General features: G+C 43.5%; 4 protein-coding genes across 6 annotated transcripts; 2 read left to right on the forward strand and 2 right to left on the reverse strand.

The window, feature by feature from the left end:
• Positions 1-990: 990 nt before the first annotated feature.
• LOC139409519 (BRISC and BRCA1 A complex member 1) lies at positions 991-13,572 on the reverse strand. Its single transcript, XM_071154790.1, has 9 exons — positions 13,449-13,572; positions 12,241-12,672; positions 11,854-11,912; positions 11,418-11,538; positions 11,172-11,250; positions 11,027-11,051; positions 10,387-10,516; positions 9,073-9,159; positions 991-1,890 (listed from the first exon to the last, which is right to left on the reverse strand). Exons 2-9 carry the CDS (start codon positions 12,658-12,660, stop codon positions 1,690-1,692), a joined length of 1,122 nt encoding a protein of 373 aa, XP_071010891.1. The 5' UTR covers positions 12,661-12,672; positions 13,449-13,572; the 3' UTR covers positions 991-1,689.
• An 846-nt stretch (positions 13,573-14,418) lies between these two features.
• On the forward strand, positions 14,419-44,728 carry LOC139410271 (Usher syndrome 1C binding protein 1). Of its 2 annotated transcripts, XM_071155754.1 has the most exons (15): positions 14,419-14,683; positions 15,579-15,790; positions 15,894-16,030; positions 17,283-17,446; positions 17,732-17,941; positions 18,091-18,428; positions 18,603-18,743; positions 20,357-20,445; positions 20,765-20,918; positions 21,088-21,331; positions 23,732-23,890; positions 28,992-29,089; positions 30,107-30,229; positions 30,610-30,785; positions 43,983-44,728. In XM_071155754.1, exons 1-14 carry the CDS (start codon positions 14,669-14,671, stop codon positions 30,773-30,775), a joined length of 2,250 nt encoding a protein of 749 aa, XP_071011855.1. In that variant the 5' UTR covers positions 14,419-14,668; the 3' UTR covers positions 30,776-30,785; positions 43,983-44,728. The 2 variants fall into 2 exon arrangements, with proteins under 2 accessions (XP_071011855.1, XP_071011856.1); XM_071155755.1 differs by lacking the exons at positions 14,419-14,683; positions 43,983-44,728 and having other exon boundaries at positions 15,525-15,790; positions 20,765-20,894; positions 30,610-30,926.
• A 2,939-nt stretch (positions 44,729-47,667) lies between these two features.
• LOC139409520 (nuclear receptor subfamily 2, group F, member 6b) lies at positions 47,668-72,071 on the forward strand. 2 transcript variants are annotated; one of them, XM_071154791.1, is made up of 4 exons: positions 47,668-48,376; positions 61,803-61,897; positions 64,947-65,528; positions 69,105-72,071. In XM_071154791.1, exons 1-4 carry the CDS (start codon positions 48,111-48,113, stop codon positions 69,377-69,379), a joined length of 1,218 nt encoding a protein of 405 aa, XP_071010892.1. In that variant the 5' UTR covers positions 47,668-48,110; the 3' UTR covers positions 69,380-72,071. The 2 variants fall into 2 exon arrangements, with proteins under 2 accessions (XP_071010892.1, XP_071010893.1); XM_071154792.1 differs by having other exon boundaries at positions 64,950-65,528.
• Positions 72,072-118,694: 46,623 nt separating this feature from the next.
• Positions 118,695-121,606, reverse strand: LOC139410272 (phospholipase A and acyltransferase 4-like). Its single transcript, XM_071155756.1, has 4 exons — positions 121,556-121,606; positions 121,175-121,271; positions 118,904-119,175; positions 118,695-118,805 (listed from the first exon to the last, which is right to left on the reverse strand). Exons 2-4 carry the CDS (start codon positions 121,269-121,271, stop codon positions 118,695-118,697), a joined length of 480 nt encoding a protein of 159 aa, XP_071011857.1. The 5' UTR covers positions 121,556-121,606.
• Between the last annotated feature and the right edge of the window lie 22,573 nt (positions 121,607-144,179).

Raw genomic sequence — 144,179 nt, forward strand, 5'->3', positions numbered from 1 at the left:
TTATAGTGACTGGTAGATTAGTGTCTGGTAGATTATAGTGACTGTTAGAATATAGTGTCTGGTAGATTATAGTGACTGTTAGAATATAGTGTCTGGTAGATTATAGTGACTGTTAGAATATAGTGTCTGGTAGATTATAGTGTCTGGTAGATTATAGTGACTGGTAGATTATAGTGTCTGGTAGATTATAGTGACTGTTAGAATATAGTGTCTGGTAGATTATAGTGACTGTTAGAATATAGTGTCTGGTAGATTATAGTGACTGTTAGAATATAGTGTCTGGTAGAATATAGTGTCTGGTAGATTATAGTGTCTGGTAGATTATAGTGACTGGTAGATTAGTGTCTGGTAGATTATAGTGTCTGGTAGATACATTTTAATCTACCTGCCAGTGCCTGGTATACAAAAAAAGTTAGTTTTAGGCCCTGATTCCACTTCACAATACGTTGACAAATGACAGTGATTGAACCAGGTTGTGCCGAGCGGGTGGCTACTGACATATTTGATTTCTGTTCTTTAATCTGTTTTAGAGAGGCTGTTGATGTTTTTGCCATAACCTCTCAAGATAGATGCTTGTAAAAACATGATATATTTTTTGAAGCGTTATGAGATACAGGTCAGAGGGACTGACATCTCTGAAACAAAAACAGTCTAAGTTGCCTTTGTCTCCATAACTCTAAGATAAAGACTGTGGTCCTCGAGGGATGTTTATCCTCGCTTTTTAAATCAAATATTTAATTATACCTGGGTCTCTAATCTCAATAGATGCCCCTACAAAGCAGTATATTAGCAGTGAAACATTAAAAAGAGACCGTAGCCCCACGAGTACGGGGGCTGACAACCATTGCTTGACTAAACTTTCTAAAGGACACATATATATATATATATATATATATATATATATATATATATATATATATATATATATATATACTGCCACCTAGTGGTGAAAAGACATACTGGGTCTGGGACACAAAAACAACATGTAGATTTAACCGAACATTTATCTTTTAATCATCAGATACAGATCAACGAAAGTACAATTGACAAGACAAGCAACATAAGTGGGAATATAGACAGCCGATCTGACAAGGCAAACGTACCCATCAGAGGGTGTACGGATGGAAAAACAAGAAAACGAATCAGTTTACAACCTTTCCCAAACAGCCCATGACAACAACCTTGCTCCTGACAGTGTATATAGCTATATTTAGTTATTTCAATGTAGGTTTTCCACAAGCCAGCAATGGAAATGGGTCACATCTATTGTGTAGGCCTAGAAGTGCCACCATGGATTTCACTCTTTAAGACTTGTAGGGAAAACACTGTCCCCAGATCAGGTTTAAAACAAAATGGAATACATACACACATGCTTCTTAATTTCCCCATTGTTATCTCCTAGCAACCCATCTCCTAGCAACCCATCTCCTTGTCCAGTTAGAGCAGTGTTCTCCAAGCCTGGTTCTGGAGAGCTACAGCGTGTGCAAACACTTAGTCCAGCGCCAGGCACTAACACACTTTACTCAGCAGGCTTTTGCTCCAACCCTGCACTAACACACCTCTTGATTCAGTGTCAAATTAGCAAAAGCCTGCAGACCCTGTAACTCTCCAGGACCAGGGTACTCTGAAGACCCCCAAGTTAAACACTGGCCTCCCCTGGGGGTCCGTCACTCTACCAGGCACCTCCAGTTAGACGGTGGCCTCTACGTCCTGGGGGTCATCTCCCTCTAGCAGGCTGTAGGAGGCATGGCTCTGGAAGGGTCTCTGGAGGGGGTGGGACAGCAGCTTGGCCATGCAGTTGTGGAGCTCGATGGCCGGCCCACACAGAGATACCTCGAAGTGGTAACAGGTGCCTTTGGAGTCCAGGTTACAGAACGATGTGTAGATGTCCTACAGAGAGATAAGAAATTACAGTTTAAGTGAAACGATATCTCCTCTAAGTGGAACAGTTTTTCAGGTTTCAGTGATAGAACAGGAAGTGAATTCAGAAAGTATTCAGACCACTTGACTTTTTCCATTTTGTTACGTTACAGCCTTATTCTAAAATGGATGAAAAAAAAAAAAAGTTTGCGAAGTTATATATATATACACACACACACACACACATATAAGTATACAGACCCTTTGCTATGAGACTCAAAATTGAGCTCAGGTGATTGTGTTGAGGCACAATCTGGGGGAAGGGTACCAAAAGATTTCTGCAGCATTGAAGGCCCCCCGAAACACAGTGTCCTTCGTCATTCTCAAATGGATGAAGTTTGGAACCACCAAGACTTTTTGAGCTGGCCACCCGGCCAAATTGAGCAATCGGGGAGAAGGCCCTTGGTCAGGGCTCCAGAGTTCCTCTGTGGAGATGGGAGAACCTTCCAGAACGACAACCATTTCTGCAGCACTCCACCAATCAGGCCTTTATGGTAGAGTGGCCAGACGGAAGCCACTCCTCAGTAAAAGGCACAACAGCCCACTTGGAGTTTGCCAAAAGGCACCTAAAGGACTTTCAGACCATGAGAAACAAGATTGAACTTTTTGGTCTGAATGCCAAGTGTCACATCTGGAGGAAACCTGGCACCATCCCTGCGGTGAAGCATGGTGGTGGCAGCATCATGCTCTGGGGAGGTTTTTCAGAGGCAGGGACTGGGAGACTAGTCGGGATCGAGGGAAAAATAAAAGGATGAAAGTACAGAGAGATCCTTGATGAAAACCTGCTCCAGAGCGCTCATGACCCTAAGCACACAGCCAAGACAAAGCAAGGACGGCTTCAGGACAATTCTCTGAATTTCCATGAGTGGCCCAGCTAGTGCCCGGACTAGAACTGGATCAAACATGGACCTGGAAATAGCTGTGCAGCAATGTTATTTATTTATATATTTGCAAAAATGTTTAAAAAAAAATGATTTTGCTTTGTCATTATGGGGTATTGTGATGTCATTATGGGGTATTGTGATGTCATTATGGGGTATTGTGATGTCATTATGGGGTATTGTGTGTAGATTGATGAGGAAAAAAAAACATTTAAATCAATTTCAGAAAAATGCTGTAAAGTCAAAGTCAAGGGGTCTGAATTCTTTCCGAATGCACTGTATATACAAAAGTATGTGGACACCCCTTAAAATGTGTGGATTTGGCTATTTCAGCCACTGCCCTGCTTGAACTGCCCCGGTCAACTCTAAGTGCTGTTATTGTGAAGTGGAAACGTCTTGGAGCAACAACGGCTCAGCCGCAAAGTGGTAGGCCACACAAGCTCAGAGAACAGAACCGCCGAGTGCTGAAAAACCGTCTGTCCTCGGTTGCAACACTCACTGCCAAGTTCCAAACTGCCTCTGGAAGGAATGTAAGCACAATAACTGTTCGTCGGGAGCTTAATGAAATGGGTTTCCATGGCTGAGCAGCCGCACACAACCCTAAGATCACCATGCACAATGCCACGCGTCGACTAGTGGTGTGAAGCTTGCTGCCATTGGACTCTGGAACAGCGGAAACACGTTCTCTGGAATGATGAATCCCTCATTGTGATCAAGACAAAGGAGATGATTGTGGACTACAGGAAAAAGAGGACCGAGCACGCTCCCATTCTCATTGACGATACTGTAGTGGAGCAGGTTGAGAGCTTCAAGTTCCTTGGTGTCCACATCACCAACAACCTAACATGGTCCAAGCACATCAAGACAGTCGTGAAGAGGGCACAACAAAACCTATCCCCCCTCAGGAGACTGAAAAGATTTTGCATGGGTCCTCAGATCCTCAAAAGGTTCTAAACTGCCTGGTATGGCAACTGCTTGGCCTCTGACCGCAAGGCACTACAGAGGGTAGTGCGTACGGCCCAGTACATCACTGGGGCAAAGCTTCCTGCCATCCAGGACCTCTATACCAGGCGGTGTCAGAGGAAGGCCCTAAAAATTGTTAAAGACCCCAGCCACCCCAGTCAAAGACTGTTCACTCTGCTACCGCACAGCAAGCGGTACCGGAGGGCCAAGTCTAGGTACAAGAGGCTTCTAAACCCTCAAGCCATAAGACTCCTGAGCATCTCATCAAATGGCTACCCAAACAATTTGCTGTAAGGTCTACCTACACCTGTTGTATTCAGCATTTTACTGTAAGGTCTACTACACCTGTTGTATTCAGCATTTTACTGTAAGGTCTACTACACCTGTTGTATTCAGTATTTTACTGTAAGGTCTACCTACACCTGTTGTATTCAGCATTTTACTGTAAGGTCTACTACACCTGTTGTATTCAGTATTTTACTGTAAGGTCTACTACACCTGTTGTATTCAGCATTTTACTGTAAGGTCTACTACACCTGTTGTATTCAGCATTTCACTGTAAGGTCTACTACACCTGTTGTATTCAGCATTTTACTGTAAGATCTACTACACCTGTTGTATTCAGCATTTTACTGTAAGGTCTACTACACCTGTTGTATTCAGCATTTTACTGTAAGGTCTACTACACCTGTTGTATTCAGTATTTTACTGTAAGGTCTACTACACCTGTTGTATTCAGCATTTCACTGTAAGATCTACTACACCTGTTGTATTCATCATTTTACTGTAAGGTCTACTACACCTGTTGTATTCAGCATTTCACTGTAAGGTCTACTACACCTGTTGTAATTCAGCATTTTACTGTAAGATCTACTACACCTGTTGTATTCATCATTTTACTGTAAGGTCTACTACACCTGTTGTAATTCAGCATTTTACTGTAAGATCTACTACACCTGTTGTATTCATCATTTTACTGTAAGGTCTACTACACCTGTTGTATTCAGCATTTCACTGTAAGGTCTACTACACCTGTTGTATTCAGCATTTCACTGTAAGGTCTACTACACCTGTTGTATTCAGCATTTCACTGTAAGATCTACTACACCTGTTGTATTCATCATTTTACTGTAAGGTCTACTACACCTGTTGTATTCAGCATTTTACTGTAAGATCTACTACACCTGTTGTATTCATCATTTTACTGTAAGGTCTACTACACCTGTTGTAATTCAGCATTTTACTGTAAGATCTACTACACCTGTTGTATTCATCATTTTACTGTAAGGTCTACTACACCTGTTGTAATTCAGCATTTTACTGTAAGATCTACTACACCTGTTGTATTCAGCATTTTACTGTAAGATCTACTACACCTGTTGTATTCAGCATTTTACTGTAAGGTCTACTACACCTGTTGTATTCAGTATTTTACTGTAAGGTCTACTACACCTGTTGTATTCAGCATTTCACTGTAAGGTCTACTACATCTGTTGTATTCAGCATTTTACTGTAAGGTCTACTACACCTGTTGTATTCAGTATTTTACTGTAAGGTCTACTACACCTGTTGTATTCAGCATTTCACTGTAAGGTCTACTACACCTGTTGTATTCAGCATTTTACTGTAAGGTCTACTACACCTGTTGTATTCAGTATTTTACTGTAAGGTCTACTACACCTGTTGTATTCAGTATTTCACTGTAAGGTCTACTACACCTGTTGTATTCAGCATTTCACTGTAAGGTCTACTACACCTGTTGTATTCAGCATTTTACTGTAAGGTCTACTAAACCTGTTGTATTCAGTATTTTACTGTAAGGTCTACTACACCTGTTGTATTCAGTATTTTACTGTAAGGTCTACTACACCTGTTGTATTCAGCATTTCACTGTAAGGTCTACCTACACCTGTTGTATTCAGCATTTCACTGTAAGGTCTACTACACCTGTTGTATTCAGCATTTCACTGTAAGGTCTACCACACCTGTTGTATTCAGCATTTCACTGTAAGGTCTACTACACCTGTTGTATTCAGCATTTCACTGTAAGGTCTACCTACACCTGTTGTATTCAGCATTTCACTGTAAGGTCTACTACACCTGTTGTATTCAGCATTTCACTGTAAGGTCTACCTACACCTGTTGTATTCAGCATTTTACTGTAAGGTCTAATACACCTGTTGTATTCAGCATTTCACTGTAAGGTCTACTACACCTGTTGTATTCAGCATTTTACTGTAAGGTCTACTACACCTGTTGTATTCGGCATTTTACTGTAAGGTCTACTACACCTATTGTATTCAGCATTTCACTGTAAGGTCTACTACACCTGTTGTATTCATCATTTCACTGTAAGGTCTACTACACCTGTTGTATTCATCATTTCACTGTAAGGTCTACTACACCTGTTGTATTCATCCTTTTACTGTAAGGTCTACTACACCTGTTGTATTCAGCATTTTACTGTAAGGTCTACTACACCTGTTGTATTCAGCATTTTACTGTAAGGTCTACTACACCTGTTGTAATTCAGCATTTTACTGTAAGATCTACTACACCTGTTGTATTCATCATTTTACTGTAAGGTCTACTACACCTGTTGTATTCAGCATTTCACTGTAAGATCTACTACACCTGTTGTATTCATCATTTTACTGTAAGGTCTACTACACCTGTTGTATTCAGCATTTCACTGTAAGGTCTACTACACCTGTTGTAATTCAGCATTTTACTGTAAGATCTACTACACCTGTTGTATTCATCATTTTACTGTAAGGTCTACTACACCTGTTGTAATTCAGCATTTTACTGTAAGATCTACTACACCTGTTGTATTCATCATTTTACTGTGAGGTCTACTACACCTGTTGTATTCAGCATTTCACTGTAAGGTCTACTACACCTGTTGTATTCAGCATTTCACTGTAAGGTCTACTACACCTGTTGTATTCAGCATTTCACTGTAAGGTCTACTACACCTGTTGTATTCATCATTTTACTGTAAGGTCTACTACACCTGTTGTATTCAGCATTTTACTGTAAGATCTACTACACCTGTTGTATTCATCATTTTACTGTAAGGTCTACTACACCTGTTGTAATTCAGCATTTTACTGTAAGATCTACTACACCTGTTGTATTCATCATTTTACTGTAAGGTCTACTACACCTGTTGTAATTCAGCATTTTACTGTAAGATCTACTACACCTGTTGTATTCAGCATTTTACTGTAAGATCTACTACACCTGTTGTATTCAGCATTTTACTGTAAGGTCTACTACACCTGTTGTATTCAGTATTTTACTGTAAGGTCTACTACACCTGTTGTATTCAGCATTTCACTGTAAGGTCTACTACACCTGTTGTATTCAGCATTTTACTGTAAGGTCTACTACACCTGTTGTATCCAGTATTTTACTGTAAGGTCTACTACACCTGTTGTATTCAGCATTTCACTGTAAGGTCTACTACACCTGTTGTATTCAGCATTTTACTGTAAGGTCTACTACACCTGTTGTATTCAGCATTTTACTGTAAGGTCTACTACACCTGTTGTATTCAGTATTTTACTGTAAGGTCTACTACACCTGTTGTATTCAGCATTTCACTGTAAGGTCTACTACACCTGTTGTATTCAGCATTTCACTGTAAGGTCTACTACACCTGTTGTATTCAGCATTTTACTGTAAGGTCTACTTCACCTGTTGTATTCAGTATTTTACTGTAAGGTCTACTACACCTGTTGTATTCAGTATTTTACTGTAAGGTCTACTACACCTGTTGTATTCAGCATTTCACTGTAAGGTCTACCTACACCTGTTGTATTCAGCATTTCACTGTAAGGTCTACTACACCTGTTGTATTCAGCATTTCACTGTAAGGTCTACCACACCTGTTGTATTCAGCATTTCACTGTAAGGTCTACTACACCTGTTGTATTCAGCATTTCACTGTAAGGTCTACCTACACCTGTTGTATTCAGCATTTCACTGTAAGGTCTACTACACCTGTTGTATTCAGCATTTCACTGTAAGGTCTACCTACACCTGTTGTATTCAGCATTTCAATGTAAGGTCTACTACACCTGTTGTATTCACCATTTCACTGTAAGGTCTACTACACCTGTTGTATTCAGCATTTTACTGTAAGGTCTACCTACACCTGTTGTATTCAGCATTTTACTGTAAGGTCTACCTACAGCTGTTGTATTCAGCATTTTACTGTAAGGTCTACTACACCTGTTGTATTCAGCATTTTACTGTAAGGTCTACTACACCTGTTGTATTCAGCATTTCACTGTAAGGTCTACTACACCTGTTGTATTCAGCATTTCACTGTAAGGTCTACTACACCTGTTGTATTCAGCATTTCACTGTAAGGTCTACCTACAACTGTTGTATTCAGCATTTTACTGTAAGGTCTACCTACAGCTGTTGTATTCGAGCCCAAGCGACTAATAACATTTGGTTTGATGAATCACGCTTCAACATCTGGCAGTCCAACAGACGAATCTGGGTGTGGTGGATGCCAGGAGAAACCTACCTGCCCGAATGCATAGCACTGCCAACTGTAAAGTTTGGTGGAGGATGAATAATGTCTGGGGCTGTTTTACATGGTTCGGATTAGGCCCCTTTGGTCCAGTGAAGGGAAATCTTAACGCTACATCATACAATGACATTCTAGATGATTCTGTGCTTCCAACATTGTGGCAACAGTTTGGGGAAGGCCCTTTCCTGTTTTAGCATGACAATGCCCCCGTGCACAAAGCGAGATCCATACATAAAAGGTTTGTTGATATCTATGTGGAAGAACTTGACTGGCCTGCACAGAGCCCTGACCTCAACCCCATCGAACACCTTTGGGATGAAACGCCAACTGCGAGCCAGACCTAATCGCTCAACATCAGTGCCCAACCTCACTAATGCTCTTGTGGATGAATGGAAGCAAGTCCCCGCAGCAATGTTCCAACAGCTAGTGGAAAGCCTTCCCAGAAGAGTGGAGGCTGTTACAGCAGCAAATGGGGACCAACTCCATAATAATGCCCATGATTTTGGAATAAGATGTTCAACGAGCAGGTGTCCATTTACTTTTGGTCATGTAGTGTATTTGTGGCCGTAAACACTATTGTGAGGGAGGGTGTCCATTTACTTTTGGTCATGTAGTGTACATGAGCTGTAAGGTGCCACTAAAAGATGGAATTGTGTTTTTTCAGCAGGCTTCACAATCTCACATAGTAACATTTCAGAGCTTGGATGAATGTCTGTGCCGTTGTTCTCCTTGAATCCCTCCCTCTCCTCGACCACTCACCCTCCAGCTGGCCTCATCCCCCTGCTCCTCAGCCCCGTTGTGAAGGTAAACCACATCAAAGAAGAAGTAGGGAGACAGCAGCATGCTCTGCAGGATGAGACAAGGATAGTAAGTGTCTCTGTTCAAATAATACCAAACACTGAAAGAGCTAGGTCTCACCACAGATATAAGACATGTGATACACAGCTGTACAAAATAGTATTCAGTGAAGTCAGAGCAGTAGACGTCTGATAAGGTGATGGACACAGTGGTGGTATAGTAGTAGAGTTAACAGTAGTAGGTTGATAGTGTTGGTATAGTAGTAGAGTTAACAGTAGTAGGTTGATAGTGTTGGTATAGTAGTAGAGTTAACAGTAGACAGTAGTAGAGTTAACAGTAGACAGTAGTAGGTTGATAGTGTTGGTTTAGTAGTAGAGTTAACAGTAGTAGGTTGATAGTGTTGGTATAGTAGTAGAGTTAACAGTAGTAGGTTGATAGTTGGTATAGTAGTAGAGTTAACAGTAGTAGGTTGATAGTGTTGGTATAGTAGTAGAGTTAACAGTAGTAGGTTGATAGTTGGTATAGTAGTAGAGTTAACAGTAGACAGTAGTAGAGTTAACAGTAGACAGTAGTAGGTTGATAGTGTTGGTATAGTAGTAGAGTTAACAGTAGTAGGTTGATAGTGTTGGTATAGTAGTAGAGTTAACAGTAGACAGTAGTAGGTTGATAGTGTTGGTATAGTAGTGGAGTTAACAGTAGACAGTAGTAGGTTGATAGTGTTGGTTTAGTAGTAGAGTTAACAGTAGTAGGTTGATAGTGGTGGTTTAGTAGTAGAGTTAACAGTAGTAGGTTGATAGTTGGTATAGTAGTAGAGTTAACAGTAGTAGGTTGATAGTGTTGGTATAGTAGTAGAGTTAACAGTAGTAGGTTGATAGTGTTGGTATAGTAGTAGAGTTAACAGTAGACAGTAGTAGAGTTAACAGTAGACAGTAGTAGGTTGATAGTGGTGGTATAGTAGTAGAGTTAACAGTAGTAGGTTGATAGTGTTGGTATAGTAGTAGAGTTAACAGTAGTAGGTTGATAGTGTTGGTATAGTAGTAGAGTTAACAGTAGACAGTAGTAGGTTGTTACAGCGGTGGTATAGTAGTAGAGTTAACAGTAGTAGGTTGATAGTGGTGGTATAGTAGTAGAGTTAACAGTAGTAGGTTGATAGTGTTGGTATAGTAGTAGAGTTAACAGTAGACAGTAGTAGGTTGTTACAGCGGTGGTATAGTAGTAGAGTTAACAGTAGACAGTAGTAGGTTGTTACAGTGGTGGTCCAGTATTGTCCCTTACATTGACAGCGTCTGAGGGGCTGAACTGCAGCTGTCCAGCGTGTCTACTGTAGATGAGGAGAGTCCTGACTACAAACGGAGGGGGGATGGTCTGGATGTTGTCCATGAGAGGAAGATCTATCTTCTGACGGCTACAAGGACAGCAGAGGATACAGGACAGCAGTTACGACAACAGCAGAGGATACAGGACAGCAGTTACAGCCACAGCAGAGGATACAGGACAAGAGTTACGACCACAGCAGAGGATACAGGACAGCAGTTACGACCACAGCAGAGGATACAGGACAGCAGTTACAACCACAGCAGACGATACAGGACAGCAGTTACGACCACAGCAGAGGATACAGGACAGCAGTTACAACCACAGCAGACGATACAGGACAGCAGTTACAACCACAGCAGACGATACAGGACAGCAGTTACGACCACAGCAGACGATACAGGACAGCAGTTACAACCACAGCAGAGGGTACAGGACAGCAGTTACGACCACAGCAGACGATACAGGACAGCAGTTACAACCACAGCAGAGGATACAGGACAGCAGTTACGACCACAGCAGACGATACAGGACAACCGTTAGAACCACAGCAGAAGGGAAAAGGAGAGAAGTGATTAAAGGAGGAAGTGATGTAACTTACATAACACTAAGAAGATCCTCTAGATCTGGTGAAGGATATTAAGGAGACAACTTCCAGGATGTTTAGCCCCAACAGTAATACAATACCACACTAGACTACACTACAGGCTGAATGGCTTGCTGTTGTTGTGACAAAGGAAGGATACTGAAGGTTTCACACACGTTGGTGTCCAGGTCATAGAGACAGCTGCACAGCTCCCTGGGGTCAGAGGTGAAACCTGACAGCTAAGAGAGAGAGAGCAACACACACATGCATACGGAAATTATGGAATAGAATTAGACTCAAATTACAAATACAGTACCATGTGATAACTGAGCATAATAATAACGGTTTGGTTGTGGCCTTCAGGAAAAATACATTTACTTAAAGTGAATGGGCCAACAACACTCACCCACAAGGCATCATCATTAACAACCACCAGGGCAAACTCATGGCGCTTGTCAATCTTGTGTTTTGTTCTCACAAACATCTCAATCATCTTCTGGGAAATATTGAGAGCGTTGGTCTTGGATCTGAAGGGAGAGGGGAAAGGATTCAGAACTTTGGACATAGTCAGAGAGTGGCCATTTCACGTGTCGTCAAGCAGATAAAAGATATGGGACGGCGGGCAGCCTAGTAGTCAAAGTGTTGGACTAGTAACCTGACAAGTTGCTTGATCGAATCCCCGAGCTGACAAGGTACAAATCTGTCGTTCTGCCCCTGAACAAGGTAGTTAACCCACTGTTCCTAGGCCGTCATTGTAAATAAGAATTTGTTCTTAACTGACTTGCCTAGTTAAATAAAGGTTAAATAAAAAATATGCCAACAAGACCAGAAGTAGAACTCACCCATTGAAGGACTCCAGTTTTTGTGATGACATCTCTTCAGAGAGATCCAAACAGATGATCTGTCATAAAACATATAGGATTACAATCTTAGAACAACACGGTCTGAGCCCATCCCTTTGCACGTCCTTTCATCTAGCCTAAATCCCAGGAGTGAACTTCATTAGCCCAATATCTCTCACAATGACATCCCTTCGCACGTCCTTACATCTAGCCTAAATCCCAGGAGTGAACTTCATCAGCCCAATATCTCTCACAATGACATCCCTTCGCACGTCCTTTCATCTAGCCTAAATCCCAGGAGTGAACTTCATTAGCCCAATATCTCTCGCAATGACATCCCTTTGATATCATTCCGTTTTTAGTCATCAACAATACAGGATCACGCACCACTTTCTCTGGACAGTTGACGCGGGGTGCTCGTAGCTGGAACTCTGCTGTGGGAGGGATGGGGGGCGTCAGAGGGGGAGGAGCCTGGGTGGGTTTGGGCCTGTCCTTGGCCACTGGCGTGGGGGTGGGCAGGCCTACTATGGCATTGACCGTAGCTGCCACTATAGGGGCTACGGTCTGGGCTGTGGTGGCAGAGACTGTGGTGGTGGTGGAGCTAGGAGGACTGTCGCTGGTCGAGGCCTCCCCCTCTCCCTCCACTCGGCTTCCCACTGCGGGCTGCGGGGTGCTGGGGTTGCTGTTGCCTAGGCTACCAGTGCTACTGCGCCTGTCCTCTGCACCCTCCGGGTTTGAGCGTGTTCTGGGCCGCAGCTCCACTGATCGCTCCTCTCCGTCTGCTGGGCCGGGCTGTGGGGTCTCCATGGATACTGGTTGCTGCGGGGATATATATTTCAGTTATTTGTTTATTTTAAAGGTTATTTGATGGAAACAGATGAGCTTAAAATATGGACACAATGAATGACACGTGTGATGCAGCCGAGTGGATTAGTGCTCTAAGGGATCCTTGAGACGTCCCTAAAGCCTAACCCCTACTCTAATCGTTTTAAATGTCGTTTTAAACTTCAATGGGGTGACGTCCCAAGGAACCTGTTTAGACATCAATCCGTGTGATGCATTGGCTGGCCTGCTACTGGATTTGGTGCTGGGGGGGAGAGGTGATATATTTGGCCTGTATCCCTAGTGCGAGTTTCGGGAACCAGGGCGCATCCTCTAGTCTAGACGTCCACAACCCTTTCTCAGAAATCCTCTCGACTGTCAGGGGGCCAAATTAATCCCTCCAGAAAATGAAATAAAAAGATACCAGGAGCAGGCAGTCAGTGAGGCAGCAGCCAGCCTCTCGACAGCAACAGTTAATCACATAGTTCACTTTTCACAAATAGTTTACTTTTCACTTCTCCGGACAGGGCAAAATGTGAGCCTAATATCAAAAACAGCGCGAGAGGCTGCATATTGAACACATACAGGGGATGAATCAAGATGAATCCATAGCTAGCAAACCAGCTAGCTAAATACTGGAACTAGCAATGTAAATGAACACAAACAAGACACCGGCTCAGGCAGCTGGCTGGCTAGCTAACGTTAGCAATCTCAGCATCGAAACTAAAGCATAGATATGCGTAAACATAGTTAGATTTAAAACGCCAACTTACATTTTTTTGCAGGAAATACCTCGGTTATACGTCTATAAAACGAAGAAAACGAATGAAATATAGTTCATATTTCGCAAACTATTTGTTGTGTACGGCCATCTTCCTGACCGGAAGAATGTCAATCAGGAATTCCGGCAGCGGGGAATTGAGGTTATTGTAGTCCAAATATGAAATGTCCTGTAAAATCATATAATGCTGTATGTAATCAGATACATTGTTGCTAATATTATGTCAATGGGTCCACTTATTTTCAGCAAACAAGTAACTTCCCATTTATGTGATGACACAATTCAAGTAAATAATGAAGCAACTTGAAGTTTATTAGTTCATATTTTTTATTTAACCAGGTAGGCTAGTTGAGAACAAGTTCTCATTTACAACTGCAACCTGGCCAAGATAAAGCAAAGCAGTGCGACACAAACAACAACACAGATTTACACATGGAATAAACAAACGTACAGTCAATAACACATTAGAAATATCTATATACAGTGTGTGCAAATGTAGTAAAATTAGGGAGGTAAGGCAATAAATAGACCATAGTGACGAAATAATTACAATTGAGCAATTAAACACGGGAGTGTTCATAAACATGAAGTGGACTTGGACGCGCATTAAGAAGGATTACCAACCATTTCGTCACTCAAATGCTTATGCTTAGCTTCTGAAAGTGGGCACCTCAACTGAGATAAAAACACAGTACACAATCAGAGACAGACAGGAAGAGTTCCAATGCGAGGGAGAACAAGGGTTGGGTTGGGATCACTATCTGACTCCCCCCCCCATTTGCTACTAGATGCCAAAACGCCTTTATCTATGTATTGTGATTTCCTGGAGCTGAGATGGAGCTGGAACAGACAGAGTGATGTCACTGAACTCCTAAAACTAAAATACCAATACACCAGAGGCTTCACACAGATAGAGAGATACAGAAATAGATAAATAGAAAGAGAGAGAGAAATGGTGAGTGTCTGAAAGAGAGAGAGAGATGGGGGGGGGCTCCCAGTCGAGCAGGGTAGGCAGCACACAGGCAGTCAGAAGTTTTACAACAGAGAGAAACGGAGGAACCATTGGAAGGTATAATTATACAAAACTACAGGCAACAGGATAGCAGTGTCTGGCTGCAGCAGCACCACAGAGGTTAGCTCAGTTCTCCAGTGTTTAATGGCAGTTAGTGGACAACAGATAGAAGCAGGAGAATCACAGTGAGCTTCTGACACATGGAAGCCATGGAGGTAAGTCTATCATGTCCTCTTTGTTAACTGAGGGGGGGGGGGGGGGTTGTCAATTTGATCTTGTACCAAACCAAGCATAACACACGTTCAAAGGTGCTGACTGCTGGCACGAAAACATTTGAGGGGTAGCCTTCCTAACAGTCATATTATTAGAGTGCTTTTTTCTTTACCATCAAGGCTACGTGTACCTGTACAGTAACCCACATTTTGCAATGAACTCACACCATTGATGTCTTTCATTGGACACTTTGGTGTGTCAGATAATGCAGGCACCAGCTTATTTTTATTACTTTGAAGTCTGTCTGTGTATCTATCTGGTTGTGTGATTGTCTTTGAGAGCTTGAGTATCATCTGTGGTTCAAACTCTAACTTTACACATCCTTCTGTCCACTGCTTACTCTGTGTTGTACAGGTACCACAGTCACTAATGTCCCTTATACGTTGCTTAAAAGACAACTGTGTTTTAACAGTTCAAGTAGGTTGATTTGTACATTTTATACACTATCAGAATTAAGGCAAGAAGTTGAAAAAGAGTGAGGTTGTTTTCAGTTTGGCATGACTTATACGTGTTTTTTGGGCTACATATTTCTGAGCGGGAAGTGGTTTTGCAGGATGCTTCTGTTTCCTACACTTCCGCTTCTCAAAACAATGGTTGTCCAAAGAGAACAACAATAACCTCCATGTCATGAGCACAGCAGCTGTCAGTCATTTAATGGAGAGTTCTATGGAAGGGTCATATCAAATCCTTAGTGTTTGTTTACAGTAAAAAACAAAGGTCATATCAAATCCTTAGTGTTTGTTTACAGTAAAAAAAAAGATAATTGAATTGACTCAGGTCCAATATATTTTATGAAACAAAATGTTGTCAGAAAAAATGTCCATTATTTCCACACAGGAGTTCAAACGAGGGAGATCTGATACCCTGGACATACAGTCAGAGGGTGAGGAGATGACCCCGGTTACCCTGGTAACCACAATGACCCCTGACACCGAGGTGAACTCTGAGCCTTCCCAGGCAGAGCTGGCTCAGTGTGAGGCGGAGGTCGGAACTCTACTCAGCATCATTGCTGAACTCAACAGGAAAATGGGCGCATTACAAGCACCAAGGTGTGTGTTAGAGAAAGAGAACATTCTTCATGGAGCTGTAAAATATCACTAGACTTGCCCTGAGCTGCTGGTTCATAGAAAGATGTACTTCTTTCCTCTTCAGTGATCCAGATGACCTTAAACCACAGGAGCCAGTCATCCTCCCTCCGGCTCCAGCCTCCCTGTCCAGCCCCCCTCCATCCCTCTGCAACCCAGAGAAACACACTGGCACCGCATCTAAAGCCCCAGTAACCAACAGAGGTTGGCATAGGCTCCATGGCATGACTTCACAATTCACAATACCCACACATCCATCCATCTCTCTCTCTGTGTGTGTACTGTGCTTTGTGGCAATGAACAGAAAGGGATGATGGTTGTAGTTCTGGCTACTGTGCCAGACCAAACATAATCTATTTGTGTGTCCAAAGAAAAGAACAGCCTCTATCATTTGGGAGGTTTTCATTTTCTTGATAATCCGCCTGTTTTTGTTTCTTGGTCATGATCTTCTGAATGCTTGTTTAGATACAGTAGAAAGCGTTCATTCTTGTTTCAGCTTACCCATATTCTAACTTCATCCCCAGGCTCAGTTTACCCATATCCTAACCTCTTCCACAGGCTCAGATTACCCATATCATGACCTCATCCCCAGGCTCCGTTTACCCATATCATGACCTCATCCCCAGGCTCCGTTTACCCATATCATAACCTCATCCCCAGGCTCAGTTTACCCATATCATAACCTCATCCCCAGGCTGTTTACCCATATCCTAACCTCATCCCCAGGCTCAGTTTACCCATATCCTAACCTCATCCCCAGGCTCAGTTTACCCATATCCTAACCTCATCCCCATGCTCAGTTTACCCATATCATAACCTCATCCCCAGGCTCAGTTTACCCATATCATAACCTCATCCCCAGGCTCAGTTTACCCATATCATAACCTCATCCCCAGGCTCAGTTTACCCATATCATAACCTCATCCCCAGGCTCAGTTTACCCATATCATAACCTCATCCCCAGGCTCAGTTTACCCATATCATAACCTCATCCCCAGGCTCAGTTTACCCATATCATAACCTCATCCCCAGGCTCAGTTTACCCATATCCTAACCTCATCCCCAGGCTCAGTTGACCCATATCATAACCTCATCCCCAGGCTCAGTTTACCCATATCATAACCTCATCCCCAGGCTCAGTTTACCCATATCCTAACCTCATCCCCAGGCTCAGTTTACCCATATCATAACCTCATCCCCAGGCTCAGTTTACCCATATCCTAACCTCATCCCCAGGCTCAGTTTACCCATATCCTAACCTCATCCCCAGGCTGTTTGCTACTGCAGAGCTGCCTGGGGACGTGATTACCAATATCCAAATGTTAGCAGTTGACTACAAAGAGTAGTCAATCAGTACGTTAACCACATCCTTTCACAACATTTATAATGAATAGAATGGTGTACAGATCTTTAGTGATGATCGTAATAGCGTGTTCTGCTCTGTGTTGTCCTGCAGAGGGTAGTGGTGAAGTATGGTCAGAACTCCAGGGAGTCATGTCTGTTCTGGAGGGTTCCATTAACACCAGGAGGGCCTGGGCTGCCTCTCACACTGCCTGTGGCCAGGACGGACAGATGGAACACCTCACAGCCGCCCGGGACGGCTGGGTACAAGTCACACAGGTGAGACACGGTCACAATGTCAGGTGACAAGGAATGATGTGACATCATTTTTTATTACCATGCAACAAGCTAGTTGGAATAACTCTTTATCAATGTGAATTATATTTAAACTTGTAACTTTATTCTTTACACACTAACAGGATATTTTCGAAACACAGGCTACAGTGCAGTAACTACCAGTTGAGTGACCTATGTAGGCTAATTACCACGTGGGCCTCAAAACCAAATTACCCTGGAATCATGCCTAACTAATTAAGTTATGTGTGACCTCAAACCTTTCCTCAGGTCTTAGAGGAGATGGAGAGAGAGTTTGGGATCTCGTACCCGTCTGGTCTGCCCCCCGAGGAGCGTCAGCAATACCAGAAGGACATCCTGGCACTTCACCAGCGGAACTGCGACCTGCGCAGCAGCCTACAAAGCAGACAGGAAGAACTAGAGGGGGCAAAGGTCACGGTGGGAGACATAGAGGTTGAGAGGAACAGTCTACATGAGAGGGTAGGTGGAAGTGCAACAGGCTACATCTCAATAATCCTAGATCTAAAAGGATCTAGCATCATAATGCTTTGGCTGAAACCACAATGGTCAAACTATGTCTGTCTGCTGGCGAATGGCTAAACTCTCTTTGTCTATGGGTCTGGTGCCAGTTACTGGGCCTCCATAAGGCGTGGCGATCAGGCAGCCTCTCTCCTCCCTACAGCTCCTCAGGGAGCTCCAGTGGTGTGGTTCTGAGTCCTGGCTGGGCCTCCCCTGGTTCCCCTGGTTCCCCTTCATTCCTTGGCTCTCCTCCCTTCCCCGGGTCACCTCTGTTCCTCAGAAGACCCATTGCCATTGGGATCTTCCCGGCCCTCTCTACTGGGGGGGACATATCCTCCTCGGCCACTCCATCACCCTCCCCCTGGCCTGGGAGTGTCCCACAAGGCAGCCCCTGTCGTAGCCCCAGCCCCAGCGTCAGCCTGGAGGGTGAGACAGACAGACTACAGAGGTACGTACAACTGAGAGGGTTAAATTACAGATTTACAACATGGAATAGATCCCAGATCTGCTGGTGTGGGTCAGTGTTTCCCAAGTGGTGTGTTGTGTGGTGTGTTGTGTGTTGTTGTGTGGTGTGTGTTGTGTTGTGTGTCGTGGCCCTGACCTCCCTCGTTAACCCCCACAGGTGTATAGAAAGGCTGAAGGCCCGGAACGAGCGTCTGACTGCAGCTCTGGACAAGAGAAAGGGAGAGTCTGAGCTGATCAGTATGACGCTCAGTAGACACGAAGCTGACAGCACAGCCCTGCAGATGGCTCTCCAATACTGGTACAGACACACACATGGCTATATACAGGGAGTAGACAATAACATGGCTATATACAGGGAGTAGAAAATAACATGGTAGAAAATAACATGGCTATATACAGGGAGTAGACAATAGGATGACTATATACAGGAAGTAGAAAATAACATGGCTATATACAGGAAGTAGAAAATAACATGGTAGAAAATAACATGGCTATATACAGGAAGTAGACAATAACATGGCTATATACAGGGAGTAGACAATAACATGACTATATACAGGAAGTAGACAATAACATGGCTATATACAGGAAGTAGACAATAACATGGCTATATACAGGGAGTAGAAAATAACATGGCTATATACAGGAAGTAGACAATAACATGGCTATATACAGGGAGTAGAAAATAACATGGCTACATACAGGAAGTAGAAAAATTGAGTCCATGTGCAGGGGGAGGGGAGGTAATTGAGGTAGCTATGTACATGACTAGGCAACAAGATAGATAATAAACAGTAGCAGCAGTGTATGTGGTGAGGGTGAAAGTGTGTGTATGTGTGATTGTGTGTGTGTGGCGTCAGTATAGATGCGTGTACGTGATGTGCATGCGTTTGTAGTCATTATGTGTGTGTTGAGGTGCCAGTGTAAGTATGTGTCAGTGTGTGGGTAGAGTCCAGTGTGTGTCAGTGTGTGGGTAGAGTCCAGTGTGTGTCAGTGTGTGGGTAGAGTCCAGTGTGTGTCAGTGTGTGGGTAGAGTCCAGTGTGTGGGTAGAGTCCAGTGTGTGGGTCGAGTCCAGTGTGTGTCAGTGTGTGGGTCGAGTCCAGTGTGTGTCAGTGTGTGGGTCGAGTCCAGTGTGTGTCAGTGTGTGACACCGCCTGGTATATAGATCCTGGATGGCAGGGAGCTCGGCCCCAGTGATGGGCGGGGCTGTAACCTCTGTAGCGCCTTGCAGTTGTCCTACCAAGTGGGTATGCAGCTAGTCAAGATGTTCTCATTGGTGCAGCTGTCTATGTGTTTGAGGATCTGAGGGCCCATGTCAAATCTTTTCAGCCTCCCGAGGGGAACAAGGCGTTGTCGTGCCCTCTTCACAACTGTGTGGGCATTGTTCATTTCTCAGTGATGTGGACACCGAGGAATCTGTAAGACCCGCTCCATCACAGCACCATCGATGTGGATGAGGATGATGTTAATGGATGATGTTAATGGGGGTGTGCTCGCCCCTCCGTTTCCTGTAGTCCACCATCAGCTCCTTAGTCTTGCTGACGTTGAGGGAGAGGTTGTTGTACTGACACCACACTGCCAGGTCTCTGACCTCCTCCCTGTAGGCTGCCTCTTCGTCATCGGTGATCAGTCCTACCGCCGGTCGTGTCGTCAGCGAACTTGATGATTGTGTTTGGAATCGTTACGCTACGTCGTAGCACTTAATCTCGTCCGACCGGCCGGCTCTTTCTCTATCGAACATGAATATGTGGTAGCAATTGAGCCTGGGGATGAAGTCATGTAGCCCTGTAACCTACACGTGTGTTAAATGTACATACATTCCGTGGTGACACCTGTTCCTCTATGACCATGTGCTCTGAGAGTGTTGTCCTGCTGCTGTATATGAAACGTTTTCCCTGTTTGATCGACAGTGAGGAGTGTGAGGAGGCCTACAGTGAGTTACTGTCTGTGTACGAGGGCAGGAGACAGCAGGTCATACCACACTGGAGACACATAGCAGGTGGCTAAATCACACACACACACACACACACACACACACACACACACACACACACACACACACACACACACACACACACACACACACACACACACACACACACACACACACACGCCTCAACTACTCTTTATGGAAAAGACACAAACACATTCGCAGTTTGCACACACACACACACACACACACACACACACACACACACACACACACACACACACACACACACACACACACACACACACACACACACACACACACACACACACACACACACACATACACACACACACACACACTCATAACAGTTCATTCCTCTTCCCAGGCCCGGTCATGGAGAGTCAGCAGCCCAACAGTCCCAGGCCGTCCCTTAGGAGTCTAAGAACTGAGGAGTTGTCAACCTCCTTCTCAACACCAGGGGGTGCTGATGAGACAGAAACACACATCCAGACCAGGTTCCATCTCTATTATACAGCCAGGTCTGTCTGTGGCAGATCAAATAGCATCTTCTGACTATAATAGAAAAACTGTTTTGTCCACAACATGTGGACATCTCCCTTTGGCTTCATGCAATAACATTGACAAACATTTAAAACTGAAACAACATCAAAACATTGTCTGATAAAACACAACCTACTTTCACCACAGGGGGTCTGAGGTAGAGGGGTGCGAGGCGGACATTCGGGAGCGTATCGAGCGGTTGAAGCAGGACAGGGCAGCAGTGTGTGTCCCTAAGCCAGGGCCTGGGGGAGAGGGGAATCTCAGCCCAGATACAGGCACCCTGGCTGGGCTTAGAGGGACCCGTGGAGGACAAGGGGGCCAGGACACCTCCAACCCCCAGAGCACCAAGAGAGAGAAGGCTGTTCTGCTCTATGACCTGGTCACTGTCAGGGTGGGTGATATATATTGTACTATATACTCTACTGTACTGTTTCGGCTTTACATTCAATTCATGAAATATTAATCTGAATACTAGAATTATGGACATACTATTTCTGTAGTATATTTCAACAGTATAACAATAACTTTGATTATCCAACAGTATAAAAATAACTTTGATTATCCAACAGTATAAAAATAACTTTGATTATCCAACAGTATAAAAATAACTTTGGTTATCCAACAGTATAACAATAACTTTGTACATACATGTCTGTGTATAGTTTTGACCAAAGAGAGAAAGATTGACTGTCTTTTTTGTTTTACAATAAGCAACTACACAGAGATGAAGATATCAACATAATAATCATAGTGTAATGAGCATAGCCCAGAACCATGGTGTGGAATCAGAATAATCATAGTGTAATGAGCATAGCCCAGAACCATGGTGTGGAATCAGAATAATCATAGTGTAATGAGCATAGCCCAGAACCATAGTGTGGAATCAGAATAATCATAGTGTAATGAGCATAGCCCAGAACCATAGTGTGGAATCAGAATAATCATAGTGTAATGAGCATAGCCCAGAACCATAGTGTGGAATCAGAATAATCATAGTGTAATGAGCATAGCCCAGAACCATGGTGTGGAATCAGAATAATCATAGTGTAATGAGCATAGCCCAGAACCATAGTGTGGAATCAGAATAATCATAGTGTAATGAGCATAGCCCAGAACCATAGTGTGGAATCAGAATAATCATAGTGTAATGAGCATAGCCCAGAACCATAGTGTGGAATCAGAATAATCATAGTGTAATGAGCATAGCCCAGAAACATAGTGTGGAATCAGAATAATCATAGTGTAATGAGCATAGCCCAGAACCATAGTGTGGAATCAGAATAATCATAGTGTAATGAGCATAGCCCAGAACCATAGTGTGGAATCAGAATAATCATAGTGTAATGAGCATAGCCCAGAACCATAGTGTGGAATCAGAATAATCATAGTGTAATGAGCATAGCCCAGAACCATAGTGTGGAATCAGAATAATCATAGTGTAATGAGCATAGCCCAGAACCATAGTGTGGAATCAGAATAATCATAGTGTAATGAGCATAGCCCAGAACCATAGTGTGGAATCAGAATAATCATAGTGTAATGAGCATAGCCCAGAACCATAGTGTGGAATCAGAATAATCATAGTGTAATGAGCATAGCCCAGAACCATAGTGTGGAATCAGAATAATCATAGTGTAATGAGCATAGCCCAGAACCATAGTGTGGAATCAGAATAATCATAGTGTAATGAGCATAGCCCAGAACCATAGTGTGGAATCAGAATAATCATAGTGTAATGAGCATAGCCCAGAACCATAGTGTGGAATCAGAATAATCATAGTGTAATGAGCATAGCCCAGAACCATAGTGTGGAATCAGAATAATCATAGTGTAATGAGCATAGCCCAGAACCATAGTGTGGAATCAGAATAATCATAGTGTAATGAGCATAGCCCAGAACCATAGTGTGGAATCAGAATAATCATAGTGTAATGAGCATAGCCCAGAACCATAGTGTGGAATCAGAATAATCATAGTGTAATGAGCATAGCCCAGAACCATAGTGTGGAATCAGAATAATCATAGTGTAATGAGCATAGCCCAGAACCATAGTGTGGAATCAGAATAATCATAGTGTAATGAGCATAGCCCAGAACCATAGTGTGGAATCAGAATAATCATAGTGTAATGAGCATAGCCCAGAACCATAGTGTGGAATCAGAATAATCATAGTGTAATGAGCATAGCCCAGAACCATAGTGTGGAATCAGAATAATCATAGTGTAATGAGCATAGCCCAGAACCATAGTGTGGAATCAGAATAAACATTTCAAAATAATAATTGAGTTGTTTAAATTCAGAAGGCTGCTAAATTCATCCTCATTTGCATATAGCCAGGAGAGGCCAAACTATTTATAGAGGCAGATATTTCCAGACAGCTATTTCTAGACAGATATTTCTGGACGGACCGATTGAGTCTACATTAGTGCTTGTCTTAACACAGTTTTTTAAAATGCTGTGAGCCCTTTGGAAGCTTCCTCTGATGCACAAAAAAAACAAAAAACAATATGTATAGTCTTGACCCTAAAGGAATCATTTACTAACGACTAGTGTGTTCTTCAGGACATGTCTGAGATTGACTATGTGGTCATGTCTTGTCTTTGTGAACCTCTTTATCTCAGTTGGTAGAGTGTGACGCTTGCATTGTCACAATAGTGGGTTCTATTCCGGGACCCCCCCCCCATAGGTAAAACATGTATGACTGACTGACTGTAAGACAAGACGCTTTGGATAACAGCGTCTGCTGAAGGGAATACATTATTATATGATCTATATATTATATATTATACAGGAGGAGATGTCGGAGCTGCGAGGTTTAATCCGTCTGACGGAGAAGGAGCGGAGGTGTCTGGACTGGAGTCTAATGGCCCAGAAGGCCCAGGATGCAGCTGGAGCCCTGATCTCTGAGAGCCTCGCTGAGGAGATAGAGGACAGGAGGACAGAACAGCAGGTAACAACCCTAACCCTAACTTAACCTAACCACCTGAGAGCCTCACTGAGGAGATAGAGGACAGGAGGACAGAACAGCAGGTAACAACCCTAACCTTAACTTAAATCTAACCTAACCATCTGAGATTCTCGCTGAGGAGAAAAAGGACGGGACCGAACAGCAGATAGCAACCCCAACCCTAACCCTAACTTAACCCAACCACCTGAGAGCCTCACTGAAGAGATAGAGGACAGGACAGGACAGAACAGCAGTTAACAACCCTAACCCTAACTTTAACTTAACCATCTGAGAGCCTCACTGAAGAGATAGAGGACAGGACAGAACAGAACAGCAGTTAGCAACCCTAACCCTAACTTTAACTTAACCATCTGAGATCCTCACTGAAGAGATAGAGGACAGGACAGAACAGAACAGCAGTTAGCAACCCTAACCCTAACTTTAACTTAACCATCTGAGATCCTCACTGAAGAGATAGAGGACAGGACAGGACAGAACAGCAGTTAACAACCCTAACCCTAACTTGAACTTAACCATCTGAGAGCCTCACTGAAGAGATAGAGGACAGGACAGGACAGAACAGCAGTTAACAACCCTAACCCTAACTTTAACTTAACCATCTGAGAGCCTCACTGAAGAGACAGAGGACAGGACAGAACAGCAGGTAGCAGGACATCACAATCTGAGCTGATTCTTCTGATCAATGACCAGTCATCTTTTACTTGCATATGTATCCTCCTACTTTGAAGGGGTAAACGGAGAAGGTGCTTGAGTCTCTAGACGATCCTATCTACCAATCAGGGCTGTGTATGTAAATATATTTCATGCGAAAACAGGAACAGGTTTTTAGAAATGTTTGTAAATGTATTAAAACCAAAGAACAGAAGTACCTTATTTACGTAAGTATTCAGATCCTTTGATATGAGACTCTAAATTGAGCTCAGGTGCATCCTGTTTCCATTGATCATCCTTGAGATGTTTCTACAACTTGATTGGAGTCCACCTGTGGTAAATTACATTTATTGGAAAGGCACACACCTGTCTATATGTCCTACAGTTGACAGTGCATGTCAGAGCAAAAACCAAGCCATGAGGTCGAAGGAATTGTCCGTAGAGCTCTGAGACAGGATTGTGTCGAGGCACAGATCTGGGGGAAGGGTACCAAAACATTTCTGCAGCATGGCAGTTTCCCAAGAACACAGTGACCTCCATCATTCTTAAATGGAAGAAGTTTGGAACCACCAAGACTCTTCCTAGAGCTGGCTGCCTGGTCAAACTGAGCAATCGGAGGAGAAGGGCCTTGGACAAGAACCAGATGGTCACTCTGACAGAGCTCTAGAGTTTCTCTGTGGAGATGGGAGAACCTTCCAGAAGGACAACCATCTCTGCAGCAATCCACCAATTAGGCCTTTATGGTGAGTGGCCAGCCTGAAGCTCCTCCTCAGTAAAAAGCACATGACAGCCCACTTGGAGTTTGCCAAAAGGCACCTAAAGGACTCTCAGACCATGAGAAACAAAATTCTCTCATCTGATGAAAACAAGATTGAACTGTTTAGCCTAAATGCCAAGCGTCACGTCTGGAGGAAGCCGGGTACCATTTTTCAGCGTCAGGGACTGGGAGACTAGTCAGGATCGAGGCAAAGATGAACGGAGCAAAGTATAGAGAGAGAGATCCTTGATGAATACAATTTGTATATGTTACGAATTTGTTAAATGTACAATATGTTACGAATTTGTGAAACAAACTCTAGCTAGGTGCTAACGTTAGCTAGGCTAGGGGTAAGGGTTAAGGTTAAGTTTTGGAGTTAGCTTAAAGGGTTAGGGTTAGTTAACAGAGTTAAGGTTAGGGGAAGGGTTAGCTAACAGGGTTAAGGTTAGGGGAAGGGTTAGTTAACAGGGTTAAAGTTAGTGGAAGGGTTAGCTAACAGGGTTACCGTTAGGGGAAGGGTTAGCTAACAGGGTTACAGTTAGTGGAAGGGTTAGCTAACAGGGTTACAGTTAGCTAACAGGGTTACAGTTAGTAGAAGGGTTAGCTAACAGGGTTACAGTTAGTGGAAGGGTTAGCTAACAGGGTTACAGTTAGTGGAAGGGTTAGCTAACAGGGTTACAGTTAGGGGAAGGGTTAGCTAACAGGGTTACAGTTAGTGGAAGGGTTAGCTAACAGGGTTACCGTTATGGGAAGGGTTAGCTAACAGGGTTACAGTTAGTGGAAGGGTTACAGTTAGTGGAAGGGTTAGCTAACAGTGTTACAGTTAGTGGAAGGGTTACAGTTAGTGGAAGGGTTAGCTAACAGGGTTACAGTTAGTGGAAGGGTTAGCTAACAGGGTTACAGTTAGGGGAAGGGTTAGCTAACAGGGTTACAGTTAGCTAACAGGGTTACAGTTAGTGGAAGGGTTAGCTAACAGGGTTACCGTTAGTGGAAGGGTTAGTTAACAGGGTTACCGTTAGTGGAAGGGTTAGCTAACAGGGTTACAGTTAGTGGAAGGGTTGGCTAACAGGGTTACAGTTAGTGGAAGGGTTAGCTAACAGGGTTACAGTTAGTGGAAGGGTTAGCTAACAGGGTTACAGTTAGTGGAAGGGTTAGCTAACAGGGTTACAGTTAGCTTGAAGGGTTAGGGTTAGCTAACAGGGTTACAGTTAGTGGAAGGGTTAGCTAACAGGGTTACAGTTAGTGGAAGGGTTAGCTAACAGGTTTACAGTTAGCTAACAGGGTTACAGTTAGTGGAAGGGTTAGCTAACAGGGTTACCGTTATGGGAAGGGTTAGCTAACAGGGTTACAGTTAGTGGAAGGGTTACAGTTAGTGGAAGGGTTAGCTAACAGTGTTACAGTTAGTGGAAGGGTTACAGTTAGTGGAAGGGTTAGCTAACAGAGTTACAGTTAGTGGAAGGGTTAGCTAACAGGGTTACAGTTAGTGGAAGTGTTAGCTAACAGGGTTACAGTTAGTGGAAGGGTTAGCTAACAGAGTTACAGTTAGTGGAAGGGTTAGCTAACAGGGTTACAGTTAGTGGAAGTGTTAGCTAACAGGGTTACAGTTAGTGGAAGGGTTAGCTAACAGGGTTACAGTTAGGGGAAGGGTTAGCTAACAGGGCTACAGTTAGCTAACAGGGTTACAGTTAGTGGAAGGGTTAGCTAACAGGGTTACCGTTAGTGGAAGGGTTAGTTAACAGGGTTACCGTTAGTGGAAGGGTTAGCTAACAGGGTTACAGTTAGTGGAAGGGTTGGCTAACAGGGTTACAGTTAGTGGAAGGGTTAGCTAACAGGGTTACAGTTAGTGGAAGGGTTAGCTGACAGGGTTACAGTTAGGGGAAGGGTTAGCTAACAGGGTTACAGTTAGTGGAAGGGTTAGCTAACAGGGTTACCGTTAGTGGAAGGGTTAGTTAACAGGGGTACAGTTAGTGGAAGGGTTAGCTAACAGGGTTACAGTTAGCTTGAAGGGTTAGGGTTAGCTAACAGGGTTACAGTTAGTGGAAGGGTTAGCTAACAGGGTTACAGTTAGTGGAAGGGTTAGCTAACAGGGTTACAGTTAGTGGAAGGGTTAGCTAACAGGGTTACAGTTAGTGGAAGGGTTAGCTAACAGGGTTACAGTTAGTGGAAGGCTTAGCTGACAGGGTTACAGTTAGTGGAAGGGTTAGCTAACAGGGTTCCAGTTAGTGGAAGGGTTAGCTAACAGGGTTACAGTTAGGGGAAGGGTTAGCTAACACGGTTACAGTTAGTGGAAGGGTTAGCTAACAGGGTTACCGTTAGGGGAAGGGTTAGCTAACAGGGTTACAGTTAGTGGAAGGGTTAGCTAACAGGGTTACAGTTAGGGGAAGGGTAAGCTAACATGGTTACAGTTAGTGGAAGGGTTAGCTAACAGGGTTACCGTTAGGGGAAGGGTTAGCTAACAGGGTTACAATTAGTGGAAGGGTTAGCTAACAGGGTTACCGTTAGGGGAAGGGTTAGCTAACAGGGTTACAGTTAGTGGAAGGGTTAGCTAACAGGGTTACAGTTAGTGGAAGGGTTAGCTAACAGGGTTACAGTTAGTGGAAGGGTTAGCTACCAGGGTTACAGTTAGTGGAAGGGTTAGCTAACAGGGTTACAGTTAGGGGAAGGGTTAGCTAACAGGGTTACAGTTAGCTAACAGGGTTACAGTTAGTGGAAGGGTTAGCTAACAGGGTTACAGTTGGCTAACAGGGTTACAGTTAGTGGAAGGGTTATCTAACAGGGTTACAGTTAGTGGAAGGATTAGCTAACAGGGTTACAGTTAGTGGAAGGGTTAGCTAACAGGGTTACAGTTAGTGGAAGGGTTAGCTAACAAGGTTACAGTTAGTGGAAGGGTTAGCTAACAGGGTTACCGTTAGGGGAATGGTTAGCTAACAGTGTTACAGTTAGTGGAAGGGTTAGCTAACAGGTTTACCGTTAGTGGAAGGGTTAGCTAACAGGGTTACAGTTAGCTAACAGGGTTACAGCTAGTGGAAGGGTTAGCTAACAGGGTTACAGTTAGTGGAAGGGTTAGCTAACAGGGTTACAGTTAGTGGAAGGGTTAGCTAACAGGGTTACAGTTAGGGGAAGGGTTAGCTAACAGGGTTACAGTTAGCTAACAGTGTTACAGTTATTGGAAGGGTTAGCTAACAGGGTTACAGTTAGCTAACAGGGTTACAGTTAGTGGAAGGGTTAGCTAACAGGGTTACCGTTAGGGGAAGGGTTAGCTAACAGGGTTACTGTTAGGGGAATTATAAATAATAGATGGGTAGCCTCTCTCGCTCCCTCCCTCCCTCCCTCCCTCCCTCCCTCCCTCCCTGTCTATGTAACTGACTGTCTGTCTGTCTGTCTGTCTGTCTGTCTGTCTGTCTGTCTGTCTACTGTAGAATCACAACATCTTACCAATGCTTTGCCTCTGTTGTGTAGCAGGTTCAAACCCTGCTCTGGGAATTCCCCCTTAATCGCATCCTTTAACTTTAACCGAAGTCATGAGTTCAATGACACAGGCCCAATGTGTTTCTGTCGCCGTTATTGTAGACGACCTATGACACCACATTGCATTGCAAGCTTATACAGCTTTGCATGCTAGGAGCTAATGAGGATCTAATTACCTGTCATCTATTTGCCTGTTGTGTGTTCCAGAGGACTTCTGAGAACGAGGATAAGCTAAGCAGCGATGGAGACATCCCTGGGCCTCAAAACCGTGCCATCCTTCGAGAGCTACAGGCTGTCCTGCAACGGTCAGAAACACTTAAAAAAATATATATATATATATATAAGGGAATATTTTCATACGGTTTCCAGGTTATGGGATAACATTTTAAGATGACACAACTTTGAAGTCAAGTGTGAAGTTACAGAAATGTTCCAAACAATATCAAATAAAAATTGCTCCATGAATCAAGGTTAAAGTAACATCACCCAAATGTTACTGCTCTGGAATGTTCTCTAAGGGACATTCTCAGAACACTGAGGACAAATAGAACACTGAGGACAAATAGAACTCTGAGGAACACAATTCCCAGAGACGGGTTCAGGGATCCAAACTAGCTGTGTCTCTCCGCCATCTCACAACCTTCCCTGAAGGCCTATCTGTTTGTAGACCATATAGTATTGGTACTTTACATTGAATGTAGAACGTATAACGAGAAAATATGTCCTTAACTGACTATACCCTAAAGGCATGTTTATCATCATGGGGTACTAGCATTACTTGCATTGAGCATGTATCTTAAACAAACGGCATTCTGTAGTGTGTGTGTGTGTGTGTGTGTGTGTGTGTGTGTGTGTGTATGAGAAGGTGTGTGTGTGTGTGTGTGTGTGTATGAGAAGGTGTGTGTGTGTATGTATGTATGTGTGTTTGTGTTTGTACTTACAAAGAGGTATTCAGCTGATCACAATCACCTCAGCCCATACAGGCCATCTCTCAGGGCATCTGTTGCCGGGTGTAAGTCTGTTGCTTAGGAACGCTATCAGCAGAAATGCAGACTGAGGATGTAAATTGTTAATGGCTGTCTGCTGGGGCTTACATGGGGTTATACCTTCCAGATTGGCACTGAGGGTCGTTGAAGTTGGGTGTGTGTGGAATGAGAGAGAGTGTTTTGTTGTGCCTCAGGCTTTGTTCAAATACTTAAAAAATGCACCCTGCCTTACTTGCAGTAATGGGGCTGGGTGGTCATGTTGAGGGAAATGAAGTACCACATCCACTACGAAGCTTTGTGGAACAGTAAAGTCACCCCTGTGCTGTGGTCTCCCAGGGAGCAGGTGCTGAAGAGGAGAGTGTCGGCGGTGAGGGAGTCTCTGGACTTGGTTCTCTCCGACGGCGCCTCTCGCAGGAGAGGCAACGATGAGCAGATGGCTCGGCTCGCACAAGCTCACAGGTAACCAGGAAACACACTTCCTACTTATATGACCACTTCCTGTCCACTACTTACCTCTATGACTACTTCCTGTTCGCTCTCTGTAGTATCTCTATGACATACAGAGAGAGTGAGTGGGTGTGCAGGTTTCTTGCTGTATCCCTACACTAAAACACCTGATTCAGTTATTCAAGGTCTTGATGTGCAGCTGATAAGTGGAGTCAGATGTTAGCTAGATTGGGGCTGGAGTTAAATCCGGTTCGCTTGACTCTGTACATCTTTCTCTGTTTTATAATGTTGTCTCCAGCTAGAGCATCCTGTAACTTTTAATGAGCTAATCAATTCAATCAATCAATAAACTTAGTGAGTGGCTCTGACAGCCATCTGTCTCTGTATTGCAGCAAGGCCACAGGGTCGTACCGGAACGCTCGCAGGAAGTACAGGGAGAAGCTGTGGAGGCTGGAGAGTCAGGTGTCAGCAATGTCAGATCGTCACATGACCCAGATCGGGGCCCTGAAGGCCACGCTGGAGGCCATGGAGTGCAGGAGGGAAGAGACTGTACTCTGACTGAGCTGAGGTCAGCTTCTGGGGACATTGGTCCTAACTTCTGGTACAGGGTCAGATATTATAATCCAAAATGGTTCGGATGAATTAGGATTAGCCTCGTACTACCATCCTGATCTCGCGAGTTTACATAAAATATGTTTTACTACACCTACTTTACTATACCTACTTTACTATACCTACTTTACTATACCTACTTTACTACATCTACTTTACTACACCTACTTTACTACACCTACTTTACTACACCTACTTTACTACACCTACTTTACTACACCTACTTTACTATACCTACTTTACTACATCTACTTTACTACACCTACTTTACTACATTACTTTACTACATTTACTTTACTACACCTACTTTACTACCCCTACTTTACTACACCTACTTTACTACACCTACTTTACTACACCTACTTTACTATACCTACTTTACTACATCTACTTTACTACACCTACTTTACTACATTACTTTACTACATCTACTTTACTACACCTACTTTACTACCCCTACTTTACTACATCTACTTTACTACACCTACTTTACTACATTACTTTACTACATCTACTTTACTACACCTACTTTACTACCCCTACTTTACTACCCCTACTTTACTATATTACTTTACTACACCTACTTTACTACACCTACTTTACTACATCTACTTTACTACACCTACTTTACTACACCTACTTTACTACACCTACTTTACTACACCTACTTTACTACACCTACTTTACTACACCTACTTTACTACACCTACTTTACTATACCTACTTTACTACATCTACTTTACTACACCTACTTTACTACATTACTTTACTACATCTACTTTACTACACCTACTTTACTACCCCTACTTTACTACACCTACTTTACTACACCTACTTTACTACAGCTACTTTACTACACCTACTTTACTACCCCTACTTTACTACATTACTTTACTACACCTACTTTACTACCCTTACTTTACTACACCTACTTTACTACCCCTACTTTACTATATTACTTTACTACACCTACTTTACTACACCTACTTTACTACATCTACTTTACTACACCTACTTTACTACACCTACTTTACTACACCTACTTTACTACACCTACTTTACTACACCTACTTTACTATACCTACTTTACTACATCTACTTTACTACACCTACTTTACTACATTACTTTACTACATCTACTTTACTACACCTACTTTACTACCCCTACTTTACTACACCTACTTTACTACACCTACTTTACTACACCTACTTTACTATACCTACTTTACTACATCTACTTTACTACACCTACTTTACTACATTACTTTACTACATCTACTTTACTACACCTACTTTACTACCCCTACTTTACTACCCCTACTTTACTATATTACTTTACTACACCTACTTTACTACATCTACTTTACTACACCTACTTTACTACACCTACTTTACTACACCTACTTTACTACACCTACTTTACTACACCTACTTTACTACACCTACTTTACTATACCTACTTTACTACATCTACTTTACTACACCTACTTTACTACATTACTTTACTACATCTACTTTACTACACCTACTTTACTACCCCTACTTTACTACCCCTACTTTACTACACCTACTTTACTACACCTACTTTACTACAGCTACTTTACTACACCTACTTTACTACCCCTACTTTACTACATTACTTTACTACACCTACTTTACTAACCTTACTTTACTACACCTACTTTACTACCACTACTTTACTACACCTACTTTACTACACCTACTTTACACCTACTTTACGACAGCTACTTTACTACACCTACTTTACTATAGCTACTTTACTACACCTGCTTTACCACCTCTACTTTACTACACCTACTTTACTACATCTACTTTACTACACCTACTTTACTACACCTACTTTACTACACCTACTTTACGACATCTACTTTACTATTGTTACTTTACTACCGCTACTTTACTACAGCTACTTTACTACAGCTACTTTACTATCCCTACTTTACTACATCTACTTTACTATCTCTACTTTACTACATCTACTTTACAACCGCTACTTTACTACAGCTACTTTACGATAGCTACTTTACTACACCAACTTTACCCACCCTACTTTACTACAGCTACTTTACTACATCTACTTTACTACACCTACTTTACTACACCTACTTTACTACATCTACTTTACTACCGCTACTTTACTACCGCTACTTTACTACACCTACTTTACTACACCTACTTTACTATCCCTACTTTACTACACCTACTTTACTACACCTACTTTACTACCTCTACTTTACTACACCTATTTTACTACCACTACTTTACTACACCTACTTTACTACACCTACTTTACTACAGCTACTTTACCACACCTACTTTACTACACCTACTTTACTACATTACTTTACTACACCAACTTTACTACCCCTACTTTACTACACCTACTTTACTACCACTACTTTACTACACCTACTTTACTATCCCTACTTTACTACATCTACTTTACTATCCCTACTTTACTATCCCTACTTTACTACATCTACTTTACAACCGCTACTTTACTACACCTACTTTACTATCCCTACTTTACTACACCTACTTTACTACACCTACTTTACTATCCCTACTTTACTACATCTACTTTACTATCCCTACTTTACTATCCCTGCTTTACTACATCTACTTTACAACCGCTACTTTACTACACCTACTTTACTACACCTACTTTACTATCCCTACTTTACTACACCTACTTTACTACACCTACTTTACTACCTCTACTTTACTACACCTATTTTACTACCACTACTTTACTACACCTACTTTACTACACCTACTTTACTACAGCTACTTTACTACACGTACTTTACTACCCCTACTTTACTACATTACTTTACTACACCAACTTTACTACCCCTACTTTACTACACCTACTTTACTACCACTACTTTACTACGCCTACTTTACTACACCTACTTTACTACATCTACTTTACGACAGCTACTTTACTACACCTACTTTACTATAGCTACTTTACTACACCTGCTTTACCACCTCTACTTTACTACACCTACTTTACTACATCTACTTTACTACACCTACTTTACTACACCTACTTTACTACACCTACTTTACTACACCTACTTTACGACAGCTACTTTACTACACCTACTTTACTACAGCTACTTTACTACACCAACTTTACCCACCCTACTTTACTACACCTACTTTACTACATCTACTTTACTACACCTACTTTACTATCCCTACTTTACTACATCTACTTTACTACCGCTACTTTACTACCGCTACTTTACTACCGCTACTTTACTATCGCTACGTTAGTACACCTACTTTACTATCCCTACTTTACTACACCTACTTTACTATCCTTACTTTACTACATCTACTTTACTATCCCTACTTTACTATCCCTACTTTACAACCGCTACTTTACTACAGCTACTTTACTACCGCTACTTTACTACCGCTACTTTACTACCGCTACTTTACTACACCTACTTTACTAGCCCTACTTTACTACAGCTACTTTACTACATCTACTTTACCATCCCTACTTTACTACAGCTACTTTACTACACCTACTTTACTACAGCTACTTTGCTAAGCTACTTTACATCACTAATCTATCTACTTTACTACATCTACTTTACCATCCCTACTTTACTACAGCTACTTTACTACACCTACTTTACTACACCTACTTTACTAAGCTACTTTACATTACTAATCTACTTTACTAAGCTACTTTACTAATCTACTTTACTAAGCTTGCGGAATCAGGGTGGTAGTACGAAGCCACGTAAGGATTGGACTGATGATCAAATAATCTGATCCTTGATCTGTGGTTAGAGGCAACTACTCTTGCCAGCCGTGCCTCCATTCTGGCCATATAGAGACGATGATGTGTTATCTTCATTCAAGAAAATGGCAGCATTATCCACATGCTCAGATCCAGAGAGCTGTAAGCATCTGAGCCTGGTTAGGATTTGACCCTGAGGTCATGGGTTATTTTCCCACACAGCCTGACTCTATGAATCCTGGCCCTGCTCCTCTGATCTGACAGTGGAGAGGTGATGAGGTCTGATGTGTCTACGCTCACCGCTCGTCTTGTTTCTGGTGCTTTTTCACAACCTATATCTCTCTCTTCCCTCTTCCTCTCATGCTCTCTCGCTCTCCTTTTCCCTCTCTTCATCTTTCTCCATCTTCTTGCCACCCCTCCATCTCATTCACTATCTCCTTCTCTCCTCTCCCGTCCTCTCTTCATTCATCTCCCTCTCTCCCCCTCTGCCCTGTCTGAGGCGTCTGGCCAGCTGCAGCTGTGACCAGCGGTCAGGAGGTTAAGGCAAAGGTTGAGTGTCACACCCACCGGGTCACAGCGGTGCCTGGCTGTTGTGTCAACCTCTGAATGGAGGGTTCAGGGGGCCAGAGTAGGAGGTGAGCCCCTGCTACCCTGACTTTTGCCTGAGCTTGCCCTCTGTGGCAGCAGGGGTCATCAGGGTGGATCTGCTGCCCTGTTCCCCTCTCCCTGGGTCTCCCTGGGTCTCCCTGTGTCTCCCTGGGTCTCCCTGTGTCTCACTGGGTCTCCCTGGGTCTCCCTGTGTCTCCCTGTGTCTTAATGACCATTGTTATAATAACTGCTATTAGAACATAGTATACAATTATCATTCCATTTTGCTTTCTCTCTCTGTCTCTCTTTCTCTCTCCCTCCCTGTCTATCCCTCTCTCTCCCCCTGTCTATCCCTCTCTCTCTCTCCCTCTCTCCCCCAATCTCTCTCTCTCTGTCTCTCTCTCCCTGTCTCCCCCTCTCTCTCTCCTGCTCTCTCACCTTCTCGCTCCCCCGTCTCTATCTCTGTCTCTCTCTCTCTCGTTCTCACTGCTGTGCGTTTGCCTCCAGCTCATCAAAGGGTCTCAATCCAGGTTCTAACCTCTGGTTGACTCTGCTTTCCTGGCAAAAGATGTCACGAGAAGGGGGAAAATAGAAGGGGAAAATAGAAGGGGGAAAATAGAAGGGGAAAATAGAAGGAGACATTGATGCACTCACCCATGTCTATAGCGTTGTTACAGTAAACATCATGTGCTTATGTCCTTATAGTAATGTGTGATTTCTCTACAGTCTCAGGACTCAGCGTCTGTATGATTAGGGTCCAGCTGATGATCATGTATTTACATCAACTGAAATGTGTTTCCAAATGACTGTTTTGAATTATTGAATGAACTTATCTCCTTGGTTTGGAATTAAATCATGCTACTGAAAGACATATGGAATCTATTTTTAAAAAAAGGACAAGTTTAATATAATCCTGGTGTAACGATCTAATGCAGGAAATGTGGATACGAAGTGTGTTTGCCTTGCATAAGGGGTATATCAAAAATGATCTGTGAACAGATTGAGGAAACAGCGGATCTGTAGATGCCTGGGAACAAGTCCCCCTGCCATTATTACACAATAACAGAGGCTGTCAATCACACACACAGAGGGCAATGACCCTAGGGTTGAAGGTCACCTCATTTACTCTCTGCATCCGTATCTCATTTAAATAAATTGTCCTGCTAAGCCGTATAAAGAGATCACCGGCTGTTCCCTGCTCCTTTATTTCTCAGGCTATCCCTCTCTCTCTCCCTGTACCCTCTCTGTTCTCTCCCTGTAACGTTACAATACCCTGACTAGTGATATGATGACACAGCCTGCCAGGGCAGAGCACTATAGAGGGGTCAGAGATTTCCTCTCCGCTGTCGATTTAAAATGACCCATCACGTCGGCTTTGTGCTCTCGCCCACGCGTGCAATGACACCCGACCATCCACATCGCCAGCAGCCAAACGATCCCGTCATCACTGAGCCCAGACAGATAGGGTGACCCAGGCAACTCCACAACACAACACAATCACACACACGTGTCTGCTCAGAAACACAATGGCCGACCGTTGTAATAGTCACGAATGGGTCTCGCCACATCCTTATCAGACACACTGGACTGGACACAGTGCAGCCGACAACAACAAGTTGCTTTTGTAGGGTGTAGTAGGATTTAGCCTACATTCAATGACCTAAAGGGCTTTATAACCACATTGTTTGTCCCTACTGGCACCCTATTCCCTATATAGTGCACTACTTTTGGCAAGATCCTTATGGCACTAAGTGGTGCACTATATGGGGAATAGGGTGCCATTTGGGATGGGGCCTAAGCCCTGATCATGTCGGGTCCCAGATAAGGCCATCACGGAGAGCAACCAACCTAATTAAGGTCATTTAGCGCTTCAGCCTCTCTGTAAAGAGGGGGATTATGGGACTAAGGTCTGGAGAGGTGAAGGCCGTGGAGGGGAGTGGTTCATGTCTGCTGGGCTGGATGATAATCCAGTTAGTTTAACTCGGAGATGTCTTAGACCCGTTAGCCAGGGCCTCTGTCTGCCTGGCCTCAGCTAACCCGCTCTCCACCGTCTTGCCTTCCGCTCCATCCGTCCACAGTAACTAGCTGAACAACAGATTTAACAGGAGACAGGAAATGGAGATGGACGCCGATGTCCAAACTGTTGTGACTGCTTCAGTGTGGTAATACTTGGTCTTAAAACGTAAAGCTTGTTAGAAGATGGTACAATGTTATTTTAAATAACGTGTTGGGACGTGTGTTTTCTTATCTGCAGAGAGCAGTCTTCTGTTATGGCGCTATTTAATGTGTTAAAATGTTTTTAACAAATATAGAACTGTATAGATGGAGGTAGATCAGTTTCATTTGTTATTTGTTGAACAAGATATTTAGTTGATTGGAAACACACTAGTAATGTTTCTTCTTTTAGCTCTACATTCTTTTATTTGATTTGGATTTTACACCCTTTTTTCTCCTCCAATTTCGTTGTTTCCAATTGGCAGTTACAGTCTTGTCTCATCGCTGCAACTCCCGTACAGACTCTGGAGAGGCGAAGGTCGAGAGCCATGTGTCCTCTCACAACCCAGCCAAGCTGCACTGCTTCTTGACACAACGCCCACTTAACCTGGAGGCCAACCGCACCAATGTGTCGGAGGAAACGCCGTACACCTGGCAACCGTGTCAGTGTGCACTGAGCCCGGCCCGCCACAGGAGTCGCTAGTGCGCGATGGGACAAGAACATCCCTGCCGGCCAAACCCTCCCCTAACCCGGGCGACGCTGGGACAATTGTGCGCCGCCACATGGGTCTCCCGGTCGTGGCCGGGGGGTGGATGATGTTCTGAGGCAGGTTCCACTGCCCTGTTTAGAGGAAGAGGGAGGAGGTTCTACAGAGGTCAAAGGCTCTGTAGAGAGGAGAGCAGGAAAGGAGAGAAGGTGAGGCGATCAGAAAAGAGAAAAATAGAAATAGATAATGATGGAGTACAGAATTAGAGAAGAGAGAGAGAAGAGAGAGAGACAGAAGGAGAGGGAGAAGGAGAGGGAGAGAGAGAAGGAGAGAGACAGGGAGAAGGAGAGGGAGAAGGAGAGGGAGAGAGAGAAGGAGAGGGAGAGAAGGAGAGAGACAGAGAGAAGGAGAGAAGGAGAGGGAGAGAAGGAGAGGGAGAGAAGGAGAGGGACAGAAGGAGAGAGACAGAGAGAAGGAGAGAGAAGGAGAGAGGAGAGAGAGAGAAGGAGAGAGAAGAGAAAGAGAGAAGGAGAGAGACAGAGAGAAGGAGAGGGAGAGAAGGAGAGGGACAGAAGGAGAGGGAGAGAAGGAGAGGGACAGAAGGAGAGGGACAGAAGGAGAGGGAGAGAAGGAGAGAGACAGAGAGAAGGAGAGGGAGAGAGAGACAGAGAGAAGGAGAGGGAGAGAAGGAGAGAGACAGAGAGAAGGAGAGGGAGAGAGAGACAGAGAGAAGGAGAGGGAGAGAGAGACAGAGAGAAGGAGAGGGAGAGAAGGAGAGAGACAGAGAGAAGGAGAGAGACAGAGACAAGGAGAGAGACAGAGAGAAGGAGAGGGAGAGAGAGACGGAGAGGGAGAGAAGGAGAGAGACAGAGAGAAGGAGAGAGACAGAGAGAAGGAGAGGGAGAGAAGGAGAGAGACAGAGAGAAGGAGAGGGAGAGAAGGAGAGAGACAGAAGGAGAGGGAGAGAAGGAGAGAGAAGAGAGAGAGACAGAGGGAGAGGGAGAGAAGGAGAGAGAAGAGAGAGAGAAGAGAGAGAGAGAAGGAGAGAGACAGAGAGAAGGAGAGGGAGAGAATGAGACAGAAGGAGAGGGAGAGAAGAGAGAGAGAAGAGAGAGAGAGAAGGAGAGAGAGAGAGAAGGAGAGGAAGAGAAGGAGAGAGAGGGGTGGGTGAGAGAGGGGTAGAGAGGGGTAGAACAGAGATAGACCCTGGGTGGGTGAGAGAGGGGTAGAACAGAGACAGGCCCTGGGTGGGGTAGAGAGGGGTAGAACAGAGACAGGCCCTGGGTGGGTGAGAGAGGGGTACAACAGAGACATGCCCTGGGTGGGTGAGAGAGGGGTACAACAGAGACAGGCACTGGGTGGGTGAGAGAGGGGTACAACAGAGACAGGCCCTGGGTGGGTGAGAGAGGGGTACAACAGAGACAGGCCCTGGGTTGGGTGAGAGAGAGGTAGAACAGAGACATGCCCTGGGTGGGTGAGAGAGGGGTACAACAGAGACCTGCCCTGGGTGGGTGAGAGAGGGGTAAAACAGAGACAGGCCCTGGGTGGGTGAGAGAGGGGTAGAACAGAGACAGGCCCTGGGTGGGTGAGAGAGGGGTACAACAGAGATAGGCCCTGGGTGGGTGAGAGAGGGGTAGAACAGAGACAGGCCCTGGGTGGGTGAGAGAGGGGTAGAACAGAGACAGGCCCTGGGTGGGTGAGAGAGGGGTAGAACAGAGACAGGTCCTGGGAGGGTGAGAGAGGGGTAGAACAGAGACAGGCCCTGGGTGGGTGAGAGAGGGGTACAACAGAGACAGGCCCTGGGTGGGTGAGAGAGAGGTAGAACAGAGACAGGCCCTGGGTGGGTGAGAGAGGGGTACAACAGAGACACAGACCCTATTATAATTATCTTGTTAGCTATAGAAGTATAGAGGTATAGAGGTATAGAGCTATAGAGGTATAGAGGTAGAGAGCTAGAGGTATAGAGCTATAGAAGTAGAGACGTGTGTGTGTCTGCTCCTCTCTGTTCTACTCTGCTCCTCTCTATTCTACTCTGCTCCTCTCTGCTCCTCTCTGCACCTCTCTGCTCTATTCTGCTCCTCTCTGCTCTACTCTGCTCCTCTCTATTCTACTCTGTTCTACTCTGCTCCTCTCTGCTCTACTCCTCTCTGCTCTACTCTGCTCCTCTCTGTTCTACTCTGCTCCTCTCTGCTCTACTCTGCTCTACTCTGCTCCTCTCTGCTCCTCTCTGCTCTACTCTGCTCCTCTCTGCTCTACTCTGCTCCTCTCTGTTCTACTCTGCTCCTCTCTGTTCTACTCTGCACCTCTCTGCTCTACTCTGCTCTACTCTGCTCCTCTCTGCTCTACTCTGCTCCTCTCTGCTCTACTCTGCTCCTCTCTGTTCTACTCTGCTCCTCTGCTCCTCTCTGTTCTACTCTGCTCCTCTGTTCTACTCTGCTCCTCTCTGTTCTACTCTGCTATGGGCTTCTGGATGTGTTGAGAATGTACAGACCCTAACTCAGCAGACTCCATGCAGAGAACAGATGCATTCCTGACCTGCAGTTCAAAGAGCAAGGGACACACACAGAGAATCGCACACATGAACACACACACACAAGCAAATGCACACATTCTCTTGCAAAAAGTGGTCAATACACAACTTCATACTCCACCCTCAGACAGTCACCCTACTCCTCTCTGCTCTGCTCTACTCCTCTCTGCTCTACTCCTCTCTGCTCTACTCCTCTCTGCTCTGCTCTACTCCTCTCTGCTCTACTCCTCTCTGCTCTACTCTACTCCTCTCTGCTCTACTCCTCTCTGCTCTGCTCTACTCCTCTCTGCTCTACTCCTCTCTGCTCTACTCTACTCCTCTCTGCTCTGCTCTACTCCTCTCTACTCTGCTCTACTCATCTCTACTCTACTCTGATCTACTCCTCTCTGCTCTACTCTGCTCATCTCTGCGCTACTCATCCCTGCTCTACTCTGCTCTACTCACCTCTACTCATCTAATCTCTGCTCTACTCATCTCTACTCTACTCATCTCATCTCTACTCATCTCATCTCTGCTCTACTCATCTCTGCTCTACTCATCTCTGCTCTACTCATCTCTGCTCTACTCCTCTCTGCTCTACTGATCTCTGCTCTACTGATCTCTGCTCTACTGATCTCTACTCTGCTCTACTCATCTCATCTCTGCTCTACTTATCTCTACTCTACTCTGCTCTACTCATCTCTACTCATCTCTGCTCTACTCATCTCTACTCTGCTCATCTCTACTCATCTCTACTCTACTCATCTCTGCTCTACTCATCTCTACTCTGCTCATCTCTACTCATCTCTACTCTACTCATCTCTGCTCATCTCTACTCTGCTCATCTCTACTCATCTCTGCTCTACTCATCTCTTCTCTACTCATCTCTGCTCTACTCATCTCTGCTCTGCTCTACTCATCTCTACTGACTCATCTCTACTCATCTCTGCTCATCTCATCTCTGCTCTGCTCTACTCATCTCTACTGACTCATCTCGACTCTGCTCTACTCAACTCTGCTCTACTCATCTCTACTCATCTTTGCTCTAATCATCTCAACTCTACTCATCTCTGCTCTACTCATCTCTGCTCTACTCATCTCGACTCTACTCATCTCATCTCTACTCTGCTCTACTCATCTCTTCTCTACTCATCTCAACTCTACTCATCTCTGCTCTACTCATCTCTACTCTGCTCTACTCATCTCTACTCTACTCATCTCTGCTCTACTCTACTCATCTCTACTCTGCTCTACTCATCTCTGCTCTACTCATCTCTTCTCTACTCATCTCATCTCTACTCTGCTCTACTCATCTCATCTCTACTCTGCTCTACTCATCTCTTCTCTACTCATCTCGACTCTACTCATCTCTGCTCTACTCATCTCTGCTCTACTCATCTCGACTCTACTCATCTCATCTCTACTCTGCTCTACTCATCTCTTCTCTACTCATCTCATCTCTACTCTGCTCTACTCATCTCTTCTCTACTCATCTCGACTCTACTCATCTCTGCTCTACTCATCTCTGCTCTGCTCTACTCATCTCTGCTCTACTCATCTCTGCTCTACTCATCTCTACTCCTCTCTGTTCTACTTATCTCTACTCATCTCTACTCTGCTCTACTCATCTCTTCTCTACTCATCTCGACTCTACTCATCTCGACTCTACTCATCTCTGCTCTACTCATCTCTGCTCTACTCATCTCTGCTCTACTCATCTCTGCTCTGCTCTACTCATCTCTGCTCTACTCATCTCTACTCCTCTCTGTTCTACTTATCTCTACTCAACTCTACTCTGCTCTACTCATCTCTGCTCTACTCATCTCTCCTCTACTCATCTCTACTATACTCATCTCTACTCATCTTTGCTCTAATCATCTCAACTCTACTCATCTCAACTCTACTCATCTCTGCTCTACTCTACTCATCTCTACTCTGTTCTACTCATCTCTGATCTACTCATCTCTGCTCTACTCATCTCTGCTCTACTCATCTCTGCTCTACTCATCTCGACTCTACTGTACTCATCTCTGCTCTATTCATCTCTACTCATCTTTGCTCTAATCATCTCAACTCTACTCATCTCTGCTCTACTCATCTCTACTCTGCTCTACTCATCTCTACTCTGTTCTACTCATCTCTGATCTACTCATCTCTGCTCTACTCATCTCTGCTCTACTCATCTCTGCTCTACTCATCTCGGCTCTACTCATCTCGGCTCTACTCATCTCTGCTCTACTCATCTCTACTCAACTAATCTCTACTCAACTAATCTCTACTCAACTAACCTCTACTCCTCTCTGTTCTACGCATCTCTACTTTGCTCTACTCATCTCTACTCTGCTCATCTCTACTCTGCTCTACTTTGCTCTACTCATCTCTACTCTGCTCTACTCTGCTCTACTCATCTCATCTCTGCTCTACTCATCTCTACTCTACTCATCTCTACTCTACTCATCTCTGCTCAACTCATCTCTGCTCATCTCATCTCTGCTCATCTCTGTTCAACTCATCTCTGCTCTACTCATCTCTGCTCAACTCATCTCTGCTCAACTCATCTCTGCTCATCTCTGTTCAACTCATCTCTGCTCTACTTTGCTCCTCTCCGTTCTGCTCTTACATTTTTTTTATCCAGGCAAGTCAGTTAAGAAGTAATTTTATTTACAATGATGGCCTTCACCGGCCAAACCCGAACGGCGCTGGGCCAATTTTGCGTCGCCCTATTGGACTCTCAATCACGGCCGGTTGTGATACAGCCTGGATTTGAACCAGGGTGTCTGTAGTGGCGCACCTAGCACTGAGATGCAGCCAAGTTCTACTCTGCTCCTCTCTGTTCTACTCTGCTCCACTCTGTTCTACTCTGCTCCTCTCTGTTCTACTCTGCTCCTCTCTGTTCTACTCTGCTCCACTCTGTTCTACTCTGCTCCTCTCTGCTCCTCTCTGTTCTACTCTGCTCCTCTCTGCTCTACTCTGCTCCACTCTGTTCTACTCTGCTCCTCTTTGTTCTACTCTGCTCCTCTCTGTTCTACTCTGCTCCTCTCTGCTCCTCTCTGTTCTACTCTGCTCCTCTCTGCTCCTCTCTGTTCAACTCTGCTCCTCTCTGTTCAACTCTGCTCCTCTCTGTTCAACTCTGCTCCTCTCTGCTCCTCTCTGTTCTACTCTGCTCCTCTCTGTTCTACTCTGTTCTACTCTGCTCCTCTCTGCTCCTCTCTGTTCTACTCTGCTCCTCTCTGTTCTACTCTGCTCCTCTCTGTTCTACTCTGTTCTACTCTGCTCCTCTCTGTTCTACTCTGCTCCTCTCTGTTCTACTCTGCTCCTCTCTGTTCTACTCTGCTCCTCTCTGCTCCTCTCTGTTCTACTCTGCTCCTCTCTACTCTGCTCCTCTCTGCTCCACTCTGCTCCTCTCTGCTCCTCTTTGCTCCTCTCTGTTATACTCTGCTCCTCTCTGCTCCACTCTGCTCCTCTCTGCTCCTCTCTGCTCCTCTGCCTCTGTGACATGCAGGTTGTTAGGCTGTTATCTGACTCCTTGGCTGCAGGGTCCCTCTGTTTATTGTCTCCTCTCTTTTCCAGGAGACCTTCAAAGGACAATGCTGTTGGCATGCCATGCACACACACACAAACACACACACACACACACACTCACTCGCACACGTGCACACGCACACACACATTTCTGAACCACAGTTGCTAGATTAGGAAGGAAAGTTAACTACCGGTAAGACAACGTGGACACTATTGAGCCTTACCATATTATATAATATAACGTACTGAGTGTACAAAGGATTAGGAACACCCTCCTAATATTGAGTTGCAAACCCCCCTTTCCTCACAGAACAGCCTCAATTCATCAGGGCATGGACTCTACAAGGTGTTGAAAGGGTTCCACAGGGACGTTGGCCCATGTTGACTCCAATGATTCCCACAGTTGTGTCAAGTTGGCTGGATGTCCTTTTGGTGGTGGACCATTCTTGATACACACAGGAAACTGTTGAGCGTGAACAACCCAGCAGTGTTGCAGTTCTTGACTCCTAGCACCTACTACCTATACCCTGTTCAAAGACACTTCATTGTTTTGTCTTTCTTGCCCCATTCACCCTCTGAACGGCACACATACACAATCCATGTCTCAATTGTCTCAAGACTTAAACATCCTTATTTAACATGTCTCCTCCCCTTTCAGATACACTGATTGTAGTGGATTTAACAAGTGAATTAAATAAGGGATCCTAGCTTTCACCTGATCAGTCTATATCACGGAAAGAGCAGGTGTTCCTAATGTTTTGTCCACTCAGTGTATAAATATGTACTAAATCAATGAACACTTTCTTTGCATTCCTTTTAATTTAAATATCCTGCCTACAAGACACCAACCCAGACAGTGTCAAAGTAAGTCTGTCAAAGATTGCAGAATAGCCTGTGTGACCTTTATCCAAGTTCCTCCATAACAACAAACCTCTTCCTCGTTATTATGGGGTCAACAAAGTCAGAGGAAGTCAGCCGGGCGGATTGGAGAGAAGAACATGAAACTGGAGTAAAAAAAAGCCCTGCCATGCGCCTGGTGCCTGGTGTGCTGGCCAGCGGCCCCCTTTCGTCTGCTGGCACTGTCGGGGTTAACTCCCCTAGTGCTGGGAGGCATCCTGGGGTCAGGGCTTAGTTAGAGAAGGGGGCGAGCAGGGAGCCGCATTCTTTCTGTGTGTGTGTGTGTGTGTGAGTGTATGTGTGTGTGTGTAGAGTGAGAGAGAGAGAGCGAGAGAGCGAGAGCGAGAGAGAGCGAGAGCGAGAGAGAGCGAGCAAGAGCGAGAGAGCGAGAGAGAGAGAGAGAGGGAGAGAGAGAGGGAGAGAGAGAGAAAGAGCGAGAGAGAGAGAGCGAGAGAAAGAGAGAGAGCGAGAGAGAGAGCGAGAGAGCGAGAGAGAGAGGAGAGAGAGAGAGAGAGAGAGAGAGAGCCCTCCAGTGTAGCTCCCTCTACAGCCCACTCTCTGCTCTTTGACTCCAATGGCCTTATAAGGCAATGAGTGCCATGGCAACCAGAGGGCTTGAGCACACAGACACATGCTCCAATACTCACTCACTGGGCGAAAGGAGGGAGGGAGAGAGAGAGAGGGAGAGAGAGACAGAGAGAGAGAGGGAGAGGGAGAGACAGAGAAGACCAGCAGAAGAGGCTGTTAAGACTGTGCTACACCTCAGCAGCTAGCTTTGGCTATCGTCTGTGACCGTGTTTTTCCTCCGCTGGTTTGCCTAATTTATTCAAGCCGGGGCCGGAGGAGAGGAGGAAAAAGGAGATTGTGACTGTGCTTAAGGGAATGCAGAGAGACTTAGGCCTCAAGTCGTTACTACTGGATGGACAAGCACTGACAAAACAAGAGACAGAGACAGAAAAAGAGAGAGAAGAGGGGAGACTTGCTAGGAGGAACTTGCATTCTGTTTAAGGGATAGTAGAGAGTATTTTCCTCCCTTTCTCAACTGTGTTTTCACTGCGTTTGTTTCTGGTGGTTTGAACTATTGAAGCCACAGATATATGGGAGCAAGAGAGGAACAAGAAACAGATGCTGCTTCACAACAGACAGAGCAAGGGGACATCACTGCACTTTGAACTTTCCCAGACTAGCAGGACCAGAAGGAGCTGTTTATCATTTATGTGTTTTAAATAGCAAGCCTATAGATTCAGTCTGCCTATAGAATCAGTCTGCGTTAGATTCAATCTGTCTATAGATTCAGTCTGCCTATAGATTCAGTCTGCCTATAGATTCAGTCTGCATTCGACTCAGTCTGCCTATAGATTCAGTCTGCCTATAGATTCAGTCTGCCTATATATTCAGTCTGCGTTAGATTCAGTCTGCCTATAGATTCAGTCTGCCTATAGATTTAGTCTGCATTCGACTCAGTCTGCCTATAGATTCAGTCTGCCTATAGATTCAGTCTGCCTATAGATTCAGTCTGCGTTAGATTCAGTCTGTCTATAGATTCAGTCTGCCTATAGATTCAGTCTGCATTAGATTCAGTCTGTCTATAGATTCAGTCTGTCTATAGAGTCAGTCTGTCTATAGATTCAGTCTGCCTATAGATTCAGTCTGCATTAGATTTAGTCTGCCTATAGATTCAGTCTGTCTATAGATTCAGTCTGTCTATAGATTCAGTCTGCCTATAGATTCAGTTTGCGTTAGATTTAGTCTGTCTATAGATTCAGTCTGCCTATCGATTCAGTCTGCGTTAGATTCAGTCTGTCTATAGATTCAGTCTGCCTATAGATTCAGTCTGCATTAGATTCAGTCTGTCTATAGATTCAGTCTGTCTATAGATTCAGTCTGTCTATAGATTCAGTCTGCCTATAGATTCAGTTTGCGTTAGATTCAGTCTGCCTGTAGATTCAGTCTGCCAATAGATTCAGTCTGCCTGTAGATTCAGTCTGCCTGTAGATTCAGCCTGCCTGTAGATTCAGTCTGTCTATAGATTCAGTCTGCATTAGATTCAGTCTGTATTAGATTCAGTCTGCCTGTAGATTCAGTCTGCCTGTAGATTCAGTCTGCCTGTAGATTCAGCCTGCCTGTAGATTCAGCCTGCCTGTAGATTCAGTCTGCCTGTAGATTCAGTCTGCCTGTAGATTCAGTCTGCCTGTAGATTCAGCCTGCCTGTAGATTCAGCCTGCCTGTAGATTCAGTCTGCCTGTAGATTCAGTCTGGTTGTTCTCTGTATTCATATATTGTCTTTGAGTATTGGCTGTCTGGGGAGATAGGATAGTTCTGCCAAGCTAGTGAAACCAAAAGTGCTGTTTATACAAGTTTGTGAGGGTGTGAGCATGTGTAAACTGTGAACCAAACATAGACTACTAGCAACAGACCAAAGACAAAGTAACTCAACCTTCTAATGGGGGTTGAATGACAGCAATCCATTTCTAGCATTCTCTGAATCTCTGCTTGTATCTGAAATTCTTGACAGAAATGAGTTCTGTGTTTTCTAACTGCTGAGCTAAAATTGTGCTTCTGCCTGTTAGATAGATAGATGGCACTTTCTACACAGCCCAGAACTGGTCTGACTAGTTCGTAAGTAGTAAAGTAATCCTACGGAAGAGGTGTTTTTTTTTCCCTCTGGGAGGGACAGAGAGAGAGAGGGATAGAGAGAGAGAGAGAGAGAGAGAGAGAGAGAGAGAGGGATAGAGAGAGAGAGAGAGAGAGAGAGAGAGAGAGAGAGAGAGAGAGAAAGAGAGGGATAGAGGGAGAGACAGAGAGAAAGAGAGAGAAAGAGGGATAGAGGGAGAGAAAGAGAGAGAGAGAGAGAGAGAAAGAGGGGGAGGGAGAGATAGGGAGAGAGCCTAAGCCTCTAAGTGTAATGTATTGTTTTCTGTGAAAGGGCAGGCTGCACCCTTTTCCCCCTCCTGAACTCTGAACCGCTCGTTGTGTCAGAACTTTTAGGAGGAGTCATTGACTTGGGTCACAGGAAAGACAGGGGAGAGAAGGAGAAGAAAAGGAGAGCGACAGTAGAGAAGTAGAGCAGTGAGAGGGACCTCCGGGTCATTTCACAGAGACAGAAGGGGAAAGAGGTCAACTCTATTACTTTTCCTGGAAGTGAACTCAAAAACGTATTTAGTATGATTAGAAACTAAAGTGTTATAGCTGAAGATTTTCAGAGAAAAGAGGAGAGCACTCGGTGGGTGGACAGGCGTGTGTAAGAGGGAGTGTGTGTGTCGGCCGTTTAGCTCAGATATGGCCATGGTGAGCGGGGGATGGGGCAATCCTAACCGGGAGACCAACGGACTGGGTGGGGAGAAGGCTTACCTGCGTGGAGATGAGGAGGGCTCGCCCCAGGCCGGGAGTGATGTGGAAGTGGGAGACGAAGACAAGGCGTGCGTGGTGGACTGCGTGGTGTGTGGGGACAAGTCCAGTGGGAAACACTACGGGGTATTCACCTGCGAGGGCTGTAAGAGCTTCTTCAAGAGGAGCATCAGAAGGAACCTCAACTACTCCTGCAGGTAGGCAGAGGTGGCACCACTGGATCAAAAGTGCTATGGCTAAATTTGTGCACGTCTTTTCTGGGGCCTGGAGTTTTTCTTGATCTCATGACCTGTTTGTGTAAAACTCTGGGTCCTATTCGTAGGCTATGACAGGGTTCAAACTTAACCCAACTGGGCCAGCTGGATAAAAATCTGCTAGCCCGAACAGAATTTCTACTGGTGGGGACATGGTGTATTTTTTAAACGGATTGGGGTCATGCAGGGCCTATAGATTGGCATGCTTCCTCTCTATATTCAGATATTAATAGGCTACATTTGGCTATTGTGATAAAAAGCTGATTCATATAATTTAGCAATGCAAGTCATTATTCTATTCTTTAGAATGTCATGGTATTAATTAATCACATTCATGTTTGTTTCTAAAGTATGCCTTTTCGAGACGTTTTTTGTTTTGTTTTACATTTTAAAATAGGATGCTGCCCCTTTAAGACAATGGCGTACCAAAAGAGATACTGACCTGTCAACAGTAGGCTTGTCAAGATCAACGCTACAGTGATTTTTATTGTGCTTTCAACAGTAGCCACCACATTGTTGGTATGTTCACTATTGAATGTTTACTTTTGTAAATCACTTTGCCTAAATGAAATAAATTCGGCGAGTAGATTGACGGGCACTTCTTTTTGCTAAGGACAGCTCACCTTTGCTGTGTAAACGTAGCTATCAATTTACGTAGCGTACTGCTCAGTGCTCGAGAAATTGTGATACGCAAGAGCGAAGTGGTGCTTGAATGAATAGCCAATCATATTGCTCAGCAGTGGCTGCTCGTCAGAGAAGGAAGAGGTGGACCATGCTACTCAGTGAATTTCATTATAATAAAAATAGTGAAACGTAAAAAAAGGTTTCCTTTTTAGATACAACTATACTAAATATATTCACGTCACCAAATAACTGATTAAAAGACACTGTTTTTCAATGAAGGTCTACAGTAGTCTCAACAGCATTTTGTAGGGCAGCACCATGAGTGGAAAAAGTACTAAATTGTGATACTTGAGTAAAAGTATAGATACCATAATAAAGAAAGTGATTCAAGCTAAAGTTGAAGTCACCCAGTAAAATACTACTTGAGTAAAAGTCTAAGAGTATTTGGTTCTAAGTATACTTCAATATCAAAAGTAAATAAATTGCAAAAAATATACTTAAGTATTAAAAGCAAAAGTATAAATCACTTACCGATGGCACCACTTTATTGTTTTTAAAATGAATGGATAGCCAGGGACACACTCCGACACTCAGACATCATTTACAAATTAAGCATTTGTGTTTAGTGAGTCCGCCATATCAGAGGCAGTAGGGATAACCAGGGATGTTCTCTGTTTAGTGAGCCCGCCATATCAGAGGCAGTAGGGATAACCAGGGATGTTCTCTGTTTAGTGAGTCCGCCATATCAGAGGCAGAAGGGATGACCACGTGTTCTCTTGATAAGTGTGTGAATTTGACATCCTGCTTAACATTCGAAATGCAACTTTTGTACTTTTGGGTGTCAGGGGAAAATGTAAGGAGTAAAAAGTACATACTTTTCTTTAGGAATGTAGTGAAGTAAAAGTAAAAGTTGTCAAAGATATAAATAGTAAAGTAGAGTACAGATACCGCAAAAAACTACTTAAGTAGTACTTTGAAGTATTTTACTTAAGTACTTTACACCACTGGGTAGCACAATGGTGTAGCCAGAGAACAGCTATTTTCCATCCTCCTCTGGGTACATTGACTTCAATACAAAACCTAGGAGGCTCATGGTTCTCACCCCCTTCCATAGACTTATTGAGTAATTATTACATTTTCCAGAGGACGTCCTCCAACCTATCAGAACTCTTGCAGCATGAACTGACATGTTGTCCATCCAATCAGAGCATCAGAAAATGAATCTAATACTGAAAGCATAAGCTACAGCTAGCTAGCACTGCATTGTATAAAATGTGGTGAGTAGTTGACTCAAAGAGAGAGAAAAACAATAGTTGAACAGCTTTGAACAAATACATTTATTTACAAATGAAGGAGAAGCAGCAGAGAGAGAGAGAGCGAGAGATACACTACATGACCAAAAGTATGTGGACACCTGCTCGTGAAACATTTCATTCCAAAATCATGGACATTATTATGGAGTTGGTCTCCCCCCTTTGCTGCTATAACAGCCTCCACTCTTCTGGGAAGGCTTTCCACTAGAAACTGAATGAACTTGCTTCCATTCAGCCACAAGAGCATTAGTGAGGTCGGGTACTGGCGTTGGGCGATTAGGCCTGGCTCGCAGTCGGCGTTCCAATTCATCCCAAAGGTGTTCGATGGGGTTGAGGTCAGGGTTCTGTGCAGGCCAGTCAAGTTCTTGCACACCAATCTCGACAAACCATTTCTTGCTTTGTGCACGGGGGCATTATCATGCTGAAACAGGAAAGAGCAAAATTGGAAGCATAGAATTGTCTAGAATGTCATTGTATGCTGTAGCGTTAAGATTTCCCTTCACTGGAACTAAGGGGCCGAACCATGAAAACAGCCCCAGACCATTATTCTTCCTCCACCAAATTTAACAATTGGCATTATGCATTTGGTCAGGTAGCATTCTCCTGGCATCCGCCAAACCCAGATTCGTCCGTCGGACTGCCAGATGGTAAAGAATGACTCATCACTCCAGAGAACGGATTTCCACTGCTCCAGAGTCCAGTGGCGGCGAGCTTTACACCACTCCAGCTGACGCTTGGCATTGCGCATGGTGATCTTAGGCTTTTGTGCGGCTGCTCGGCCATGGAAACCCATTTCATGAAGCTCCCGACGAACAGTTCATGTGTTGACGTTGCTTCCAGAGGCAGTTTGGAACATGTTGTATCCGAGCACCAGACAACATTTACGCTTCAGCACTCGGCGGGTCCGATCTTTGAGCTTGTGTGACACATCCAAGTATATATGACCAAATTATTAATAGACAAAAATTGAAGGTTTGAATTCCGTAAAGTGAGTCCGGAAGAGGTGAAAAAAAATATTGTTGTCTATCAACAATGACAAGCCAACAGGATCTGACAACTTGGATGAAAGATTACTGAGGATAATAGAGGACGATATTGCCTCTCCTATTTGCCATATCTCCAATTTAAGCGTACTAGAAAGTGTGTGCCCTCAGGCCTGGAGGGAAGCAGAAGTAATTCCGATACCTTAGAGTAGTAAAGCCTCCTTTACTGGCTCAAATAGCCGACCAATAAGCCTGTTACCAACCCGTAGTAAAGTTTTGGAAAAAATTGTGTTTGACCAGATACCAATGCTATTTTACAGTAAACAAATTGACAACAGACTTTCAGCATGCTTCTAGAGAAGGACATTCAACAAGCACAGCACTTACACAAATGACTGATGATTGGCTGAGAGAAATGTATGATAAAAAGATTGTTGGAACTGTTTGGTTAGACTTCAGTGCAGCTTTAGACATTATCGATCATAGTCTGCTGCTGGAAAAAAAACGATGTATTACGGCTTTACACCTCCTGCTATATTGTGGAAAAAGAGTTACCTGTCTAACAGAACACAGAGGGTGTTCTTTAATGGAGGCCTCTCCAACAGAATCCAGGTAGAATCAGGAATTCCACAAGGCAACTGTCTAGGCCCCTTACTTTCTTCAATGTTTACTAACGACATGCCACTGGCTTTGAGTAAATACAGTGTCTCTATGTATGCGGATAACTCAACACTAAACACATCAGCTACTACAGCAACTGAAATGACTGAAACACTTAACAAAGAGCTGCAGTTAGTTTCCGAATGGGTGGCAAGAAATAAGTTAGTCCTAAATATTTCCAAAACTAAAAGCATTGTATTTAAGACAAATCAATCACTAAACCCTAAACCTCAACTAAATTTTGTAATAAATAATGTGGAAATTGAGCAAGTTGAGGTGACTAAACTGCTTGGAGTAACCCTGGATTGTAAACTGTCATGGTCAAAACATATTGATACAACAGTAGTAAGATGGGGAGAAGTCTGTTCATAATAAAGAGCTACTCTACCTTCTAAACAGCACTGTCAACAAGGCAGGTCTTACAGGCTCTAGTTTTGTCGCACCTGGACTACTGTTCAGTCGTGTGGTCAGGTGCTAGAAAGAGGGACTTAGGGAAATTGCAATTTGCTCAGAACAGGGCAGCATGGCTGGCCCTTGGATGTACACAGAGAGCAAACATTAATAATATGCATGTCCATCTCTCCTGGCTGAAATTGACTTCATCACTACTTGTATTTATGAGAGGTTGAACATGACATGTTGAAAGCACTGAGCTGTCTGTTTAAACAACTAGCACACAGCTCAGACACCCATGCATACCCTACAAGACATGTCCCCAGAGGTCTCTTCACAGTCCCCAAGTCCAGAACAGACTATGACTACATGGAACTCTATCCCACATCTGGTAACTGATGCAAACAGTAGAATGTGTTATTGGAGTAGGGGCCTGAGGGCACACAGTGTGTTGTGAAATATATTATGAATGTGTTGTAATGTTTTTAAAGTTGTATAACTATTTTAATGTTGCTGAACCCCAGGAAGAGTAGCTGCTGCCTTGGCAGGAACTAATGGGGATCCTTAATAAACACCAGGAACAGTAGCTGCTGCCTTGGCAGGAACTAATGGGGATCCTTAATAAACCCCAGGAAAAGTAGCTGCTGCCTTGGCAGGAACTAATGGAGATCCATGATAAACCCCAGGAAGAGTAGCTGCTGCCTTGGCAGGAACTAATGGGGATCCATAATAAACCCCAGGAAGAGTAGCTGCTGCCTTGGCAGGAACTAATGGGGATCCATAATAAACCCCAGGAAGAGTAGCTGCTGCCTTGGCAGGAACTAATGGGGATCCATAATAAACCCCAGGAAGAGTAGCTGCTGCCTTGGCAGGAACTAATGGGGATCCTTAATAAACCCCAGGAAGAGTAGCTGCTGCCTTGGCAGGAACTAATGGGGATCCATAATAAACCCCAGGAAGAGTAGCTGCTGCCTTGGCAGGAACTAATGGGGATCCATAATAAACCCCAGGAAGAGTAGCTGCTGCCTTGGCAGGAACTAATGGGGATCCATAATAAACCCCAGGAAGAGTAGCTGCTGCCTTGGCAGGAACTAATGGGGATCCATAATAAACCCCAGGAAGAGTAGCTGCTGCCTTGGCACGAACTAATGGGGATCCTTAATAAACCCCAGGAAGAGTAGCTGCTGCCTTGGCACGAACTAATGGGGATCCATAATAAACCCCAGGAAGAGTAGCTGCTGCCTTGGCAGGAACTAATGGGGATCCATAATAAACCCCAGGAAGAGTAGCTGCTGCCTTGGCACGAACTAATGGGGATCCATAATAAACCTCAGGAAGAGTAGCTGCTGCCTTGGCAGGAACTAATGGGGATCCATAATAAACCCCAGGAAGAGTAGCTGCTGCCTTGGCAGGAACTAATGGGGATCCATAATAAACCCCAGGAAGAGTAGCTGCTGCCTTGGCAGGAACTAATGGGGATCCTTAATAAACCCCAGGAAGAGTAGCTGCTGCCTTGGCACGAACTAATGGGGATCCATAATAAACCCCAGGAAGAGTAGCTGCTGCCTTGGCAGGAACTAATGGGGATCCATAATAAACCTCAGGAAGAGTAGCTGCTGCCTTGGCAGGAACTAATGGGGATCCATAATAAACCCCAGGAAGAGTAGCTGCTGCCTTGGCACGAACTAATGGGGATCCATAATGAATACAAATACAAGGCCATGCTCATATATTTTTTTAAATGGCGCCCAGTGCCACAATTTTTCTGCATTTTAGTCTTCAATTGTTTCAGTGGTAGACTGCGACATGGCAGGTAAATGTAGAACTGTGAAAATGCGCTGAAAAGGGCTGCTGCTTTGAAAGTGGTGTGGTCAGATTGAAAAGTACTGGTGCAAATTTTGTCTCGCCACACGTTTTCCGGCGTCTCTGCAGGTGGGTGCAGCCTCTCTGTATATTCATAAGAAAATATGTGCACGTGCAAAACAATAACATAATAATTACAAAAATAATGTTTAGAAAAAGTACAAGAAACACGTAAGTTAATGTCAAAAGTTACTGTGTACTTGGATCTCAAAAATTCATATTCTGTTCATGGTGTTCATTTAAGTGAAAATGCCCTCGAAGCCGGTGTTTGGAGGACATATTGGCACGGGTGCTGCAAACCGTTCCAATATATCCTCCAAACACCGGCTATGAGGGCATTATCACCTTTATACAACGGGTTACCAACATATTCAAATAATGATTGACATATTTTCAATAAAAAATAGATTTTTAGCATTTATTCATACTATTTCATCCTTCCACAAGATATAGTCCCGACACAAATCTAGGGTTGCTACCCAAGCCGGCTGGTCGTTGGTTAGAGATGCGACTCAGTTGTTCAGTATTTTTGTTCTGGATCTATGGACGCGACCAAGTCATTCGTTCTAAATGTTTACATTTCCTTACTGGCTGGCAACATTCTTATCTCTTGCTTGCTAGCTAGCCATCTACAGCTAATTTACAGTCACATATAAAAAGCAGCTAGAATAACAGAAAAGTAGCAACATTTGCATTTGTTTACGCTGTTTTCTAGTGACATTTATTTGGATACATCCATAGCAATGAGCTAATGAGGCGCAATTTCACCTGGCATAAAAATAAAAGTGCTTTCTCGTCAGGACACTGTTGTTCAGAGGAGCTGGCCAACAACACAGCTAACACAGTCACTTCAAACTGAAGCTGGAAAGACTGCAAACTAGCTGCACTTTTTTCCATTTACATTTCTTCGTATATATCCATAAAGATTATGCCAGCTGATTCATGATGTTGACTGGCGGAGAAACGTTGCATGCCTATCTGTCTTGTCCCGAGTCCCGACACGTTCATTACTATGGGGCAGCTGGAAATCGAATTTGAATATTGAAACAATGTTGCAAATATCGGAGAGACAGACAGCAAGGTTTACACTGTTGATAACTAAATGTTAGTCTAAAATAAATCATGTCTAGATGCTTTATATAGTGGACATCGAGTTTATAAATTGCCTGGCTGGGCTGAAGAGACAGTGGATTGCACAGTCAGATGGGACAGAGTAAATAGGCATTTTAACGTCATAGATTTAGCCTGTGGTAACTTGTGGAATAGACACTGGCTGGAATGTGGGTTTTAACCAATCAGCATTCAGGATTAGACACACCCTTTGTATAAATCATATGTACAGCATAAATATAGAACCTGTAACTTGTTAGATCATATTTCCCTTAGGGGATTCCACTCTGGGTTAGGCTGTGTTGCAGCTTTAACTCAGGTTTATGTTTTAGATTTTCAGGTGTATAATATACACATGGCAATATACATATTTTTTTTTTATCAGAACCATACAAATGTGCCTTTCCCACTCCCACCTAGTTTATAGTCCATAATATATTGACTGCACTACCACATCACACTCCTGAGGAATATGACCCTTTGTTTATTGTTTACTATCTAAGGGCTATATTAAATAAAAAAGCTGCCAAACAGGTTTCAGTGCTGTCAGGGATAAACAAATATTGGTCCTGTGATGTAAGAATGCATGTTTAGATTCATGGAGCTGGTGGTTGCAGTGTTGACACTATATTGACCGTGTTGACACTGTGTTGACACTGTTGACACTATTGACAGTGTTGACACTGTGTTGACACTGTTGACACTATGTTGACAGTGTTGACACTATGTTGACAGTGTTGACACTAGGTTGGCAGTGTTTACACTATGTTGACAGTGTTTACACTGTGTTGACAGTGTTGACACTGTGTTGACACTATGTTGACAGTGTTTACACTGTGTTGACACTGTGTTGACAGTGTTGACACTGTGTTGACTGTGTTGACATTATGTTGACAGTGTTGACACTATGTTGACAGTGTTGACACTATGTTGACAGTGTTGACACTATGTTGATAGTGTTGACACTATGTTGACAGTGTTTACACTATGTTGACAGTTTTGACACTTTGTTGACAGTGTTGACACTATGTTGACAGTGTTGACACTATATTGACAGTGTTGACACTGTTGACACTATATCGACAGTGTTGACACTGTGTTGACAGTGTTTACACTATGTTGACAGTGTTTACACTATGTTGACAGTGTTTACACTATGTTGACAGTGATTACACCATGTTGACAATGTTGACACTATGTTGACAGTACTGACACTATGTTGACAGTGTTTACACTATGTTGACAGTGTTTACACTATGTTGACAGTGTTGACACTATGTTGACAGTGTTTACACTATGTTGACAGTGTTTACACTATGTTGACAGTGTTTACACTATGTTGACAATGTTTACACTGTGTTGACACTATATTGACAGTGTTGACACTATGTTGACAGTGTTGACACTATGTTGACAGTGTTGACACTATGTTTACAGTGTTGACACTATGTTGACAGTGTTTACACTATGTTGATAGTGTTGACACTATGTTTACACAATGTTGACAGTGTTGGCACTATGTTGACAATGTTTACACTATGTTGACTGTGTTGACACTGTGTTGACAGCGTTTACACTATGTTCACTCTATGTTTACAGTGTTTACACTATGTTTACAGTGTTTACACTATGTTTACAGCGTTTACACTATTTTTACAGTGTTTACACTTTGTTTACTCTGTTTACAGTGTTTATGCTATGTTTACAGTGTTTACACAATGTGTACAGTTTTTACACTATGTTTACAGCGTTTACTCTGTTTACTCTAGGTTGACTCTATGTTTACAGTGTTTACACTATGTTTACAGCATTTACACTATGTTTACTCTATGTTTACACTATGTTTACTCTATGTTTATAGTGTTTAGAGTGTTTACTCTATGGTTACCGTGTTTACACTATGTTTACTCTGTTTCCAGTGTTTATGCTATGTTTACAGTGTTTACACAATGTTTACAGTGTTTACTATGTTTACAGCGTTTACACTATGTTTACAGCATTTTCTCTATGTTTACTCTGTTTACAGTGTTTACACTATGTTTACAGCGTTCACTCTAGGTTTACTCTATGTTTACTCTGTTTACAGTGTTTACACTATGTTAACACTATGTTTACTTTATGTTTACAGCATTTACTTTATGTTTACAGTGTGAAGGGAAAATAAGCTCAACTGCACATTGTCTCAAAAATGCTGCATGGGAAGATTTACGCTCTTACTTGTTATCCAGTTCTGATTGAATACCGCCATTTTACAAATGACCCAAATGATAACGTTCCTATGGTTAACTTTCCCTTCTCTCTGTCCATTGACCTGTTACTGTACAGTTTACTACACAGTAGTTCAAATGCTCTTAATCTGTTTCCTACATTTTGAATCATACAGGACATTCCCCCCCAGAAGTAAAATATGAAAGGACAAACTTTGTCAAGAAAATTGTACTTCTGGGTAACCAAGATTATAGAGGCTATACGGCTATACAGGCCGAGACATCTATACAGGCTATATGGCTATACAGGCTATACAGGCCTAGACATATATACAGGCTATATGGGTATACAGGCTATATGGCTATACAGGCCTACACATCTAGACATCTATACAGGCCTACACATCTATACAGACCTACACATCTATACAGGCCTAGACATCTATACAGGCCTAGACATCTATACAGGCCTAGACATCTATACAGACCTACACATCTATACAGGCCTACACATCTAGACATCTATACTGGCCTACACATCTATACAGACCTAGACATCTATACAGGCCTAGACATCTATACAGACCTAGACATCTATACAGGCCCACACAGCTATCAGACCCAGTGCCTAGACAGCTTTCAGACCCAGTGCCTAGACAGCTATCAGACCCAGTGCCTAGACAGCTATCAGACCCAGTTCCTAGACAGCTATCAGACCCAGTGCCTAGACAGCTATCAGACCCAGTGCCTAGACAGCTATCAGACCCAGTGCCTAGACAGCTATCAGACCCAGTGCCTAGACAGCTATCAGACCCAGTGCCTAGACAGCTATCAGACCCAGTGCCTAGACAGCTATCAGACCCAGTGCCTACACAGCTATCAGACCCAGTTCCTAGACAGCTATCAGACCCAGTGCCTAGACAGCTCTCCGTGCCAGGATAAAGTGAGTAACCGGGCAGTTGAAATCGTCGAGGGGGCACCATTTATTTAGGTTCTTGCGTTGGAATGATATTGAATTCTGCTTATATCACGCTATATGACAGTAAACCAAGAGACTTTTGAGGATACAGGTTGGCGCGAAACCTCCAGCCCATCTCCACTGCCCTGTTTCAGCACAATGGTACAATGGTTTTACACGGCAAAGCAAGGCCGTTTTGCCAATGAATATAGGCTATAATTCACCTATTACAAACAGCATATGTGAATGCAGCCGTACACACAGCTGTCTTACCTAAATAATGCTAACTAAATAATGCTAACTAAACAATGCTAACTAAATAATGCTAACTAAATAATGCTAACTAAATAATGCTAACTAAATGCTGAAAGTAGTAGCCTTGGCTAACAATAGTTTGGCTAACAATGCAGACACAACTGCAAATGCTAACGAATGAAAGCGAACGGAACAAACCAGTGGTACCAAGTAGTAAGTAAAGTAAATATCAGATCGATAATGACAATCTGTATTTAGGCTAGTTACAATAACAGTAGTCCAACTCAGTAAACAAAAGGTGAATGGAGATCAAAATAACCAAAACACAGTCTACAGCCTACTACAGTGAGATGCAGTCTACAACCTACTACAGTGAGATGGTCTACAGTCTACTACAGTGAGATGCAGTCTACAGCCTACTACAGTGAGATGCAGCCTCCAGTCTACTACAGTGAGATGCAGCCTACTACAGTGAGATGCAGCCTACTACAGTGAGATGCAGTCTACAGCCTATTACAGTGAGATGCAGCCTACTACAGTGAGATAAAGCCTACAGCCTACTACAGTGAGATGCAGTCTACAGCCTATTACAGTGAGATGCAGTCTACTACAGTGAGATGCAGTCTACAGCCTACTACAGTGATATGCAGCCTACTACAGTGAGATAAAGCCTACAGCCTACTACAGTGAGATGCAGCCTACTACAGTGAGATGCAGTCTACAGCCTACTACAGTGAGATGCAGCCTACTACAGTGAGATGCAGTCTACTACAGTGAGATGCAGCCTACAGCCTACTACAGTGAGATGCAGTCTACTACAGTGAGATGCAGTCTACAGCCTACTACAGTGAGATGCAGCCTACTACAGTGAGATGCAGTCTACTACAGTGAGATGCAGTCTACAGCCTACTACAGAGAGATGCAGTCTACTACAGTGAGATGCAGCCTACTACAGTGAGATGCAGTCTACAGTCTTCTACAGTGAGATGCAGCCTACAGTCTACTACAGTGAGATGCAGTCTACAGTCTACTACAGTGAGATGCAGTCTACAGCCTACTACAGTGAGATGCAGTCTACAGTCTACTACAGTGTGATGCAGCCTCCAGCCTACTACAGTGAGATGCAGCCTACTACAGTGAGATGCAGCCTACAGCCTACTACAGTGAGATGCAGTCTACAGTCTACTACAGTGAGATGCAGCCTCCAGCCTACTACAGTGATATGCAGCCTATTACAGTGAGATGCAGCCTACAGCCTACTACAGTGAGATGCAGTCTACAGTCTACTACAGTGAGATGCAGCCTCCATCCTACTACAGTGAGATGCAGCCTACAGCCTACTACAGTGAGATGCAGTCTACAGTCTACTACAGTGAGATGCAGTCTACAGTCTACTACAGTGAGATGCAGCCTCCAGCCTACTACAGTGAGATGCAGCCTACAGCCTACTACAGTGAGATGCAGTCTACAGTCTACTACAGTGAGATGCAGTCTACAGTCTACTACAGTGAGATGCATCCTCCAGCCTACTACAGTGAGATGCAGCCTACAGCCTTTTACAGTGAGATGCAGTCTACAGTCTACTACAGTGAGATGCAGCCTCCAGCCTACTACAGTGATATGCAGCCTACTACAGTGAGATGCAGCCTACAGCCTACTACAGTGAGATGCAGTCTACAGTCTACTACAGTGAGATGCAGCCTCCAGCCTACTACAGTGATATGCAGCCTACTACAGTGAGATGCAGCCTACAGCCTACTACAGTGAGATGCAGTCTACAGTCTACTACAGTGAGATGCAGCCTCCAGCCTACTACAGTGAGATGCAGCCATCCATTTACAACCATGAAAACAAATAGTGTACCAAGAATACCATAGTAGAATGAATATTTTTTTTAATTTATTTTTATTTTACTCCCTTTTTCTCCCCAAATGCGATCTTGTCTCATCTATGCAACTCCCCAACGGGCTCTGGAGAGGCAAGTCATGCGTCCCCCAAAACATGACTCGCCAAACCGCACCTGCCAGCTTAACCCGGAAGCCAGCTGTACAACACAAGTCAGCGTGCACTGCGCCTTGCCCGCCACAAGGAGTCGCTAGAGCACAATGGACATCCCAGCCAGCCAAACCCTCCCCTAACCTGGATGATACTGGGCCAATTGTACACCCACTCATGGGTCTCCCGGTTGCGACACATCCTGGGATCGAACCCGGGTCTGTAGTGACGCCTCTAGCACTGCGATGCAGTTCCTTAGACCGCAGCGCCACTCGGGAGGCCAGAATGAATGTATTTCTATGATGAAACATAACGATGTGTAGCTACTGCCCAGGAGCGTCATTTAGGTTCTGGCATTTTAATTATATTGAATTCTGCTTATATCACGCTATAACACAATAAACATAAAAGTTCAAATGCTATTAACCAAGAAGTGACAGGTTCAATGGCGTGAAATCTCCCTGCGCTCTATCAGCACCATGGACAGAATCATGCACGCTAAAAGCAAGATTTTGATCAAAAACCAACCAGCTAGATTGTTTCATACTTTTTTCAGAAGAGTTGCAGCGTCCTTGACAGAGCTAGCTGGAGCTCGGCAGCATTAGCGCTGCTAGGCTTGGCGGCGGCCTCGATGGTTGGACGTTCTCCTCCTTTTGGCTTTGTTTGGATACTTTGGCAAAGCCAATTTCTGATATCCATTGTGGCAGTTTAGCTGGTTCGAGCAAGCTAAATAGGCGAGAGAGAGAGAGAGAGAGAGAGAGAGAGAGAGAGAGAGAGAGAGAGAGAGAGAGAGAGAGAGAGAGAGAGAGAGAGAGAGAGAGAGAGAGAGAGAGAGAGAGAGAGAGAGAGAGAGAGAGAGAGAGAGAGAGAGAGAGAGAGAGAGAGAGAGAGAGAGAGAGAGAGAGAGAGAGAGAGAGAGAGAGAGAGAGAGAATGATAACACATTCTATGTTCTAAGTTTGTTATGATAACACATTCTAAGTTCTATGTTTAATGTTCTGTTGTGCAGGTCGAATCGAGAATGCCAGATAGACCAGCATCACCGCAACCAGTGCCAATACTGCCGGCTGAAGAAATGCTTCCGTGTTGGCATGCGCAAAGAAGGTAACTATCCTATCTTACCTATTGCACAACATCTCCGCCAGTCAGACCATGCCTAAAGCAGAGGCCAATCCAAATGTTCCATATATCGTAACTGACTGCATCAAGATAGTTTGCCCCTGCCGTTATAAACAGAGCCGACATTTCACAACTCTTGTCAGGTGGCCAAAATATTTGCATATTTACACTGTAAACTACATCAAGCTCAATTTTAAAAGCCCTGACGCTATTTTAAGGTGTTAATGGGTGAGGAAAACTGTCTCAGAGTTTCATATAAATGCAAACATGTTTTATACTTATTTCATGTGGCATAGTATTTGTAAACCAGTTTAGCTCTATCCTCTAACCAACACACTCTTGACCCCTAGTCTCTAAGTACCACGACGTAGTACGTATCATTCAGGGCTAGGTGCCAGAGGCATTTCCCAGGCAGTGTGAAGGTTGAATAACCCAGCCTGTATTCTGCTTTGAGCTGACACCAGCCCAGAGCTATATTCAGCAGGGATATTCATTCAGGGGTCAGAGTCACCCAACGACAGCACTGACGAAGCCAGGCCACAGTGTTTCCACATTACCTGGAAATGCTTGGATCACCTTCGCCGGTTGGTGGGTCCAACTTGAGGTGTCATTAAAAAAAAAGACTTCCCCACCCCCACCCCTCCCCAACGTAAAAAATATTTTGACATGACCCTCCCCTTGTACTGAAAAAAAAATGTGACACCCTCCCTCACAATAGTGTTTACGGCCACAAATACACTACATGACCAAAAGTATGTGGACACCTGCTTGTCGAACATCTTATTCCAAAATCATGGGCATTAATATGGAGTTGGTCCCCCCCCCTTTGCTGCAATAGCAGCCTCCACTCTTCTGGGAAGGCTTTCCACTAGCTGTTGGAACATTGCTGTGGGGACTTGCATTCAGCCACAAGAGCATTAGTGAGGTCGGGCACAGATGTTGGGCGATTAGGCCTGGCTCGCAGTCGGCGTTCCAATTCATCCCAAAGGTGTTCGATGGGGTTGAGGTCAGGGCCTAACCCGAACTATGAAAAACAGGCCCCAGACCATTATTCCTCCTCCACCAAACTTTACAGTTGGCTATTTGGGCAGGTAGCGTTTACCTGGCATCCGCCAAACCAAGATTTGTCCATCAGACGGTGAAACGTGACTCATCACTCCTGAAATAGCCAATTCACTCATTTGAAGGAGTGTCTACATACTGTACTTTTGTATATATATAGTGTAACTGTAGCTACCCTGTGTTTATAAATGTGGATATCAACTTCAACACTTCAGCATCCTGGCTACGGGCCAGGAGGTTGAGGGTCCGTCTCCTTGTATGTTTCATTAGACACTACATGTATCTGTATTTAACTAGGCAAGTCAGTTAAGAACAGATTCTTATTTTCAATGAACAGTGGGTTAACAGTGGCCTAGGAACAGTGGGTTAACTGCCTTGTTCAGAACGACAGATTTTTACCTTGTCAGCTCGGGGATTCAATCTTGCAACCTTTCGGTTACTGTTCCAACACTCTAAACACTAGGCTACCTGCCACCCCACTACGATCAGAGCTGCAGACAATAATCAGCTGGGTCAGCGTTTCCCAAACTGGGTCCTGGGGACCCCAAGTGGTCCACATGTTGGTTTTTGCCCTAAAACTACACAGCGGATTTAAATGATCAAAGCTTGATGATTAGTTTATTATTTGAATCAGCAGTGTAGTGTTAGGGCAGAAGAAAACTAAACGTGCACGAGGGGGCCCCAGGGCCCAGTTTGGGAAACCCTTGGGCTAGGCATCTACAGCTCTGTCAGCATATCTTTCGTCTTGCAAGAAAACCCTGAGGTGGAAATCCGATTTTCAAAATGTTGATGCTATATTTATATAAAATATATGCAACAAATTTTCCACCAATGCACCACAACCAATAAGCAAAGCATACCGACTTGGGGGAGCTTCAACTTCATAGTTTGCGTTTTCAAAACCACAATCTGCACAGTTTGGATGCTGGAATTTTATTTTGGACGATTCCTACAGGATAATTTTTAAATAGCCTAATCAGATTAAAACATTGAGACTGGTTGTGTTTATGCCACACCTAAAAGGTAATACATTTTGAAAGTGAAATGACAAATATTTTGGCTATATTGGAGGCAGAGAGAGCATGACTTTCCTGGGAACATTATGACAGCGCATCTCATTATGTCTCTCTAGACCTTATAAACTGTCCAGAGAAGACCCAGAGCTGATCCAAATTAAATTAATGGAATGAAATATTCAAATGACAGGGCTTTCGCTCCATTATTCAAATTACATTTTCAATGCAGTTTACAGCCTAGAGAGGAATGTTGTTCTCACTTGAAAACCATCATGCAGTTATTTGTTGCAAGGCTAGTCTAGGTAGGATATGTGAATTGTCCCTAAACATGATCATTAGGGAAGCGTTTTGAGCTGAGTTTCTCTTTCATGCGCAATACCGCACCTGGCCTCTCCGCTTACATAAAACATTGGTGCAGCTTTGGATGATTTTATGTGTGGTTTGATGCTAGTTAGCATATTATAGATCTGGGCAAACAATCCACCTGTCACTATTGTCACTATGAATGGTGGATAGAGGACAGGTTAGACTGTTAGACTAGACTATACTTACCTGTGATATAGTAAATGTTTTGGAAGCACCAAAACACCTTAATATAGGGGAGACTCATGCAATCAGATGAGAAAATGTGTCTAGGGTGGAAGAGATGTTATAGTGAAACCTGTAATGATTTAGTGAAACCTGTAATGATTTAGTAAAACCTGCAGAAGGGTCAATGTAAACCAGGGAAAAAAACACCATGCTCCTCTGTGCACAATAAAAAAAACACACTACCCTTCCCAATTCAAAATAAAAATTTAACAACCCTCCCCAACTCAAAAGAAAAAGTTTAACATCCCTTCCCAAATCAAAAAAAAAGTTTAAAAAGTCCCCTATTTTACATCAGCCTCTATAACCTCTACAAAGCCCTTTCTCTCCCCCTCTTCCCCTCTCCTCCCTCTCTCTCTTCCCTCCAGCAGTCCAGCGTGGGCGTATCCCTCCATCCCACTCAGGCATCAGTCCCACTTCTTTGGTCGGCGGAGGTGGTGGTACTGGGGCTGGGCCAGTAGGGGGCGAATTCTTCAACGGCCATCCTGTGTCTGAGCTCATCTCCCAGCTGCTCCGTGCTGAACCGTACCCCAGCAGCCGCTATGGTCCCCAGTACGGCCAGCAGCAGCAGATGCAAGGTGCTGGAGGAGGCTCCGTCATGGGCATCGACAACATCTGTGAGCTGGCGGCACGCCTCCTCTTCAGCACCATCGAGTGGGCCAGGAACATCCCCTACTTCCCTGAGCTGCCCGTCTCTGAGCAGGTGGCTCTGCTGAGACTGAGCTGGAGCGAGCTGTTCATCCTGAACGCAGCCCAGTCCGCCCTGCCGCTGCACATGGCCCCACTGCTGGCCGCCGCCGGCTTCCACTCCTCGCCCATGTCAGCAGAGAGGGTGGTGTCCTTCATGGACCAGGTGAGGGTATTCCAGGACCAGGTGGACAAGCTGACCCGACTTCAGGTGGACTCGGCAGAGTACAGCTGCCTCAAGGCCATCGCCCTCTTGTCTCCAGGTCAGTGTATTGGTTGGTCGTCTCTCTAAGGCCACCGCCCTCTTGTCTCCAGGTCAGTGTATTGGTTGGTCGTCTCTCTAAGGCCACCGCCCTCTTGTCTCCAGGTCAGTGTACTGGTTGGTCGTCTCTCTAAGGCCACCGCCCTCTTGTCTCCAGGTCAGTGTACTGGTTGGTCGTCTCTCTAAGGCCCAAACCAAGACCCCTATACAGACACTGGGAGATGAATTCACCTTTTAGCAGGACAATAAGGCCACATCTACACTGAGTTGCTTACCAAGAAGACAGAGAAGAAGACAGTGAAGTTGAGTTTTGACTTTAATCTGCTTGAAAATCTATGGCAAGACCCAAGACCTGGAAATGGTTGTCTAGCAATGATCAAAAACCAATTTGACAGAGCTTGAAGAATATTGAAAAGAATAATGAGCAAATGTTTCCCAATCCAGGTGGGGAAAGCTCTTAGAGACTTACCCAGAAAGACACAGCTCTTAGAGACTTACCCAGAAACCCTCACAGCTCTTAGAGACTTACCCAGAAACCCTCACAGCTCTTAGAGACTTACCCAGAATGACTCACAGCTCTTAGAGACTTACCCAGAAACCCTCACAGCTCTTAGAGACTTACCCAGAAACTCTCACAGCTCTTAAAGACTTACCCAGAAACCCTCACAGCTGTAATCTCTTCCGAAGGTGATTCTAACATGTATTGACGCAGGGGGTTGAATACTTATCTCATCAATATATATTAGTATTTTATTTGTCATGATTTTTTTGTGTGTAGATCGTTGACAAGAAATGACAATTAAATCAATTTTAATCCCACTTTGTAACAACTGTAACGGGATTCGTCCTCCTCTGACGGGAAGAGATCGGAACAATACGCAGCATGGTAAGTGTTCATGATATTTAATAGAACAGAACACTTAAATACAAAAACAACAAGAGAACGAAACAGTTCTGCTACCTAAGTATGGTTCTCAATCAGAGACAACGATTGACAGCTGCCTCTGATTGGGAACCATACCAGGCCAAACACAGAAATACAAAACATAGAACAAAAACATAGAATGCCCACCCCAACTCACACCTGACCAAGCTAAAATAGAGACATAAAAAAGGAACTAAGGTCAGGACGTGACAGTACCCCCCCCGCCAAAGGTGCGGACTCCGGCCGCAAAACCTAAACCCATAGGGGAGGGTCTGGGTGGGCATCTGTCTGCGGTGGCGGCTCTGGCGTGGGACGTGGACCCCACTCCACCTTAGTCTTTGCCCACTTATGTGGCGCCTCTGGAGTGGCGACCCTCGCCGCCGACCTCGGACTGGGGACCCTTACAGTGGGCCCCGAATAGACGGGAGACTCTGGCAGTGCCGGACAGGCGGGAGACTCTGGCAGCGCCGGACAGGCAGGAGACTCTGGCAGTGCCGGAGTGATGGGCGGCTCTGGCAGCTCCTGACTGACGGGCGACTCTGGCAGCTCCTGACTGACGGGCGACTCTGGCAGCTCCTGACTGACGGGCGACTCTGGCAGCTCCTGACTGACGGGCGACTCTGGCAGCTCCTGACTGACGGGCGACTCTGGCAGCTCCTGACTGACGGGCGACTCTGGCCGCTCCGGACAGGAGAGAGACTCTGGCAGCTCCGGACAGGAGAGAGACTCTGGCAGCTCCGGACAGGAGGGAGACTCTGACAGCTCCTGACTGACGGGCGACTCTGGCAGCTCCTGACTGACGGGCGACTCTGGCAGCTCCTGACTGACGGGCGACTCTGGCAGCTCCTGACTGACGGGCGACTCTGGCAGCTCCTGACTGACGGGCGACTCTGGCCGCTCCGGACAGGAGAGAGACTCTGGCAGCTCCGGACAGGAGAGAGACTCTGGCAGCTCCGGACAGGAGGGAGAGTCTGGCAGCTCCGGACAGGAGGGAGACTCTGGCAGCTCCGAACAGGAGGGAGACTCTGGCAGCTCCAGACAGGAAGGAGACTCTGGCAGCGCCGGACAGGAGGGAGACTCTGGCAGCGCCGGACAGGAGGGAGACTCTGGAAGCGCCGGACAGGCTGGAGAACCTGGAGGGAGGAGACGGAGAGACTGCCTGGTGCGTGGGGCTGCCACCGGAGGCCTGGTGCGTGGAGGAGGCACCGGATGGACCGGACCGTGGAGGCGCACTGGAGGTCTCGAGCACCGAGCCTGCACAACCTGTCCTGGCTGGATACTCCCCGTAGCCCGGCCAGCTGTGCTGGTGAACCAGGGACACCGTGCGTAGGGCTTGTGCCATATACCCCAGGCTGAGGAGACGCACTGGAGACCAGATGCGCTGAGCCTGCTTCATAGCACCTGGCTCGAAGTCCACTCTAGCCCGGCCGATACGAGGAGCTGCGATGTAGCGCACCGGGCTATGCCTGCGCACTGGGGACACCGTGCGCCTCACGGCATAACACGGTGCCTGTCCAGTCCACCTCTCTCCACGGTAAGCACGGGGAGTTGGCTCAGGTCTCCTACCTGACTTAGCCACACTCCCCGTGTGCCTCCCCCCAATAATTTTTTGGGGCTGCCTCTCGTCCCTGTTTCGCTGCCGTGCTAGCTCCTCATAATGCTGCCGCTCGGCTTTGGCTGCCTCCAGCTCTTCCCGGGGGTGGCGATATTCCCCAGCCTGTGCCCAGGGTCCCCTACCGTCCAAAATCTCCTCCCATGTCCAGGAGTCCAGAACCCTCTGCTCCTGGTTACCACGCTGCTTGGTCCGGTTGTGGTGGGTGATTCTGTAACGGGATTCGTCCTCCTCTGACGAGGAGTATGAGAGATCGGACCAATACGCAGCATGGTAAGTGTTCATGATATTTAATAGAACAGAACACTTAAATACAAAAACAACAAGAGAACGAAAAATGAAACCACCGAAACAGCTCCGTCAGGTGCAAAACACACTAAACAGAAAATAACTACCCACAAACACCAGGGAACAGGCTACCTAAGTATGGTTCCCAATCAGAGACAACGATTAACAGCTGTCTCTGATTGGGAACCATACCAGGCCAAACACAGAAATACAAAACATAGAACAAAAATATAGAATGCCCACCTGGACTCACGCCCTGACCAAACTAAAATAGAGACATAAAAAAGGAACTAAGGTCAGGACGTGACAACAAAAAAAAAAATGTGTGAATACTTTCTGTCACTGTAACTCTTCCCTGCTCTCAGATTAGAAAGAGAGAATATGGGAGGAAGTGGGATACAAGCCCAGGCTCATAACTTTGGAATGAGTGTTCATTTTTACTCCCACTAGTATTTCAGTCGAGACAAAAGGAGTCATGCAGATTCTAAAGTCAGTCTGTAGGTCAGCATTTCTCATATGAACAGCATTATATCTCTGTCCAAATGAGAAATATGGACCTACAACTCTACAATAGTACATCTGCTCTTTCAGTCAGCATGTCTCATTGATCTCAGGCTGTGTGAGACATTATTTTCTCCTCCACTGTAGCTCTTGCCTGTGTTCTCCATTGTAGCACTAACCATTTCTGAACTTCTGATTGACTTTAAATCCATGCTTACGTCTGTCTGTGTGTCCTCTGTTGTCCTCTTCAGATGCGTGTGGTCTGACAGACCCCATCCACGTAGAGTCTCTGCAGGAGAAGGCCCAGGTGGCTCTGATGGAGTACGAGAGGATGCAGTACCCGGGTCAACCCCAGCGCTTCGGCCGTCTGCTCCTCCGCCTGCCTGCCCTCAGGGCCGTGCCCGCCAACCTCATCTCCCAGCTGTTCTTTATGCGCCTGGTGGGCAAGACGCCCATCGAGACCCTCATCAGGGACATGCAACTCTCTGGGAGCTCCATTAGCTGGCCTTACGTCCCTGGGCAGTGAGGACAGGAGCCTGGGACCCACAGGACCCTGGAGGAACCTGGAAACTGGAACCCAGAATAGGATGGAGAGGGATTAGCCACTGATGTCATTAATGTCTAAATTCTTGAGGATTTAGTAGGGGAGGACTATATTGCTACTCACTCACACAGAGTCAAACACTGAGCTTCCAGTGAATGGAGCTGGAATCAAACCATTGGTAGTTTAGCTGTCCGTGTATTCCAAGGAAATTATTAATTTGTCTTGGAGTATATTTCCTGATCTGTATCATGACCTCTCTGAATGACCTGTCTGAAACACAGAACAGGGTTCTAGAACACAGAACAGGACTCTGGAACACAGAACAGGGCTCTGAAACACAGAACAGGGCTCTGGAACACAGAACAGGGCTCTGAAACACAGAACATGGCTCTGAAACACAGAACAGGGCTCTGGAACACAGAACAGGACTCTGGAACACAGAACAGGGCTCTGAAACACAGAACAGGGCTCTGGAACACAGAACAGGGCTCTGAAACACAGAACCGGGCTCTGAAACACAGAACATGGCTCTGGAACACAGAACAGGGTTCTAGAATACAGAACAGGGCTCTGAAACACAGAACAGGGCTCTGGAACACAGAACAGGACTCTGGAACACAGAACAGGACTCTGGAACACAGAACAGGGCTCTGGAACACAGAACAGGGCTCTGAAACACAGAACAGGGCTCCGGAACACAGAACAGGGCTCCAAAACACAGAACAGGGCTCTGAAACAGAGAACAGGACTCTGGAACACAGAACAGGGCTCTGAAACACATAACAGGACTCTGGAACACAGAACAGGGCTCTGGAACACAGAACAGGGCTCCAAAACACGGAACAGGACTCTGAAACACAGAACAGGGTTCTGGAACACAGAACAGGGTTCTAGAATACAGAACAGGGCTCTGAAACACAGAACAGGGCTCTGGAACACAGAACAGGGTTCTAGAATACAGAACAGGGCTCTGAAACACAGAACAGGACTCTGGAACACAGAACAGGCCTCTGGAACACAGAACAGGGTTCTGGAACACAGAACAGGGTTCTAGAATACAGAACAGGGCTCTAAAACACAGAACAGGGCTCCGGAACACAGAACAGGGTTCGAGAATACAGAACAGGGCTCTGAAACACAGAACAGGACTCTGGAACACAGAACAGGCCTCTGAAACACAGAACAGGGCTCTGAAACACAGAACAGTGCTCTGAAACACAGAACAGGGCTCTGGAACACAGAACAGGGTTCGAGAATACAGAACAGGGCTCTGAAACACAGAACATGACTCTGGAATACAGAACAGGGCTCTGAAACACAGAACATGGCTCTGGAACACAGAACAGGCCTCTGAAACACAGAACAGGGCTCTGTAACACAGAACATGGCTCTGGAACACAGAACAGGCCTCTGAAACACAGAACAGGGCTCTGAAACACAGAACAGGGCTCTGAAACACAGACTGTAACTAAAGACCCAGTGCCACTACTACCTCCAACCCCATGGCGCCCCACGCGACTCTGACCCCAGGCTCTGTGTGGCTCTCTGGCTGCTGTGTTAGGCCCCTGGGTCTCATGTGGGACCCTATTCCCCTTAGCTACAGTGTATAGGGCTCTGGTACTCAAACGTAGTGCACTGTGAAGGGAATAGGGTGCCATTTGAGATTCAGAAACAGGGATTATGAAGCCACAGCCACAGCCACATACTGCCATTGTATTGTGTTTTGTCCTGAGCTCTCTATTCATGTAAATCGTTGAGTTTGATTTACACTCATGTTGAGCTTATAGTGTAAAATGTAATGTGTACATTATGCATATGTGGTCATGTTAAATCTCTGAATGTTATGCAAATAGCGGGCTCTCTCCATAGTATAAGCAATAGCATACATGCTACAGTACATGCTATGGTGCCATACACTTGCACAAGCTAGCAGAGGTGAATGTATATGATAGATAACCCCTCACACGCATCCTGAGTCACAACGAGTCACCCCTGTCTTATATGTTGTTACCTCAAGTTGTATACCAATGACAGAGATTGTATAGTGGATTACCTGATAATAGAACCCTTGCATTCTTAAACGGAACTAAGAACCCTCCATGATGTGATCGATGACAAACACAAAGGGATCAAAGCCTCGTACACACCAGCATTATGTCATTAGCCTGAAAGTAAACTAACTGTAGGGTTGACCCTTGTCACAAGGCCTATCGGAAGGCTAGGTGGAGCCATGACCGTACTGCTTAGACCTGAAGGGTAGGGGGCTAGGGGAAGCGGTTGCTTTCAGATCAGACATTTCATGTGATCGTCATACAATGTAACTAAAGGTACAGACCCCTTTAAGTACTAAAGGGTATGCTGTGTATTAACAGTTAAACTATGGTACAGTGCACAAGGCTATGTGCATACTCTTAGTGATATTGGCCTGGACTGCAATTTCATGTGACCATGCTTCTTTTTTTTTTTTTGCCAAATGACTTACTCAGAGTGGACAAATGAATACTGAAATCAAGAATCTGTTTTACTCTGATGGGATTTTGACTAACGACTTCATTGTGTAGTTCTACATAAGAATCATGTTTTTATTGCGATGTCAAACCAAAATGTAAAGAAAATTGCTACTGCTGACCATGGCTATTTTTGCATTATTAGAAATAAAGTATAAGTACTCTTACTGTGGTTGATTTGAGAATACTTTCGGTTAGCGACTGATAGACAGACTATCCACAAAGCAGGACAACGGGCATCATTAAAAAGGCATTAGAGTATAGACATGGCTGTGTTAATAGTGGCATAAACTGCTTTAACACAAGGGGTTGGAACAGGTTCAGGGAACAGAATCAGAACATGGAATGGAAGTGTTTTCTTGAACAGAACTGTTATTTTAAAAGCATGGGAACCGGTTAACTTTTTACTGCAGTGGGCTAAATGAGGGTTACGCAGAGTGTTTCTGGGTAGTCTTAAACAAATGTACCTGGAAACAAAAGTATACACCTCACACACATGGTTAGGGCCTTAATAAAAATAAGACGCCTGTACCATGTCAGATACAGAGTTGAAATGTTTTACATTTACAGTTTGCATCCCAATATTGCACTTTACATACATCACAGAAAACTGAAATATAACAAAACCGTTTGACATCGAAAGACCGGATTTTAGGCTGTTTTAAAAAAAAAAAAGGTGTATTAATTATGAAGTTATTACATTTCACCCATTAGGCCACCAGGAAAAGGCTATTAATGTTATTTTATGTTCCGGTCATTTTTTTCCAGACCCACAAAAACGCCAATGCAAAGCCCTCACTATGCCTGCCAGCTGGACATCCTTGCCAGTGTGTGTGCATGAAATGTAGGCTACCTGCCCCTCCGAAGTGTTTCTGTAGCCCCTCCCCTCCAAAGCATAGTCTACTGTAGCCCCTCCCTTCCAAAGTATTTCTGTAGCCCCTCCCATCCGAAGCATAGCTGTAGCCCCTCCCTTCCGAAGCATAGCTGTAGCCCCTCCCCTCCGAAGCATAGTCTACTGTAGCCCCCAGGTAGCCCCCAGGTTACAAATGTGATTCAGAAATTAGGAAGAGAGTTTTTATTTGAGAAGAATGGTTTGACTTGTTCAATGCTAGTTAAGGATACTATAGTTATTACGCTTCACATAGGATTTATGAACTACAAAAAGGTAAGACTTGTTTTATTTTAATTCTGGTGCCGCTATGCACACACAAGCTTGTTAGATAGCTATCTCTGGTCCAACGTTAAACTCTCTGAAGTTCAAAGACATTCAAAGTTTCTTCATGGAAACCGCTCCTCCGTAGGTATAATTGTGTGGGCCTAGAATGCCTTCAGAAAGTATTCACACCCCATGACTTTTTCCACATTTTGTTGTGTTACAGCCTGAATTTAAAATGTATTACATGTAGATTTTATGTCACTTAACTACACACATTACCCCATAATGTCAAAGTGGAATTATGTTAAATATATATATATATATATATATATATATATATATACACAGTACCAGTCAAAAGTTTTGACATACCTACTCATTCAAGGGTTTTTCTTATTTTTTAAAATATTTTCTACATTGTAGAATACCTCATGAAGCTGGTTGAGAGAATGCCATGAGTGTGTAAAGCTGTCAACAAGACAAAGGGTGGCTACTAAAATATATTTAGATTTGTGTAACACTTTTTTGGTTACTACATGATTCCATATGTGTTATTTCGTAGTTTTGATGTCTTCGCTGTTATTCTACAATGTAAAAAATAGTAAAGGTGTGTCCTAACCTTTGACTGGTACTGTACATATATATATATTCTTTCCCACCTTAAACTTAGATGGAGATTGGTGACATGATTGAGATAAACAGGGGTACATACAACCACTGGGTTGTGGACATTGGAAATGGAGAGATCATTAATGTGGTAACTCCAGGTATGATGTTTTTCTGGAAATGTATTTATGGTTCATTACAATGCCAGAACTGGGGGAGAATGTGAACATAATCCGAAATTAAATCTTAACAGTATAGTTTTGGACAGAACTGACTTCTGAACAGCATAGTTAAACTGACTTCTGAACAGCATAGTAAAACTGACTTCTGAACAGCATAGTAAAACTGACTTCTGAACAGCATAGTTAAACTGACTTCTGAACAGCATAGTTAAACTGACTTCTGAACAGCATAGTTAAACTGACTTCTGAACAGCATAGTTAAACTGACTTCTGAACAGCATAGTTAAACTGACTTCTGAACAGCATAGTTAAACTGACTTCTGAACAGCATAGTACAACTGACTTCTGAACAGCATAGTACAACTGACTTCTGAACAGCATAGTACAACTGACTTCTGAACAGCATAGTACAACTGACTTCTGAACAGCATAGTACAACTGACTTCTGAACAGCATAGTTAAACTGATATCTGAACAGCATAGTACAACTGACTTCTGAACAGCATAGTTAAACTGACTTCTGAACAGCATAGTTAAACTGACTTCTGAACAGCATAGTTAAACTGACTTCTGAACAGCATAGTTAAACTGACTTCTGAACAGCATAGTTAAACTGATATCTGAACAGCATAGTACAACTAACTTCTGAACAGCATAGTACAACTGACATCTGAACAGCATAGTACAACTGACTTCTGAACAGCATAGTACAACTGACTTCTGAACAGCATAGTTAAACTGACTTCTGAACAGCATAGTTAAACTGACTTCTGAACAGCATAGTTAAACTGACTTCTGAACAGCATAGTTAAACTGATTCAACTGACTTCTGAACAGCATAGTTAAACTGACTTCTGAACAGCATAGTTAAACTGACTTCTGAACAGAATAGTTAAACTGACTTCTGAACAGCATAGTTAAACTGATATCTGAACAGCATAGTACAACTGACTTCTGAACAGCATAGTTAAACTGACTTCTGAACAGCATAGTTAAACTGACTTCTGAACAGCATAGTTAAACTGACTTCTGAACAGCATAGTTAAACTGACTTCTGAACAGCATAGTTAAACTGACTTCTGAACAGCATAGTTAAACTGACTTCTGAACAGCATAGTTAAACTGATTCAACTGACTTCTGAACAGCATAGTTAAACTGACTTCTGAACAGCATAGTTAAACTGACTTCTGAACAGCATAGTTAAACTGACTTCAGAACAGCATAGTTAAACTGATTAAACTGACTTCTGAACAGCATAGTTAAACTGACTTCTGAACAGCATAGTTAAACTGACTACTGAACAAGAACGTTCGAGTCAGAACTTTTTGAACTTAGCTTCAGCATTTGATGTTCTCTCTCTCTCTCTCTCTCTCTCTCTCTCTCTCTCTCTCTCTATCATCATCATCATCAAAACACACACACTCCTTTTTCCCTTCTGTTTGTAGACAGGCCTGCTTCTCCAACAGTAGCTCACCCAGCGGTTCCTGTAAAGGCACATTACAATAGAGAAGTTAGAGGATTAGGCAGCAAGGCATGTTTATAGGTGTGCTTGGTGCACTGGTTTCTGGAGCAGTGGTGATAGTATCACTGGAAGTGGTGACAGTATCAGTGGAAGTGGTGATAGTATCAGTGGAAGTGGTGATAGTATCAGTGGAAGTGGTGATAGTAGCAGTGGAAGTGGTGATAGTATCAGTGGAAGTGGTGATAGTATCAGTGGAAGTGGTATTAGTAGCAGTGGAAGTGGTATTAGTAGCAGTGGAAGTGGTGATAGTAGTAGTGGAAGTGATGATAGTAGTAGTGGAAGTGATGATAGTAGTAGTGGAAGTGGTGATAGTAGTAGTGGAAGTGGTGATAGTATCAGTGGAAGTGGTGATAGTATCAGTGGAAGTGGTGATAGTATCAGTGGAAGTGGTGATAGTAGCAGTGGAAGTGGTGATAGTAGCAGTGGAAGTGGTGATAGTATCAGTGGAAGTGGTGTTAGTATCAGTGGAAGTGGTGATAGTATCAGTGGAAGTGGTGATAGTATCAGTGGAAGTGGTGATAGTATCAGTGGAAGTGATGATAGTATCAGTGGAAGTGGTGATAGTATCAGTGGAAGTGGTGATAGTATCAGTGGAAGTGGTGATAGTGTCAGTGGAAGTGGTGATAGTATCAGTGGAAGTGGTGTTAGTAGCAGTGGAAGTGGTGATAGTATCAGTGGAAGTGGTGATAGTATCAGTGGAAGTGGTGATAGTAGCAGTGGAAGTGGTGATAGTAGCAGTGGAAGTGGTGATAGTATCAGTGGAAGTGATGATAGTATCAGTGGAAGTGGTGATAGTGTCAGTGGAAGTGGTGATAGTGTCAGTGGAAGTGGTGATAGTATCAGTGGAAGTGGTGATAGTATCAGTGGAAGTACTGATAGTAGCAGTGGAAGTACTGATAGTAGCAGTGGAAGTGGTGATAGTAGCAGTGGAAGTGGTGATAGTATCAGTGGAAGTGGTGACAGTATCAGTGGAAGTGGTGATAGTAGTAGTGGAAGTGGTGACAGTGTCAGTGGAATTGGTGATAGTGTCAGTGGAATTGGTGATAGTATCAGTAGAAGTGGTGATAGTAGCAGTGGAAGTGGTGATAGTATCAGTGGAAGTGGTGATAGTAGCAGTGGAAGTGGTGACAGTGTCAGTGGAAGTGGTGATAGTAGCAGTGGAAGTGGTGATAGTATCAGTGGAAGTGGTGATAGTAGCAGTGGAAGTGGTGATAGTATCAGTGGAAGTGGTGATAGTAGCAGTGGAAGTGGTGACAGTGTCAGTGGAAGTGGTGATAGTAGCAGTGGAAGTGGTGATAGTATCAGTGGAAGTGGTGATAGTAGCAGTGGAAGTGGTGACAGTGTCAGTGGAAGTGGTGATAGTAGCAGTGGAAGTGGTGATAGTATCAATGGAAGTGGTGATAGTAGCAGTGGAAGTGGTCATAGTATCAGTGGAAGTGGTGATAGTAGCAGTGGAAGTGGTGATAGTAGCAGTGGAAGTGGTGATACTATCAGTGGAAGTGGTGATAGTAGCAGTGGAAGTGGTGATAGTATCAGTGGAAGTGGTGATAGTATCAGTGGAAGTGGTGACAGTGTCAGTGGAAGTGGTGACAGTGTCAGTGGAAGTGGTGATAGTATCAGTGGAAGTGGTGATACTATCAGTGGAAGTGGTGATAGTAGCAGTGGAAGTGGTGATAGTATCAGTGGAAGTGGTGATAGTATCAGTGGAAGTGGTGACAGTGTCAGTGGAAGTGGTGATAGTAGCAGTGGAAGTGGTGATAGTAGCAGTGGAAGTGTTGATAGTAGCAGTGGAAGTGGTGATAGTATCAGTGGAAGTGGTGATACTATCAGTGGAAGTGGTGATAGTAGCAGTGGAAGTGGTGATAGTATCAGTGGAAGTGGTGATAGTAGCAGTGGAAGTGGTGTTTGTAGCCATGTTAGAAAATAGGGTTATTGGCTGTCCCATGAGTCCATGGAGAAAAGTCAGTAATGTCGGATGGTCTTCCATAGTTAAATTAATAAAATACAATATCAAAGGCCAATGTGGTTGTGTTGTCATTTTCCCCTCAAAGCAAACAGAAGTGTTTGAATAATTTATTTTTAGGTTACTGTCACGCCCTGGCCTTAGTTATCTTTGTTTTCTTTATTATTTTGGTTAGGCCAGGGTGTGACATGGGTGATTTATTGGGTTTCATCTTGTCTAGGGGTTTGTTAGATTCATGGGGTTGTGTTCAGTTTAGTTGTCTAGGTAAGTCTATGGTTGCCTGGAGTGGTTCTCAATCAGAGGCAGGTGTTTATCGTTGTCTCTGATTGGGAACTATATTTAGGCAGCCATATTCTTTGGGTATTTTGTGGGTGATTGTTTCCTGTGTCAGTGTTTGTGCCACACGGGACTGGTTCGTGTTTTCACGTTTCTTGTTTTGTAGTTGTGTTCATGTTGAGATTTTCTTATTAAAAGAACCATGGAAACTTACCATGCCGCATATTGGTCCTCCGATCCTTCTCGCCTCTCCTCTTCAGACGAAGAGGAGGAAAACCGTGACAGAATCACCCACCACAACAGGACCAAGCGGCGTGATGACAGGCAGCGCCAGCAGGAGCAGCGCAATCAGGACTTCTGGACGTGGGAGGAAATCCTCGACGGGAGAGGACCCTGGGCAAAGCCAGGGGAGTGTCGCCGCCCCAAGGTGCAGCAGGAGAAGCGGCAGCAGGAGCAGCGCAAGGAGGAATGGACATGGGAGGACGAGTTGGACGGTGATGGACCCTGGACACAGCCGGGGGAATATTGCCGCCCAAGGCAGAGCTGGAGGCAGCCAAAGCGGAGAGGCGGCGGTTTGAAGAGGCAGCACGGAAGCAGGGCTGGAAACCTGAGTGTTAGCCCCAAACAGGAAGTATGGCGAAGCCAGGTAGGAGACCTGCGCCAACTTCCTGTGCTTCCCGGAGAGCGAGAGAGACCGGGCAGGCACCGTGTTATCCTGTGGAGTGCACGGTGTCCCCAGTGCGGGTGCATAGCCCGGTGCGGTACATACCAGCTCCTCGCATCGGCCGGGCTAGAGTGGGCATCGAGCCAAGTGCCATGAAGCCGTCTCTACGTATCTAGTCTCCAGTGCGTCTCCTTGGGCCAGCGTGCATGGCACCAGCCTTACGCATGGTGTCCCCGGTTCATCTGCACAGCCCAGTGCCGCACTGGCAGGGCGACCGGGAGCATTCAACCAGGTAAGGTTGGGCAGGCTCGGCGCTCAAGAGCTCCAGTGCGCCTGCACGGTCCGGTCTATCCAGTGTCACCTACATGCACCAGCCCTCTGGTGGCAGCCCCCCGCACCAGGCTTCCTGTGCATGTCCAGAGCCCAGTACTCCCTGCTCCTCCTCCCCGCACTCGCCCTGAGGTGAGTGTCCTCGGCCCAGTACCACCAGCGCTGGCAGCAAGCACCAGGCCTACAGTGCGCCTCGTCTGTCCAGAGCCGCTACAGTCTCCTGTCTGTCCAGAGCCGCTAGAGTCTCCCGTCTGTCCAGAGCCGCTAGAGTCTCCCGTCTGTCCAGAGCCGCTAGAGTCTCCCGTCTGTCCAGAGCCGCTAGAGTCTCCCGTCTGTCCAGAGCCGCTAGAGTCTCCCGTCTGTCCAGAGCCGCTAGAGTCTCCCGTCTGTCCAGAGCCGCTAGAGTCTCCCGTCTGTCCAGAGCCGCTAGAGTCTCCCGCCTGTCCAGAGCCGCTAGAGTCTCCCGTCTGTCCAGAGCCGCTAGAGTCTCCCGTCTGTCATGAGCCGCTAGAGTCTCCCGTCTGTCCAGAGCCGCTAGAGTCTCCCGTCTGTCCAGAGCCGCTAGAGTCTCCCGTCTGTCATGAGCCGCCAGAGCCGCCAGTCAGCCAGGATCCGCCAGAGCCGCCAGTCAGCCAGGATCCGCCAGAGCCGCCAGTCAGCCACCAGTCAGCCAGGATCCGCCAGAGCCGCCAGTCAGCCAGGATCCGCCAGGATCCGCCAGAGCCGTCAACCAGCCTGAGCTACCTCTCAGTCCTGAGCTACCTCAGTCCGGAGCTGTCCCTTAGTCCAGTGGGGCCATTTAGTAGGGTTGCCAATCCTAGGTCGGGGGCGAGGGTCGCCGTTCCTAGGATGCTACAAAAACGGACTAAGACTATGGTGGAGTGGGGTCCACGTCCCGCGCCAGAGCCGCCACCGATGACAGACGCCCACCCAGACCCTCCCCTATGGGTTTAGGTGTGCGGCCGGGAGTCCGCACCTTTGGGGGGGGGTACTGTCACGCCCTGGCCTTAGTTATCTGTTTTCTTTATTATTTTGGTTAGGCCAGGGTGTGACATGGGTGTTTCGTCTTGTCTAGGGGTTTATTAGATTAATGGGGTTGTGTTCAGTTTAGTTGTCTAGGTAAATCTATGGTTGCCTGGAGTGGTTCTCAATCAGAGGCAGGTGTTTATCGTTGTCTCTGATTGGGAACCATACAGTGCCTTGCGAAAGTATTCGGCCCCCTTGAACTTTGCGACCTTTTGCCACATTTCAGGCTTCAAACATAAAGATATAAAACTGTATTTTTTTGTGAAGAATCAACAACAAGTGGGACACAATCATGAAGTGGAATGACATTTATTGGATATTTCAAACTTTTTTAACAAATCAAAAACTGAAAAATTTGATTTTCTTATTAAAAGAACCATGGACACTTACCACGCATATTGGTCCTCCGATTCTTCTCGCCTCTCCTCTTCAGATGAAGAGGAGGAAAACTGTGACAGTTACTTTAAGTATAAAGGGTTTATGTATCAGGCTACTTTCTGTTCATTAGCTCTACATTGACTATTTTCATGTAAACTGTTACCAAATATTCTGTCAATGTATTAGGTCATTTTTACTTTTAGGGCTGGATTGTCTGACCCAGATTAAACCTACACCTGGACTGAATAACAGGGTCCATGGGAAATATTTATTGAAAGCGATGCTTAGTCCAGATTTAGGCTTAATCTGGGTCTGTGAAAACCACCTTTAAATGTTCTGAATTTTGTTTCTTGCGTACAGAAGCACAAAAAAAGGTTTTTGATGACATCAATGTTACGTTCCCCAGCAAGAAAAACAAATAATGTGGCTCCAACGGAAGGGGAGGACTAACAAAGAGTCACTGACCATCAACCAAAACTAAACAGGTGTGGTTTCAGGAGGGGTTCTGAAAGACACTCATGGGGGATGTCCACTGAAAGTTGCCTAGCAACAACAACTGAAACCTAACAGACACCTACTGTGAGAGCCCGCTCAATTCGCCCAAGAAGAGGCCAAACATTAGAAAAACCCACACCAAACTTAAAGACAGGAATCAAACCAAAAAGTTTAGCAAAACAAAATCAGGGAAGATCAGATAAAGGAATGTTGTTTCTAGAAATCAAATAGGGAGTGCCAGCTGAAGGTGATGACTGTGCTGACTAACGAGGTGACGCACTACACGCTAAAGTCCAACCTCTAAACATAAATGGAAAAAACAAACAAGATGAAGATCTTTATCTACAGTAAATAAAGATTACAAATGTTAAGGTCCCAAATCATGAGATATTCTGTTAAATGGCTGTGTACGGTCATCAATGTGCCAGTGTGATTGAGAATAAATAGCTCCTGATTAGTGTTTTATGCATGTAGCCATGTTATATCTCTGAAAATGTTGAATATTACAAGTCCTGAGAAGACTTGAGGACTGGCTTGATGTTAGATCACTGACTGAACATATACTGTCTACATGGCCCCCTCTATTGGCCAATTATGTGAGGTACATTGTATTGTGATTAATAACTGCTTTAGTCAGAGACGAGATAAGTAGGGGTGCTGAGACTGCTGCAGCACAACCCAGTCTCTCATTCATTATGTACTATATGTACAAATTAGCACAACGTTTTTATGTACTAATAGCACAAACTCATGGTGCATTGAACTACATCAATACCAAGCCCCTTCTGAATCCCTTAACTGAATGCTCTCTGAGTTTGGGCTATTAGTACAAATAAACATAACTACTTATTTTGGAGGTAGCTAGCTAGCTATTTTAAAGTGAAAGCGAGGTAAATTATTGAATAAGAAATTACCAATAATCTAGTAGTTTCTGTATTTCGGTCCGCATAATTCTAGACTATTATTTTATTTTAATGAGTTATGTGCAATTTCATAGTTTTGATATCTTCACTATTATTCTACAATGTAGAAAATAGTAAAAATGAATAAAAACCCTGGAATGAGTACTGTAGGTGTGTCCAAACATTTGGCTGGTACTGTACATTTCAAATAAAACAGACTATAATAAACCACAAAATACACATTCAAAAAAGTCTCCAATCAATCATTTAAGGTACTAGAATATCTAAATGCAAGGAATTCTGTGTATTGTTCCACACATGACGGCCCAGAAAATAAATAACTCTGTGGCGACCAAAGAGATCTTCAGAGTTAAAATAAGATATTAAGCTTTAGTTTAGTAACATGAACAATTCTCAGGTCAATGAACTGCACAAATATGTATAGGGCATACATTCATTAGATGACAATAAAAGTCATACTTAATCGGTATGTTTCTGGTCAATTTTGACGTTTTGTTATAGTTTGTACCGCGGACACGATTTTATTTATACCTCTACACAAAACATTTGCAAATGACCGTTCTGTAACGTTGACCTCTAATGAACAGATCCCATATTTTTGGGCAACAGCGACGTTTGCTAGTAATGTTCGCAATTGCTTGTATTATTATTATTACAATTAAAGGTAATAAATAGTACATTTTACAGGTTATGATCATAACAACAACTAAGTATCTGACATATAAAGAGGGAGAATGGTAAACACGCACTTCGAACCGATATTTCTATGTACTGTTTGTGTTTTGAATCACTGCTTGGTTGTTATGTTACCGTTACGTTGTGTGACGTCACGTGACATTAATAGTTCTTTGTAGGAAGGGTATCATGTGATCCTGTCAGATTTGTAATATTACTTTTTGATAGTATTCATCAATTATTGTAACTGCATCTGTCTTTAGTTTGAATCACGTTTTATTAAATCGTGTATGCAAAAATAATGACATTTGCTTCCCTGAACCAGATAAATTGTGAACTACAAATATGGAAACATTTTGTAGTTTATTATTCTAACCCTATCCCTAATCGGATTCTTATCAATATATTCGGTAATATCATTATAATATGCCTGTAAATTGATATGGACCTTCATTAAAACCTACATAACGCTGTGCTGCATCAGCACATGCCAACTCAATGTTTAAATTGATGCAGTTTTTAAAACGTGTTTTTCAGTCCTTAATATTTCAATTTGAAATGTGGGAGCCTCATGACTTAACTAGAGCCCCTTAGTTAACTTGGGGTGGCAGGTAGCCTAGTAGTTAGAGCGTTGGGACAGTAACCGAAAGGTTGCTAGATCGGATCTTCAAACATGTTTTTGCTGAATATCAATACAGGAAGGAGGCAAAGGGTGCAGTTTAGTTTCAATTCCTGATAAGAACGGCCAGTTGCTGTGGAACCTGTACAATGAGGGATGTGGAACTCAACTCAGGATTAGTCAACAGTGTGTGTTGAAGACAGAAGACATTGCTGGGTGGGGTGGGGGGGCATAGGGGCCCACCCCGAAGACCCTCTGACTACAGTCCTATCCCATACACACAAAACTTGGTTTGAGCTTTTTCTGGTTGTCTGACTTTTTGTTCTATTTGTTCAGATCTAACATACCTTCAGGCCACTGCTGGACCTCAGTTGCCACTCCTGAACCTAACATACCATCAGGCCACTGCTGGACCTCAGCAACCCACTCCTGAAGCACAGCATCGTCGATATCCAGCTCTGCCTACTTATCTTCAAGGAAGCTGGTCTCCTCCTTCAGTCTTTTGACATTCTGAAAAAAATACAATTAAATTAAGGAACAACGTAGGTGAAGGTCTGGTGAATCACACTAAAAGGTTTGACTCTAACGTATACAGTCATTTTTAATGTTTTCCTACATCAAGATGACAAATAGAAATACTACAAAGCTGAGCCAGGATTGCAGACAGAAGATCTGACATGTATAAATAGATCAACAAGAATGAGAAAGCTGATACAAGATGCGATCCATGTTGGTGAACTTCCTCTTATTCCAACCCATTGCCAGTAGTGTGATAATGTCTGTTTGTACTGTAGGAAACTTCAGTACAGCTATTCTAATGCATTACTACAGTGCGTCTAACCAATCAACACAAAGACTGCAATTACAGTCATGTGTAAGAAAAAAAAAAACAACAATAAAATCATTAACATAGCATAACATAATATCATCATAGCATCATCAGTTAAGCTGTAACAGTAAATGTCCTTCACTGTCAGCTTCTCCCTTCGTTATTAACATGTGTCCAAGAAAATGTCCTGCTTTGTGGCAGTTTATTTGGTTTCTATTCATCAATGTCCTGAGCAAAAAGACAATTCACTATCCCACAATTTTTCTTCTTGGAAAATGACCTTCTAGTTGACAATTAATGTTCTTCTAAATATAAAACAAACTGCAACATAACATCACAAACGTATTGTCACACCCTGATCTTTTTTCACCTGTATCTGTGCTTGCCGCGACTCTGTGAAACATAAGATATTACAGTTTTTAATGTCCCGTTGGTAGGATATAGTTGATCGTAGTTTGTGTATTTTATTATGGATTGATTGTACATTGGCTAATAGGACCGATGGTAAAGGTAGATTACCGTCACGGTGACGTATCCTTACAAGGCAACAGTGTCTTCATCCTCAATACCTCCGTCTCTTTCTCCCGTGAATGACGGGGATGAGGGCCTTGTCGGGCGTCTGAAGTAAATCCTTCCCGTCAGACTCGTTGAAGAAATAGTCTTCCTCCAGTACAGGGTGAGTAATCGCTGTCTTGTTATCTAGAAGCTCTTTTCAGTCATAAGACACGGTGGCAGAAACATTATGTACAAAACACAAATAAAGCGAAAGAACATTTTAAAAAATGCTAAATTGGTTACGGGATCGTAAAACGTCAGCCATATCCTTCTGCGCCATTCTTTATTTTCTAAGCATAATACCCCGTAATGACCTTACTTACATAAGTATTCAGACCCTTTGCTATAAGACTTGAAATTTAGCTGAGGTGCATCCTGTTTCCATTGATCATCCTTGAGATGTTTCTAGAAACTTGATTGGAGTGGTCCCACAGTTGACAGTGCATGTCAGAGCAAAAACCAAGCCATGAGGTCGAAGGAATTGTCTGTAGAGCTCTGAGACAGGATTGTGTCGAGGCACAGGTATGGGGAAGGGTACCAAAACATTTCTGCAGCATTGAAAGTCCCCTAGAACACAATGGCCTCCATCATTCTTAAATGGAAGAAGTTTATGGTAGAGAAGAATGAGAGAAACTCCCTGAATACGGGTGTGGCAAGCCTGCAGCGTCATACCCAAGAAGTCTCAAGGCTGTAATCGCTGCCAAAGGTGCTTCAAGAAACTACTGAGTAAAGCGTCTGAATATTTATGTAAATGTGATATTTTAAGGTTTTTATTTGTAATAAAATTGCAAAAAATTATTTATAACATGTTTTTTGCTTTGTCATCATGGGGTTTTGTGTGGAGATTGATGAGGGGAAACAATTAATTCATTTTAGAATAAGGCTGTAATGTAAGAAAATGTGGAAAAAGTCAAGGGGTCTGAATACTTTCCCAATGCACTGTAAGTAGATCTTTCCCCATTAGCCAAGATAACAGCATATCTTGCGAAGGAATCCTACGGAGAGTCATACGAGAAATATAAGACATATTTTGCACAGGTCATACTACACATGGTTAATATGTTTCAGTCTGTTTTCTGACGTTACACGCCCAATGAACACAACCCACCTCTGCCCTGCCCTACGGTAGGACAGGTTGGAGGAGCTGCTGGGAGCTAGAGATGGAACTTGTGTGCTATGACTGGTGAGCACAATCACCCTCTATCTCTGTCTGAGGACTGAAGCTGGGTGGACAACATAACTAGAACCCTCCTGTTGCTTAAGTCAGAACTCACTGGCTGGGGGGAATCCCTCTAGGAATTGTTTCTCACTGAAGAAAAAACAACTGCTTGTGTCCAAAATGACACCATATTCCCTATATAGTGTACTAGTTTTGACTAGAGCCCTATGGGCCCTGAACAAAAGTAGTGCACTATAAAGGGAATGGGATTCAATTTAAAGACAAACACTCTGCACTTCTTTCTTGTTTACTTTTACAGAGCTCAAGTCGATAATTTAGCTCAAGTCATCTTTTGGATGACTTTAGCTGGTCTATAGTATACAGTCTTGTAATGGTAGGATGACTTTAGCTGGTCTATAGTATACAGTCTTGTAATGGTAGGATGACTTTAGTTGATCTATAGTATACAGTCTTGTAATGGTAGGATGACTTTAGCTGGTCTATAGTATACAGTCTTGTAATGGTAGGATGACTTTAGTTGATCTATAGTATACAGTCTTGTAATGGTAGGATGACTTTAGCTGGTCTACAGTATACAGTCTTGTAATGGTAGGATGACTTTAGCTGGTCTATAGTATACAGTCTTGTAATGGTAGGATGACTTTAGCTGATCTATAGTATACAGTCTGTAATGGTAGGATGACTTTAGCTGGTCTATAGTATACAGTCTTGTAATGGTAGGATGACTTTAGCTGGTCTATAGTATACAGTCTTGTAATAGTAGGATGAATTTAGCTGGTCTATTTGATCATATCTAAACAAATCTTTCGGCCGTAGCTACACATAGTCGTCAGGAGTATGGTTTTGTTGTTTGGGAGGATTGGTATTAGCTATTTGCGCTTTACGGATTGTGGTTGTTGTGGATGGCTGTTCACAAATCTAAATGTGTATTGGAACCCAATAATGGATGAATTCAAGAAGTGTAAGCTGAGTGCAGCATTTCGCTTATCTATATTTCTATATTTCCAAGTCCTATTCATGAAGATCAAGTATGCTGCAAGGTGGTATGCTGCAGGATGGTATGCTGCAGGGTGGTATGCTGCAGGGTGGTATGCTGCAGGGTGGTATGCTGCAGGGTGGTATGCTGCAGGATGGTATGCTGCAGGGTGGTATACTGCAGGGTGGTATGCTGCAGGATGGTATACTGAATAGTGCAGGGTGGTATGCTGCAGGATGGTATGCTGCAGGATGGTATGCTGCAGGGTGGTATGCTGCAAGGTGGTATGCTGCAGGATGGTATGCTGCAAGGTGGTATGCTGCAGGATGGTATGCTGCAGGATGGTATGCTGCAGGATGGTATGCTGCAGGATGGTATGCTGCAGGGTGGTATGCTGCAGGGTGGTATGCTGCAAGGTGGTATGCTGCAGGATGGTATGCTGCAAGGTGGTATGCTGCAGGATGGTATGCTGCAGGATGGTATGCTGCAGGGTGGTATGCTGCAGGATGGTATGCTGCAAGGTGGTATGCTGCAGGGTGGTATGCTGCAGGATGGTATGCTGCAGGATGGTATGCTGCAGGATGGTATGCTGCAAGGTGGTATGCTGCAGGATGGTATGCTGCAAGGTGGTATGCTGCAGGATGGTATGCTGCAGGGTGGTATGCTGCAGGGTGGTATGCTGCAGGGTGGTATGCTGCAGGATGGTATGCTGCAGGGTGGTATACTGCAGGGTGGTATGCTGCAGGATGGTATACTGAATAGTGCAGGGTGGTATGCTGCAGGATGGTATGCTGCAGGATGGTATGCTGCAGGGTGGTATGCTGCAAGGTGGTATGCTGCAGGATGGTATGCTGCAAGGTGGTATGCTGCAGGATGGTATGCTGCAGGATGGTATGCTGCAGGATGGTATGCTGCAGGATGGTATGCTGCAGGGTGGTATGCTGCAGGGTGGTATGCTGCAAGGTGGTATGCTGCAGGATGGTATGCTGCAAGGTGGTATGCTGCAGGATGGTATGCTGCAGGGTGGTATGCTGCAGGATGGTATGCTGCAGGATGGTATGCTGCAAGGTGGTATGCTGCAGGGTGGTATGCTGCAGGATGGTATGCTGCAGGATGGTATGCTGCAAGGTGGTATGCTGCAGGATGGTATGCTGCAAGGTGGTATGCTGCAGGATGGTATGCTGCAGGATGGTATGCTGCAGGATGGTATGCTGCAGGATGGTATGCTGCAGGATGGTATGCTGCAGGGTGGTATGCTGCAGGGTGGTATGCTGCAGGAGGGTATGCTGCAGGAGGGTATGCTGCAGGAGGGTATGCTGCAGGAGGGTATGCTGCAGGAGGGTATTTTGCAAGCTGTTTAAATGCACAGTCAACTTAGTGTATGTACAGTGCCTTGCGAAAGTATTCGGCCCCCTTGAACTTTGCGACCTTTTGCCACATTTCAGGCTTCAAACATAAAGATATAAAACTGTATTTTTTTGTGAAGAATCAACAACAAGTGGGACACAATCATGAAGTGGAACGACATTTATTGGATATTTCAAACTTTTTTAACAAAGCAAAAACTGAAAAATTGGGCGTGCAAAATTATTCAGCCCCCTTAAGTTATTACTTTGTAGCGCCACCTTTTGCTGCGATTACAGCTGTAAGTCGCTTGGGGTATGTCTCTATCAGTTTTGCACATCGAGAGACTGAAATGTTTTCCCATTCCTCCTTGCAAAACAGCTCGAGTTCAGTGAGGTTGGATGGAGAGCATTTGTGAACAGCAGTTTTCAGTTCTTTCCACAGATTCTCGATTGGATTCAGGTCTGGACTTTGACTTGGCCATTCTAACACCTGGATATGTTTATTTTTGAACCATTCCATTGTAGATTTTGCTTTATGTTTTGGATCATTGTCTTGTTGGAAGACAAATCTCCGTCCCAGTCTCAGGTCTTTTGCAGACTCCATCAGGTTTTCTTCCAGAATGGTCCTGTATTTGGCTCCATCCATCTTCCCATCAATTTTAACCATCTTCCCTGTCCCTGCTGAAGAAAAGCAGGCCCAAACCATGATGCTGCCACCACCATGTTTGACAGTGGTGATGGTGTGTTCAGGGTGATGAGCTGTGTTGCTTTTACGCCAAACATAACGTTTTGCATTGTTGCCAAAAAGTTCAATTTTGGTTTCATCTGACCAGAGCACCTTCTTCCACATGTTTGGTGTGTCTCCCAGGTGGCTTGTGGCAAACTTTAAACAACACTTTTTATGGATATCTTTAAGAAATGGCTTTCTTCTTGCCACTCTTCCATAAAGGCCAGATTTGTGCAATATACGACTGATTGTTGTCCTATGGACAGAGTCTCCCACCTCAGCTGTAGGTCTCCGCAGTTCATCCAGACTGATCATGAGCCTCTTGGCTGCATCTCTGATCAGTCTTCTCCTTGTATGAGCTGAAAGTTTAGAGGGACGGCCAGGTCTTGGTAGATTTGCAGTGGTCTGATACTCCTTCCATTTCAATATTATCGCTTGCACAGTGCTCCTTGGGATGTTTAAAGCTTGGGAAATCTTTTTGTATCCAAATCCGGCTTTAAACCTCTTCACAACAGTATCTCGGACCTGCCTGGTGTGTTCCTTGTTCTTCATGATGCTCTCTGCGCTTTTAACGGACCTCTGAGACTATCACAGTGCAGGTGCATTTATACGGAGACTTGATTACACACAGGTGGATTGTATTTATCATCATTAGTCATTTAGGTCAACATTGGATCATTCAGAGATCCTCACTGAACTTCTGGAGAGAGTTTGCTGCACTGAAAGTAAAGGGGCTGAAGAATTTTGCACGCCCAATTTTTCAGTTTTTGATTTGTTAAAAAAGATTGAAATATCCAATAAATGTCGTTCCATTTCATGATTGTGTCCCACTTGTTGTTGATTCTTCACAAAAAAATACAGTTTTATATCTTTATGTTTGAAGCCTGAAATGTGGCAAAAGGTCGCAAAGTTCAAGGGGGCCGAATACTTTCGCAAGGCACTGTAAACTTCTGACGCACTGGAATTGTGATACAGTGATTTATAAGCGAAATAATCTGTCTGTAAACAATTGTTGGTAAAATTATGGCTTTCCAAATTGCCCAACACTGCTATTTGTAAGGTTCATTTCAAGTAAAATATTTTACCATTACCCCAGTAAACCAGGTATCCGCCCAGGTAGAATGCCAGGTGGCGTCTCTATAGGGGGTACTGTCATGACCTGATCTGTTTCACCTGTCCTTGTGCTAGTCTCCACCCCCCTCCAGGTGTCGCCCATCTTCCCAATTATCCTGTGTATTTATACCTGTGTTCTCTGTCTGTTTGTTGCCAGTTCGTTCGTTTCCCTGTCAGCTCCTATTGTTTCCCAGCCTCTCTTTGCTCATCCTCCTGGTTTTTGACCTTTGCCTGTCCTTGTACCTCTCCGTCTGACCTCTCTGCCTGTCTCTGTACCTCTCCGCCTGACCTCTCTGCCTGTCCCTGTACCTCTCCGCCTGACCTCTCTGCCTGTCCCTGTACCTCTCCGCCTGACCTCTCTGCCTGTCCCTGTACCTCTCCGCCTGACCTCTCTGCCTGTCCCTGTACCTCTCCGCCTGACCTCTCTGCCTGTCCCTGTACCTCTCCGCCTGACCTCTGCCTGTTCCTGAGCCTGCCTGCCGTCCTGTACCTTTAGCTCTGGCGACCCACTCGCACCTGCCACTCCACATGAACTGAAACACAAGCCTCACTAGAGGCCTCCTCAGACAAGCCGGCAATGGGTAGATGTACGCCAAATACAAAACAGACGGCAACACATCCACCTTTAGGACCAGGACTTTGCCCATAAAAGACAAATACCTAGCCTTCCACATTGCTAGCTTCCTCTGTACCACTGCGATATGCATGTTCCAGTTTAGCGTCGCTGAGCCGGAGGTCTCAAAATGGACCCCGAGAATCCTCAGGGCCCCCTCACAGAGAGATAACCCCCCGGGCACATCCGTTCTACCGCGCCATCTTCCGAAAAACTTGACGGAAGACTTTGCATGGTTCAGAACCGCTCCCGACGCTCGGGTGAAATCCCCAAAGATGGTAAGGGAATACCCCCCTGAATTGTACAAAAATGAATGGCAAGATATTGGCATTGGACAAACCATATACACGATGTCCAATACCACCCAAAGCGGCGTTGATTCGTGTAAAGTATATGGCAAATGCCATATGGCAATTGCCAATTGTAACACCTCAAAAATCCAACAGGGGGCGAGTGCGCTCCACCGGGGTTTTTCATATTGGAAATGTAACCCAAGTCAACATCCAAAAGAAAATTTTTGAAAAAAGGATATTTTTTTCAAAAACTTTTCACCCCTTAAAAAAGTGCTTTCTGGGCCTTTTTTCGAAATTCTTTCGATTTTTTTGTCAATTACACATGTGTAAGAGCTGTATGAATATACTTTTGTCCAATTTTTTTATCATATTTTTTTTTTTTTTAATTACATGCGCATAAGGCATATGTTTTGTACATTTGCAATATGATTTCATAGGAAGTCAAAAGTCAAAAGTCAAAAATGTCAAAATTTGGTAAAAAACTTCACACATCCTTAAAAAAGTGCTTTCTGGACCGTTTTTCAAAATTCTTTCAATTTTTATGTCAATTACACATGTATAAGAACTTTATCAACATACTTTAGTCATACTTTATTATCCTTTTTTTTTTTTTTTTTTACTTGTGCATAAGGCATATGTTTTCTCCATTTGGAATATGATTTCATAGGAAGTCAAAAGTCAAAAGTCAAAAATGTCAAAATTTGGTAAAAAACTTCACACATCCTTAAAAAAGTGCTTTCTGGACCGTTTTTCAAAATTCTTTCAATTTTTGTGTCAATTACACATGTATAAGAACTTTATCAACATACTTTAGTCATACTTTATTATCATTTTTTTTTTTTTTTTTACTTGTGCATAAGGCATATGTTTTCTCCATTTGGAATATGATTTCATAGGAAGTCAAAAGTCAAAAGTCAAAAATGTCAAAATTTGGTAAAAAACTTCACACATCCTTAAAAAAGTGCTTTCTGGACCGTTTTTCAAAATTCTTTCAATTTTTGTGTCAATTACACATGTATAAGAACTTTATCGACATACTTTAGTCATACTTTATTATCATTATTATTATTTTTTTTTTTACTTGTGCATAAGGAATATGATTTGTCCATTTGCAATATGATTTCATAGGAAGTCAAAAGTCAAAGTCCAAAGTCAATTTTTTGGGGGGCCAAAATTGACTGAACTGATGAACTCGGGACGGCCGGGCAGTGATAGTTGTTCATTTCCATCACTCGTTGTGTTGATTTCATCATGTCCATTTGAATCATGTCCACTATAGAATCATATTGCAAATGCGCGTGCAACTGGTAACCGGGAAAAAAAAAATGATGATTTCATTATGTCCATTTGTTTATGTTTCCTTACTTTTTCAAAGTCACTGTGCATTTGCAATATGTTTCAATGGGCAGGTACCATCACGAATTTGTCATGCTCAAAATTTTTTAGATGTATTTTTTTTTGTTTCTTACTTTTTCAAAGTCACTGTGCATTTGCAATATGTTTTAATGGGCAGGTACCATCACGAATTTGTCATGCTCAAAATTCAAGCTTTACTTTGCTCAAACTATACCTTTGTCATCTTGTGATCTAAAATATGCAACTGGTTACCCAAAAAATGTGTTGATGTTTTTTTGTTTATGTTTCCTTACTTTTTCAAAGTCACTGTGCATTTGCAATATGTTTCAATGGGCAGGTACCATCACGAATTTGTCATGCTCAAAATTTTTTAGATGTATTTTTTTTTGTTTCTTACTTTTTCAAAGTCACTGTGCATTTGCAATATGTTTTAATGGGCAGGTACCATCACGAATTTGTCATGCTCAAAATTCAAGCTTTACTTTGCTCAAACTATACCTTTGTCATCTTGTGATCTAAAATATGCAACTGGTTACCCAAAAAATGTGTTGATGTTTTTTTGTTTATGTTTCCTTACTTTTTCAAAGTCACTGTGCATTTGCAATATGTTTCAATGGGCAGGTACCATCACGAATTTGTCATGCTCAAAATTTTTTAGATGTATTTTTTTTTGTTTCTTACTTTTTCAAAGTCACTGTGCATTTGCAATATGTTTTAATGGGCAGGTACCATCACGAATTTGTCATGCTCAAAATTCAAGCTTTACTTTGCTCAAACTATACCTTTGTCATCTTGTGATCTAAAATATGCAACTGGTTACCCAAAAAATGTGTTGATGTTTTTTTGTTTATGTTTCCTTACTTTTTCAAAGTCACTGTGCATTTGCAATATGTTTCAATGGGCAGGTACCATCACGAATTTGTCATGCTCAAAATTTTTTAGATGTATTTTTTTTTGTTTCTTACTTTTTCAAAGTCACTGTGCATTTGCAATATGTTTTTTCACTATAGAATCATATTGCAAATGCACGTGCATCTGGTCACCCCCCCAAAAAAATGTTTGATTTTTTTTGTTTATGTTTCCTTACTTTTTCAAAGTCACTGTGCATTTGCAATATGTTTTTTCACTATAGAATCATATTGCAAATGCACGTGCAACTGGTCACCTAAAAATCAAAATAAAATGTTTATGTTTCCTTACTTTTTCAAAGTCACTGTGCATTTGCAATATGTTTTTTCACTATAGAATCATATTGCAAATGCACGTGCATCTGGTCACCCCCCCAAAAAAATGTTAGATTTTTTTTGTTTATGTTTCCTTACTTTTTCAAAGTCACTGTGCATTTGCAATATGTTTTTTCACTATAGAATCATATTGCAAATGCACGTGCAACTGGTCACCTAAAAATCAAAATAAAATGTTTATGTTTCCTTACTTTTTCAAAGTCACTGTGCATTTGCAATATGTTTTTTCACTATAGAATCATATTGCAAATGCACGTGCATCTGGTCACCCCCCAAAACATTTTTTAGATTTTTTTTGTTTATGTTTCCTTACTTTTTCAAAGTCACTGTGCATTTGCAATATGTTTTTTCACTATAGAATCATATTGCAAATGCGCGTGCAACTGGTAACCGGGGAAAAAAAAATGATGATTTCATTATGTCCATTTGTTTATGTTTCCTTACTTTTTCAAAGTCACTGTGCATTTGCAATATGTTTTTTCACTATAGAATCATATTGCAAATGCGCGTGCAACTGGTCACCTAAAAATTTTTTAAAAATGTTTATGTTTCCTTACTTTTTCAAAGTCACTGTGCATTTGCAATATGTTTCAATGGGCAGGTACCATCACGAATTTGTCATGCTATAAAAATCCTGCAGGAATGTGAAATTGACTGGCCCGATGAACTCGGGATGGCTTTGCAGTGATTCTGGTTCATCTCAATCGCTCGTTAGGGTAGATTTCAGAATGTCGCTTTTGGTGATGGTACCTCACTGTTTAAACATATTGCAAATGTACAAAAGTCAACTAGCAAGTCAGTGTCCATCAGTCAATTAGATGTCATTATGACACCAAACTGATACAAACTGACACCAAACCCACTTTTTCCAACTCGTTTAGTAGCCAACTATTACATACTTCAGAGCTGGCCCAAAATTCACAACGCCTTGGGTTCAAACCATAAAAAAACCATAAAACACGTAGTTACGTTCTAGCTGCGGGTCCATTTCTTATGTTATGTGTTGGCCTAGCTGAGGCGACCCCGAATCCCAAGTTTCGGCTCGATAGGTCATTTGGTGTCCGAGAAAAACCCTAATTGGTGCTGAAAATCCACTATTTTCCATGACTTGCTACGGGGTCCTTGAACGAGCTATCGGACAGAAACGTCGGGGTCCGTCTCTATGGGCCGAGCCGGTTTCAATGCACCTAGCCTTGCGTCTCTGAGACTTTTCTAAACGTCGTCATTTTCGTAATGGTCAAAATGAATTGAAGGTATTGCAAATGTACGAGGCTGTTTCTCGGTCCGAGAACCGTCTAGAGCCACGTAACTCACCACGCACCATCGACCGGAGGTCTAGAACAGGTTTCTAAAGTTTCGGAACTCTAGGTCCGACGGTTCTTTTTTAGCTCCAACAAAGCTAACTATTGCAGCCACTGTCTGTCTCTACACACCCCAATACGTCCCTCCTTCCAACTTGTGTTTTAGTGTGATTTTTTTTTCCTTTGAATTTTTTGGGGAAAAATGACTGATTTACAGTTCATGGGGGTTGCCTAATCACATATATGAAGTTTTGGACAGATCTGACTTTTTTAACCCTTCGAAACAGCCCCTGAGACACCAATTATGGCACTTCCGGTTGGCACAGGAAGCTACAAATCAACACATATCCTCATTGGGGTATGCTGTTACATAATCCTGAGTTTTAAGTCCTTACGTTAAGAATTGACTGATTTACACAGGGTTGAATGCACTATGTCCATCAAACTGCAGGCAGGGTATGGGTAAACACTTTTAGGGGCATTTTAACCACTTCCGGTTGGTCCAGGAAGCTCAGAATCAACACAGGTAGACCTCATAGTGGCCTGATGGACCGGTACCGAAGACAGGTTCATACGGCATTCATAACCCATATAGACTTCAGGTTGAAATTAGGGGTGCAGGCAATGTATTCCTATGGGGAGAGATGACACTGCATTCTGTGAGATCAAAAAACACTGTTTTACTGTGAAGGGTTAACGCCACACGGTCAAGCTTAGGCTTGCACGGATCGGGGGGACCTTAGGAACATTCCTGTGGTGGAATTTTTCTTCTCACCCTAACGGTTCTCTCACTCTCACCCAAAATCAAATGACGTTGTGGGGCAGGCTTCATTTTGGGCCTACTATTCTAATGGTCGCTGCGCCTAGACCGAGCGAGCTACGGTCAAGCGGGATAGCTCGTTGAACTCAGCACAGTCTGGAGACTATGGTAATGCCATTTCCTGCTCTCTGTGTCTTTAAGCACCGCACTTTATCACTCCATCCTTCCTGTGTGTGTGTGAGGGAGCTTTATTTGACATCTGTTGGGAGAAATGACTGATTTAAAGTTCAGAAGGGTTACCTAGTCACACATATGCAATTTTGGAGAGATCAGACTTTTTTAACCCCTCGAAACAGCCCCTGAGACACCAATTATGGCACTTCCGGTTGGCACAGGAAGCTATAAGTCAACACATATCTTGATTGACATAGCCACTTACAGAATCCTGAGTTTTAAGTCTTTACGTTAAGAATTGACTGATCTACACAGGGTTGAATGCACTATGTCTATCAAACTGCAGGCAGGGTATGGGTAAACACTTTTAGGGGCATTTTAACCACTTCCGGTTGCTTCAGGAAGCTTAGATTCGACACAGGTAGACCTCATAGTGGTCTGATGGACTGTCATAGAAGACAGGTTCATAAGGCATTCATAACCCACATAGGCTTCAGGTTGAATTTAGAGGTGCAGGCAATGTATTCCTATGGGGAGAGAAGTCAAAGCAAGCTGTTTCAAGTAAACACCTTCTTTTTACTGTGAAGGGTTAATGCCACACGGTCAAGCTTAGGCTTGCACGGTTCGGGAGGACCTCAGGAACGTACCTGAGGTCGAATTGTGCTTCTCACCCTAACGGTTCTCTCACTGCCACCCAAAATCAAATGACATTGTGGGGCAGGCTTCATTTTGGGCCTTCTTTTTTTCAAGTTTGCTGCACTCAGAACGAGCTACGGTCAAGCGGGGCGTCTCGTTGAACTCGTCACAGTCTGGAGACTATGGGGATGTCATTTTTTGTGTTGATTTCAGAATGACATTTTGGTGATGGTCCCTCTCCGTTTAAACATATTGCAAATGCACAAAAGTCAACTAGCAAGTCAGTGTCCATCAGTCAATTAGATGTCATTATGACACCAAACGGATATCAATGGACACCAAACCCACTTTTTCCTACTCATTTAGTAGCCAACTATCACATATGTCAGAGCAGGCCCATAATTCACAGCGCCTTCAGTTTAAAACATAATAAAAAGGTAAAACACATAGTTACGTTCTAGCTGCGGGTCCAGTTCGGACATCATGTGAAGTCCTATGTGAGGCGACCCCGAATCCCGAGTTTCGGCTCGATAGGTCATTTGGTGTCCGAGAAAAACCCTAATTGGTGCTGAAAATCCACTATTTTCCATGCCTTGCTACGGGGTCCTTGAACGAGCTATCGGACAGAAACGTTGGGGTCCGTCTCTATGGGCCGAGCCGGTTTCAATGCACCTAGCCTTGCGTCTCTGAGACTTTTCTAAACGTCGTCATTTTTGTAATGGTCAAAATGAATTGAAGGTATTGCAAATGTACGAAGCTGTTTCTCGGTCCGAGAACCGTCTAGAGCCACGTAACTCATCACGCACCATCGACCGGAGGTCTAGAACAGGTTTCTAAAGTTTCGGAACTCTAGGTCCGACGGTTCTTTTTTAGCTCCAACAAAGCTAACTATTGCAGCCACTGTCTGTCTCTACGCACCCCAATACGTCCCTCCATCCAACTTGTGTTTTAGTGTGATTTTTTTTTCCTTTGATTTTTTTTGGGAAAAATGACTGATTTATAGTTCATGGGGGTTGCCTAATCACACATATGAAGTTTTGGAAAGATCAGACTTTTTTAACCCCTCGAAACAGCCCCTGAGACACCAGTTATGGCACTTCCGGTTGGCACAGGAAGCTATAAATCACCACATATCCTCATTGGGGTATGCTGTTACAGAATCCTGAGTTTTAAGTCCTTACGTTAAGAACTGACTGATTTACACAGGGTTGAATGCACTATGTATGTCAAACTGCAGGCAGGGTATGGGTAAACACTTTTAGGGGCATTTTAACCACTTCCGGTTGGTCCAGGAAGCTTAGAATCAACACAGGTAGACCTCATAGTGGCCTGATGGACTGGTACCGAAGACAGGTTCATACGGCATTCATAACCCATATAGACTTCAGGTTGAAATTAGGGGTGCAGGCAATGTATTCCTATGGGGAGAGATGACACTGCATTCTGTGAGATCAAAAAACACTGTTTTACTGTTAAGGGTTAATGCCACACGGTCAAGGTTAGGCTTGCACGGATCGGGAGGACCTTAGGAACATTCATGTGGTGTAATTTTTCTTCTCACCTAAACGGTTCTCTCACTGTCAATCAAAAGCAAATGACATTGTGGGGCAGGCTTCATTTTGGGCCTACTTTTCTAATGGTCGTTGCGCTTAGACCGAGCGAGCTACGGTCAAGCGGGATAGCTCGTTGAACTCAGCACAGTCTGGAGACTATGGTGATGCCATTTTTTGTGTTGATTTCAGAATGCCATTTTGGTGATGGTCCCTCTCTGTTTAAACATATTGCAAATGCACAAAAGTCAACTAGCAAGTCAGTGTCCATCAGTCAATTAGATGTCATTATGACACCAAACCCACTTTTTCCTACTCATTTAGAAGCCAACTATCACATATGTCAGAGCAGTCCCATAATTCACAGCGCCTTTAGTTTAAAACATAATAAAAAGGTAAAACACATAGTTACGTTCTAGCTGCGGGTCCAGTTCGGACATTATGTGAAGTCCTATGTGAGGCGACCCCGAATCCCGAGTTTCGGCTCGATAGGTCATTTGGCGTCCGAGAAAAACCCTAATTGGTGCTGAAAATCCACTATTTTCCATGCCTTCCTACGGGGTCCTTGAACGAGCTATCGGACAGAAACGTCGGGGTCCGTCTCTATGGGCCGAGCCGGTTTCAATGCACCTAGCCTTGCGTCTCTGAGACTTTTCTAAACGTCGTCATTTTCGTAATGGTCAAAATGAATTGAAGGTATTGCAAATGTACGAGGCTGTTTCTCGGTCCGAGAACCGTCTAGAGCCACATAACTCACCACGCACCATCGACCGGAGGTCTAGAACAGGTTTCTAAAGTTTCGGAACTCTAGGTCTGACGGTTCTTTTTTAGCTCCAACAAAGCTAACTATTGCAGCCACTGTCTGTCTCTACGCACCCCAATACGTCCCTCCATTCAAGTTGTGTTTTAGTGTGATTTTTTTTTCCTTTGATTTTTTTTGGGAAAAATGACTGATTTACAGTTCATGGGGGTTGCCTAATCACATATATGAAGTTTTGGACAGATCTGACTTTTTTAACCCTTCGAAACAGCCCCTGAGACACCATTTAAGGCACTTCCGGTTGGCACAGGAAGCTATAATTCACCACATATCCTCATTGGGGTATGCTTTTACAGAATCCTGAGTTTTAAGTCTTTACGTTAAGAACTGAGTTATTTACGGAGGGTTTAGTATGTGTGTGTTATTTCAGAAAATCATAGAAAATCACAGAAATGTCGCAGAGCTCCGCAGCACACTTTAAAAAGATTCGTATGAACACCCTGCAACTGGATCTGTAACCGTTGAAAAAAAAAAACGCCTATTTGTGACCATCACCAAGATGTCATTGTTCCGTTTCTCTTAAATGACGATAGATAAATGGCTGTTTTTTTTTTATTGACACCGGAGGCTCCTTGACTTTGACCTGAAGTGGAAAAATAATTTCTCTATTTCCATTTAGGACCTTTAATCCCAGAAAAACGGCCATAACTCAAAAACCGTCGAGGCCTAGACGCCATCTTGTTCGGGGCCAACTGCCCATTATGCCAAACCTACGCTCACCGAGTTTCGGCTTCGAAATATTTTCCGTTTTCGAGATAAGGCCCCGTCGTGATTCGTGATGTTTTGCCAAATTGCCATATGATTCCGTATGCCCTCTTGTGGGAAATTCCGGGACAGCGGAAAAACGGTCAAAAACTTGTTTATTTTTTAAAACGGAAACCGAATGTCCGACAAAGTTCATTTGATGACTTCCCGGTAGGTCTGGCCCTACCGCACGGCCCGACGCCGACCGCGAATTTTACAAACGATTTCGGACGTCTAGTAAGGGACCGTACATTTGCAATATGGACTTTCTCACTGATCATACACGAAATGCCGAAATGTTCCCTTATGTATGCAAGGGACCTTGTCAGGCACGAGTCCTTGCACAGCAGCAAGGAAGTGTCGTCGGCGTACTGCGTCATCTTAACACGCAGCCCACCACTTCCAGGGATCAACAAGCCTTCCACCCCTGTGTCTGCCCTAATGGCAGCCCCCAGAGGCTCCATGTACAGAACGAAGAGGAGAGCCGAGAGTGGGCACCCCTGCCTGACCCCAGACGAGAGGTCAAAAACGTCACCCAAGTGACTATTTACACTAACTCGGCACCCCGCTCCGACATATAATGTACGAATCCATCCTATGAACTTCTCCCCAAATCCTAATCGACCTAACACTCTGAATAAAAATGATCTATTCACGCGATCAAAGGCTTTCGCCTGATCTAGCGCTGCTACCATTAAAGGCAGTCCTCTATCTTCAACCCAAGCGATGGAGTCCCTGATTAACTGTAGGTTCCATCTAATAGAGCGGCCCTCTACCCCGCACGTCTGATCCTCATGGACGACGTAGGGAAGGGCTGTGCGCAACCGGTCTGCTAAAACCTTTGCAAGTAGCTTGTAATCTACACACAGCATGGTCAACGGCCGCCAGTTGCCAAGGTCTGTTACTTCCCCCTTCTTATATAAAAGTGACAGCACACCAACAGCCATTGATCCCCCCGGGACCCCCGTCTCAAGGATGGCCTTCAAGACTTCGAGGACCACTGGTCCAAGTATACCCCAAAACTTGAGATAAAACTCAGCCGGCAGCCCATCTATCCCAGGCACCTTCCCTTTTCCCATCCTCCTAAGAGCGCTCTCAACCTCTTCTAGTGAGATCTGGGCCTCCATCACTTCTCTAATGTCCTCCGGCAACCGCCTGGACAAGTGTTCTAAAAACACATTTCCCTGCTCTACATCTATTTCCCTTTCCTTAAATAAACCTTGGAAATGATCAGTTGTCACCCTGACCATATCCTCTGGTTCTCTAACTATACTACCATTTTCTTCCCTAACGCCATGCATTACCTTCCTACTCTGTCTGGCCCTAACCGACTTAAAGAACATAGCAGAACAAGTCTCATTGTGTTCTAGAAAGCCACTATGCGCACGCTCCAGGAAAGCTTGAGCCTTCCGCTCCTGCAACTCCCTGAGCTGCGCCTTTAGGGTTGCGGATCTCTCCCAGTCAAATGACCCGCCGAGGTTGCCTGCCTCGTACTCGAGTTCAATTAACCTTTGGATACGATCCACCTCCCTCCTCTCCTCCCTTTTTTTCCTCTTGCAATACCCTATTATAAAAGCCCTAATCCTCACCTTAACTAATTCCCACCACTCTAACACCCCCTCGCACATGGACCGGAGACCCTCAAGCCTCCAAAAGAAACCATAAAACCTGTCAACAAAAGCCTGCTCCTCCAGCACATCCCGATCTAGCTTCCAGTACCCCCTACCAAAGAGGCAGACTGGCGACCCCACCTGCAGGAGCACCCCGTCGTGATCCGAAAAGGAAACAGGCAACAGCCGCCCAGACAACTTACCCAAAGACCTGGGTACAAAAATATAGTCGAGCCTCCGCTCAACCCCCCTGGAGTTGCGCCATGTAGGACCGTCCATTTTCGGAGTAGTGTGCAGACCACCATCTACCAGACCATGGCAAGCCATTAGCCTGGCAATGGCGCCTGCACTGCTATCCCCCCCTCTTCCTAAATCTGTATTAAAATCCCCCCCATCACTAATTTCCTATTTGTGACACACAGGGGCGTCAGACAGTCCACCATCTCCCTCCTGTCTGCCACCACCTGTGGTCCATACACCACCACTAATCTAAAATTACAATCCCTTATCGTGACATCCACCCCTATAACCTTCCCCTGCATTACCACAAAAGAATCCTCCACTTTAACCTCCCTGTGCCCACACAAAATCCCTACCCCCGATGAGTGCACCCCCCCAACACCCCAAACCGACTCCCCCTTGTCCCACTCCCTCTTAAACCTATTAACATCCCCTCCATCCCTCAGGTGAACCTCCTGTAAAAAACAAAAATCAAACCCCACACCCTCCAAATAACTAAAAACCGCCCTCCTCTTAACACAATCCCTTAAACCCCTTACATTTAAACTAACAAAAGTAAAATCAGACCCCATGAAAGAATAAAATATAAACATGTAATACACTCAAATTCTAAACCCAGACAGAAAAAAACAAAAACAGGAGACTCACCCGATGCTCCCCTGCTCCATATTTACCGGTGATAACACCATCTGTACTCCCAACATCCCCTCCTCTTCCTCCATCTCACCAACCCAGGATGCAGGAATAGTGTTTGGCTCCGGGGTGCCCTGCACCCTGGGTCTACCCCCACAATCCTCCCCCTCCCCAGTGCTGCAGCTGGATTGGAAAAAATTTGGGGAGGCTGAGTCCCCAAACAAAAAACTCCCCACCTCCTCCTGTACCCAGTCCTGAGTCCTGTTAGGTGTGTCCCCACCCAACAGATATTGAGAGCCTGTGGAAACCAGCAGCAACCCAGAGGTTTCTCCCACCCCCATCACTCTCTTGGCCATCCCCTCCCTCTCACTGTCGGCCAATCGCTCCCTCCTCTTCATTCTCTTCTTTGGTGATGACGGCAGTGGAGAGATACCAACCCCCCCCCCCCGCCAGCTCCTCCACCATACCCCTCATCTCTTCCACCAGGGCACATTCCCCCCAGTCCACTTGCTCTTCCACCGTCTCCTTCTCCACCACTCCTCCATCGCTTTCTTCTCTCTCATGCTCCTCCACTCGGTTGCCTTCTTCCGCCGCTTTTCCTGGTTCTCCTACTCCCGTGCCTTCCGTTTCCTTCTCTCTTCCTTCCGTCGCTTCTTGCTCCTCCTCCTTCCTTGTGGCCTTCCCCTCTGGACCTGTACTCTGATCATGAGGCGTGCTTCCTTCCCCTCCTCTTCTTCCCCCATCCCCCGCCCCTGCTCCCCCCCCAGCCGCAGACGCATATGACCGCTGACGGGCCGGGCACCCCCGCCACAGGTGTGCTGACGAGCCACACCCATGGCACGTCTTAGGCTTGTCACAATCCCTCGCCTCATGATCCTCAGATGCACAAAATCTGCATTTTCTTGTACTGCATGAGGCGAATATGTGACCGTAGGCCATACAGCGTCTGCAAAATGGGGGCTGACGTGCATAAAACAACGTCCCCCTGTCAGCCCCCAGGGAGAACATAGCAGGAGGATGGAGGTAGCCACCATGTCCCTTTGGGTCCTCTCTGAGGAGGGCCTGGAAACCTCTCCTCCCATTCCAAAAACCAAGGGAGTCTTTGAGGTGCCTTGCTGAGGAGACGTTATCCATATATCTCCCCAGAAAAGCCCTCACCTCTTCGTCCTTAACGTAAGGGTTGTAAATGTTGACAGTTACAACCCTAAAATTATTCTTCGCCAGGCTTGTTATTTCGTAGTGGCACATCGGCCTCTCACCTCCCACTGCTCTTGCCCTTCTCAGGATATCATCGTGTTTTGCCTCTGTATATAGTGCCACGTCGAATGCTCCCTCCAACGAGTTGCCTTGGAAACAAAACACGTCCTTCACCGTCAGCTTTAGAATCCCCATCAATATTATCCTTCCAAAAGATTCCCGTCCTAAAGGCTCCATCTCCTTTTCCTTCCAAGCAAACCTAATCGTGTTAGCCAGCCCAATCCCAGGGACCGACCGTGTTGATGTATTTAGCACCATCTCCGCAAGGAGAATGGCGCTCGTTCTCTTCTCTTCCAAAACAAGTGAAAAGAAAAAAACAAATGACTGAGCCTATCTGGTGCAAACGATCACAGAGACAGGAAACAATCATCCACAAAACCCAACACCAAACAGGCTACCTAAATATGGTTCCCAATCAGAGACAATGACTAACACCTGCCTCTGATTGAGAACCATATCAGGCCAAACATAGAACTAGACAAACTAGACATGTAACATAGAATGCCCACTCAGATCCCACCCTGACCAACCAAAACATAGAAACAAACAAAGCAAACTATGGTCAGGGTGTGACACCACTAGGCTACCTGCTTCCCCTAACAGCAGAGTACTGGCCCAATGCTCTAACCACTAGGCTACCTGCTGCCCTAACACCACAGTAAAACTGATACCTGAACATGGTCGATAGTCAGAACTCTATGAACGTATTCAATCAGCTACAGCATCTGCTGTTCTCTCTGTCTCTTTATTTCTCTTATCATCAAAACACACCTTTTTTTTCTCCTCCTGTTTTGTAGATGGGCCTTCAAGAGTAGCTTTCTGCAGTGTTAGCTCATTCAGCGGCAGTGTTTCCTGTAAAGGCACGATTACAATCGAGACATTAAAGGATGTGGCATCAAGGAATACTTACAAAATCAACAACTACTTGGATAACAAGTACAAACCAAGGCCGACTGACGTCATTATGGGGGAAGTGGACAAAATGAAAGGCCGCACAATAAAATATGACGTCCTTGGAAACAACTGCGAGCATTTTGTTACTTTCCTCCGTTACGGCCAATCAGAGTCCAAACAGGTAGCCATGACAGTATAATGAGAGAATATTCTCATTAATGCTTTGCTTGATGAGATGCACACCGTATTCATTTGTTTTCTCTTTGTCTTTTTCCTTATAGGCAGATGAATTCATGAAGGATTGGTTAGCTCGTCAGCTAGGCCTGCTTGGTGTACTGGCTGTGTTTGCTGTTTCTACAGTTGCTGCAGCAAACACACTTAGTTAATAATTTATTGGTTCTCTCATGAGTCCATTGTGAATGTCAGTAATGCAAAATGTTGTTTATAACCTAATGAAGAATGGACCATCTCAAAGACCAATGTGGTTGTGTTGTCATTTTTCATTCAAAGCAAACAGAATATTAAATTAATACAGTTGCTCTTATATTACCAAAGCCATATTACCATGACCTTGATTAATACTGCAGTGGGATAAACCAGAGTGTTTCTGGGTAGTCTTAAAAAAATCATCGTAGAAACAAAAGTATATACTTCACACACATGGTTAGGGGCTAAAAAAAAGAAGACACCTGTACCATGTCAGATACAGAGTTGAAATGTTTTACATTTTGAGTTTGCATCCCAATATTAGACTTTATGTACACTACCGTTCAAAAGTTTGAGGTCACTTAGAAATGTCCTTGTTTTTGAAAGAAAAGCACATTTTTTGTCCATTAAAATGTAATCAAATTTATCAGAAATACAGTGTAGACATTGTTTATGTTGTAAATTACTATTGTAGCTGGAAACGGTTGGTTTTGAATGGAATATCTACATAGGTGTACAGAGGCCCATTATCAGCTTCCATCACTCCTGTGTTCCAATGGCACGTTGTGTTAGCTAATCCAAGTTTTTCATTTTAAAAGGCTAATTGATCATTAGAAAACCCTTTTGCAATTATGTTAGCACGGCTGAAAACTGTTGTTCTGATTAAAGAAGCAATAGAACTGGCCTTCTTTAGACTAGTTGAGTATCTGGAGCATCAACATTTGTGGGTTCGATTACAGGCTCAAAATGGCCAGAAACAAAGACCTTTCTTCTGCAACTCATCAGTCTATTCTTGTTTTGAGAAATGAAGGTTATTCCATGCAAGAAATTGCCAAGAAACTAAAGATCTCGTACCATGCTGTGTACTACTCCCTTCACAGAACAGCGCAAACTGGCTCTGATCAGAGTAGAAAGAGGAGTGGGGGGCCCCGGTGCACAACTGAGCAAGAGGACAAGTACATTAGGGTTTCTATTCTGAGAAACAGACACGTCACAAGTCCTCAACTGGCAGCTTAATTAAAAAGTACCCGCAAAACACCAGTCTCAACGTCAACAGTGAAGAGGCGACTCCGGGATGCTGGCCTTCTAGGCAGAGTTGCAAAGAAAAAGCCATATCTCAGACTGGCCAATAAAATGAAAAGATTAAGATGGGCAAAAGAACACAGACACTGGACAGAGGAACTCTGCCTCAATGTCTACACTGTATTTCTGATCAATTTGATGTTATTTTAATGGACAAAAATTGACAAAATTTCTAAGTGACCCCAAACTTTTGAACGATAGTGTACATTAAAGAAGACTGAAATATAATAAAACATTTTCACATCGATACACTGGATTTTCAGGTGTTTAACAAAAATAAAGTTGATTCCTTATAAAATTATGAAAAATATGAATAACATTCCACCCATGAGGCCACTAGAGGGCGATTGACTGCAGGAACAGTATCTATGGAGTGTCCTCCCATACAGTTCATGTTATATTTTCTATTACAACTTATTAGCCCCGTTTTTACTTTTAGGGACAGATTGCGGGACCCAGATTTGACCTACTCCTGGATTTAAAAGCATTGCTAATGGATAATCTCAATTGAAAGTGATTGTTAATCCAGGACTAGGCTTAATCTGAGTCTGTGAAACCTGCACTGTAATGTTGTGAACTAGTTCCTTGAATACAGTAAGATAGGAGAACAATATACTTTATCTACAGTAAACAAGGCAAAAGAACAGGTCATTCCCCTTGAATGATGCAGCGCCCCCTTTGGGACAATCAGGGGTATTGTGTAAATGACTGATCTCTATGGCAAGACACATTATTCTCCCAAATTTCATCAAAATCAGGCCAGTGGTGTCTGAGATATCACTTGGGTTAACTAGACTCATATCCCTGAGCATATGTGTCAAATTTAATCACTCGGTGAGTCAAATACATCAAGTGATATAAACATGTGTTCGTATATAGCACCACCGTGTGGTTGTTATGAATGTTCTTTCAAATTTTGATTCTTGACAGGGTTTGCAACATTTGTTCCATATTTTGTTGCAATACAAATATCCTTGACTGATTTATATGCATTAGTGCCAGACCACGCCCATGTGAATGTTTATTTGTCAATAGCAGCCATGTTGTTTTAAGTACTAGTCTGAAAAATAGTAAGTTGAGAGACCTTTGTCCATAGATGCCACATGTCAAGTTTAGTGCAGATCGGTCTTTCGGTGCCACAGAACTAGGAATTTAAGTATTTCCCACAAAATTCTAATGGTGAAAAATTCATCATTAGGGACCTTTTGAGTCCCTGAGGCAAAATTGTTCCTTGTGAGGAAAGGGACTTTTGGTCAAACGGGGTTAGGGGCGTGACCTTTCAAAGTTTGCATTTCAATCGCTTGTCATAGCGCAACCATCTGGCCAATCAGCATCATTCTGTAATTGCCAGATCTCTATAGTAAGATGCATCATTCACCAAATCGTGCCTGTGCTGTCTGAGATATTGTGTGTGATGAAAGAACGTACGAACATACTTAAGGACGGAGACAGATCCACAGTCCTTTCCCCGATTTCCTTGTGAGGGACAATAAAGATGATACATGGTCCTGAGCACCAAATCATGAAATACTTTTCCCAGAAGACCCTTTTCCAGTACACACTGACATCACGCACAGCTGCGCGCAACTCTTGGCGGTAGTAAGAAATCCATCGCCATCGGCTTTTCATAGCCGATCATTAAGAGTATCTCTACCACTCCTGCTGTCTCTATAGAGTTGAAAACAGCAGGTCTGGGACAGGTAACACATCCGGTGAACAGGTCATGGTTCCATAGCCGCAGGCAGAACAGTTGAATCTGGAGCAGCAGCACGGCCAGGTGGACTGGGGACAGCAAGGAGTCTTCAGGCCAGGTAGTCCTGAGGCATGGTCCTAGGGCTCAGGTCCTCCGAGAGAGAGAGAAAGAAAGAAAGACAGAAAGAAAGAGAGAGAGATTTAGAGAGAGCATACATAAATTCACACAGGACACCGGATAAGGCAGGAGAAGTACTCCAAATATAACAAACTGACCCTAACAGAAGCTACTGCAGCATAAATACTGGAGGCTGAGACAGGAGGGGTCAGGAGACACTGTGGCCCCATCCGATGATACCCCCGGACAGGGCCAAACAGGCAGGATATAACCCCCACCCACCTTGCCAAAGCGCAGCCCCCTTTTGCACCTTACGGTCAGATGCCGAGCAGTTGCCATACCAGGAGGTGATGCAACCGGTCAGGATGCTCTTGATGGTGCAGCTGTAGAACCTTTTGAGGATCTGGGGACCCATGCCAAATATTTTCAGTCTCCTGAGGGGGAAAAGGTTTTGTCGTGCCCTCTTCACAACTGTCCTGGTATGTTTGGACCATGGTAGTTCGTTGGTGATGTGGACACCAAGGAACATGAAACTCCTCCAGAGTTGGTGATGTGGACACCAAGGAACATGAAACTCCTCCAGCCCCGTCAATGTTAATGGGGGCCTGTTCGGCCCGCTCCACTACAGCCCCGTCGATGTTAATGGGGGCCTGTTCGGCCCGCTCCACTACAGCCCCGTCGATGTTAATGGGGGCCTGTTCGGCCCGCTCCACTACAGCCCCGTCGATGTTAATGGGGGCCTGTTCGGCCCGCTCCACTACAGCCCGTCGATGTTAATGGGGGCCTGTTCGGCCCGCTCCACTACAGCCCCGTCGATGTTAATGGGGGCCTGTTCGGCCCGCTCCAGTACAGCCCCGTCGATGTTAATGGGGTCTGTTCGGCCCGCTCCACTACAGCCCCGTCGATGTTAATGGGGCCTGTTCGGCCCGCTCCACTACAGCCCCGTCGATGTTAATGGGGCCTGTTCGGCCCGCCGTTTCCTGTTGTCCACGATCGGTTCTTTTGTCTTGCTCACATTGAAGGAAAGGTTGTTGTCCTGGCACCACACTGCCAATTCTGACCTCCTCCCCATTTTGCAAGGAGGTAAAGATAGTTGGCGAAACACCATGATATTTACCTATTGGTCAAGGACTTTGAATTTACCAAGCCAAGAACTAATAAACATTTGCTGAGGAGTGCACACCGCTTGAGCTAGCTAACATGCTAGCTAACTAATGCTTTGGTGCTTGTGCACGACATCGTCTGCAATTTAGCATTTAGTGCGGCATTTTTTTTTAATGTGAGATAAAAGTAGTTTTTTTTGCATAATAACAGACTTTTTAAAAACTGTTTTCATTACATATTTAAGAGCTAATGATTATACACACACTCCTACGAGATTGGTGCTTTCATGCAGTTTAACAGTTTGCCCTTGGCTGCCTCCATGTTTTAAAACATACAGACTTATTGAAATGGGATGTGGAGTTCATTTTAGCATTTGAACAGTGTTACTTTATATTATGGGTGTCCATTTATCAATAAATAAATAAATATTTGACAAAAATAAAAAATCATTCAACGTATGAGCATATGAGTGGATGCATAAATCACTAGATAATTAAATCAAACATTTCATAACGGAAAAAAATTATTTCATGAACAAAATGTATATTTACAGGTCCATTTGTGCTGCTTTGTCTACCAATTCAAATGCTATATAGTGTTGGTGAGTACTGTTATCAGAGGTTGTTTTAATACCTCAAAGAAATGTACTCTGAATGTCAGTCTTTAGGTCTTATGATGCTTCTGTTCTCTATTATTCAGTGTTGTGTGAATGTGGAAATCTATGGTGTGTTCAGAATTGGTGTCAAGTAGGTCCTAACTTTTGCAACATTATAAGTTAAAAGCCCACATTACAGCCGTACTGTCCGTTACCCATGTACATACATTGACTGTCCATGTGCATTTAAGGCCTGGAACGCCTTAATTGTGCACCAAATTAAAGTCCACTCAGAGGTTACTAAAAATCTCACAAACGTGACAATGTTCAGTTGTCATCTATGTGCTTGTAATGATTTAGCATCAGAAAGTGATTATTTTGTACACATCAACAGCCATCTCAACAGTAATGAAACTATTAATTGTATGTTTGTAGGCTGTAATTTTCAGACAAACATTAATGGTACCTTTTAAATCTCACAAAAATCGCAAACATTGCTCTCACATTTTAAACCTGGAGTTGTCATGACTACTAGAGTATCTTCACCATCAGTGGATGAATCACATGCAAATAGTCAGGAAGAAGAGTTTGTTGATGATGCCAATGCTTCTTCTGATTTGTATTGTACAGCTAAAGGCTTAGCAACTATTATTGAAGAAAGATTTGCAGCTTCTCTACTGAAATTAGAGCATTTGGCCAAGCTCAGCTATTGATGAAGGAGCTCCATCATTTGATTTGTTCCGTACCTGTCCCTTTATCTAGTGACTTTGTTGGTGGCATCTTTTGTCAACATAATCTCTAGGGAGATGAATCGGCCATTAAAGAAATTGCTGTTGCAGTTTTGTTCTGGTAATCCTGTGCTAAAGTCTATTGAAAAAGTTGATTGACAATGACAAGGACAATGCGCTTTGAGGCCAAACATAGCCTCAAGTTATCAGACACACAAGGTGCTTCAGAAATGTGTCTCTTTCATTAGCCTTCAAGCATCAGATGATTGCTTATCAGTTGAGCTCTCCACATCTTAGCAAGTCTGAACTTGAGGTCTAAACTGTCTCCACTCTCCCAGTGGATTTACACAAAAATGAAATAGCTGAAGCCATTAGCCATAGTCCTGCTCCCACAAGAGATGTCCCTCTAGTGGCACTAAGTGAACTGGCAGACAGTTATCCACTGGTTGAATATCATTGGATCAGTCCGCATGATGACTTTGAAATGGCTTAGCCAATAAGAGGTTAAGTATGTTTAGCACATACTGGTTGGATTTAACTTAATATGTATGCCTGCCTAATCAATAGAAATTAGATATGAAAACAATTTCTTACAACTTTCAAATATAATTAACATTGTATGGACCATGAAGAATAATTCTTGAAAGTCATTCTTATCTGTCTTCTATGCAGACTAAGAAGCAAGATGATGTCAACTCTTGCAAAAATGAAGATCATCTTGATTGATGACAGTTCCCAGATGCTGACTTTCCCTTGTGGACTACCTGATTCTGTGACTGACCTTAACGATGTACAGAAGCAGTGTGCACTTCACGGCAACTTCAGACTTCAGTTCATGAATCCTATTTTTGGAACTGAGTTATTTTAACCTGACCTCAATGGCAGAAGTAGAGGACAAAGGTACACTTAAAGTTATTGACACAATTCACTGTGCTGAAACCTCCAGCAGTATCAACACCCCACTCCCGACAACCTCTGCCTTTAATCGTACCCACATCGATGACTCGTCAACACTATCCAGTGGTTGAGTTGACACTGATATACTGTCTTCTCCAGAGTCTACTTGCTCACGGTCCTCTTGTCCTACTTTGTTCTGTGTGCCTCAATTATCATATGATGCTGAGCTAAAACTTCAGCAGGCCAATTCAGCTTACCTTGAAAGTGGCACTCTACTTGATCCAGAGCCTAAGTTGAAGTCAGACATACGACGGCTTGTTGCAAGAAATTGTCCAGTATAAAGTTTATGCCACTGATGGAGAGATGGAACAGGTTGCACAGAGTCTAATCAAGAAGCCTCCATGTAGTGCCTGAGAAGTGTTCCTTCACTGGATGTGGCGGATGGGAAAACCAGTTTGAAATACAAACTGGTAAACTACCGATCTCGACTGGGATGTCCAGAGGTGATGATTAACTCCTTGAAGCACAAACCTGCAGGGAAGTCATGTACAGCCTATGGTGTTAAAAAGACAAAGAGAACAGAAAGTGAACTTGTACTCCACATTCCCTCAGGAGAAACAGGAGAGAGCCTCGAAGACATGCGGAAAGCTCTACTGTCCGATGTGAAGAAAAGGAACAGAGACAGTGAAGTTCAAAATGGAGAAGACGTTTGCATACAGGAGACATGAAGTTGTCCGTGACGCACCCACGATAGAGGACTTCATGGCCTGCATTCTTTGAAGTCACTGAGGTAAAGTTAGCCGTGCTTGTCTTATTGTTGATCTATTGGTTATGTTATCTGGGATTTGTTGGTGAAGGTAGAAGATCATTTTCCCTCAGCTTGCCACATAAGTAAGTCTTATTCAGAGTTATCACCACGTGTGCTGACTGCCTAGTTATTTCTCTACCTATAGAGAACCCTCTTGTTGCTGCTTGTGTAATCATCTCCAGTCTATTTTCCTTTCTGCAGTTTTTAATTTAATTTGTTTAATTACTATTTTCAGGTCAATGTTGAGTTTAAGAGAAGAAGTTAACTGAAATAGAATAATTCTGTTTATCTAACATGTTTCATTCATGTGGAACCGATGTACATATTTGAATTAAGTAAATTCAAAGCACAATTTTTTTTTCAGTGATTAGACAACTTTTCAGTATTGTATTTTTTGGGGTGTTATTTCGTACATTATTTCCTCAGAGCATTTCAATGTGTGTTTTTTATTTGTATTGCTAGGTTTTACTGCACTGTTGAAGCTAGAGACAAAAGCATTTCGCTGCACCTGTGATGAGAAAAGATAAGAAACCCGCACATTGCTCCAGCCAGCATCTCTGCTCCTTATAACGCTTTAGGTATCGTCCTCAAGGCCTTCATCAGAGCTTTGGTGAGTGTTTAGAGTTTGTACCCTCATGTAGACATTGCTCCACCCACATCTGTTCAATGAATCAAATGGGGTTGGAGTCGAGGGTAAATTATATTACCAAATATAACAATGTGCATTTCACAAGTATTCCAATACACTGTGTACATAAAATCATTGGGTACAGGACAATAAAATGTCAGAGTAGTCTGAAGTGGTAGCATTAATTAATGTTTACATTAACAACATAACATGTAAGGTCATCATTATGACCTTTGGGGAATAATGTCTGGAGGGTTGAAATCCCAAAACATTCTCTTTCACTCAGAGTATTATTTATATCACCTCCCCCTGTCTGATATCTTAACTTTCTCTACGCCACAAAATCTAAAGGTATTAAAATGTACTGCGACTGGATAATCCCTGTCGTTTCTCCTGATTGAACTTTTATGTTCACTATTTCTCTGTTTGAGAGAACGAGAGGTTTTACTTTCAGAACACAGCCCACATGGACATTTAATCATGTAGATAATTTGGGTGATGGAGCACGCTATAATGTCATTTATTTGAAACCGTTTTCCTGTATGTGGGTGGCAGAAATATTCACACTTCATCATAGTGTTGCACTGTGCACAGCCTCTGCATTTATAGCGACCACTCGGAAGAGAGCGCAAAAGAGCCTGGCTCATTTTATTTTGTGGCTGGCAGTTGGCATGGACTAATTTGTCACGTAAATTGCTACCTCTCCTATATACTATAAGTGGTGAGTTCTCACATTCAGCTGGAACAGCTGGGTATGATGATTAAACATGCCAGTGTTTCATGACAGCACTTCCTGTTTTCCTCCAGTTCTAAGTCTATGTGGTGGAACCGTGGTAAACATTACAGAATGTTGTTTAGCTCTAGTGGGTCTTTTTTGTAGAAGTGAATCTCCTGTTTTCCCTAATGCCAAATTAAGAGCTTCGTCCACACATTGTGGAGAGTAGCCTCTTCACAAAATGGCCTACAAAAGGTTTTTCCAAGAACCCCATAGGAGGTGGGGTTCATCGAGGATACCACCCTGCAGCATACCACCTTGCAGCATACCACCTTGCAGCATACCACCTTGCAGCATTACCATCCTGCAGCATACCACCCTGCAGCATACCACCCTGAAGCATACCACCTTGCCACATACCATCCTGCAGCATACCATCCTGCAGCATACCACCCTGCAGCATACCACCCTGCAGCATACCACCTTGCAGCATACCATCTTGCAGCATACCATCCTGCAGCATACCACCCTGCAGCATACCACCTTGCAGCATACCATCCTGCAGCATACCATCCTGCAGCATACCATCCTGCAGCATACCATCCTGCAGCATACCACCTTGCAGCATATCATTCTGCAGCATACCACCCTGCAGCATACCACCTTGCAGCATATCATCCTGCAGCATACCACCCTGCAGCATACCACCTTGCAGCATACCACCTTGCAGCATACCACCCTGCAGCATACCATCCTGCAGCATACCATCCTGCAGCATACCACCTTGCAGCATACCACCCTGCAGCATACCATCCTGTGTACAACTGCTGGTTTGCTTCTGAAGCTAAGCAGGGTTGGTCCAGGTCAGTCCCTGGATGGGAGGCCAGATGCTGCTGGAAGTGGTGTAGGGCCAGTTGGAGGGCCAGTAGGAGGCACTCTTTCCTCTGGTCTAAAAAAATATCCCAGTGTACCTGTGTAGGGTCCTGTCTTTCGGATGGGATGTTAAACGGGTGTCCTGACTCTCTGAAGTCATTAAAGATCCCATGGCACTTATCGTAAGAGTAGGGGTGTTAACCCTCGTGTCCTGGCTAAATTCCCAATCTGGCCCTCAAACCATCATGGTCACCTAATAATCCCCAGTTTACAATTGGCTCATTCATCCCCCTCCTCTCCCCTGTAACTATTCCCCAGGTCGTTGCTGTAAATGAGAACGTGTTCTCAGTCAACTTACCTGGTAAAATAACAGATAAATAAAAAATAGTTGGTGGGGGTTCTTGCAGGAACCTAACTACCCAACTGAAACATTTGGATTTTATGTCGCAAGGACAGCAGGTGCAGGTACTTAACTTGTAAAGATCTCCTCAATTTAAGGTATGGTTTGTCTCTTGTATGATCTACATTTATATTGTTTTATGATGATACCATCTATTTTCTCATATTTGTGCAAATATTTATAAAACAGAAAGTGGACACAATTCAATGGATATCAATCAACAAAGAGGTAAGAATATGTTGGCTATAAGAATATGTTGAAGGCTAGCTGTATTGGGTGCAGATGACTGAACTGCTCACTTTTGTGTCTGTAGGTATACAGACAAGGAGGCATACAAAGGTATGTTAATTGGTATTGGTATGTTATGCTGATCACATGTACCATCCTCCTGCCTTACCTCTTCAATGAATATCCCATAGGCCTCTACATTATGGACAAGGTATGTGTATGAAAACCATTATTAAAACAGTTACATTGATTACCATTTACCACAAAAGCCAAGGTATTTTTTGGAGTTGGAGGCCATGGAAGGAGTGTTTTATGGCATTGAAGCTCGTTTGGAGGTTTGTTAATACAGTGTCTAAAGAAGGGCCAGATTTATACAGAATGGTGTCATCTGCGTAGAGGTGGATCAGAGAATCACCAGCAGCAAGAGCGACATCGTTGAGGTATATAGAGAAAAGAGTCGGCCCGAGAATTGAACCCTGTGGCCCCCCATAGAGACTGCCAGAGGTCCAGACAACAGGCCCTCCGATTTGACACACTGAACTCTATCTGAGAAGTAGTTGGTGAACCAGGCGTGGTAGTCATTTGAGAAACCAAAGCTATTAAGTCTGCCGATAAGAATGCGGTGATTGACAGTATAAATACTGTCATGTGCATGTTCTGTTAGTCATCTGTATTTACACAGATTCACAGACTCCCCCCCCCTCCCTCTGATGAATATAACATAGTATTATTATTACTAATAATCATAATAATAGGGGGGGGGGGCGGGTCAAGAAATGTACGCCAAAAGATTCTTTAACAGGGGTTGGTGCTCAGGACCATGTTTCATCTTTATTCCCCCCCACAATGAAATTGGGGAGGGTACTGTGGAACTGTCTCAGTCCTTAAGCAAGTTCGTATGTTCTTTCATCACACGCAATATCTCAGACAGCACTGGCACGATTTGGTGAATGATGCATCTTGCCATAGAGATCCCGCATTTTCAAAATTATACTGATTGGCCAGATGGTGGCAATATAACAAGCGATTGAAATGAAAACTTTGAAAGGTCATGCCCCCTAACCAGGGTTGGGTAGGTTACTTTCTAAATGTAATCCATCACAGTTACTAGTTACCTGTCCAAAATTGTAATCAGTAATGTAACTTTTGGATTACCCAAACACTGATTACATTCTGCTACTTTTAGATTACTTTCCCCTTAAGAGGCAATAGAAGAAGACAAAAATGTATGTTACCAACATAAATCAATGTTAAAGGTTACATAGCTGGCCTTATATGGATGCTACATTTTACTTTATGGGCTGGTTATGTAGGCTTCTGCTAACCCATCGCTTTCTACTACATATAATAATAATATGATTAAATGATAAGACTTTGGTTTTTAATGTAAATATATCATAATTCCATTCATTCCAATAAATGTTATACCCCTTGATCTTCATGAATAGGACTTGGAAATATAGAAGTATAGATAAGTGAAATGCTGCACTCATGGAACGGCATGCTTTGCCAGGAGTGTGCAAAGCTGTCATCAAGGCAAAGGGTGGCTACTTTGAAGAATATAAAATATATGTTGATTTGCTTAACACTTTTTTGGTTACTACATGATTCCTAAGTGTTATTTCATAGTTTTTGATGTCTTCAGTATTTTTCTACAATGTAAAAATAAAGAATGGATGTAGCAACTACAGATAGACTTAAAGGGTCAATCAACAGTTTGAGCAATAAAAGCCCCACTTTTATTCCATAGCCTGGGATCTGCACTATGCAGCTGTTGCAAGAGCCCATGTTCCACTGGTTTCAAAAACAATGATTGACAGGCAGCTTACACTTCTTTAATTCATCCATTATCGGGTTCCAATACACATTTAGATTTGTGAACAGCCATCCACAACAACCACAATCGGTAAAGCGCAAATAGCTAAATGTGAGAGAAGCAGTTTGATTCACATCAATGCGCTATGTAGGTCAATAATAAGTGATATCCGTATTGCCGTTATCCTTACCTCGAAGTTTATTCAAGTTGGATAATCTTTGGTTGACGACACCATTGGAAGACATACATTAGCTTGGACTGTAGCCTACAAAAGCCTCTTCCTGCTGTTTTCCCGCGATCCATCAAACACATTTGGTATGTCATCATAGTGGTCTCTGACTTGTGGTCAGTCTCGCTCAGGTGCAACAAACATTTGCGTCTTTTTTTCAAAGATGATTTGAATGTCATTGAGAAAATAGAGGTGTCAAATATTTTTTTTCCGCAAACATCCTTTTCCGAATTTCAAAGTAATCCTCAAAGTAATCATCTAGTTTTTCAAAAGTATCTGTAATATGATTACAATATTTTTTTTGCTGGTAATGTAACGGATTACAGTTACCATTTTTTGTAATCCCTTACATGTACAGGATTACATGTAACCCGTTACTCTCCAACTCTGCCCCTAACCCCAACCCTGCCCCTAACCCCTACCCTGCCCCTAACCCTAACCCCGTTTAACATAAAGTCATGAAGGTCTGCAATAATAAATTTTCTGCCATTTATAATTTTGTGAAAACACTTAAATGCTACTCTTCTGGCACTGAATGACCAATCTGCACGAAACTTGATATGTGGCATCTATGGACAAAGGTCTAGTACGAGTACTTAAAAACAACATGGCCGCTATTGACCAATAAACATTCACGTGGGAGTGGTCTGGCACAAATGCATAAATCAGTCAAGGGTATTCGTATTGTAACAAAATTTGGCACACATGTTGTTAACACTGTCAAGATTCAAAATATGAAAGAACATTCATATCAACCACACAGTGGCGGTATAACAGGCACATGTTTATCTATTGACTTACCAAGTGTGGAAGTACGCCATTTATAAAATTACACTGTTCGGCCCTACGGGGGGCGCTATGGTAATCAACTGTCTATGTTTGTCACACACAATATCTCAGACACCACTGGCTTGATTGTGATTAAACTTGGGTGAATGATGTGTCATGCCATAGAGATCAGTCATTTACAACATTTGTGGGGGGACGACATGTTCTCCTATCTTACTGTATGCATTACTGTATTCTCCCTATCTTACTGTATACATTACTGTATTCTCTGTATTCTCCTGTATTTACTGTATTCTCCTGTATTTACTGTATGCTCCTGTATTTACTGTATTCTCCTGTATTTACTGTATTCTCCTATCTTACTGTATGCATTACTGTATTCTCTGTATTCTCCTGTATTTACTGTATTCTCCTGTATTTACTGTATTCTCCTATCTTACTGTATCCATTCAAGGAACAAGTTTAGAACATTAAAGTGCAGGTTTCACAGACCCAGATGAAGTCTAGTCCTGGATTAAGAATCACTTTCAATTGTGATGATCCATTAACAATGCTTTTAAATCCAGGAGGAGGTTAAATCTGGTTCCTGCAATCTGTCCCTAAAAGTAAAAACGGTGCTAATACTTTATAAAAGAATATATGATTAACATGAACTGTATGGGAGGATTCTCCATAGATCCTGTTCCTGCAGTCAATCGCCCTCTGGTGGCCTCATGGGTGGAATGTTAGTGTTTTTCATGATGTAATAACTAATAAACATCTATTTTTTAACTGTAGAAAATCCATTGTTCCGATGTCAAACGATTTTGTTGTATTTCAGTCTTCTGTGATGTATATAAAGTCTCATATTGGGATACATTTCAACTGTATCTGACATGGTGCATGTGTCTTTTGTTAAGCCCATAACCATGTGTGTGAAGTGTATACTTTTGTTTCTAAGTAGATTTGTTTAAGACTACTGTTGGGGATGAATCAGAATTAGTTAGGTAACATAGATAAATAAGATGTTTTATTTACATAATAATGCTTATGTGTGATATTTGTCATTAGAATGTCTTCTTTTGGACTATACTGTTGGCAGTTGCATTTTTCCCTTCTCAGCTAGGGCTCAGTCACTTGGGGCCCAGAGAAGGGAGAGGTCAGAATGGAACATTGTCTTCCAATGGGAATGTATCTGTTAATAAACCATGTGATGGGGAGATGTTGTGGAAAATTGCAAGGTTATGTTATAGTGCTTGTAAGATTATTTTATAATCTTTGTATTGCATTAGAATGGTTGTTTAATTCGACAGAATATAATCTGTCGAATATTGTGTGTGTGTGTTCCACTGAGGATGGGCCTCTGAGATAGCACTGACAGATGAGATTTACGACGTCTTTGGCCAATAAAGCCTAAAGAGCATTCCAGATAGTGAGGTAATGTTTTTGTAATATGAAGTACCAAGGACGAAATTAGAACCTCGTTTTAAGAGACCAAGAGACCTATCTGGCTATGGGATACTCCTTTCTCAAGTAAAAGGCCCTCTGTGAAGTTTTCCTAAGATCTGTGGTTCGTCATGTAAGTTGAGAGGGGTGGATCTTTGCTATAAAAGATCTCAGTTGCCATTATGTTGTGACTCTCAGCATTCATTATAGACACTGAATTGATCTGAGAGTCAAAGGGCTGGTGAAGCTCATGTAATTAAAGATGAAGTTTAAGTATAACTCTGACTTGTGTGTGGTTTATAACTCGTCTCATTTAGTAATACAGGAAATTACCACGACACTACCCAGAAACACTGTGTGACCCCGATTTAGCCCACTGCAGTACAAGGTTAATCAAGGTCATGTTTTGATACTAGAAAGGCTAGTATATTAATTTAATATTCTGTTTGATTTGAAGTAAAAATGACCACACAACCATATTGGTCTGTGAGATGGTCCTATATTCATTAGGCTATAAACAACATTTTGCATCACTGGCATTCTCTATGGACTCATGAGACCCAAGTTACCTATTTAAAAACTTTAATTAATGCAACAGCTACAGAAGCAACAGCGGCAACAACAGCCACACCACCAAGCAGGCCAGAAGCAATGAACAAATTTTTCAGGAAGTCATCTGCCTGTAAGGAAAAAGACAAGCAGAAAACAAATGTATATTTAACGTAACTCATCAAGCAAAGCATTAATTAGAATATTCTCATTATACTGTCATGGCTACCTGTTTGGACTTTGATTTTCCATAACGGAGGAAAGTAACAAAATGCTCGCAGTTGCGTCCAAGGAGGCCATATTTTATTGTGCGGCCTTTCAGGATGTCCACATCCTCCATAATGACATCAGTCCTCCTTGGTTTGTACTTGTTATCCAAGTAGTTGTTTATTTTGTAAGGATTCCCATCTGCCACAGCCTTTAATGTATCTATTATAATCATGCCTTTACAGGAAACACTGGGTGAGCTGGATGAGAAAGCAGTCAATACACCTGACCCATCTGCAAAACAGCAAGAAAGAAAAAAAGGTATGAGTTTATTTATCAATTAGAATTGTAATAATGGAGCGGTCAACATCCACCTGAACACACTGCTATTCTCTGTTTATTATCCATTCATAGTCACTTTACCTCTACCTACATGTACATATTACCTCAACTAACATTTACCCCTCCACATTGGCTCTGTACCGGTACCCCCTGTATATAACCTCCACATTGACTCTGTGCCGGTTCCCCCTGTATATAACCTCCACATTGACTCTGTACCGATACCCCCTGTATATAGCCTCCACATTGACTCTGTACCGATACCCCCTGTGTATAGCCTCCACATTGACTCTGTACCGATACCCCCTGTGTATAGCCTCCACATTGACTCTGTGCCGGTACCCCCTGTATATAGTCTCCATATTGACTCTGTACTGTAACACCCTGTATATAGCCTCCACATTGACTCTGTACCGGTACCCCCTGTATATAGTCTCCATATTGACTCTGTACTGTAACACCCTGTATATAGCCTCCACATTGACTCTGTACCGGTACCCCCTGTATATAGCCTCCACATTGACTCTGTACCGGTACTCCCTGTATATAGCCTCCACATTGACTCTGTACTGTAACACCCTGTATATAGCCTCCACATTGACTCTGTACCGGTACCCCCTGTATTCAGCCTCTCTACTGTTTTTATTGGTGCTCCTTAATTATTATTAAAAAAATATATATTTTTTTTTTTCTTATTTATAAATGTTTTACTCCAGTTTAGTAAATACTTTAATTTTTTGTATACTGCATTGTTGGTTAAGGGCTTGTAAGTAAGGATGTGGCCCCCCTCTCATCAGTTGTTGGCCTCAAGCACAGAAATGATTTCAGACATGAATCAGAGGGAAACATACTAAAGCAGCTTGCAAGCATAGCGACCATATATGGAGGGGTTGTAATTTTCCACCATAGTGTGCACATGTAAGTGTAATTGTGTGTTTTGATGAGAGAAATAAAGAGACAGAGAGAACAGCAGATGCTGTAGCTGATTGAATATGTTCATAAAGTTCTGACTATCGACCATGTTGATATCAGTTTTACTGTGGTGTTAGGGGCAGCAGGTAGCCTAGTGGTTAGAGCATTGGGCCAGTACTCTGCTGTTAGGGGCGGCAGGTAGTCTAGTGGTTAGAGCATTGGGCCAGTACTCTGCTGTTAGGGGCGGCAGGTAGTCTAGTGGTTAGAGCATTGGGCCAGTACTCTGCTGTTAGGGGCGGCAGGTAGCCTAGTGGTTAGAGCATTGGGCCAGTACTCTGCTGTTAGGGGCGGCAGGTAGCCTAGTGGTTGGAGCATTGGGCCAGTACTCTGCTGTTAGGGGCAGCAGGTAGTCTAGTGGTTAGAGCATTGGGCCAGTACTCTGCTCTTAGGGGCAGCAGGTAGTCTAGTGGTTAGAGCATTGGGCCAGTACTCTGCTGTTAGGGGTAGCAGGTAGCCTAGTGGTTAGAGCATTGGGCCAGTACTCTGCTGTTAGGGGCAGCAGGTAGCCTAGTGGTTAGAGCATTGGGCCAGTACTCTGCTGTTAGGGGAAGCAGGTAGCCTAGTGGTTAGAGCATTGTGCCAGTACTCTGCTGTTAGGGGCAGCAGGTAGCCTAGTGGTTAGAGCATTGGGCCAGTACTCTGCTGTTAGGGGAAGCAGGTAGCCTAGTGGTTAGAGCATTGGGCCAGTACTCTGCTGTTAGGGGCAGCAGGTAGTCTAGTGGTTAGAGCATTGGGCCAGTACTCTGCTGTTAGGGGAAGCAGGTAGCCTAGTGGTTAGAGCATTGGGCCAGTACTCTGCTGTTAGGGGCAGCAGGTAGTCTAGTGGTTAGAGCATTGGGCCAGTACTCTGCTGTTAGGGGAAGCAGGTAGCCTAGTGGTTAGAGCATCTGGCCAGTACTCTGTTGTTAACATTTGACTTCAGATGATGTTTACACCCTGCCCCAATTATGGAATTGGAATATCCAGAAAAACATCATACCTGGAGTTACCACATGGATGACCTTTCCATTTCCAATGTACAGAGCCCAGTGGTTGTATGTACCTCTGGTTATCTCAATCATGTCACCGATCTTCATCTAAGAATAAGGTGGTTAAGAAGACCTTTAATTATGTTAATTAACACCCCCCCACTGTCCTGTTTTACAATCCAAAACCTAACTCAAACCCTAAACCCTCTGGAAATGGCCTTTTTCAATGTGGGGACCAGTAAAATGTCCCCAGCTGAGTCAAATTGTTTCTTTACTATTCTGGTACCCACAAGTATAGTTAAACATGTCCACACACACACACACACACACCTTTTACAGAACTGTTGATTAATAATCATTAGCATTAGTCAAATATCAGCAACAGTACTTACTGTGGTTGGACTCCTGGTTTATATGTGAATGTCTCACTGTTGATTGTGCCTAGTGAAAAAAAATTCGCCCTTAGATTACAAGGTTCAAAACTAACATCCTGTTATTTAATTTAACTCTTTGAGACCCAAGCTTTTTCACAACTAGCTCTGCCTTATAATGTTCTATCCATACATTTTCTTTCTACATAATCACTACTTCAGAAAGGAAACACCATGTAGAAATATGTTTAACCATTTAAAAAAATGATTGGAAACATAGGCTCTGCTCCTTCAGGGTAGCTCACTGCCCAAGCAAATATATCAAATTACCTACATGCAGTGAGTGCAGTAAGCTATACCAATCCCCCCAAACAGCAACAGGTCCAGGCAGGCAGAGGTCAGTAATCCAGGGCAGTATCACAAGGTAAAGAACGTCAGGCAGGCTCAGGGCTGTCAGAATGGTCAGAACCGGGAAAAATAGAAAACAGGGTCCAGCACGAAAACAGGAGTTCAGGAAAACTGCTGCTATGCTTGACGAGATGAGACAAACTGGCAACAGACAAACAGAAAACACAGGTAGAAATGCATCAGGGATAATGGGGAAGATGGATGACACCTTGAAGGGGTGGAGACAAGCACAAAGACAGGTGAAACAGATCAGGGTGTGCAGTAAGCTATACAAATCCCCCAAAACAGCAGAACCACACACCTGACAACTACGTGTAGCTACAGCAGAAAGAATTGTTTAGATATGATCAAATAGACCAGCTAAAGTCATCCTACCATTACAGACTGTATACTATAGACCAGCTAAAGTCATCCTACCATTACAAGACTGTATACTGTAGATCAGCTAAAGTCATCCTACCATTATAAGACTGTATACTATAGACCAGCTAAATTCATCCTACCATTACAAGACTGTATACTATAGACCAGCTAAAGTCATCCTACCATTACAAGACTGTATACTATAGACCAGCTAAAGTCATCCTACCATTACAAGACTGTATACTATAGACCAGCTAAATTCATCCTACCATTACAAGACTGTATACTATAGACCAGCTAAAGTCATCCTACCATTACAAGACTGTATACTATAGCCCAGCTAAAGTCATCCTACCATTACAATACTGTATACTCTGTGTGAATATTAACCATGTGTAGCATGACCTTCGTAACGTACTGTATGTCTTATATTTCTCATGTGATGCTCTGCAGGATTCCCTCGCAAAATAAGCTGTTATCTTGGCATAAGGGAATATTCTATGTATCTAACTAGCAACAGTAAGAAGTACGAACCCAGCCGCCGTGGAGATGCATCGCCGGGTGCTCTCTCTGAAACTAAATGTGTAATCATCTGGTGAAATATCATTGAAATATCTCCTTATCTAGCAAGCAGACTTATTAAGCAATGACACAGCCAACCACCTGTAGCTATATGCAATGTACTTTATATCAAGTAGCCAGAAAAGACAACAACATGTAGGATATTGACCGTGGCTGATGCCATCATAGCAAACTTAATGATACTGACAGGTAACCTCCTCGTGTTTAGGAGTTTTCAATAGGCAAGCGAATGACATTGTACCATTACATGGCTGTCTACCATGCCTATGTGTGAATCAGCGGCATAGCCATTGGTAGGCCTGGGTAGGCCTTGGCCTGAGTTTGATCTCAGGCCTACCAAAAAATTGTCCCATAAAATGTTCAATATAAATTGTGTTTTATTTTCTTACATTTTTTGTGAGATTTACTTTCTATGGGTAATTTTATTATGATGTAAAAAATAATTTTTTTCACACTGTAGTTTACCTCAACGACCTGGCAGCTTCACGTGGCTAAACTCTACCACGCTAGCTTACTCGAATTGACTCACCAGCTAAGGTAATTTAGTAGTTCTAGCAAAGACAAACCAAATGTTGATCGCTAGGTTTAAAAAAAAAAGAAGATGTCTGGAGGGAAAGGAGTGTGTGCCAGAAAATAATTTGGATCAATCTACCGATAACTTCCAGAATGAGACATTAACAGCTGGCGCCAGGCATGCTTTAAAAAAAATAATATATATATATATATATATATATATATATATATACAGTGCCTGAATAATTTTGCACGCCCAATTTTTCAGTTTTTGATTTGTTAAAAGAGTTTGAAATATCCAATAAATGTCGTTCCACTTCATGATTGTGTCCCACTTGTTGTTGATTCTTCACAAAAAAATACAGTTTTATTTCTTTATGTTTGAAGCCTGAAATGTGGCAAAAGGTCGCAAAGTTCAAGGGGGCCGAATACTTTCGCAATGCACTGTAATTACAGTATAGCAATTAAACACTGGAATGGTTGATGTGCATAAGATAAATGTGCAAGTAGAGATACTGGGGTGCAAAGGAGCAAGATAAATAAATAAATAAATACAGTATGGGAATGAGGTAGATAGATGGGCTGTTTACAGATGGGCTATGTACAGGTGCAGTGATCTGTGAGCTGCTCTGACAGCTGGTGCTTAAAGCTACTGAGGGAGATATGAGTCTCAAGCTTCAGTGATCTTTGCAGTTCATTCCAGTCATTGGCAGCAGCGAACTGGAAGGAAAGGCGACCAAAGGAGGAATTGGCTTTGGGGGTGACCAGTGAGATATACCTGCTGGAGCGCGTGCTACGAGTGGGTGCTGTTTTGGTGACCAGTGAGCTGAGATAAGGCGGGGCTTTACCAAGCAGAGACTTGTAGATAACCTGTAGCCGGTGGGTTTGGCGACGAGTATGAAGCGAGGGCCAACCAAAGAGAGCGTCTATGTGTGGAAATGTTTGTTTGTTACGCGTGGTTCGCATCAGGCTGGTTTGCGCCGGGTATGTGTTTGACCCGTATGTTCTGTATATTGTACCGTTTGTGTACTTTGGGCATTATCGCTGTTTTCCTTGGGCATGAATGAAGTGTGCCTGTTATCACCCATCTCTGCTCTCCTCCACCTGACTTACCTTCAACCAGTTGTGCACATCCTGACACCTGAGGCTGAGTATATCATGATAAGCTGTAGACCACACTACCTACCGAGAGAGTTCTCATCTTCGTAGCTGTTTACATACCACCTCAGTCAGAGGTAGGCACTAAGATAGCATTGAATGAGCTGTGCTCCACCATAAGCAAACAAGAGGCGGCGATCCTAGTAGCCGGGGTCTTTAATGCAGGGAAACTTAAATCAGTTTTACCAAATTTCTATCAGCATGTTAAATAAGCAACCAGAGGGAAAAAATCACTCTGGACCATCTATATTCCAAAACACAGACACGCATACAAAGCTCTCCCTCGCCCTCCATTTGGCAAATCTGACCATAATTCCATCCTCCTGATTCCTGCTTAGAAGCAAAAATTAAAGCAGGAAGAACCCGTGACAAGATCAATTAAAAAGTTGTCAGATGAAGCAGATGCTAAGCTACACGACTGTTTTGCTAGCACAGACTGGAATATGTTCCACATCACATCTGCTTCATCAATAAGTGCATCGATAACGTCGTCCCCACAGTGACCGTACGTTCACACCCCAACCAGGAGCCATGGATTACAGGCAGCAACCGCACTGAGCTAAAGGCTAGACCTGCCGCTTTCAAGGAGCGGGACTCTAACCCAGAAGCTTATAAGAAATCCCGCTTTGCCCTCCCACGAACCATTAAACAGGCAAAGTCGTACTACACCGGCTCTGATGCTTGTCGGATGTGGCAGGGCTTTGAGATATCAGCTGATGTAAGAAGGGCTTTATATATCAATTTGATTTGATTTGACACAAGCCTTCCAGACGAGCTAAACTACTTCTACGCTTGCTTCGAGGCAAATAACACATTTGTGGGCAGAATAGAAAAAGCGTGTGCGAGCAAGGAGGTCCACAAACCTGACTCAGTTACACCAGCTCTGTCAGGAGGAATGGGCCAAAATTCACCCAACTTATTGTGGGAAGCTTGTGGAAGGCTACCCGAAATGTTTGACCCAAGTTAAAACATTCCGACTGTACAATTCCGACTTCAATTGTACATATTACCTCAATTACCCATTGATACTAAACCGGTACCCCCTGTATATAGCCTCGCTATTGCTATTTATTTTTCTATTTTTTACTTGCGCGATTTTTTAACATCCTTAACAAGTTAACTCTTAAAGCATTGTTGGTTTAAGGCTTGTAAGTAAGCATTTCACTGTAAGGTCTACTACACCTGTTGTATTCGGTGCATGTGACTAATAAAATATGATTTCATTTGAGATTGATGAGCATTTTTTAAATTTAATCAATTTTAGAGTAAGCTTATTGTTGTAACGTTGGGAGTTGTAGCGTTGGTAACGTTGGGAGCAAGTGCAGGTGGTGAGTTTAATATTAAACGGAACATCACACAATATAACAAACATATAGATGTGTATAGACATGAGACGCATAAACAATACTGACTGAGGAAGGAACCCAGGGGAATGACAGATATAGGGGAGGTAATCAGGAAGGCGATGGAGTCCAGGTGTGAATCAGTCCAGGTGTGCGTAAGGATGGATGCCAGGTGTGCGTAATGCTGGATCCCAGGGCCGGTGGTTAGTATACCGTCGAGCACTGAGGGGAGGAGCGGGAGTAGATGTGAGAGCTGTAACTTATCAAAATGTGGAAAAGGGGAAGGGGACTGAATACTTTCCGAATGTACTGTATTTCCATTGTGGTTCCTCTTTAGAGTAGAAAACTAATACTGTTATTAATACACTGTAAGTATGTGTTTTTAGATGCTCCCAGGTTTAATGCAGGAATGTTTCATTTACTATGGGTCTTCGTCAGGTTGAACATGATAAGTTACTGTGACTAATCTATCCTCTCTCCCTAATCACTTATGACACATTAAGAAACGTTCAATTTTTTACAGTTTATAAAATTGCACAATAGTCAGTCAGTCACAAAGTTCTTTACCTGAGGTAAGTTCTAGTTCAAAACGGACTTTGAAATGCGAGATTGCAGTTCCCTGGTTTTACTTTATGAGTTGAAAGTCCACAAGGAGTATCATAATTGCATGCTTTTTATGACAGAAGAACTCAAGAAAGTAAAAAAAAACATGACAGATAAAAAACAGATAAACACTTACAGAAACAGAATAATTCCATAGTGGGGGCTTGGTTTAGGTGTGTGTATGTATGTTTTCACGTATCTGACTGTGCCCCTGTAGGTCAAAGGTTATCAGTCAATACAGTGAGTATTGTATTAGCTGTGACAGATTGACTAGTCATTGATCAATCTCAACCCAACATTGTCCTCTTGTACACTTTCTTTCAATTCATGTCTCTCGCCTCAACCTTCTCTCAATTACCAGACAACCTAGAATTGTCTGATCATAAAATGTTGGCCACACTTTGGAAAATCAGACTAGTAACCTTTAACCCACGCCCTACTCTAGTTTCACATTTTAAGAGCAGCCTTTTGACTCCTCAGGTTAGTTGTATAGCTGCTAGCTATTGTTACAGTGTTGCCACTCTACTGAGGGGCTGTTGCTAACAGGCGAGTAGCATGACTGTGTGTAGTGTGTGGAGCTCATAGTTGCTGTTTGTTCAGTCTACCTAGTTTCATTCTGGCTGATCATTAACTAGTTTAAACAGGTGGTTTCTATAGCTCTTATCTAAGGCTGACTGCCAGGCTGGCTGGGGTTTTAAACATCAACAACATGTTAGGGTTGCATGTCAACAAAAGGCATTGTTACCATGGTTATTGTTACCAGGGGGAAGGCATTGTTACCAGGGTTATTGGTGAAATGGTACTGATCTAGACTGGGGATGTGTTGTTCTTATTGACAGATGTGTGGCATGTGAAAGTGGTCAATGTAAAGCAGTCGCAAGTCAATTTCACTTAATCCTCAGTTAACTTCTCTGGGATATGTGGGACGGTTGCGTCCCACCTAACCAACAGCCAGTGAAAGTGCAAGGCGCCAAATTCAAAACAACAGAAATCTCATAATTAAAATTCCTCAAGCATACAAGTATTTTAAACCATTTTAAAGATAAACTTCTTGTAAATCCAGCCACAGTGTCCGATTTCAAATAGGCTTTACGACGAAAGCACACCAAACGATTATGTTAGGTCAGAGCCAAGTCACAGAAAAACACAGCCAATTTTCCAGCCAAAGAGAGGAGTCACAAAAAACAGAAATAGAGATCAAATTAATCACTAACCTTTGATGATCTTCATCAGATGACACTCGTAGGACTTTATGTTACACAATACATGTATGTTTTGTTCGATAAAGTTCATATTTATATACAAAAATCTGAGTTTACATTGGCGCGTTACGTTCAGTAGTTCCAAAACATCTGGTGATTTTGCAGAGAGCCACATCAATTTACAGAAATGCTCATAATAAACATTATTAAACACTATTATACATGGAATTATAGATACACTTCTCCTTAATGCAACCGCTTTGTCAGATTTCAAAAAAGCTTTACCGAAAAAGCACACCATGCAATAATCTGAGTACAGCGCTTAGACAACAAATCAAGCCATTCAGATATCCGCCATGCTGTGGAGTCAACAAAGTCAGAAATAGTATTATAAATATTCACTTACCTTTGATGATCTTCATCAGTATGCACTCCCAGGAATCCCAGTTCCACAATAAATGTTTGTTTTGTTCGATGAAGTCCATCATTTATGTTCATATACCTCCTTGTTTGTTTGCGCCTTGAGTTCACAAATCCAAAATTCAAATTGGAATAAACATTTCAATATACTTCCTGAATTGGAGTCAGTTTGTCACAGGACCACAGCAAATGTAATAGAGTAACACATTATGAGTCATAATACCCATAAAACCTAAAGGTCAAACAGGGAAATGGTTCCAATCATTTTTCCAAAGTAAATGTTTCTCTTAGTTGATTTTAGAAACACTTAAAATAAGGGCTGTGTGTTGTGTAGGCTTACCCTGGCGTGACGTTTTGATAACCATGTAAATCTCTCTTGGACGAGGTGATCTTTATAAATATTTTATAAATATATTTGTCTGTATTTACCGCTGTCTTGTTTAAATTGACACAATACCTGTTAGCAAAGATATCAGCTAGAGATGACGTGCAGGAGCTTGCAGTTATTTGTAGTTTTGCATGATGTCTACTTTGATGCTAATTAGCATTTTTGAATCTGAGAGTAAATAGAGCCGACTATATTGATAAGTCACCTTGTCCTTGAGAGATTTAGATGGTTATCAAAACCTCACGCCAGGGTAAACCTACAAGAAACACAACCTTTATTTTAAGTGTTTCTAAAACCCCCTGTGGTAAAAATGAATGGTGGAAAAACTATTGGAATAATTTCCCTGTTTGACCGATAGATTTTATGGGTATTATGACACCTCCAGTGTGGGGCTCTATAGGGTTCCTTTTTGGTTTTTTCATCTACAACAGAGATGTGACATTTCTGGGTGCGTTAAATGCATTATGGGTGCGTTAAATGCATTCAGGAGTGTAGTAAATCCTACGAATTATCTTAAATTGCAGTAGTTTATGTCGTAAGAGCATATTTGAACATTTTCACATATCTATGACCAATGGTTCTCCTCAATTTGAGTGATAAGTTTGTCCCTCCTCATTTGATGGTATTTAGAAATTCCACTACAACCATCAGGTAGAGTTTCAATATTGATATAACCTGGCAATCGACTTCTTTGGCGTAACAGCTTCTCTAAGTTTTTTTTCTGTGCTAGAGGCCGTTGCTTCTTCCAGATTCTGTTGAAGCGATTGAATAGCTAACATAATTACACTAATGGTAATTTTTGGGGGACAGTAACTAAGGGAAATGGGTCTGTGGGGATTGTCGGTAACTTGGCATGGTGTTCTCTTGAATCTGGTGAACCAAGCAGGTAATCCACATTTCACTGGCCGACTGCTCAGCCAGACTGAAAATAGTAATTTAAAAAAATGGCATTCCTGTATCCTTGGAGAACAGTACATGGGGGCAAAGTCAACACAGCTCCCCCTTTCGCCTCATAGAGTCAGACCTATTAAAGTGAATCACTGTCTAATGACATACGTGCTCAATTAATGCCCTGTCGTAAGAAAGGGCCCAGTCTCTTGTATCCTGATACTATAGGTTGTGGAGAGGAGGCCTAAAGTTGCTCTAGCTTCAAATCTTTCTGAAACAAACTTTGAAAGAAAGTCTCAGCCTGTCCTCTATATTACTTTCAAGGTCAAAGACTAGTGCTTTTATTCCAGGTCTTCACCAGAGACGATGTTGGGTAATGTTATGGTCATGCTAGGAAGTTAGCATGAAAACAGTCTCATGACACAACAGCCACCTCTTTCTTAATGTTTGTTAGTGTGCTGCTGACAGAGGCCCCTCTCTCTGTGTTTTTATTTTTTATTTTATTTTATTTCACCTTTATTTAACCAGGTAGGCTAGTTGAGAACAAGTTCTCATTTGCAATTGCGACCTGGCCAAGATAAAGCATAGCAGTGTGAACAGACAACACAGAGTTACACATGGAGTAAACAATTAACAAGTCAATAATACAGTAGAATAAAGGAGAGTCTATATACATTGTGTGCAAAGGCATGAGGAGGTAGGCAAATAATAAAAATGTTGCAGATTAACACTGGAGTGATAAATGATCAGATGGTCATGTACATGTAGAGATATTGGTGTGCAAAAGAGCAGAAAAGAAAATAAATAAAAACAGTATGGAGATGAGGTAGGTAAAAATGGGTGGGCTATTTACCGATAGACTATGTACAGCTGCAGCGATCGGTTAGCTGCTCAGATAGCAGATGTTTGAAGTTGGTGAGGGAGATAAAAGTCTCCAACTTCAGCGATTTTTGCAATTCGTTCCAGTCACAGGCAGCAGAGAACTGGAACGAAAGGCGGCCAAATGAGGTTTTGGCTTTAGGGATGATCAGTGAGATACACCTGCTGGAGCGCTTGTTACAGGTGGGTGTTGCCATCGTGACCAGTGAACTGAGATAAGGCGGAGCTTTACCTAGCATGGACTTGTAGATGACCTGGAGCCAATGGGTCTGGCGACGAATATGTAGCGAGGGCCAGCCGACTAGAGCATACAGGTCGCAGTGGTGGGTGGTATAAGGTGCTTTAGTGACAAAACGGATGGCCCTGTGATAAACTGCATCCAGTTTGCTGAGTAGAGTGTTGGAAGCAATTTTGTAGATGACATCGCCGAAGTCGAGGATCGGTAGGATAGTCAGTTTTACTAGGGTAAGTTTGGCGGCGTGAGTGAAGGAGGCTTTGTTGCGGAATAGAAAGCCGACTCTAGATTTGATTTTCGATTGGAGATGTTTGATATGAGTCTGGAAGGAGAGTTTACAGTCTAGCCAGACACCTAGGTACTTATAGATGTCCACATATTCAAGGTCGGAATCATCCAGGGTGGTGATGCTAGTCAGGCGTGCGGGTGTAGGCAGCGAACGGTTGAAAAGCATGCATTTGGTTTTACTAGCGTTTAAGAGCAGTTGGAGGCCACGGAAGGAGTGTTGTATGGCATTGAAGCTCGTTTGGAGGTTAGATAGCACAGTGTCCAAGGACGGGCCGGAAGTATATAGAATGGTGTCGTCTGCGTAGAGGTGGATCAGGGAATCGCCCGCAGCAAGAGCAACATCATTGATATATACAGAGAAAAGAGTCGGCCCGAGAATTGAACCCTGTGGCACCCCCATAGAGACTGCCAGAGGACCGGACAGCATGCCCTCCGATTTGACACACTGAACTCTGTCTGCAAAGTAGTTGGTGAACCAGGTAAGGCAGTCATCAGAAAAACCGAGGCTACTGAGTCTGCTGATAAGAATATGGTGATTGACAGAGTCGAAAGCCTTGGCAAGGTCGATGAAGACAGCTGCACAGTACTGTCTTTTATCGATGGCGGTTATGATATCGTTTAGTACCTTGAGCGTGGCTGAGGTGCACCCGTGACCGGCTCGGAAACCAGATTGCACAGCGGAGAAGGTACGGTGGGATTCGAGATGGTCAGTGACCTGTTTGTTGACTTGGCTTTCGAAGACCTTAGATAGGCAGGGCAGGATGGATATAGGTCTGTAACAGTTTGGGTCCAGGGTGTCTCCCCCTTTGAAGAGGGGGATGACTTCGGCAGCTTTCCAATCCTTGGGGATCTCAGACGATATGAAAGAGAGGTTGAACAGGCTGGTAATAGGGGTTGCGACAATGGCGGCGGATAGTTTCAGAAATAGAGGGTCCAGATTGTCAAGCCCAGCTGATTTGTACGGGTCCAGGTTTTGCAGCTCTTTCAGAACATCTGCTATCTGGATTTGGGTAAAGGAGAAACTGGAGAGGCTTGGGCGAGTAGCTGCTAGGGGGGGGCGGAGCTGTTGGCCGAGGTTGGAGTAGCCAGGCGGAAGGCATGGCCAGCCGTTGAGAAATGCTTGTTGAAGTTTTCGATAATCATGGATTTATCGGTGGTGACCGTGTTACCTAGCCTCAGTGCAGTGGGCAGCTGGGAGGAGGTGCTCTTGTTCTCCATGGACTTTACAGTGTCCCAGAACTTTTTGGAGTTGGAGCTACAATATGTAAATTTCTGCCTGAAGAAGCTGGCCTTAGCTTTCCTGACTGACTGCGTGTATTGGTTCCTGACTTCCCTGAACAGTTGCATATCGCAGGGACTATTCGATGCTATTGCAGTCCGCCACAGGATGTTTTTGTGCTGGTCGAGGGCAGTCAGGTCTGGAGTGAACCAAGGGCTATATCTGTTCTTAGTTCTGCATTTTATGAACGGGGCATGCTTATCTAAAATGGTGAGGAAGTTACTTTTAAAGAATGACCAGGCATCCTCAACTGACGGGATGAGGTCAATGTCCTTCCAGGATACCCGGGCCAGGTCGATTAGAAAGGCCTGCTCACAGAAGTGTTTTAGGGAGCGTTTGACAGTGATGAGGGGTGGTCGTTTGACTGCGGCTCCGTAGCGTATACAGGCAATGAGGCAGTGATCGCTGAGATCCTGGTTGAAGACAGCGGAGGTGTATTTGGAGGGTCAGTTGGTCAGGATGACATCTATGAGGGTGCCCTTGTTTACAGATTTAGGGTTGTACCTGGTGGGTTCCTTGATGATTTGTGTGAGATTGAGGGCATCTAGCTTAGATTGTAGGACTGCCGGGGTGTTAAGCATATCCCAGTTTAGGTCACCTAACAGAACAAACTCTGAAGCTAGATGGGGGGCGATCAATTCACAAATGGTGTCCAGGGCACAGCTGGGAGCTGAGGGGGGTCGGTAGCAGGCGGCAACAGTGAGAGACTTATTTCTGGAGAGAGTAATTTTTAAGATTAGTAGTTCAAACTGTTTGGGTATGGACCTGGAAAGTATGCAGGCTATCTCTGCAGTAGACTGCAACTCCTCCCCCTTTGGCGGTTCTATCTTGACGGAAAATGTTATAGTTGGGTATGGAAATCTCAGAATTTTTGGTGGCCTTCCTGAGCCAGGATTCAGACACGGCAAGGACATCAGGGTTAGCAGAGTGTGCTAAAGCAGTGAGTAAAACAAACTTAGGGAGGAGGCTTCTGATGTTGACATGCATGAAACCAAGGCTTTTTCGATCACAGAAGTCAACAAATGAGGGTGCCTGGGGACATGCAGGGCCTGGGTTTACCTCCACATCACTTGCGGAACAGAGGAGGGTATGAGGGTGCGGCTATCAAAACTGGTCGCCTAGAGCGTTGGGGACAGAGAGTAAAAGGAGCAGATTTCTGGGCATGGTAGAATATATTCAGGGCATAATGTGCAGACAGGGGTATGGTGGGGTGCGGGTATAGCGAAGGTAAGCCCAGGCACTGAGTGATGATAAGAGAGGTTGTATCTCTGGATATGCTGGTTGTAATGGGTGAGGTCACCGCATGTGTGGGAGGTGGGACAAAGGAGGTATCAGGGGTATGAAGAGTGGAACTAGGGGCTCCATTGTAAACTAAAACAATGATAACTAACCTGAACAACAGTATACAAGGCATATTGACATTTGAGAGAGACATACAGCGAGGCATACAGTAATCACAGGTGTTGAATTGGGAGAGCTGGCTAAACAGTGTGTGTGTTTCCTGGCTGCTTTAGGTGAACAATGTTGGGGGACGGACAAAGCACCAAGGGTGCACCTACCGTTTTGCTGTCAGAGAAGTCCGTCCCCCTCAACGCCTCAGCCAATAGCATCATCTCCTACCCGACCAAGGCTGACAGCAGGGTGTACACTGGAGACACCTACAATGGTGACGTGTGAGTAAACAGACAAACAACACCAACTCAGCCCTGTTCCAATGTATCTTTCCTTTCTCTCTTCATCGGTTATATGCTCCCTTTCCTTGAACATACTCAAATCATTTCTATTTGTCACATCCGCCGAATGCTGTGAATGTGCAGGGTTACACGGTATTTGAGGTAGATGCTGTATGTACATGAAGGCAGGGCCATGTGACTAGGCATCTGGATAGATAATAATAAGAGTAAAATAAAGAACAGAGTAGCAGCAGCAAATGTGTGTGTGTGTGTGTGTGTGTGTGTGTGTGTGTGTGTGTGTGTGTGTGTGTGTGTGTGTGTGTGTGTGTGTGTGTGTGTGTGTGTTTATGTAGTGTGAGTGTATTGTGTGTGAGTGAGTGTGTATCTACAGTGCCTTCAGAAAGTATTCACACCCTTTGACTTATTCTACATTTTGTTGTTTTACAGCCTGAATTCAAAATAGATTTGTATGCATCTACACACAATAGCCCATAATGACAAAGTGAAAGAAAACATGTTTTCAGACATTTTATCAAATGTATTGAAAATTAAATACATAAATATCTCATTTACATACGTTTTCCCACCTTTGGCAGCAATTATAGCTGTGAGGGTTTCTGGGTAATTCTCTAAGAGCTTTCCACACCTGGTTTGTGCAACATTTGCCCATTATTATTTTTTTAATTCTTCAAGTCAAATTGGTTGTTGATCATTGCTAGACAACCATTTTCAGTTCTTGCCATAGATTTTCTAGTAGATTTAAGTCAAAACTGTAACTCGGCCGCTCAGGAACATTCACTGTCTTCTTGGTAAGTAACTCCTGTGTAGATTTGGCCTTGTGTTTTAGGTCATTGTCCTGCTGAAAGGTAAATTCATCTCCCAGTGTCTGGTGGAAAGCATACTGAAATCAGGTTTTCCTCTAGGATTTTGTCTGTGTTTAGCTCGATTCCGTTTCTTTTAATCCTGAAAAACTCCACGGTCCTTGTTGATTAAAAGCATACCCATAACATGATACAGACACCACTATGTTGGAAAATATGAGAATGGATTTTCCCCAAACATACAGTAACACTTTGTATTCAGGACATAAAGTACATTTCTTTGCCACATTTTTAGCAGTATTACTTTAGTGCCTTGTTGCAAACAGGATGCATTTTTGGAATATGTATGTATTCTGTACAGGCTTCCTTCTTTTCACTCTGTCAATTAGGTTAGTATTGGAAGGATATTGACCTCATCCCGTCAGTCGAGGATGCCTGGTTGTTCTTTAAAGTAATTTCCTCACCATCTTAAATAAGCATGGCCCTTTCAAAAAATGTAGAACTAAGAACAGATGTAGGCCTTGGTTCACTCCAGACCTGACTGCCCTTGACCAGCACAAAAACATCCTGGGGTGGGCTGCACTAGCATCGAATAGTCTCCGCAATATGCAACTTCTCAGGGAAGTCAGGAACCAATACACACAGTCAGTCAGGAAAGCAAAGGCTAGCTTTTTCAAACAGAAATTTGCATCCTGTAGCTCTAACTCCAAAAAGTTGTGGGACACTGTAAAGTCCATGGAGAATAAGAGAACCTCCTCCCTGCTTCAAGAGAGCTAGCTCATTCGTTGGAGTGGGTCTGAAAGATAATTGTTCTTCTCCCCTTACTCACCCCCCTCTCTATGCCACCCTGCTGTGGGGCAACCAGTCCAAGTCTCTCCAGGTACTCATCGACTCGAGGGCCGATGTGAGTCTCATGGACGTTACCCTGGCGTTTGAGCTGGGCATCCCATCTCAACCCATCTCAACCCCTCTCCATTCCCATGGGTGTTAGAGCGCGGGACCGGCGCTCTATAGGCCGGGTCACCCACCAGACCACCTCCGTCAACCTACGAGTGTCGGGGAACCACAGCGAGACTATCCATTTCCTGTGTGACGAAAGAACGTACAAACATACTGAAGGACGGAGATAGACCCACAGTCCCCTCCCCGATTTCATTGTGGGGAACAAAAGAGGAAACATGGTCCTGAGCACCAAATCATGAAATACTTTGTCCAATAGAGTCTTTTCCTGTACACACTGACATCACGCACAGATGCGTGCAACTCTTGGCAGCAGTAAGAAAGCTATCGCCATCTGCGCCCATTCAACATAGCCTATACGTTTTTATTACTTCTAAACAAAATAACTTTTTAGGGTTCTCATATACTTACAATGATGTTTTGATTCTTGCTTGAACAGTCACTAGGATTACAGTGGGGTATTGAGATAAACTTTTGTTATTGACCAAATACTTATTTTCCACCATATTTTCCACCATAATTTGCAAATAAATTAATTAAAAATCCTACAATGTGATTTTCTGGAATTTTTTTTCTAATTTTGTCTGTCATAGTTGAAGTGTACCTATGATGAAAATTACAGGCCTCTCTCATATGTTTAAGTGGGAGAACTTGCACATTTGGTGGCTGACTAAATACTTTTTTTGCCCCACTGTATATTTGGTTGTGATCTTTGCAAAATCACTATTGTGGATGCAGCATTTGTTAGCTAGAATGCTAACGCTCATTGACATAGGCTGTAGCAAAAGCTAGCTAAAGAGCCGTTTTACTGGTTGAAGTTTAAGTGTTTTTTAAGTATAATGCAGTTGAATTGCGATGACACAAACATTATATTAAGCAGAACATTCATACGAGCCTTAAAATCCTATTATAATCCAAATGTAGTGTGAAATGCACTCCTAAGCAACATGTAAATCGAGGCTTTTGTTGCATGCATTCTATAAGAACTCTCCTTTGTTCAGACACCAACTGGTGCACATCGTCCTCGTGCAGCGATGTTTGCAAATATAAAAAGTGGTCTATTAACAGGATTTCAGACCATTTCCTCTTTACTGAAGTGTGAAGTAGCGACCGCTTAATTGCACCTTACCTATGAGAACCATGAGCATGTCTGATTAGACAGACTTTACCATGCAGAAAACCATTCAAAAGCTATGATATACTGTATTACCGGAGCTAAACTTAAATGTTTCCCCTTCTACTTGCAGGCTGCTAGACATTCATTTGATAATAAACAGCCTAGTCAAGTCATGTTTAGCTGGCTAACAAGCTGGTAACTTGACCAGGACAGTAGTGGAGAGGGTAGTAAGGACAGTAGTGGAGAGGGTAGTAAGTTTTAAATTCCTCGGCGTACACATCACAGACAAACTGAATTGGTCCACCCACACAGACAGCATTGTGAAGAAGGTGCAGCAGCGCCTCTTCAACCTCAGGAGGCTGAAGAAATTTGGCTTGTCACCAAAAGCACTCACAAACTTCTACAGATGCACAATCGAGAGCATCCGGTCGGGCTGTATCATCGCCTGGTACAGCAACTGCTCCACCCACAACTGTAAGGCTCTCCAGAGGGTAGTGAGGTCTGCACAACGCATCACCGGGGGCAAACTACCTGCCCCACAGGACACCTACACCACCCGATGTCACAGGAAGGCCATAAAGATCATCAAGGACAACAACCACCCGAGCCACTGCCTGTTCACCCCGCTATCATCCTGAAGGCGAGGTCAGTACAGGTGCATCAAAGCAGGGACCGAGAGACTGAAAAACAGCTTCTATCTCAAGGCCATCAGACTGTTAAACAGCCTTCACTAACATTGAATGGCTGCTGCCAACATACTGACTCAACTCCAGCCACTTTAATAATGGAAATTGATGTAAAAAATGTATCACTAGCCACTTTAAACAATGCCACTTAATATAATGTTTACATACCCTACATTACTCATCTCATATGTATATACTGTACTCTATATCATCTACTGCATCTTGCCATCTTTATGTAATACATGTATCACTAGCCACTTTAAACTATGCCACTTTTATGTCTACATACCCTATATTACTCATCTCACATGTATACACTGTACTCGATACCATCTACTGCATCTTGCCTATGCCGTTCTGTACCATCACTCATTCATATATTTTTATGTACATATTCTTTATCCCTTTACACTTGTGTGTATAAGGTAGTAGTTGTGGAATTGTTAGGTTAGAATACTCATTTGTTATTACTGCATTGTCGGAACTAGAAGCACAAGCATTTCGCTACACTCGCATTAACATCTGCTAACCATGGGTATGTGACAAATAAAATTTGATTTGATTTGAGTATGGTTTTAGATGGCATTAGGAGAAAGGAAAGGGATCCTGGATACTGTATTTGTTACATTACCGTTGTTAAAGGATTACAGAAGTTTATTTTTTTTCATGGCAATCAACACGTTTTAGAAATTATGCCTTTTTACAAGAGATTTTACAGTAACATGAAAGGAAATAAATTCATATAAAAATAAAAGACTAAAAATAAAAAATAAAAAAAATAATAAAAACAATAATAATAAAAATAAAAAAAGACGCATCCCACCCTGCATACCACTGCTGACTTGCTTCTGGAGCTAAGCAGGGTTGGTCCTGGATGGGAGACCAGATGCTGCTGGAAGTGGTGTTGGAGGGCCAGTAGGAGGCACTCTTTCCTCTGGTTTAAAAAAAATATCCCAATGCCCCAGGGCAGTGATTGGGGACACTGCCCTGTGTAGGGTGCCGTCTTTCGGATGGGACGTTAAACGGGTGTCCTGACTCTCTGAGGTCATTAAAGATCCCATGGCAATTATCGTAAGAGTAGGGGTGTTAACCCTGGTGTCCTGGCTAAATTCCCAATCTGGCCCTCAAACCATCACGGTCACCTAATAATCCCCAGTTTACAATTGGCTCATTCATCCCCCTCCTCTCCCCTGTAACTGTTCCCCAGGTTGTTGCTGTAAATGAGAACGTGTTCTCAGTCAACTTACCTAGTAAAATAATGGTGAAACAACTGCAGCACTCCACCAATAAGGCCCTTATGGTAGAGTGGCCAGACAGAAGCCACTCCTCAGTAAAAAGCACATGACAGCCCAAAATGTACCTAAAGTACTCTCAGACCATGAGAAACAAGATTCTATGGTCTGATAAAACCAAGATTGAATTCTTTGGCCTGAATGCCAAGCATCATGTCTGGAGAAAACCTGGCACCATCCATACAGTGAAGCATGGTGGTGGCAGCATCATGCTGTGGGGATGTTTTTCAGCAGCAGGGACTGGGGGACTAGTCAGGATGGAGGGCAAGATGAATGGAGCAAAGTACAGAAAGATCCTTGATAAAAACCTGCTCCAGAGAGCTCAGGACCTCAGACTGGGATGAAGGTTCACTTTCCAACAGGACAATGACCTGAAGCACACAGCCAAGACAACGCAGGAGTGGCTTCGGGACAAGTCTCTGAATGTCCTTGAGTGGCCCAGCCGGAGCCCGGACTAGAACACAATCGAACTTCTCTGGAGAGACCAGAAAATAGCTGTGCAGCGACGCTCCCCCTCCAACCTGACAGAGCTTGAGAGGATCTGCAGAGAGGAATCAAATCAAATGTATTTATATAGCCCTTCGTACATCAGCTGATATCTCAAAGTGCTGTACAGAAACCCAGCCTAAAGCCCCAAACAGCAAGCAATGCAGGTGTAGAAGCACGGTGGCTAGGAAAAACTCCCTAGAAAGGCCAAAACCTAGGAAGAAACCTAGATAGGAACCAGGCTATGTGGGGTGGCCAGTCCTCTTCTGGCTGTGCCGGGTGGAGATTATAACAGAACATGGCCAAGATGTTCAAATGTTCATAAGTGACCAGCATGGTCCAATAATAATAAGGCAGAACAGTTGAAACTGGAGCAGCAGCACGGCCAGGTGGACTGAGGACAGCAAGGAGTCATCATGTCAGGTAGTCCTGAGGCATGGTCCTAGGGCTCAGGTCCTCCGAGAGAGAGAAAGAAAGAGAGAAAGAGAGAATTAGAGAGAGCACACTTAAATTCACACAGGACACCGAATAGGACAGGAGAAGTACTCAAGATATAACAAACTGACCCTAGCCCCCCGACACATAAACTACTGCAGCATACATACTGGAGGCTGAGACAGGAGGGGTCAGGAGACACTGTGGCCCCATCCGAGGACACAGAAGAATGAGAGAAACTCCCCAAAAACAGGTGTGACAAGCTTGTAGCGTCATATCCAAGAAGACTTGAGGCTGTAATCACTGCCTAAGGTGCTTCAACAAAGTACTGAGTAAAGAGTTTGAAGACTTTTTTAAATGTGATATTTTTTAAAATATAATTGCAAAAAAACAAACTTTTTTTTTTTGTTGCTTTGTCATAATGGGGTATTGTGTTTAGATTGATAAGGTGGGGAAAACAATTTAATCCATTTTAGAATACAGCTGTAATGTGAGAAAATATGAAAAAAGTCAAAGGGTCTGAATACTTTCCAAATGCACTGTCAGTAGAAGATTAGCCCATTAGCCAAGATAACAGCTTATCTTGCGAAGGAATCCTGCGGAGCGTCATATGAGATGTAAGACATACTGTATGTTGCACAGGTCATACTACACATGGTTAATATGTTTCAGTCTGTTTTCTGACGTTACACGCCCAATGAACACAACCCACCTCTGCCCTGCCCTACGGTAGGACAGGTTGGAGGAGCTGCTGGGAGCTAGAGATGGAACTTGTGTGCTATGACTGGTGCTATGACTGGTGCTATGACTGGTGAGCACAAACACCCTCTGTCTCTGTCTGAGTGGACAATATAACTAGAACCCTACGGTTGCTTATGTCATAACTCACTGGCTGGAGGAAATCCCTCTAGAAATTGGTTCTCCCTGAAGAAAAAACAACTATGCGTTTGTGTCCCAAATGACACCCTATTCCCTATATAGTGCACTAGTTTTGACCTTTAGCTGGTCTATAGTATACAGTCTTGTAATGGTAGGATGACTTTAGCTGGTCTATAGTATACAGTCTTGTAATGGTAGGATGACTTTAGCTGGTCTATAGTATACAGTCTTGTAATGGTAGGATGACTTTAGCTGGTCTATAGTGTACAGTCTTGTAATGGTAGGATGACTTTAGCTGGTCATAGTATACAGTCTTGTAATGGTAGGATGACTTTAGCTGGTCTATAGTATACAGTCTTGTAATGGTAGGATGACTTTAGCTGGTCATAGTATACAGTCTTGTAATGGTAGGATGACTTTAGCTGGTCTATAGTATACAGTCTTGTAATGGTAGGATGGCTTTAGCTGGTCTATAGTGTACAGTCTTGTAATGGTAGGATGACTAGCTGGTCTATAGTGTACAGTCTGTAAATGGTAGGATGACTTTAGCTGGTCTATAGTATACAGTCTTGTAATGGTAGGAGGACTTTAGCTGGTCTATAGTATACAGTCTTGTAATGGTAGGATGACTATAGCTGGTCTATAGTGTATACTCATGTAATGGTAGGATGACTTTAGCTGGTCTATAGTATACAGTCTTGTAATGGTAGGTGACATTAGCAGGTGTATAGTGTACAGTCTTGTAATGGTAGGATGACTTTAGCTGGTCTATAGTATACAGTCTTGTAATGGTAGGAGGACTTTAGCTGGTCTATAGTATACAGCCTTGTAATGGTAGGATGACTTTAGCTGGTCAATAGTGTACAGTCTTGTAATGGTAGGAGGACTTTAGCTTGTCTATAGTATACAGTCTTGCAATGGTAGGATACCTTTAGCTGGTCTATAGTGTACAGTCTTGTAATGGAAGGATGACTTTAGCTGGTCTATAGTATACAGTCTTGTAATGGTAGGATGACTTTAGCTGGTCTATAGTATACAGTCTTGTAATGGTAGGATGACTTTAGCTGGTCTATAGTATACAGTCTTGTAATGGTAGGATGACTTTAGCTGGTCTATAGTATACAGTCTTGTAATGGTAGGATGGCTTTAGCTGGTCTATAGTGTACAGTCTTGTAATGGTAGGATGACTAGCTGGTCTATAGTGTACAGTCTGTAAATGGTAGGATGACTTTAGCTGGTCTATAGTACACAGTCTTGTAATGGTAGGAGGACTTTAGCTGGTCTATAGTATACAGTCTTGTAATGGTAGGATGACTATAGCTGGTCTATAGTGTACACTCATGTAATGGTAGGATGACTTTAGCTGGTCTATAGTATACAGTCTTGTAATGGTAGGTGACATTAGCAGGTGTATAGTGTACAGTCTTGTAATGGTAGGATGACTTTAGCTGGTCTATAGTATACAGTCTGTAAATGGTAGGATGACTTTAGCTGGTCTATAGTATACAGTCTTGTAATGGTAGGACAACTTGAGCTGGTCTATAGTGTACAGTCTTGTAATGGTAGGATGACTTTAGCTGGTCTATAGTATACAGTCTTGTAATGGTAGGAGGACTTTAGCTGGTCTATAGTATACAGTCTTGTAATGGTAGGATGACTTTAGCTGGTCTATAGTGTACAGTCTTGTAATGGTAGGTGACATTAGCAGGTGTATAGTGTACAGTCTTGTAATGGTAGGATGACTTTAGCTGGTCTATAGTATACAGTCTGTAAATGGTAGGATGACTTTAGCTGGTCTATAGTATACAGTCTTGTGATGGTAGGATAACTTGAGCTGGTCTATAGTGTACAGTCTTGTAATTGTAGGATGACTTTAGCTGGTCTATAGTATACAGTCTTGTAATGGTAGGAGGACTTTAGCTGGTCTATAGAATACAGTCTTGTAATGGTAGGATGACTTTAGCTGGTCTATAGTGTACAGTCTTGTAATGGTAGGATGACTTTAGCTGGTCTATAGTATACAGTCTGTAAATGGTAGGATGACGTTAGCTGGTCTATAGTATACAGTCTTGTAATGGTAGGATGGCTTTAGCAGGTCTATAGTGTACAGTCTTGTAATGGTAGGATGGCTTTAGCTGGTCTATAGTGTACAGTCTTGTAATGGTAGGATGACTAGCTGGTCTATAGTGTACAGTCTGTAAATGGTAGGATGACTTTAGCTGGTCTATAGTATACAGTCTTGTAATGGTAGGATGACTTTAGCTGGTCTATAGTATACAGTCTGTAAATGGTAGGATGACTTTAGCTGGTCTATAGTATACAGTCTTGTGATGGTAGGATAACTTGAGCTGGTCTATAGTGTACAGTCTTGTAATTGTAGGATGACTTTAGCTGGTCTATAGTATACAGTCTTGTAATGGTAGGAGGACTTTAGCTGGTCTATAGTATACAGTCTTGTAATGGTAGGATGACTTTAGCTGGTCTATAGTGTACAGTCTTGTAATGGTAGGATGACTTTAGCTGGTCTATAGTATACAGTCTGTAAATGGTAGGATGACGTTAGCTGGTCTATAGTATACAGTCTTGTAATGGTAGGATGGCTTTAGCAGGTCTATAGTGTACAGTCTTGTAATGGTAGGATGGCTTTAGCTGGTCTATAGTGTACAGTCTTGTAATGGTAGGATGACTAGCTGGTCTATAGTGTACAGTCTGTAAATGGTAGGATGACTTTAGCTGGTCTATAGTATACAGTCTTGTAATGGTAGGAGGACTTTAGCTGGTCTATAGTATACAGTCTTGTAATGGTAGGATGACTATAGCTGGTCTATAGTGTACACTCATGTAATGGTAGGATGACTTTAGCTGGTCTGTAGTATACAGTCTTGTAATGGTAGGTGACATTAGCAGGTGTATAGTGTACAGTCTTGTAATGGTAGGATGACTTTAGCTGGTCTATAGTATACAGTCTTGTAATGGTAGGAGAACTTTAGCTGGTCTATAGTATACAGCCTTGTAATGGTAGGATGACTTTAGCTGGTCAATAGTGTACAGTCTTGTAATGGTAGGAGGACTTTAGCTTGTCTATAGTATACAGTCTTGCAATGGTAGGATACCTTTAGCTGGTCTATAGTGTACAGTCTTGTAATGGAAGGATGACTTTAGCTGGTCTATAGTATACAGTCTTGTAATGGTAGGATGACTTTAGCTGGTCTATAGTATACAGTCTTGTAATGGTAGGATGACTTTAGCTGGTCTATAGTATACAGTCTTGTAATGGTAGGATGACTTTAGCTGGTCTATAGTATACAGTCTTGTAATGGTAGGATGGCTTTAGCTGGTCTATAGTGTACAGTCTTGTAATGGTAGGATGACTAGCTGGTCTATAGTGTACAGTCTGTAAATGGTAGGATGACTTTAGCTGGTCTATAGTACACAGTCTTGTAATGGTAGGAGGACTTTAGCTGGTCTATAGTATACAGTCTTGTAATGGTAGGATGACTATAGCTGGTCTATAGTGTACACTCATGTAATGGTAGGATGACTTTAGCTGGTCTATAGTATACAGTCTTGTAATGGTAGGTGACATTAGCAGGTGTATAGTGTACAGTCTTGTAATGGTAGGATGACTTTAGCTGGTCTATAGTATACAGTCTGTAAATGGTAGGATGACTTTAGCTGGTCTATAGTATACAGTCTTGTAATGGTAGGACAACTTGAGCTGGTCTATAGTGTACAGTCTTGTAATGG

This window comes from Oncorhynchus clarkii, chromosome 5 (assembly GCF_045791955.1).
Source record: "Oncorhynchus clarkii lewisi isolate Uvic-CL-2024 chromosome 5, UVic_Ocla_1.0, whole genome shotgun sequence".
NCBI classification, from domain to species: domain Eukaryota; kingdom Metazoa; phylum Chordata; class Actinopteri; order Salmoniformes; family Salmonidae; genus Oncorhynchus; species Oncorhynchus clarkii.

What these genes read in the sequence shown, in the direction of transcription:
- LOC139409519 (XM_071154790.1), bottom strand. Translation starts at nt 12,660, where the DNA reads ATGGAGACCCCACAGCCCGGCCCAGCAGACGGAGAGGAGCGATCAGTG. An exon ending in AAACTGGAGTCCTTCAATGG is followed by an intron (nt 11,539 to 11,853) that starts GTGAGTTCTACT and finishes CTCTCCCTTCAG; the next exon opens with ATCCAAGACCAACGCTCTCA. An exon ending in GAGGATCTTCTTAGTGTTAT is followed by an intron (nt 10,517 to 11,026) that starts GTAAGTTACATC and finishes CTGTCCTTGTAG; the next exon opens with CCGTCAGAAGATAGATCTTC.
- LOC139410271 (XM_071155754.1), top strand. An exon ending in ACACTGGAGACACATAGCAG is followed by an intron (nt 20,446 to 20,764) that starts GTGGCTAAATCA and finishes TCCTCTTCCCAG; the next exon opens with GCCCGGTCATGGAGAGTCAG. An exon ending in ACAGGAGGACAGAACAGCAG is followed by an intron (nt 23,891 to 28,991) that starts GTAACAACCCTA and finishes TGTGTGTTCCAG; the next exon opens with AGGACTTCTGAGAACGAGGA.
- LOC139409520 (XM_071154791.1), top strand. Translation starts at nt 48,111, where the DNA reads ATGGCCATGGTGAGCGGGGGATGGGGCAATCCTAACCGGGAGACCAAC. An exon ending in AACCTCAACTACTCCTGCAG is followed by an intron (nt 48,377 to 61,802) that starts GTAGGCAGAGGT and finishes TCTGTTGTGCAG; the next exon opens with GTCGAATCGAGAATGCCAGA. An exon ending in TGTTGGCATGCGCAAAGAAG is followed by an intron (nt 61,898 to 64,946) that starts GTAACTATCCTA and finishes TCTTCCCTCCAG; the next exon opens with CAGTCCAGCGTGGGCGTATC.
- LOC139410272 (XM_071155756.1), bottom strand. Translation starts at nt 121,271, where the DNA reads ATGAAGATCGGTGACATGATTGAGATAACCAGAGGTACATACAACCAC. An exon ending in CATCCATGTGGTAACTCCAG is followed by an intron (nt 119,176 to 121,174) that starts GTATGATGTTTT and finishes GCTGTTTTGCAG; the next exon opens with ATGGGTCAGGTGTATTGACT. An exon ending in GAAAATCAAAGTCCAAACAG is followed by an intron (nt 118,806 to 118,903) that starts GTAGCCATGACA and finishes TTTTCCTTACAG; the next exon opens with GCAGATGACTTCCTGAAAAA.